The sequence below is a fragment of the Aotus nancymaae genome, unplaced genomic scaffold (assembly GCF_030222135.1).
Source record: "Aotus nancymaae isolate 86718 unplaced genomic scaffold, 86718_ANA_hifiasm-v0.15.2.pri h1tg000029l, whole genome shotgun sequence".
Lineage (NCBI taxonomy): Eukaryota > Metazoa > Chordata > Mammalia > Primates > Aotidae > Aotus > Aotus nancymaae.
The window spans coordinates 28,974,047-29,092,350 of NW_026988442.1; the positions used below are offsets into that span (position 1 = coordinate 28,974,047).

The 118,304-nt window shown below is 45.2% G+C and overlaps 1 protein-coding gene and 1 pseudogene across 5 annotated transcripts; both read left to right on the plus strand.

Annotated features, from left to right (window-relative positions):
- The first annotated feature begins 24,611 nt into the window (after positions 1 to 24,611).
- SLC9A8 (solute carrier family 9 member A8) lies at positions 24,612 to 105,831 on the plus strand. Of its 5 annotated transcripts, none has more exons than XM_064382512.1 (16): positions 24,612 to 24,705; positions 26,772 to 26,953; positions 35,405 to 35,485; positions 52,857 to 52,915; positions 59,667 to 59,750; positions 64,873 to 64,978; positions 66,076 to 66,154; positions 71,202 to 71,345; positions 79,077 to 79,214; positions 80,865 to 80,971; positions 89,307 to 89,423; positions 92,127 to 92,209; positions 96,591 to 96,702; positions 99,480 to 99,700; positions 102,268 to 102,414; positions 103,342 to 105,831. In XM_064382512.1, exons 1-16 carry the CDS (start codon positions 24,680 to 24,682, stop codon positions 103,447 to 103,449), a joined length of 1,794 nt encoding a protein of 597 aa, XP_064238582.1. In that variant the 5' UTR covers positions 24,612 to 24,679; the 3' UTR covers positions 103,450 to 105,831. The 5 variants fall into 5 exon arrangements, with proteins under 5 accessions (XP_064238582.1, XP_064238578.1, XP_064238579.1 ...); XM_064382508.1 differs by having other exon boundaries at positions 64,873 to 64,974; positions 66,120 to 66,154; XM_064382509.1 differs by having other exon boundaries at positions 26,775 to 26,953; positions 64,873 to 64,974; positions 66,120 to 66,154.
- On the plus strand, positions 41,002 to 43,009 carry LOC105727508 (cytokine-like nuclear factor N-PAC; annotated as a pseudogene).
- Positions 105,832 to 118,304: the final 12,473 nt, after the last annotated feature.

A 118,304-nucleotide genomic window follows, 5' to 3' on the forward strand; every position in this document is an offset into this window, starting at 1 on the left:
GCTGAGATTGCAGGTGTGAGTCACAGCACCTGGCCAAAGTTCTTAACTTCCTTGTGTTTCAATGTGTTTGTCTGTAAAATGGACTAACTGTACCTTCCTTGTAGTAGGGTTGTTCTAAGGCTAAAATGAGACTCTGAGTAAAGGGCTTAGAATGATGCCTAACAGGCCGGGTGTGGTGGCTCACGCCTGTAATTTGGGAGGCCGAGGTGGGCGGATTGCCTGAGCTCAGGAATTTGAGACCAGCCTGGGCAACATGGTGAAACCCCATCTCTAGAAAAATACAAAAAAAATTAGCCGGGCATGGCAGTGTGCCCCTGTAGTCCCAGCTACTTGGGAGGCTGAGGCAGGAGAATCACTTGAACCCAGGAGGCAGAGGTTGTGGTGAGCCAAGATCAGGCCACTGCACTCCAGCCTGGGGGACAGAGCAAGACTCTGTCTCAAAAACCAAAAAAAAAAAAAGAAGAAGAGGAAAGGCAAAAAGATAGAATGACAGGCTTGGGGCTACCAATGGTGCCTCTGCTTCACCCATCAGGGCACACGTCACTGTGTGGTAATCACGTAACCCCATCAGACTTCAGGCTCATCTTGACTCTTGGAACCTGATAGAAGGCTGGCCCAGCAGGGTCACATCCAGGGATATAGGTCTTGAAGTTCATGAAATTTTAGAAAAAGAATACAAAACTATAAATATGAAATAATTAAGGAAGTATTTATTGACAAAGGAAATAATTATTTATTCCATTTACTGGACACTTGAAGAGTCAGGATCCTTTCATCTGAGATCTCTTTAGGCAATTTACCAGAGATATCAACACAAAGCCTGCTCTTCCCTCACCCCAGAACACTCTAGAACTCCCAACACCACCCAGTACTGGTAAATTATAGTAAATTTACCTTTAGGCTTAATATAGATTCTAAATAAATGACTGTTGAATGACTAACTGATTCTCTAGCTACACCCCAGATGATCCGTTTTTTCTGAGATGGAGTTTTGCTCTTGTTGCCCAGGCTGGAGTGCAATGGTGTAATCTCAGCTCACTGCAACCTCTGACTCCTGAGTTCAAAGGATTCTCCTGCCTCAGCCTCCCGAGTAGCTGGAATTATAGGCATGCATGACCATGCCCAGCTAATTTTGTATTATTTCTAGAGATGGGGTTTCACCATGTTGGTCAGGCTGGTCTCGAACTCCTGACCGTCGGTAATCCGCCCACCTTGGCCTCCAAAAGTGTTGAGATTATGGGCGTGAACTGCTGTGGCTGGCCTGTCAATATTGTTTTAAAGATAGTTGCTCCTTCTCAGTCTTTCCTCACATATTCAGATACTCTTTTTTTAGACACATTCTGGTTCTGTCACATCAGCCTCCTGAGTAGCTGAGATTACAGATGTGTGCCACAATAATTTATTTATGGGAGTCTTGCTACATGTCCCAGGCTCGTCTCATACTTCTGGCCTCAAGCAATCCTCCCACCTCAGCCTCCCAAGGGGCTAGGATTACAGGCGTGAGCCACGCACCCAGCCTTCCCTCGCACATTCAAATGACCAACTCCCTTGGCTTCTTCAAGTCTGCTGAAATGCCACCTTCTCAGGAAGTCATTTTCTGAGCACGCTATTCAAAATTGCAACCTGCACTCAAACACATCTTGCACTCACTATCCCTGTCTCTGCTTAAATGTTATCCATAGTGGCCGGAAGCGGTGGCTCACACCTGTAATCCCAGCACTTTGGGAGGCCAAGGCAGATGGATCATGAGGTCAGGAGATCGAGACCATCCTGGTCATCATGGTGAAACCCCGTCTCTACTAAAAATACAAAAATAAGCCGAGTGTGGTGGCATGCACCTATAGTCCCAGCTACTCAGGAGGTTGAGGCAAGAGAATCACTTGAACCCAGGAGGCAGAGGTTGCAGTGAGCCAAGATCGTGCCACTGCACTCCAGCCTGGGTAACAGAGCAAGACTCCATTTCAAAAAAAAAATTTTTTTTTTCTCCATAGCACTCATACCATCTAACATATTGTGTATTTATTTGTTTATTTTTATTTTTTTGAGACAGGGTCTCACTCTGTCACCCAGGCTGGAGTGCAGTGGTGTGATCATGGCTTACTGCAACCTCCATCTCCTTGGCTCAAGCAATCCTCCCACCTTAGCCTCCCAAGTAGCTGGTACCACAAGCATGCATCACCACACCTGGCTAATTTTTGTATTTTTTGTAGAGAAGGGGTTTCGTCATGTTGGCCAGGCTGGTCTCAAACTCCTGGGTTCCAGCAATCCACCTGGCTTAGCTTCCCAAAGGGCTGGGATTATAGGTGAACCCATGCTGGGCAACTTATTTATTTTTTTTTCCTTTTTCTTTTTCTTTTTTTTTTTTTTTGAGGCAGAGTTTCGCTGTTGTTACCCAGACTGGAGCGCAATGGTGCGATCTCGGCTCACCGCAACCTCCGCCTCCTGGGTTCAAGCAATTCTCCTGCCTCAGCCTCCCGAGTAGCTGGGATTACAGGGGCGCACCACCATGCCCAGCTAATTTTTGTATTTTTAGTAGAGACGGGGTTTCACCTTGTTGACCAGGATGGTCTTGATCTCTTGACCTCATGATCCACCCACCTTGGTCTCCCAAAGTGCTGGGATTATAGGCGTGAGCCACCGCGCCCGGCCTATTTATTTATTTTCTATTTCCCTCCACCAATAAATCAGCTCCAGGAGAGCAGGGACCTTGTCTGTTTTCTATACAGATGCATTCCCAGCACCTAGCACAGTGCCTAGTAGGTAAGGTACCTGAATGAATGAATGAATGAATGAATCCATGCATGCACGAATGAAGTATCTTTGTACCAACCATGAGCCGTGTACATGTTAGGTGCCTACAACTTGTCATTTGAATTAATGAATAAAAGAACAGACAGCACCAATCCTCCTTGTGTGTTCGATCTGAGGTTGATCTGAAGCTGCTGCCCAAGGCTACTAATTGAAATTTCCTTCTAAACAAGTCTGTCCCACAGTCCCGGTGTCTGATAATATGGACAGTCAGGCTGGCTGGCACCAGACTGGACCCAGATGCAGAAATGGAGTCAGGCCACATTACAGGGACAAAGAGAGCTTTGTGGCCAGAGGCTCTAGGAGTGGGCACCAAGTCATGAATCTAAAGGGGAAGTTGATTGCTGTACCTCGAGCTGAAACGGAAACTGTGGTGGCTGGCAAGGAAGGGTCGCCACCTGTGCCCCTCGGCCCCTCAGCCATTGCTGGCTTCCAACAGACCACAGACTTTTGGAGGGAAAGTTTTTTACTGAAGCATAACAGACATACAGAAAAATGCACAAATAAGGAAAGGGCACACAGGAGTGATGGCTCGATACATTTTCACAAAGGCAACACAGCAGGGTAACCGGGCCCCAGCTCAAGGGACAGAACATTCCCAGGCCTGGAGAAGCTCCTTTCAAGTTGTTTCCATCCTCAGCGATAACCGTTATCCTGATTCCAACAGCAGTGATGATTTTTGCCGGTTTTTGAACTTGACAGAATGGCAGCATATGACACGGATTCTTTTGTGTATGACTTGCTACAAACTTCATATGTTTGTAGCAACCGCCTTTTGACCCTGTCTGTTCCTCCATGCCCTCAAAGAGAAAAAGGAACCTAATAAATAACGCGAAATAAAGCCAAATACGACTTGCTTGACTGCTTTAAATGTGCCATCCGGCTGGGCTTGGTAGCTCACACCTGTAATCCCAACACTTTGGGAGGCCGAGGTGGGTGGATCACTTGAGGTCAGGAGTCCGAGACTAGACTGGCCAACATGATGAAACCCCATCTCCACTAAAAATACAAAAATTAGCCGGGTGTGGTGGCACGTGCTTGTACTCCCAGTTACTTGGGAGACTGAGGCAGGTGAACTGCTTGAACCCATGAGGCAGAGGTTGCAGTGAGCCGACATCGCACCACTGCACTCTAGCCTGGGCGAAAGAGAGAGACTCCGTCTCAAAAAATTTAAAAAATAAAAATAAAAATAAATAAATAAATGTGCTATCCATTCCTTCAGGCTTCAACCACCCAGTGGGCTGGAACTGTTACTGCCTCCATTTCAAAGACGGAGAGACTGAGGCACAGAGAGCTTAAATCATTTGCTCAGCCAGGAAGTGAAAGTCTGTATTTAAACCCTATTCTTTCTGATCTCTAAGCTCATGTTCTTACCCAGCACACACTCCTTATCAATAAAATGACCATGTATTGAATATCCTCTTTGGACTGGATACTATACTTCAGCTTTATGTCCATTGTCTTACTTGATTTTCTTAGTCCTTGATGAGTAATATACCATTATCCTTGCTTAGCAAATGATGAAAGCAGGGTTCAGAGAGGTTAAGGAACTTTCCCCAACATCACACAGCCCAGGAAGGCAAGAAATAAAAATGTAAACTCTATTTTATTGATTCCAAAGTCCAGTGCAGAATGATATCAGTACCCAGCATTTATGTGCATCTTTCAAATATACCTTCTGAGGCCCAGCATGATGGCTCATGCCTGTAATCCCAGCACTTTGGGAGGCTGAGGTAGGTGGATCACTTGAGGTCAGGAGTTTGAGACCAGCCTGGCCAACACAGTGAAACCCCATCTCTACTAAAAGTACAAAAAATTGGCCAGGCATGATGGCACACACCTGTAATCCTAGTTACTCACGAGGCTGAGGCAGGAGAATTGCTTGAACCAGGGAGGCAGAGGTTGCAGTGAGCCGAGATTGCACCATTGCACTCCAGCCTGGGTGACAGAGCAAGACTCTGTCTCAACAAAAACAAACAAACAAACAAAAATATACCTTCTGAGTTTTTTTTTGTTTTTTTTTTTTTTTAAAAAGAGACAACTACATTAGCAATTACCTCTTATGGAGCATCTCAGAGTCAGATGCTTTGGTCAAAGATTGCAAATGATCCCCTAATGTCTGTTCTTTTCTTCTCTCTCCTAATAAGAGTTTATCTATTTTTAGCTTGGCACATGGCTTCCCATGGCTTTACTATCTATCCCAGCCTTCCTTGTGGCTAGGGGTAGCCACACGACTAACAGCCAGTGGAGAACTCTTCCCTGACATGCCCACATGGCTCATGTAAACTCCGGCATTACATCATTTATTTAACCTCTTGGAAATAGGGATTTAAATATTTGTTTAAGCCAGGCGTGGCTGAGGTGGAAAGATCATTTGAGGCCAGGAGTTAGAGACCAGCCTGGATCACATAGTGAGACCTCTGCCTTTACAAAACAAATTTTTAAAAAATTAGCTGGGCACGGTGGCATGTGCCTATAGTCCAGCTATCTGAGGTGGGAGGATTACTTAAGCCTGAGAGGTTGAGGCTGCAGTGAGCCTTGATTGTGCCATTGTGCTGCAGCCTGGATGACAGAGCAAGACCCTGTCTCAACATGTGTATATACCTCCATCTATCTCTCCATTCATCTATTTATAGCTATATCTCTCATCTCTCTCTCTCTCTATATATATATATGTTTAATTGAACAAATATATAAATATACATATATATTTTTTATTTAACAAAAGCAGGAAGTAAACAGACACAGTGGGTGATTCATGCCTGTAATCCCAGCACTTTGGGAGGCCAAGGCAGGAGGATCGATTGAGACCAGGTGTTTGAGATCAGCCTGGGCAACATAGTGAGACCCTTATCTCTACAAAAAGTTAAAAAAAATTAGCTGGGTATGGTGGTACATGCCTGTAGTCCCAGCTTCTTGGGAGGGTGAGATGAGAGGATCACTTGAGCCCAGGAGTTTGAGGCTGCAGTGAGCTATGATCACATCACTGCACTCCAGCCTGGGCAACCCTGTCTCTTAAAAACAGAAAACAGGAAGATAGGTATTAGAGTCACCTTGGGTGTGTACCAGGAGAAGAACCTAGGACAGGAAGGACACTAATGGGTTTGTGTTGGGTAAACAAACCCTGTTTATTGGGAGACCACCTGCTCCAGGAGAAAAGACACTAGGAGAAGACAGGAAGCTGGGTGCTGCTAACTGAATGACTTGGGGCAAGGCCCTTCCCATACCTGGGGATAGACAATAAAAAATATTATATTGTATACACACACACACGCACACACACACATATATATATATATAGGTATATATATATATATATATACACACATATATATATATATGTGTGTGTGTATATATATATATTTCTTCCCCCGTGAAGGAGTTTCACTCTTCTTGCCCAGGCTGGGGTGCAATGGTGCAATCCCAGCTCACTGCAACCTCCACCTCCCAGGTTCAAGTGATTCTCCTGCCTTGGCCTCCTAGGTAGCTGGGATTACAGGCATGTGCCACCACGCCCAGGTAATTTTTGTATTTTTAGTAAAGATGGGGTTTTGCCATGTTGGCCAAGCTGGTCTTGAACTCCTGACCTCAGGTGATCCGCCTGTCTCAGCCTCCCAAAGTGTTAGGATTACAGGCATGAGCCACCGTGCCTGACCTTTATGGTATATTTTTAAGACACTGGTTCCTTGTCTGCAGAGTGAAGATTTAGATTACATCTACCTTTTGGTTTTGTCTACTCACTATGAATACCCCTATCCTCTCATAATGTCATCCCAATTTCTCTGGGAGCCCCCTTCTTTACGCCCTGTCCATGTGAAAGACAGGCAGCACTAACCTTATCCTTGGCTTCAGGGAAGGCTAAATGCTCCATGCTGGCCAATCAGCAGCACCCCTCATCCCTCTGTCCATAGGGATTGGCTCAGAAATGGGCATGTGCCCCAGGAAGAACAGTGAGTCATTCTTTGGGTTTTTGCTGGGATTGTTTTGCTTCTACTGTGCTAGGCCAGTGTGAAGAGGGTTTGAAGCTCAAAGGTGGCCACCACTGTGAGAGTGAGAGAAAGACTGAGCCCTGGTAACTTACGAGCCCCTGAAACCAGCTGTACCTGAAGCCAGCCATGCATTTTTGAACATGTTATTTGTCATGAGTCAATATGGTTATTCTTTGTTGTTTTTTTGGTTTTGAAATGGAGTCTCACTGTCACTCAGGTTGGAGTGCAATGGCACCATCTCGGTTCATGGCAGCCTCCATCTCCCAGGTTCAAGCAATTCTCATGTTTCAGCCTTCTGAGTAGCTGGGACTGCAGGCACGCATCACCACTCCCAGCTATTTGTTTTTGTATTTTTAGTAGCAACAGGATTTTGTCATGTTGGCCAAGCTGGTCTCGCACTCCTGACCTCAAGTGATTCACCTACCTCGGCCTCCCAAAGTGCTGGGATTACAGGCATGAGCCACCGCACCCATCCTCAATATGGTTCCTCTTTGGACTTCAGTCACTGTAGCAGATGATGTGGCTTCTGCGTCCATATCCTCTTGGCACTCATCCTTTTGACGCACAGTGACTGGATGGCTTCCAATTTCCACACCTATGCTTGCAGCCTGAGGGCTTTGCTCTCATACACGCTCTGTACACACAGTCTGAGAATGCTGGGGGCTTCACCCTCCCCTACAAGCAGCCCTTAACCAATGAGTGACAGGGTCAGTGTATAAATGCCCCCACTCCCTTGCCCTTCACCTGGATAATTCTGAGGTGTGTTGCACTCTGTCCCAGAGTTCCCCAGCAGGGTTGAGTGCCAGTTGCCCAGAGTGATAACCTGCTCAGGAACTGACCTTTGATTGGCTTCTTTCCCTTCCCTGTGTCACTTCCCTCCCCCACCAGAGCTTCCTGGTATCATTTCTCAAGTAAACAACTTAATATCTGCACACAAATCCTTGTCTCAGATCTGCTTCTGCAGGAAACCAACCTAAGCAATTCCTAAGATTGGTTTTCCATCACGCACAGCTAAAGCTGCTCTGGCAGACACATGGTTCAAGAATTCTTTTAAAATATTTGCCTCATAACTGTATTTTTCCAGCCTGCTTTTCAGTTCAAAGGAATTGTATGCACTGTGAGTTGACTTACCAGGGTGCATGGCAGAAAAGGACCCAGTAAGAGAAAGCCCCCAGTGTTGTCCTGGGACAGCTGAGTGATCCCCACCTTCGCTGCCTCCTCTCTACCTCATGCTCACACACTAACCTTTCCCAAGCCTCTTCATTCCAAGGCTCTAGCCAGCTCCTCCACCCACCCCAGGAGATAACCCCAGTTCCTTCCTCGGACTCTTTCATCTGCAAGGCCTCGATGTTTTGTCTGGCCAATGATAAGGATATTCCACGTCATTTTCCTGTCCCTGACCTTTGAAAGAACCCTATTCATTCAGGGCCTGTGATGTAGACTCAGACTGAGATGTTCCTTCTTGGGGATATAATCAGTGGGAAAGAGAGAGATTCCCAAGAGGTCATCATTCATTCATTCATTTGTTCAACAGTATTTACTGAGTGCTCGGGCAAGGCATTCTAAATTGTAGTGTCAACTAGAGCCAGCTTAAGCAGAAGGGATTTTTTTTTTTTTTGAGAGGGAGTCTTGCTCTGTTGCCCAGGCTGGAGTATAGTGGCATGATCTCTGCTCACTGCAACCTCTGCCTCCAGGGCTCAAGCGATTCTCCTGCCTCAGCCTCCCGAGTAGCTGGGATTAGAGGTATGCACCACCACGCCTGGCTAATTTTTTGTATTATTATTATTTTTTTTTTGAGACGGAGTTTCGCTCTTGTTACCCAGGCTGGAGTGCAATAGGGCGATCTCAGCTCACCGCAACCTCCGCCTCCTGGGTTCAGGCAATTCTCCTGCCTCAGCCTCCTGAGTAGCTGGGATTACAGGCACGCACCACCATGCCCAGCTAATTTTTTGTATTTTTAGTAGAGACGGGGTTTCACCATGTTGACCAGGATAGTCTCGATCTCTTGACCTTGTGATCCACCCGCCTCGGCCTCCCAAAGTGCTGGGATTACAGGCGTGAGCCACCGTGCCCGGCCTAATTTTTTGTATTTTTAGGAGGGATGGGGTTTCCCCATGTAATCCAGGCTGGTCTCGAATTCCTGGTCTCAACTGATCTGCCTGCCTTGGCCTCCCAAAGTTCTGGAATTGCAAGCATGAGCCACCATGCCTGGCCCAGGAAGGGATTTATGAAAGGTAGGAAGTACCCTAGATGTTAAATAGCCACAAACAGTGCAGCCAGGAGCATCAATGCCAGGAGCAACACTCACCTTCACTGTTGAACTGTTCCAATCAAAATATCACTGCTGAGGCTGGGTGTGGTGGCTAACCCCTGTAATCCCAGCAGTTTGGGAGGCCAAGGTGGGTGGATCACGAGGTCAGGAGTTCAAGACCAGCCTGGCCATCATGGTGAAACCCTGTCTCTACTAAAAATACAAAAATTAGCTGAGTGTGGTGGTGTGTGCCTGTAGTTCTAGCAGGAGAATTGCATGTACCTGGGATGTAGATGTTGCAATGTGCTGAGATTGTGCCATTGCACTCCAGCCTGGGTGACAGAGGGAGACTCCATCTCAAAAGAAAAGGTGGTGGTGGGGATAATAAAAGACCCACATCACAGAGATTCAGCATGACAGGGCTTAAAAACATTTGGTGGAAGGGAGACTATTGCTGTGTGGGAACTGTACTGTGTGGTGAGTTTGGAGTCAGATAAACTCTGGATCAAAGGCCAGCTCACTGTGATCTCAGGCAACTCAACCTCTGAGCCTCACTCTCCCTGAAAAATAAGGATAATAAAAATACCTACTGAGTTCTTTAGAATGCCCTTTGCTAGAAAGAAGAGGGTAATAAAACTTATGCATGCTTTATTGGAACAGGCTACCGTGGAGCCCAGGACATTTCTAGGACTGAGTAGTAGCAGTAGATGCAGCAGCCTGGTGATCTCATCCTGGAGCCAGGTTTTTTCCATGTCTCTGTCCACAGTGTTGGTTTCATCCTCAGGCTGGTCCTCCTCGTGATCGCAGGATGACCTCCAGGAGCTATCAGGGCCACAGGCATCCTCTTTCATGTTCGGTAGGAAAACAGATTCATTTCCAGGCCATCTTCCTAGAAGAGTGAGGAACAACTTTCCCAGAAGCATCTGGCAAACTTTTCTCCATTTCTCATTAGCCAGAGGTAGGTCAGAGGCCCATTACAGAACCAAACTCTGGCAAGGAGATGCAAGTCCCATGACTGGCTTAGACTCATTGGTTCCAGTGCCTGTGGCTGGGCTGGAATGATGTCAAGGAGTCAGTCGACAACATTGTCCTCTCTAACTGCCTCAAACGGCTACTGGGAGAATGAAATGAGATCATGCTTGCAAAGCTTAGCACACAGTAGGCACTCAACAAATAGTACCTCTTCTTACTATTACAGGTTGGGTATCCCTCATCCAAAATGCCTGGGACCAGAAGTGTGTCAGAATTCAAATTGTTTTGGATTTGGGAACATTTGTATTCTGTTTACCTATTGAGCATTCCTAATCTGAAAATCTGAACTCCAAAATGCTCCCATGAGCATTTCTGTTGAGCATCACATCAGTGCTCAAAAAGTTTGGGATTACGGCACATTTCAGATTTCAGATTTTCAGATTAGGGATACTTGTGCTTAGCACACATCCAAGCCAAAGTAAAAACAAACAAACAAACAAAACAACAAAAAAGGAATACTTAACCATATTCTTTCCTTTTTTGAGACAAGGTCTTGCTCTGTTTCCCAGGCCGAGTACAGCAGTGCAATCTTGGCTCACTGCAGCCTCAACTTTCCAGGCTGAAGTGATTCTCCTGCCTCAGCCTCCAAAGTAGCTAGCTAGGACCACAGGCACCACCACACCAGGCTAAATCTGTTTAGTTTTTGTAGAGAGGAAGTCTCACTATGTTTGCCAGGCTGGTCCCAAACTCCTGGACTAAAGCAATTCTCCTGCCTGGGCCTCCCAAAGTGCTGGGATTACAGACATGAGCCACTGCCCTCAGCCTTCAACAGTATTCTGATTATTATCAACATCACCATCATCCTTTGGGGGCTTTGATGCCAGGCAGGCTCTGATCAAATCCCAGTGTCTCCACTTCTTAACTGTGTGGCCTCGTGCAAGTTACTGAGCTTCAGTTCCACTCTGTAAAATGGGAATGATAAGTGCTCCTATCTCTTATCATTATTGTGTAGATAGTTAATGCTCCATATGTGCTGATAATGCATTTCCTTGGCCTTCCCATTAGGAATTTGGGTGGCCTTTTCCCACCCTCAGGAGATGTGGTTCAGGTGGGGGAGACTCTCCCTTCTGTTCCAGAAGTGGACACATTCTCCTCACGTGAATTCCTGAATCCCTCAAGTCAATATGATTGGTTCAGGGAGCCAAGGAAAGAGGTTCTCTCTATTCTCTAGAATTGCTGGCTGGAAAAGTAGAAGCTAGGAGCTGCTGGAAACCATCTTGGGGAGAGCTTGCTTGAAGTGGAGCCAACAAGCCGGAAAGCAGAGATGAGAGGTGGAGAGAGGCATAGGGCTGTTGATGCTGTTGAGCTCCTGGATCCAGCTGTGCTGGAATCAGATTTACCACTGCACTTTTTGTTATGTGAGCCAATAAATTCTCTCTGTACCTCTCTCTTTTTATTTCTTTTTTTGGAATAAGCCAGTTTGAGGTGGGGGTTCTGTCACTTGTAGTGATGTGTGTGGAGTCCAGTCCAGACCAGCCAGGATGGGGAATTAGAAAAGGAGATAGTCCTCTGAGGTCGGGATTATGCCTACCTAAATCAGCTTGGTATTCAAGAGTTTTGCCCAGGCCAACGCATAGAATGGAACTCCAGAAGTATCAGGAGTTAAAAGCATAAATAGGCTGGCCTATTTGTGCCCTATAATCCCAGCACTTTGGGAGGCCTAGATGGGAGGTTTGCTTGAGCCCAGGAGTTCAAGAGCAACAACAACAGCCTGAAAAACATAATGAGACCCCATCTCTCCAAAACAAAAATAAAAAATTAACTGGGCATGGTGGTATGTGCCTGTAGTCCCAGCTACTGGGGAGGCTGAGGCAGGAGGATTGCTTGAGCCTAGGAGTTCAAGGCTGCAGTGAGCCACTGCACTCTAGCCTGGGTGACTGGGCAAAACCTTGTCTGTAAAAACTAAAAAAAATAAAAATAAAACACAAATAGTCTAGTGAGTATCCCTCCAGACTTCTTCTCTGTGCTTATAATAAATAGTCATATACAAACAGAGAAGAATATTTTTACAGAAATGGAAGCATACTCTACATTTTTAGTTCAAACGCTACCTCCCAGTGACCACCCGTCTGAAGTAGCCCCACCGCCATCATGCTTTCTTGTATGCTAGCATTTTTCACTGCCTAAATTAACTTCTTCAGAGCAGATTTTTCTCTGTTTGCCATTGCTGTGTTGCCAGTGCCTTTCACAGACTGGCCAAGTATCCAATACACATTTGTTGAGTAAGTATCACCCTGTAGTTGATGTGTTTGTCTTAACCTGTAGGGAAATAGACAGGGATCTGCTTTGACCTTTGAGACGAATGCATGGAGATCTATGGATTGGATGGGTCATGTTTGTTGCCCACATTTTGTTGAAAAATTGGGGGTGAAATATACTGGGAGTGAAAAAGCAGCCAAATAAAAAAAAAGGAACTTCTGAATATTAGCTCACTTCACCCAAAAGTAATACTTTGAAATACATACCGGGGAAACTGAGGCACAAGGAGATTAGCTTGCCTAACATGACAGAGGCAGTAAGTGGCCATGCTGAGATCTGAACCCTAGATACTTGGCTCCGGTGTCTGGGTTCTTAACTCCTAATCAGCCTCTCTGTCTACTCGTTGGCCCAAGAGAGCTGGCCAGCCCTGGGCTACTCAAAGCAAACCCACTTTCAGCTGGGCACTGAAGGCAGCAAGGTGAATACATATATTTTTCCTTTTGAGTGATCCTCATGTATTAACTCGCAGTTCTGTAGGTCCTAAGCTCATGCAGGCTTTGCTGTGTTCCATGCTCAGGGCATCACACGGCTGAAGCAGATTCGCTTCTTTTCAGCATTTACTTCTTTTCAGAATTCACTTCTTTTCGGATTGTTGGCAGAATTCAGTTCCTTGCAGTTGTAGAACTGAAGCCCCCATTTCCTTACTTGTGATTCTCTCTGCAACTAGAAGCTTCCTGCATTCCTTGTCCTGTGGCCCATTCTATCTTTTATTATTTTTTGAGATGGAGTTTTGCTCTTGTTACCCAGGCTGGAGTGCCAAGATGCCATCTCAGCTCACCACAATCTCCACCTCTCAGGTTCAAGTGATTCTCCTGCCTTAGCCTCCTGAGTAGCTGGGATTACAGGCACGTGCCGCTATGCCCGGCTAATTTTGTATTTTCAGTAGAGACGAGGTTTCCCCACGTTGGTCAGGCTGGTCTTAAACTCCCAACCTCAGGTGATCCGCCCGCCTCGGCCTCTCAAAGTGCTGGGATTACAGGTGTGAACCACTGCGCCCGGCTGTATGTTTTTATTTATGGCAAATATTTTAACTGTCCCACGATTTGTCTTGAATAAAAAGCAAATACATGGGAAAACCCCTTAGAAACAGATGTTCAGTGGGACTTTTCTTTCGTTTCCATTCTGGTTGAGGGCTCCGTGCTGGGGTAGTTCACGCCTGTAATCCCAGCTCTTAGGGAGGCAGAGACGGGAGGATAGCTTGAGCCCAGGAGTTCGAGACATGCCTGGGCAATATAGTGAGACCCTGTTCTCCACAAAAAGGAAAAAAAAAACAAAAAACAAAAAGAGACAGCCGGAACATCTGCTGAGTTAGAAAAAGGGAGACTTCTCTGACCAGCCCATGAACCCTTAGCCCATCACCTGCCTTGATGGTGTGCCAGGAAGACTTGAGGATTACTGAGGGGAAAATGGAGCAAGTTTCCCCTTCATTGAAAATGCCTGGGCTGGGTGTGGTGGCTCACACCTGTAATCCCAGCACTTTGGGAGGCCAAAGTGGGTGGATCATCTGAGATTAGGAGTTTGAGACCATCCCGGCCAACATGGTAAAACCCTATCTCTACCAAAAATACAACAAATTAGCTGGGCATGGTGGCAGGTGCCTGTAATCCCAGCTATTTGGGAGGCTGAGGCAAGGAGAATTTCTTGAACCTAGGAGGCAGAGGTTGCAGTGAGCTGAGATCACACCATTGTACTACAGCCTGGGCAACAAGAGCAAAACTCCATCTCAAAAAAATTAAAAAAAAAAAGGTCTGCAAAGATGGAAAAAAAAAATTTAAGAGATTCTACTTGTGAAAAAATAATAATAAAATAAAATAGACCGGGCGTGGTGGCTCATGCCTGTAATCCAAGCACTTTGGAGGCCAAGGTGGGCGGATCACCTGAGGTCGGGAGTTCAAGACCAGCCTGACCAACACAGGGTGAAACCCCATCTTTAAAAAAATAAATAAATAAAATAAAATAAAATAAAGGGCTGGGCACAGCAGCTCACTCCTGTAATTCCAGCACTTTGGGAGGTTGAGGCTGGAAGATCCCTTGCGACAAAGAGTTCAAGACCAGCCTGGACAACATGGCAAAACCCCTTCTCTACAAAAAATACAATTAGCCAGGCATGGTGTTGTGTGCCTGTAGTCTCAGCTACTTGGGAGGCTGAGGTGGAAGGATCGCCTGAGCCCAGGAGGTTGAGGCCAAAGTGAGCAGTGATTTCACCACTGTACTCTAGCCTGGGTGACAGAGTGAGACCCTGTCTCAAAAATAAAATAAAATAAATAAAAATTAGAAGAAAAATAATTTAAAATTCTGAAAAACATAAAAATTACAAAAAAGATGGCTGGGCTCCGTGGCTCACGCCTGTAATCCCAGCACTTTAGGAGGCCGAATTGTGTGGATGACAAGGTCAAGAGATCAAGATCATCCTGGCCAACATGGTGAAACCTCGTCTCTATTAAAAGTACAAAAATTAGCTAGGTGTGGTGTCGGGTGCCTGTAATCCCAGCTACTTGGGAGGCTGAGGCAGGAGAATGGGTTGAATCTGGAAGGTGGCGGTTGCAGTGAGCTGAGACTGTGCCATTGCACTCCAGCCTGGCAACAGAGCCAGACTCAGTCTCAAAAAAAAAAGAAAAAAAAAGATAGTTTTCTTGGAGTTTTCTGTGCCACTGTGGACATAGCACATAGTAGGTGCTTAATGATTTATGTCAGGTGCTAGTCTAGGTACTAGAGCTCCTGTGAGCCTAATGGGGATGACAGATCATAAGGAGGTAAATTTGAAAAAGAAACAATATTGTGCTAAGTGAAAGAAGGCAGTCATAAAATGCCACATATTTTATTCCACTTACATGAAATGTTCAGAATCAGTAAATCCATAGAGACAGAAAATAAAGTAATGATTGTCAGGGGATGGGGCAGCAGGTGCTGATAGGTGCAAAGGTTCTTGTTGGGGTGACGGAAATGTTTGGGAATCAGATAGTTGTGATGGTTGCATAACATAGCGAAGACACTAAAAGCCACTGAATTACATGTTAAAATGAAGCTTTTGTTATATGAATTATATTTCAATAATTATTTTATTTAATTTAATTAATTTTGTGAGACAGAGTCTCATTCTGTCACCCAGGCTGGAATACAGTGGTAAGATCTCGGCTCACTGCAACCTCTACCTCTCGGGTTAAAGTGATTCTCATGCCTCAGCCTCCCAAGCAGCTGGGATTAGAGGTATGCGCCAATATGCCTGGCTAAGTTTTGTATTTGGAGTAGAGACAGGGTTTTGCCATGTTGGCCAGGCTTGTCTTGAACTCCTGACCTGAAGTGATCCACCAACCCTGGCCTCCCAAAGTGTTAGGCTCCCAGGTATGAGCTACTGTGCCAGGGCCATATTTCAATCATAGTTTCAAATATGTTTTTTTAAAAAGGACAAAACAGGGCAACTTTACCTAATATGTACCATGAGGACAAGAGAGTGAAATGCTGGAAGACACAGCAGCTGGCTGGGGCAGGTGGGAGACTGCCTCAATCAGGCTGGTTCCATTGTATGGATCTGAATTATGACTAGGCGGCAGCTCTATGAATATCTAGAAGGTGCTAGACAAAGGAACAGCAAGTGCAAAGGTCCTGAGGTGGGAACGAGTGTGGCGTGTTCAAGGAGCAGATAAGTGAGTTGGGATGCAGGGGAAAAGGGACAAGAGACCCCTGCAGGGAAAGGGAGCTGATCAAACAGGGCCTTGCAGACCGCTAAGAGGAGTTCAGGCTTTGTCTGCAGTAAAATGGAAGCCGTGGGATGATTTTGACCAGAAGTGTAACATGATCTAATACATACTTCAAAAAGACCTCTTGGGCCAGGCACCGTGGCTCATGTCTATAATCCCAGCACTTTGGGAGGCTGAGGCAGGAGGATCACTTGGGCCCCGGAGTTCAAGATCAGCCTAGGCAACATAGCAAGACCTCGTTTCTACAAAAAATAAAACAAAACAAAAACAGCCAGGAACGGTGGCACCAACCTGTAATCCCAGTTACTCGAGACACTGAGGTAGGAGGATGGCTTGATTCCGAGAGATTGAGGCTGCAGGGAGCTGTGATCCCATCACTGCACTGTAGCCTGGGCAACAGAATGAGACCCTGTCTCTCAAAAAAACAAAACAAAACAAAGACTGCTTGCACTGCCATTGTAAAGTAAACACAGCTATGCATATAGACATTTTGGTCAAAGACAGATCACAAATATGATGGTGGTCCCATGAGATTATAATATGGTATTTTTACTGTGCCTTTTTTGTGTTTGGATATGTTTAGACACACAAAAACTTGCCATTGTGTTACCACTGCCTACAGTACCCAGTACAGTGATGTGCTGTCTTTGTGTAGACTAAAAGCAATAGGCCATACCATAAAAGCCTAGATGTGTCATAGGCTACACCACCCGGGTTTGAAGAAGTCCCCTCCAGGATGTTCGCACGTCAAGATCGCCTAATGACACATTTCTCATAACAGATTCCTGTTATGAGACGATGCATGACTGTGGTAGGCAGGTAGGAGTAGAAGCAGAAAATGTAAGTCAATCCCTTTGACACTGTGCTTGTGACCCGCAGCACTCAGTAACTGCCAGTCATCTTTCATAAACTAGAAGCATGCCAGCTTGTCATATTTATTTGAACACAGAAAGTCAAGGCCATGGGTATTTTGATCTTTCTGTCTTGATGCCGCCTCACCTCCCTGTTCTGAGTCACCAGCCCTGTGGATTCTTCCTCTTCCATCCTCACCCACTTTGTGTCCTTCACACTGTCCCCACCCTAAGGCCTGGTGACCAATAGAAACACTTGCTTCCTCTGGTTACCTTTTTTCTTTCCCTCTTTAAAAAATACCATAGTTTTGGCTGGGCACAGTGGCTCACGCCTCTCTTTCCAGCACTTTGGGAGGCTGAGGCAGGAGGCTCACTTGCACCCAGGAGTCTAAGGTCAGCCTGGGCAACATAGTGAGACCCTGTCTCTATTTTTATTTTTTTAATCATATTTTTGCTTATTTCAAATGATATGTCATTTGCAGGAAAAAAAAATTATTAAAAATACGAATAAGCAAAAGGAAAAACAATACCAATGATCCACAATTGAGAAATAACCATTATCAAAACAACATTTCAACATGTTATTCCTGTCCTTTTTTATTTTTTGGTTTAAATTTTATTTGTAATAAGCAAATTGAAGAATCAAATTTTCTAAAAATAAGAATTCCCACTTCACTCTCTCCTCTCATTTCTTCCTCCCCAAAGACAACCACTTTGAGCTGATTTTTTGGGTATGTAACTCCATGTCTTGGAATAACATGCTTCTATGGCCACTTCTTAATTTTTCCACTTTCAGTAAAATCTGCTTTCCCACTCTGGGCAATAAGGGTTCTGCTCTCTTTCCCTCCCACACCTGCCCAGCACACGCACACACCCTTCCCATCCCTTATTGTCTCAATAGAATTATAAGGTTATTCTTGTGAGATTTATATTTACTGTCCACATTATTGTGACTATGCAAGTTCACCATTCACAGCTGAGCTTCATGGTAAAGTATGATGACCTTAACTTTTTTACACAACTTTTCATTTGAGACAGAGTCTCGCTCTGTCACCCAGGCTGTAGTGCAGTGGCACGATCTAGGCTCACTGCAACCTCCACCTCCCAGGTTCAAGTAATTCTTCTGCTTTAGCCTTCCAAGTAGTCACAGGTGTGCACACTACGCCTGACCAAAACCATGATTTTTATTTTAAAGGGGGAAAGAAAAAAAGTAAGCCAAGGAAGCAAGTGTTTCTATCGGTCACCAGGCCTTAGGGTGGGGACAGTGGAGAGGACACAAAGCGGGTGAGGGTGAAGGAGGTTTGGAACTCCTGACCTCAGGTGATTCACCCACCTTAGCCTCCCAAAGTGCTGGGGTTACAGGCATGCGCCACCATGCCCTGCCTGGAATCTGCATTTTATCACAAACTTTCTCAGAGAATTACACCTGAATCCCCTGAATTCTACAAGCCCAGATTTTCTGTTTATGCTTAGTAATTCTAGTGTCTGTTGTGTGCTAAGTGGTCAGGGCCAGATTAAAATGTTAGTGTCCAAAGGTATTAAAGAAATTATGCCCCACTCTCTCCTATGTATGTATCGATACGAAATGATACTAAATAGCAAAAATACATGAAGAGGGCTGGGTGTGGTGGCTCATGCCTGTAATCCCAGCATTTGGTGAGGCTGAGGCGGGTGGATCACCTAAGGTCACAAGTTCGAGACCAGCCTGACCAACAGGCTATTTTTAGTAGAGAAGAAACCTAATCTCTACTAAAAATACGAAACTAGCCAGGTGTGGTGGCACTTGCCTGTAATCCCAGCTACTGGGGAAGCTGAGGCAAGAGAATTGCTTGAACCTGGGAGGAGAGGTTGTGGTGAGCCGAGATTGCGCCATTGCACTCCAGCCTGGGCAAGAAGAGCGAAACTCCGTCTAAATCAATCAATCAATCAATAGAAGTCCAACAGATCTTATTTTTTCTTTTTTTTTTTTGGAGACGGAGTTTCGCTCTTGTTACCCAGGCTGGAGTGCAGTGGCGCGATCTCGGCTCACCACAACCTCCGCCTCCTGGGTTCAGGCAATTCTCCTGCCTCAGCCTCCTGAGTAGCTGGGATTACAGGCATGCGCCACCATGCCCAGCTAATTTTTTGTATTTTTAGTAGAGACGGGGTTTCACCATGTTGACCAGGATGGTCTCGATCTCTTGACCTCGTGATCCACCCGCCTCGGCCTCCCAAAGTGCTGGGATTACAGGCGTGAGCCACCGCGCCCGGCCCAGATCTTATTTTTTCTATGGTGTGGTGGGTAGGATAATGGCCCTCCAAAGATGGCCACGTGCTAATTGCTGGCCCCTGTGAATATGTTACTGGGCAAGGAAGAATAAAGTTTACACATGGAAATAGGGTGCTAATCAGCTGCCTTTGAGATGGGGAGATTATTCTGATTACCTAGATGGGTCCCATGTAGTTAGAAGGGTCCTAATAAGGGAAAGAGTGGCAGGCCAGGCTCAGTGGCTCATGGCTGTAATCCCAGCACTTTGGGAAGCCATTAAGGGTAGATCACCTGAGGTCAGGAGTTTGAGACCAGCCTGGCCAACATGGAGAAAATCTCTACTAAAAATACAAAAATTAGCTGGGCGTGGTGGCACATACCTATAATCCCAGCTACTTGGGAGGCTGAGGCAGGAATCACTTGAATTCCAGAGGCGGAGGTTGTAGTGAGCCGAGATCATGCCATTGCACTCCAGCCTGGGCGACAGAGACTCAGTCTCACAAATAAATAAATAAATAAATAAATAAGGGAAAGAGGAAGACAAGAGAGTCAGAAGCAGAAGCAGAGCATGGGGTGATGCAGTCCTTGGCTTTAAAGATTGGGAGTGGGCCATGAGCCGTGGGATGCAAACAGCCTCTAGGAGCTGGAAAAGGCAAGACAGTTTATTCTTTCCTAGGGCTTCCAGAATGAATCTGGCCCTGCGAACATGTTGATTTTAGTCCAGTAAAAATCTTTATCGTCTAACCTGCAGAACCGTAAGACAATACATTTGTGTCGTTTTAAGTCAATTCCTTGCCATAAAGCTCTTAATATATATCCCCTTTTGGTTCTGCTTATCTGATTAAACCTGGACTGATACACGTTCACCAATTTGATTCCCTGTTTAATAAAAGTATTAGGCCAGGTGCGGTGGCTCACGCCTATAATCCTAGCACTTTGGGAGGCCCAGGCGGATGGATCACAAGGTCAAGAGATTGAGATCATCCTGGTCAACATGGTGAAACCCCGTCTCTACTAAAAACACAAAAATTAGCTGGGCATGGTGGTGTGCGCCTGTAGTCCCAGCTACTCGGGAGGCTGAGGCAGGAGAATTGCTTGAACCCAGGAGGCGGAGGTTGCGGTGAGCCGAGATTGCGCCACTGCACTCCAGCCTGGGTAACAAGAGCGAAACTCCGTCTCAAAAATAAATAAAAAAATAAAAAATAATAAAAGTATTAAAGATCAAATTGGTGGCTGGTCACGGTGGCTCATGCCTGTAATCCCAGCACTTTGGGAGACTGAGGTGGGCAGATCACTTGAGGTCAGGAGTTTGAAACTGGCCTGGCCAACATGTCGAAACCCCATCTCTACTAAAAATACAAAAATTGGGCTGGGCGTGGTGGCTCATACCTGTAATCCCAGCACTTTGGGAGGCTGAGGCGGGTGGATCACGAGGTCAAGAGATCGAGACCATCCTGGTCAACATGGTGAAACCCCGTCTCTACTAAAAATACAAAAAATTAGCTGGGCATGGTGGCACGTGCCTGTAATCCCAGCTACTCAGGAGGCTGCGGCAGGAGAATTGTGTGAACCCAGGAGGCGGAGGTTGCAGTGAGCCGAGATCGCGCCATTGCACTTCAGCCTGGGTAACAAGAGCGAAACTCCGTCTCCAAAACAAAACAAAACAAAACAATACAATACAAAAATTAGCCGGGCGTGGTGGTGCACACCTGTAATTCCAGCTACGTGGGAGGCTGAGGCAGAAATCACTTGAACCCAGCAGGCAGAGGTTGCAGTGAGCTGAGATCATGACACTGCACTCCAGCCTGGATGACAGAGACTTCGCCTTAAAAAAACAACAAAAGGCCAGGCGTGGTGGCTCACGCCTGTAATCTCAGCACTTGGGAGGCCAAGGTGGGTGGATCATGAGGTCAAGAGATTGATACTCGAGACTGACGCAGGAGAACTGCTTGCCCTGGGGAGGTGGAGGTTTCAGTGAGCCCAGATTATGCCACTGCCCTCCAGCCTGGCCACAGAGTGGGACTCTGTCTCAAAAAAAAAAAAAAAAAAAAAACGAAGAAAAACAAACACCCAACGAACAATAGTATTTTGTGACATGTGGAAGTAACGCAAATCTCAAATTTCAGTATCCATAAAGTTGTGTTGGAACACAGCTGCGCCTATTTATGTTGTTTACGCTGCATGCAAACTGCAGAGTTGATTTGTTGCTACAGAGATTGTAAGGCCCACAAAGCCTTCAATATTTACTGTCTGACTCTTTACAGAGACTGGTCAGGGAGGGCTTCCCTGAGGAGGTGATATTTAAGCTGAGACCTGAATAACAAGAAGACTGGAGGTAGCGGGCAGAGCTGTCTAGGCAGAGAGAACAGAGAGCAAAGGCAGTTTTCTCTCTAATCTTTTAAGTCTTCTAAAGAGAGATGTTATTAAGAAAATGAAAATATGAGGGGCCCTGAGGAGAGGCTGCTGTAGCCTCTCAGGGTCACAGAAACTGTAGGTCCTGAGGAGGGGCTGGGAGCCAGCACTGTCTGGCACCAAAATTTGTGGTGCCTTACGCTGGCATCTTCTCAGGCTGACATGGCATAGGGGCCCAGAAAATGCATGTTGAATGGCTTTATTTACCTTTCCTGGGCAAGGACCGGGGATTTTAGATTCATTCCCAGGGATCGGTGAGAAGAGCCAACTCACCCATGGGCCTGAGAGCAGGTTCTCTGCAGTCTCATGGTTGGTAGCAGGCCAAGAGAAGGCTAAGGCCAGGAGCTCCATGACCATCGCAAAGCCCTGATCTGGCCCTGACAGCAGAATCTGTCGCAAGGGCAGTAGGCAGGACATTGGATAGGGAGGAACAGCCCTGGGTGAATTCCAGCCTGGTGGGGTTTTCTGGTGCTTGCAGAAGAATGGCAGCCTCAAGCCCTCCACTGACAAGTATGGCCAGGGAGAACTCCACTCTTTTTTTTTTTCCCCGAGATGGAGTCTTGCTCTGTTGCCTGGGCTGGAGTGAGGTGGCACGATCTCGGTTCACTGCAACCTCTGCCTCCCAGGTTCAAGCAATTCTCTTGCCTCACCCTCCCGAATAGCTGGGACTACAGGCGCACGCCCAGCTAAATTTTTTTTTTTTTTTTTAAAGATGGGGTTTCACCATGATGGCCAGGCTGGTCTTGAACTCCTGACCTCAGGTGATCCACCCACCTCGGCCTCCCAAAGTGCTAGGATTACAGGCGTGAGCCACCGCACCCGGCCTAATTTTTTGTATTTTATTAGAGATGGGGTTTCACCATGTTGCCCAGGCTGGTAGCGAGCCCCTGAGCTCAGTCAATCTGCTCTCCTTGGCTTCCCAAAGTGATGGGATTACAGGTGTGAGCCACTGCGCCTGGCCGAGAACACCACTCTCAATCCTTTGCAGACCAGGTCATTCCCGCCAGGCTCTGTGCTAAGGGAGGAGAGTAGGTTATTAGCCCCATTTAAGAGCCAGAGAAATTAAGGCAGTGGAGAGCAACAGAGCTACTGGTTAAAAACACAGGCTCTGTGCCTGGATCCCAGCCTTGTCATTTGATATCTGTGGGACTGCAGGCAAGTGCGTTGATTTCTCTGTGCTTTAGTCTGTGGATGATTGTATCTACCTCAAAGCTATGTAAAGAATTAAGGAAACAATAGCCCAACACCACACCCGCGGGAAGGAAGCAATTTTATTATTACTCAATAAATATTGGTGGATCCCGAAGACATTCTCTCACAGCTTTGGCAGCAGTCTTAAGAGACCTTAGAGGACGAAGAACTCAAGGTCAGAGCCAGATTTCTTCTCTATCCAGTTCCTCTGGGCCAAAACCCTGACATCACACCTGACTCTTCTTTTACATGCCATAGTCGATCAGCAAACCCTGTCTTCAGTATGCATCTAGGAGTCCAACTGTTCCCACCACCTCCACGGTATTACTTTTAACCAAATTGCTCTCAGCGGTCACCTAGATTATTGCAAAAGCCTCCTTACTGGCCTTGGGGCTTCCATCCTCTCTCTTCCCCAACCCCCAATCAACTCCCAACAGGCAGCAAAGCTCATGTTACTCCTCAGTTCAAAACCCTTCTGTGACTTCCTAACACACCTAATTAACTGATTTATTTACTCAGTGATTATTATTGAGTGTCTACTATGTGCCAGGTATTGTTGTAGGCATTGCAGACAAAATGGAGAACAAAATAGACAAAATTTTCTGCATTCATGTAGCTTCCGTTCTCATGGAGGGAAATGGTTAATAAACAAAAGTATGAGTAAAAGATGTGGTAGGTTGTCATGTGAAAAATAGTTTAGGGAAGGTGGGGGGCCTTGGATTTTAAGTAGGGTGATCAAGGAGGCCTAACACACAAGATAAGGGTTAAATAAAAGGTGGAACGTACAAGAGGTGGGAGTCAAAGAGCTACCCAGAAGAAGAGTACTCTAGATAAAGGCTCAGCAAGTGTAATGGCAGAAGTATTCCTGGTGAGTTTTGGACACAGCCAGTAAACCACTATGACAGCAGTGGAAAGTGAAAGTGTGTGGGAGGAGAGATATAGAGCCCCATGTCCCCCTCCCACACACTTCAGAGAGGAAAAGGTAGCAGGGTTGAATCCTGTACATTCCCCAACGTTTTTTTCTCTGATGGAGACTGGAAGCCATTGGAGGGTCTAAGCAGGAGTGATGAGTTAACGGATCACTCCAGCTGCTGCGTGGAAGTCTCATAAGCAACAGGGGCAAGTCAGAGACTCTGAATGGAGCTGTTGCAATTATCCAAATGAGATAGAGTGGCTTGGATCAGGAAGGGAGGTAGCAACAGAAGCGGTTAATAAAGTCCAAAGTCCTTATGAGAGGGTGCCAGTCCTCCCGATGGGGGTCCCACCTACCCCTCCCACCTCACCTTGTTCCTCCCTGCATCCCCACCCCATTGGCCACTGCTAGGCACATAGGAGGCATCTATTGAGCATTTGTTCAATCAAGGAACTACTTAAGGAATAGTCCACCCCTAGATCATCAGCATCCATTTTAACGCTAGGCATATAGTCTGAACTCAATACATGTTTACAGATGGAACGTTGCACAGGGCTGCCAAGTCCAGGCGGTTATTCCTCTCCACAGTTGAGGGAAACTGAGGCTCAGGTTGGGGAAGTGTTCCCTAGGGTCTCTCGGCACAGCTTAGGCTAGAGGCTGGGCACCCTTCTTCACAATTCTTTTAGCACAGCGAAGTCCAGGGCACTGGGTGGAGGGTGCTTGCCCTAAGGGTGAGTCAGTGACCTCACAGAGTTTCCCCAAAACGACCCCACCCTGTGGTGGGGAAAATCCGGAATTTCTCGTGCCCAGCTGGTCACGTGGCTCAGGCCGTACAGGCGTCCGGAAAGCCCCGGGAGGGACTAAGGGGCTGTCCTCCCACGCGCTTCCTCCCACCCTCGGGCCGCCCTCGCGCGGCTGAGGCCCCGCCTCCCGCTCGTCGGCCCGCGCCTCCAGCGGAAGCCGGAAGCAAAAGCGAGTCCTGCTAGCCCCGCGGCTCCGAACTCGGTGGTCTTGGAAGCTCTGCAGGATGGGGGAGAAGATGGCGGAAGAGGAGTGAGTGGGATTTTTCCCAGGCTGCGGAGGCGGCGGGGCTGGGCCGCGGCGGGGCTGGGCCCCGGCGGGTGACAGCGAGCGCCTCAGGCCGCCCTCGGGCCCCGGAAGGCGGAGCTTCTTTTGCTGGTTGGCCAGGACTGACCATGCCGGTGCCTACGAGGAGGGCGGGATGGGCGGGTCTGGGCCCAGGTGGGCTTTGCGGTCTCCTGGAGGTCTGTCCCTTGAGCTGGGAATCTGCTGCCCAGCGCAGGCCCCCAGAGCCGTCTTGCGGAAAATGCAACCCATAGTTGTTTTCCCAGTTTTCGGTCATCTCATGGTTACTGAGCCCGCTTCCGCCTCCTCCAGGAAGTCGTCCGTATTCTCCACACCCACCTCCTACGTAGCCAGTCGCGTCTTCCTCTGTAACGATCAGTTTTCATGTCTTTCTCCTTCACTAAGTTTCATTCAGCCATTAACTGTTAGCCATCTACTCAATTCCAGGCCGTAGGCACGTGGTAGGAGAGGAGGCCGACCAGGAGCCGCTCTCTGGGAGCTTCCATTCCAGTGGGAAAAGAAAACCGTAATTAGTCAAGATGGTTTCAGATCTTGATTAATTAACCCCATTTATGCGCTAAGCATGTGGGAGTTATTTATATTCTGCTGTTCAGGGTCATCCCCTAGGTCTGATTTTTCACACATGTCTGCAATTCAAAAAGTTGCAACCTCTGGCATAAATGGGTTAAGTGTTCCGAAGGAAGCAGAATAGAATTAGGGTTGAGGAGTCCACTCAGGAAAAAATGACATTCAGCAGAAACTTGAATGACCAGAAGGAGGGATAGGAGAAGTAACATCAAGTTCAAAAGGCCTGGCTCAAGAAAGGTTTTAGTGCATTGAGTGACAGGCAGCATGGCTAGTGTGTAGAGAGGAGGGGGTTAGCTGTACAAGGGGAGATGGGAAAGGACCATCTGTGTCCTCCAGGTACTTTTGGGCAAGTCCAGAAGTCATCTCCATACCTGCAGGGCAGAGTTTGTTGCAGATTGTAGATGCCTTATCACTGTTTGTGGAATGAATATGTGAAGATGAATAAGGAACCCTTTCATTGATACTGGACTCTTTTACCTGACAACTTTTCAAATAATATTTCTTGGCCAGATTGGGGTCATTTCATGTAATTAGCTTATTTATTGAGCAGCTGCTCAGTCTCAGACACAGGGCCTCAGCAGTACGAAATAAAAGAGGCAGTGTAGCCTAGCGATTTCAAGTTTGGGTTTTCAGCTTGATTCTGCCACTGAGATGTTGGTGGAGTTTTGCAACCTCCCTGAGGCTTAGTTTTGAATGGGTAAAAAAGGGAAAGTAATCGTACCCAATCAATCAGGCATGTTATACCTATTAAATGAGAGGTAGTGTGTTACCTAGTTCCTGGAATGAAGCAGTTCCTAGTTCCTGGAATGAAGCAGTGCTCAGAAAATACTAACAATTACAGTTAGTATAACAATATTGCAATAGTTGACAATCCCAGAGAAGAGAGCTGTGGGAACAACAGCAGTGGAGTGGGTAAATTGGGGTGAGGTAAGATGGGGTAGTAGAGAGGAGGTGACATTTGAGCCTTTTGAAATTTGAGAAGGATTTGTAAGTAGGGCAGGGCATGCCCAGATCAACAACTGGGCAAATATGTGTGGCTTCTTCAACTTGTGGAAGTAATGCAAGGAAAAGAATGCAAATTGGAGAAATAAAGATATAAATAAACACTGTTTGACCTTGGAAAGGATGAGACTCCAGTTTGCCTTCCTTTAAATTCCCCAGTAAGTGCCAAAGAGCAGGCAGCATTTCGATTCTATACTAGCCCTGATTCCCTATCGTTCCTGTCCTCTAAGTGGCTGTACAAAAGCACCAGAGGCCACTAGTACCCTTGTGCTGTGCAGGGAGGGATTTTTCTTAATAAGTTTCTCTCCAAGGCCTGCCTGTTAGTTACAAGGCTTGTGAATCCCGTAAAGCTCTTGGCCAGCTTTGCTTTCTGGTGTGAGGTGTGTGAATTGATGTTCTGGGGCCCTTTTCTATGATCTAATTCTGCTTTTTATGTCTTCCAGTAGGTTCCCCAATACAACTCATGAGGGTTTCAATGTCACCCTCCACACCACCCTGGTTGTCACGACTAAACTGGTGCTCCCGACCCCTGGCAAGCCCATCCTCCCTGTGCAGACAGGGGAGCAGGCCCAGCAAGAGGAGCAGTCCAGCGGCATGACCATTTTCTTCAGCCTCCTTGTCCTAGGTAAATACGGACACTGTCATCCCCATCATCTGCCATCTCCAGGGTCTGTGTGTTTAACCCTGTCACTCCTCTTGTCTGTGTCAGGTCTCCCTCCCATTTGGTTTTCATATCAAATACTGAAAGAACATGATCAGTTCTTAACAAGGAACTCTTTTTTTATAAAATAACGGCACTTAGCAGTTCTGAAGAGCTCTTAAGGTAATATCTTAGCCTTTGAAAGAAAGAATTAAAGAATTTTTGGCCTAGAAAGAATCTTGAGGCTGGGCGTGGTGGCTCACCCCTGACATCCCAGCAATTTGGGAGGTAGAGGTGGGCAGATCATTTGAGGCTAGGAGTTCGAGACCAGCCTGGCCAACATGGTGAAACCCCATCTCTACTGAAAATACAAAAATTAGCCAGGCATGGTGGTATGTGCCTGTAATCCCAGCTATTTGGGAGGCTGAGGCAGGAGAATTGCTTGAACCTAGAAGGTGAAGGTTGCAGTGAGCCAAGATCATGCCACTGTACTCTAGCCTGGGCGATGGAGTGAAACACTTGTCTCAAAAGAAAAAAACAACAACAAAAACCATAATTTCATTCAACCTTCTCTTTTAGTGGGTAAGGAAATTTCAGCATGGAGAAGTCAAGTGATTGTCATACCAGGCTGATAAAGGACAAGAGACTGATAACCAGGTTGCCAGATACCAGTCAAGAGGTTTAGATAAAAGACAAAAACTTAAATGCCTCCCAGAGGCAGTAGACAGTAGACAGTTGTTTTAGACAAAAGAAATCCAGTTGACACTATACAACTACTTTTGATTAGCTAAGGAATAAATAGCTTTGAGTTTGACTCAAGTCCAGATTCTTATTTGGCCAGACACAGTGGCTGATGCCTGTAATACCAGCACTTTGGGAGGCCAAGGTGCATGGATCACCTGAGTCAGGAGTTTGAGACCAGCCTGGCCAACATGATGAAACCCCATCTCTACTAAAAATACAAAAATCTTTAACTGAGTGTGGTGGCATACACCTATAATCCCAGCTATTCAGCAGGTTGAGGCACTGGAATCATTTGAACCTGGGAGGTAGAGGTTGCAGTAAGCTGAGATTGCACCACTGCACTCCAGCCTGGGTGACAGAGCAAGACTCTGTCTCAGAAAAAAAAAAAGAAAGAAAATTAAAAAAAAAGAAGGTTGAGCATGGTGGCTCACATCTGTAATCCCAGCACTTTGGGAGGCCGAGGTGGGCGAATCACAAGGTCGGCAGATCGAGACCAGCCTCGCCAATATTGTGAAACCTTGTCTCTACGAAGAATACAAAAAAATTATCCAGGTGTGGTGATGGGCACCTGTAATCCTAGCTACTCAGGAGGATTATAATCTGTCCTCTCCAAACAGATTATAAACCTAGATTCTAGAGTCACACCAGTGTTAGGTGGGTTTCATTTTCACCTAATCAAGGCAGGAGAATCCCTTGAACCTGAGACGTGGAGGTTGCATGAGCCAAGATCACGCCACAGCACTCCAGCCCAGTCGACAGAGTGAGACTCCATCTCAAAAAAAAAAAAAAAAAAAATTGTTGTTTGAGAGTGAAGCAGACTTTTCGTTTGTTGCTTTTCTTTAATGATACCAAAGTCATAGTCCTAATGAGATTAGATCTTTTCAGAAAGTTGAAAGGTGACTTTTTTTTAAATTATTTCTCTAATATGTATTAGGACTTTTTAAAGGAAAAGTATAACTTCTGTAATGTTTGCATTCAGTCTCTGATAAGTGGTCAAAGAATTTTAACAATATGTTTGAGGCCAGAGGTTTGAGACCAGCCTGGGCAACATAGTGAGACTCTTGTCTCTACAAAAAATAAAATATTTTAATAATATAATCTTTCTCTTTGAAGTCCTAGAACTCGGCCGGGCATGGTGGCTCTACTAAAAATACAAAAATTACAGGCATGGTAAAAAATTACGGGCTCTACTAAAAATTACGGGCATGGTAGGCCTGTAGTCCTAACACTTTGGGAGGCCGAGGTGGGTGGATCACCTGAGGTCAGGAGTTTAAGACCAGCCTGGCCATCATGGTGAAACCCCATCTTTAAAAAAAAAAAAAAAAAAAAAAAAAAGTCCTAGAACTCATCCTTATCTGTCATAGTTTTAGAAAGTTTTAAACCGATACTGAAAAAGTACACAGACCAGAAGTATACCATGTCTCCTATAGGTTTAATATACCCTGGTAATTTTTTTTTTTTTTTTTTTAAGACAGAGTCTTACTTTGTCACCCAAGCTGGAGTGCAGTGTCGTGATCTTGGCTCACTGCAGCCTCCGCCTCCCAGATTCAAGCAGTTCTCCTGCCTCAGCCTCCTGAGTAGCTGAAATTACAGGCATCTGCCACCATGCCTGGCTAATTTTGTGTATTTTTAGTAGAGACAAGGTTTCACCATGTTGGCCAAACTGGTCTCAAACTCCTGACCTCAGGTGATGTGCCCACCTCAGCCTCCTGTAAGTGCTGGGATTACAGGCGTGAGCCACCACACCTGGTCCACCCTGTAAACATAGTTGAATTATTTTTCTAGGGGATTACTTCAACAATGAAGGACTTTTTTTTGTTTTGTTTTCCTTTTTTTTTTGGTGATAGTAATTGAGGACAAAGAGGAAAAGCATTTCTTTTCTTGATTAAGAAATCTTTAGTAGCTGAAGTCTTCCTTCAGGATTAAGGAGTGTTATTAGTCTATTTACATTGCTGTCAATTTGATACGTTAGACAATGTAAAAGGCGGGCCTGGAAAAAAAAAAAAACTTTTGTAATTACTTTTTTTAAGGTAAGTTGAAAAGTATAATATGACTTTTAAAGTAACTTCCAGGGTGTGGAACATTTAAGATTAGCTGTACAAAACACCACAAAACAGGTTTCTATAATGTACTTTTTAAACCAGGCAAAATCCTGCTCAGTGTTAATACATTTGTGGGGCCAGAAAGGCTGAACTGTATTTAATAGTGCTGTATATTTCTCTTGGACCGTCCTCTCCAAACAGATTATAAACCTAGATTCTAGAGTCACACCAGTGTTAGGTGGGTTTCATTTTCACCTAATCAGATTTTTTTTTTTAAGGTTCATTTTTAATAAAGTTTTATTCCACCGTGACAGCCTACTCTAGCTTTTCTACCACCCTGTATTCTCTGTGTCTGAGTCCAGGGTCCTTTCTGCTCCGGCACTGGGTGCTCTGGAGAGATAGGGCTGCCACATGGATGGCCTCTCCCTGGAGCTGAGCCCACTCTGGGGAACCCTGGACCTGGACCATGCCCCTAATCAGATTCTTGATAGTTTATCAGTCTGCTTGTGTGGAAGTCCGCATGTATTAGCAAAATAGAATTATACTTTCTTTTTAAGTAAATTTGAAGTCATTATTTCTGTTCTTGCATATTATTATCATTTATTTCTGATTAGATATCCAAACAATGAAAATCTTTTTTTTTTTCTTTTTTTTTTTGAGACGGAGTTTCGCTCTTGTTACCCAGGCTGGAGTGCAATGGCGCGATCTTGGCTCACCGCAACCTCCGCCTCCTGGGTTCAGGCAATTCTCCCGCCTCAGCCTCCTGAGTAGCTGGGATTACAGGCACGCGCCACCATGCCCAGCTAATTTTTTGTATTTTTAGTAGAGATGGGGTTTCACTGTGTTGACCAGGATGGTCTCGATCTCTTGACCTCGTGATCCACCCGCCTCGGCCTCCCAAAGTGCTGGGATTACAGGCGTGAGCCACTGCGCCCGGCTTTTTTTTTTTCTTTGAGATGAAATTTTCTGTTGCCCAGTGTGGAGTGCAGTGGAATGATCTCAGCTCACTGCAACTTCTGCTTCCCGGATTCAAGTGATTCTTCTGCCTCAGCCTCCCAAATAGCTGGGGTTACAGGTGCCTGCCATCACGCCTGGCTAAATTTTGTATTTTTAGTAGAGATGGGATTTTGCCATGTTGGCAGGCTGGTCTTGAACTCCTGACGTCAGGTGATCCTCCCACCTCAGCCTCCCAAAATTTTTGCTGGGATTACAGACGTGAGCCTCTGCACCTGGTTCAAACGATGTAAATCTGATAATGTTTTAAAAATTACTGTTATTAGGTAGCTTGCTAATTCATAAATAAATGAACTCAAGTGAATTGAGGGAAATTAATTCGTAGATTATTCTAGACCTCAGGACTCCTGACTGGGAATTTATTTGCCACTTTTGGTTACTCTTCGTTAATTCAAATGAAGTAACTGTCCTGTAAGCACATAGGATTACAGTGTGTTCCTCTTTGTTGAGAAGGGATGATATAACTCTGTAGTTACTTTTGACTTTTAGAAGCTTGAAATCAGTGACTTGCACTTAACCTTTGTTGATCTTTGACTGCACAAGAAACAGTGGCGAATCACTGTTATTTACTTACACTAAATTAACAGTTAACATTATTTGACACATACATTTTATGGGCCTTGAAACTTAATGGAGTTATTGGAATTGATACATGTTTTATATATTTTCCATAGTCACTACTCCAGGCATGAAAAATTGGAAGCACACCCTCTATACCACAGAGAAGTTTTTGCCCTTTCTTGCTCTGTTTTTTTCCAAGTGTACTTGAAAACATGTGCTTGTTTTTGCATATACATATGTCTATTCGTAACCACATACACATGTAATGCCGTAATGCATGTTTGGAGTTGCAAATTTGTTTTGACATAAATGGGGTCGTCCTATAACTTGACTTTTCCTCACACAGAATGTCTTGGAGATCACTGTGTTGGTGTTTTTTCTGTCTACCTCATTCTTTTTTTTTTTTTTGGTAGTAAAATGCGCATAGCATACATTTACAGTTTTAACCACTTTAAAATATATAATTCAGCAGCATCTAGTACATTCTGTGCAACCATCACTACTATTTAGTTTCAGAACGTTTTCATCACCCCAAAAGAAAACCAATAAAGGCAGTAATCCCCCATCCCTCCCTTTTCTAATCCTTGGCAACCACTATTCTGTTTTCTGTCTCCAGGAATTTGCCTATTTACAATATTTCATATAAATGAAATCATATAATATGTGGCCTTTTGTGTCTGGTTTCTGTTACTTAGCATAATGTTCTCAAGGTTCATATTATAGCATATGTTAGAATTGTGTTCCTTTTTATGGCTGAGTGATATTCCACTGTATGGATATACCACATTTTGTTTATTCATTCAGTGAACATTTGGATTATTTCTACTTTTTGGCTATTGTGAGTACTGCTGCTATGAACATTTGTTTACAGATTTTTGTGTAGATAAATGTTTTTATTTCTTTTGGACATACACCTCCAAGTGGAATTACTGGGTCAAATGGTTACTCTATGTTTAATTTTCTCAGAAACTGACAAATGTTTTCCACAGGGGCTTCACCATTTCAAAAGGGTTCCAGTTTTTTCATGTTCTTGCCAACACTTGTTTTCTGCTTTGAAAAAAATGATAACCTGGGCATGGTGGCTCATACCTGTAATCCTAGCACTTTGGGAGGCTGAGGTGGGCATATCACTTGAGGCCAGGAGTTCGAGACCAGCCTGGCAATATGATGAAACCCTGTCTGTACTAAAAATACAAAAAAATTAACTGGTGTACACCTATAATCCCAGCTATTCAGAAGGTTGAGGCACTAGAATCATTTGAACCTGGGAGGTGGAGGTTGCAGTAAGCTGAGATCGCACCACTGCACTCCAGCCTGGGTGACAGAGCAAGACTCTATCTCAGGAAAAAAAAAAAATTTTATATATATATATATGGCTATCCTAGTGGGTATGAAGTCGTATCTCATTGCATTTTTTTTTTTTTGACACAGAATCTTGCTCTGTCACCCAAGCTGGAGTGCAGTGGTGCGATCTTGGCTCACTGCAATCTCTGCCTCCCAGGTTCAAGTGATTCTCCTGTCTCAGCGTCCCGTGTAGCTGGGATTACAGGCACATACCACCATACCCTGTTAATTTTTGTATTTTTTAGTAGAGACGGCATTTCACCATGTTGGCCAGGCTGGTCTTGAACTCCTGACCTCAGGTAATCTCCCACCTTGGCCTCCCAAAGTGCTGGGATTACAGGCATGAGCCACCGCACCTGGCCCTCATTGTATTTTTTTTTTTTTTAATCTTGCATGTTCTTCCAGTGAAACATTGTATTTTGATTTTTGTTTCTATGGTGATTATTGATGTTGAGCATCTTTTCATGTGCTTATTGACCATTTGCACATCATCTTTGGAGAAATGTCTGTTAACGTCCGATGCCCGTTTAAAAGCTGTATTGTTTGTCTCTTGACTGTTGAGATTAAGAGTTTTTTATATATTGTGGATACTGCATTCTTATCAGATACATGATTTGCAAATATTTTCTCCCCTTCTATGGATTGTCTTGTCTGACTTTATTCTTTTTAATGGTTGAAGGCTTAATTACTTTAATTACTTGGCATTGATGAACCTTATATTTAGCTCTTTCTGTTAGTAGACAAGTTTCCCCTTTTGCTCTCAAAGCCACAAAGAGTTGTTTGATCTATGTATGAGAGTAACTTAAAATTTTAAACATCTAGCTTGGTACAAAGGAAGAGCAGAAACTGGTTCAACTTTCTTAGTCTATTTTCTGTCCACTTATGCGCTCATTTGCCTTTTTTGGTTTTGTCTAGACAGTGGTCATGTTCATTAGTCAACATGTTATGCTTATGCACTGAAACTTTTTTTTTGCCCTTAGTATTTAATGTAGGATTTCTATCTAGGTTAAATATTTATATAAAAATAACACCACAGATTGATAGTTTAAAGCACAGAATTAAAAGAGGACAGAATATCTGCATTTACAATGCTCTGACCACCTGGTGCTTTTTGGTGGGATTAAAGAAAACTAATTTGCCAGCGTAGCCTCTGAGAGTGACCAGTTAACAGCCATATGGATTGTTTAAACATTTCCTTGAAGAAAATAACAAAATTAATTTTAGTCCTGTTAATACTGTGATTGATGACGTGGTATACCACCTAGGTGCCAATGAAGACCATTTCTCAGAATCAGAAAAATTTGAATAATTTTACATGATTGTATAAGGTTTAACAGCTTATAGTAAAAAATAGATTTCTGGCTGGGCACTGTGGCTCAAAGAAAAAGAAAGACATGCACAGTAACATTAGGATTAGGAAATTACATTCAGGAATAATTTTTGTGAAGTACCCTATTTTTTTCAGGGGGTAGTCTAGAAATATCCCTTTCAAATAGTTTTATTTTGCATCTGCTTATTTCCTTTCATGACAACAACTCTGTGAGGAAAGTTAGACATTATTCTATTTTGGAGGTTGAGGAATGAAGGCATCCAGCCAGGAGGGAAGTGTTAGGGTCCACTGTGGTTAAGAGCACAGATTTGGATCTGACTCAGTACTGCAGCTCCTACCAGTGGTGTGACAGGTGCTGTGATGTCTTGAAGCCTCAGTTTTCTGATCTGTAATCAGAGAAGATAGTGGTAATCACAGCTAGTTCAGAGGGGAGTTGGAGGATTAAATGAAAGAGTATTTGGGGTGTTCAGCCTAGTTCATGGCTCATGGGAAGCCCTCAGACAGTGGGAATGGCAGGACACAGCAGTACCCAGCTGGGGAGCAGGAGTGGTCCATGTTCAGATCTTGGCATTGATGAGCCTTGTATTTAGCTCATGATTTAGAACAAGATGTTCTTGTCACCAAACCAAAGTATTTACTTTTTCCTGTTGTAAAACCCTCATTTCCCTCTATGTTAAGAGCCAGTCACATAGTGGCAAAATAATTTGTGTCATTGCAATCTGTTTTGGTTACATTTGTGCAAAAGTGATTGATTTCATTGACTTCCTCGTCACCATGTTCCCATTGATAATCACTTCCAAAAAGTTGAAGACCATTTCTCAGATTGTATAAGGTTTAACAGCTTATATTAAAAAACAGATTTGTGGCTGGGCACTGTGACTCAACGCCTGTAATCCCAGCACTTTGGGAGGCCAAGGTGGGTGGATTGCTTGAGCCCAAGAGTTGGAGACCAGCCTGTGCAACATGGTGAAACAAAATATTTAGCTGGCTATGGTGGCATGTGCCTGTAGTCCCAGCTACTTGGGAGGCTGAAGTGGGAGAATCACCTAAGCCTGTAAAATTGAGACTGCAGTGAGCCTAGATCACACCACTGCACTCCAGCCTCGGTGACACAGTGAGACTCTGTCTCAAAAAAATCAGGTTTCTGTGGTTCTTCCAATAACTACTGGAAAACAAACTAGTTCAGGCAGACAATAAGTATAGAGAAAATATAATAAACATTGTAAATGTACCTCCAGTTTAAAAAATGAGACATGAAAAACACAGCTGAAGTTCACTGTGTTATTGAAATTTCTGTGAGGGCCGTCCCAGAAAGAACCACTGACTTGAACTTGGTGTTTATTATTTAAAGTTGGGTGTTTTTTTTTTTAAAAAAGAATGTCTTATTTTTTTTCCCCACAGCTATCTGCATCATATTGGTGCATTTACTGATCCGATACAGATTACATTTCTTGCCAGAGAGTGTTGCTGTTGTTTCTTTAGGTAAGTGCGTGTTGGTGATTCCGTAATAAAAGCAGTAACAGTAACTACCGTTTTTTGAGTGTGTCTTTAGTGCCAGCAACCACAAGAGATGCATCACATCCCTGATCTCATTTAATCCTCACTGCAATCTGCCCTAAGGGTATTATCGTCCCATTTTACAGATGAGGACACTGGGGCTCAAGAAGGGTAGTGACCTCTAAAGGTCATGTAGAAGCCCAAAGGCCATACAGCTCTGTACAGCTCAAAGGCCTTTTCTTAGCCTTTTACTTCTGATAGAACTACCCTTGGGGAACATTGACCTCTACTGCTAGGCTTGGCTGACATCCAACTCAACTAAGGTAAGTAATGACACTTCATAGAATCATTCAGTTTTGGCTGGGCATGGTAGCTCACACGTGTAATCCCAGCACTTTGGGAGGCCAAGGTGGGCAAATCACCTGAGGTCAGGAGTTTGAGACCAGCCTGGCCAACATGGTGAAACCCTGTCTCTACTAAAAATACTAGCCAGGCGTCATGGCACACGTCTGTAATCCCAGCTACTTGGGAGGCTGAGGCAGGAGAATCGCTTGAACCTGGGAGGCAGAGGTTGCAGTGAGCTGAGATCACGCCATTACATTCCAGCCTGGGTGACAGAGTGGTACTCTGTCTCAAAAAAAAAAAAATCACTCAATTTTATAGACAGAAGGGACTCTGACTTTACAGTTTAGGAGGGAGAAATGGCTCACTTAATGCCAGAGTCAGATCTAAAGTCTTCAGAGAGCATTCCACTCTACCCCACTTACATTTCTCTTTTTGTTTCCTGTGCCAATTAACTGTTGAGATCTAGTTGCAGTGAATGAACTCATGTAATGACAAGTGTGAATGCACACGCAAGTTTAGTGAAGGAAGTGGGGAATTTCAGTAAATAGAAGTTCAAGACTAAAAGGTGGGTGGAGTCACATAAGACACAGTAAATAAAGTCTTGCTAAGGTCAGCCAAAGCTTTTTACCAGTTTATTATTTTGTAGTTACTTTTACGAGTTTCCACTTGCCTACTAATGGCATTTAATTTTTCCTGATCACCGCTATGTTCAGAAGTTAACTTTCATTGCCTAGTAGATCTTTAGTGGAGTAGTAGTTGTTTCACAAGATAGTTATTATTTAGGTTGGCTTTGGAAATGATCATTCAGATTCTGTTCATTAGCTTCCCTCTCCTCCCATCACCACCAACAGTCCTGCTACCCTGGTTCAGACTCTCCTGAATTTTCCCTCTACTTCAGTACTACAAAGTGCCAGATTCTGGCTTGTGAGCCTTCACAGTGTCATCTCATTTATGTCTTATGACCTCCAGATGATGCCATATTTTAAGGAATGGGCACCACTGGATAGTATTGATCTTCAGTACAAGTTTGGAAACCAGTTTTACTCAAAGAGTTCTTGTTTTCTTTTAACATGTTTTGTAGCAGTGTATCTTGGTAGATTCTAACAACCTTAGCTAATAAAATAGTTCTAGAGCTCTAAGAATAGAAGCCTTGTTCATTAACATTCTTTTCTGCTATTAGGCATATTGAAAAGAACCTATGTGGCTGATACTCATAATTCTGGCACATTCAGTAAAGGCTTAAAGGACTACTCCAAAGAATTTACAGTTTTGTGGTCAGCTTTATAGCTTCTTAAAGAAATTTGCTATCAAAATTATAGTTGGTGTGTATTTAAGTATTATACATATGAAAATTAAAATGATAATTCTTATAATTTGGTTTGGAATTTCTTTTTTTTTTTAGGCAAAATCTCACTCTCACCCAGGCTGGAGTGCCATGGCACAGTCTCAGTTCACTGCAATCTCTGCCGCCCGGATTCAAGCGATTCTCCTGCCTCAGCTTCCTGAGTAGCTGAGATTACAGGTTCCTGCCACCACGCCTGGCTAATTTTTTTTTTAATTTTTAGTAGAGATGGGGTTTCACCATCTTGTCCAGGCTGGTCTTGAACTACTGACCTCGTAATCCACCTGCCTTGGCCTCCCAAAGTGCTGAGATTACAGGCGTGAGCCACTGTGCCTGACCTCTGGTTTGGAATTTCAAGCTCTTCATATTTCTTGAATGTTTGTGTAACTGCAGCTTGCTGAACACCAGTGCTTCTATTAGGACTTAGAGCAGATGTTGTTGGTTGCTTACCAAAGAGTTTCCCCCCTTCTTCCTTGAAAATAGAACCCCAGTTTTGATCAGGTATCTTGCCACAGTGTGCTCAAGGAAGATGGGCCTCTCTAACTCAAGATTGATCTTTGCCATCATGTTAATTTCACTCTTTGCCAATGATTGGTTGAGAGGGGTGGAGGCAGCGAGGCAGTGTGAAACCCAGTTCTGGCCAGTAACACCAAGGGGTCACTGTCAAGTATGAGGAGGTGGTGGGTCCTGGAAAATGTTTTCTTCTTCGATAGTAATGAGAAATTTCTCCTTCATTTCTTTGATGCTGCTAAATAAGATTGTGATGCCTAATGTATGGGTAGCCATCTTGCAACTACTGTGGCTCAAAGACAAAAGCCAGAATGCTAAGGATTGCCAGGGGGACAGATGGGAATCCCAGATTCTTGATTGCATTGTTGCTTTGTTGAATTGATAGCCCTGAAGCTTCCTATCTTAGTGCTACCCATTATATGAGATAATAAACATCTATTAGCTATTGTTAACTTGGAATAAAGAGAAAAAAAACAACATTTATTATTTAAGCCATTTTTAGGTTCTTTTACTTGGAACTAAAAGCATCTTAACTAACATAGAACTCTTTCCATTCAAGGAACAAAACCCAATTTAAAAGAAAACAAATTGGCCAGGCGAGGTGGCTTATCCCTGTAATCCCAGTACTTTGGGAGGCTGAGGCGGGCAGATCGTCTGAGTCCAGGAGTTCAATACCAGCCTGGCCAACATGGTGAAACCCCGTCTCTACTAAAAATAGAAAAATTAGCTGAGCGGGATGGCAGGCGCTTGTAGTCCCAACTACTCTAGAGGCAGGAGAACTACTTGAGATTACAGGCATGTGCCACTGTGCCCGGCAACCTGAAGTTCTAAAGAGTTCCTTGGACGCTGTTCAAAGCTTTCAGGATACTTTCTATACTTCATGGAATTCTGTAGTTTTGACCTTTTAAAAACTAATTTCTTTTGTACAGCTAAACAACTACATAAAGAAAAAAAATCCTGTTTATTGACAATTTTTTAAAATTTATTTTTAATTTTTTGAGATAGAGTGTCGCTCTGTTGCCCGGGCTGGAGTGCAGTGGCTCGATCTTAGCTCACTGCAACCTCCACTTCCTGGATTCAAGTGATTCTCCTGCCTCAGCCTCCCAGGTAGCTGGGACTAGAGGCGTGCACCACCATGCCCAGCTAATTTTTGTATTTTTAGTAGAGATGGGGTTTCACCATGTTGGCCAGGATGGTCTTGATCTCTTGACCTGGTGATCTGTCTGCCTCAGCCTCCCAAAGTGCTGGGATTATAGGCATGAGCCACTGTGCCTGGTGTTTATTGACAATTATTTTTATCTTGTTTCATTTTCTTCCAGTCTGTGTGTAGGCATATCCATATGTATTAGATCACTTTATATAGTTTAATTTGAGTTTATATCATTTTTTTGTGTTCTTTCCATGTATTAGTTGAGTTCACATATTTATTTATTTATTTTCTTTTTTCTTTTTTTCGAGACAGAATCTCGTTCAGTCGCCCAGCCTGGAGTGCAATGGTGCGATCTTGGCTCACTGCTGCCTCCGCCCCCTGGGTTTAAGTGATTCTCCTGCTTCAGCCTCCCAAGTAGCTGGGATTATAGGCATGTGCCACCATGCCTGGCTAATTTTTGTATTTTTAGTAGAGACAGGGTTTCACCATGTTGGCCAGGCTGGTCTCAAACTCCTGACCTGAAGTGATCCGTCTGCCTCCGCCTCCCAAAGTGCTAGGGTTACAGGCATGAGCCACCGTGCCCATATTTATAAATAAATAAATATGGGCCATATTTATTTTTTTACTGGCTGTATAATGGTGATTCATTTGTATATTTGGGGCTAAGATTTGTAAGCAATTAAAATGAGGCTGGGCATGGTGGCTCATGTCTAATCCCTCCTTTGGGAGGCCAAGGTGGAGAGATCACCTGAGGTCAGGAGTTTGAGACCAGCCTGGTCAACATGGCAAAACCCCACCTCTACTAAAAATACAAAAATTAGCCAGGCATGGTGGTGCATGCCTATAGTCCCAGCTACTCAGGAGGCTGAGGCAGGAGAACCACCTGAACCTGGGAGGTAGAGGTTGCAGTGAGCTGAGATCATGCCAGTGCATTCCAGCCTGGGAGGCAGATCGAGACACCGTCTGAAAAAAAAGAAAGAAAATGAAATACTTGTAAGCATATTGCCCAGCATCCTCTGTTGAATAATAGTGAAAACAGGAGTTTGCCTCCAACTCCCAACAGTCATGCCTTATTTTAGTGAGAAAAGGCCTGATTGGGATTATAAATAGAGGGCTGGAAGTTTGACTTTCAGATGCCAAAGTTTAGCCTTAATACTGCTGATCATTAGAAAAACTATGATCTAATTTATGAACAAGATTTGATTGAATCTTTGGGTAAATAGAATGTGCAAATGTGCTCCCCATCCTAACTTCTTAAATCATGTTTGTGCTATTTAATTCTATTCCTTCTTGTTTTTTACTAAAATATTTTATTTTTTTTTTGTTTTTTAAGGATAGTGCTTTTGGCCAGTTATGGCTCTTTTAGAAGTTGTCTAGCAGGCTTTCTGTACCCCCACCAAAAAAAATTGTTTTTAATAATAAAAAAAAAAGGGGGCCAGGCACAGTGGCTCACGTCTGTAATCCCAACACTTTGGGAGGCAGAGGTGGGCAGATCACTTGAGGTCAGGGGTTCGAGACCAGCCTGGCCAACATGGCAAAGCCCCATCTCTACTAAAAATGCAAAAATTAGGCATGGTGGCATGCACCTGTAATCTCAGCTACATGGGTGGCTGAGGCAGGAGAATTGCTTGAACCTGGGAGGTGGAGGTTGTCGTGAGCCAAGATTGTGCCACTGAACTCCAGCCTGGATGACAGAGTGAGACTGTGTCCCAAGCAAATAATAATAATGTATTAATATGTTTTACACGTTAGGGTAGTGCTTGGCACACGGTATGAGTGTCTGTATGCATTTATTTCTTTTTAACACAGTGCAAATCCATAGGTGTGTATGTGTGTATATATATATATATATTCTTTCTTTGAGAGAGAGAGAGAACTTGTGCTGTGATTGTACATTTTGTAATCTGATCATTAATACATTTGAGGATTTTTTAGTGGCCCATGCTTCGGGGATGGTTGGGTGGTAGGCGGCTGTGAGTCCGCTGTTTAGCGACTTGGTATTGGGGAAACTCAGCCAGTATCCTCCTTGGCCAGGAAAGATTGTTAACCCATCAAAGGACTTGAAGAAACCTCGTGGAAAGAAATGCTTCTTTGTGAAACTTTTTGGAACAGAAGATCATGCCTGGATCAGTGAAACAACTGAAGCCATATCATGCTTATAAAGAGGAAATGATAAAGATTAGCAAGGGTAAGCTATTCCAGCAAGTGGTGGATGCTATCAGAGAGTTTCTCAGGAGAGCCCAAAGGGAAAGACCAGACATCATCCCACAATTCTGCTAATGAGAAGAATCGGCATAATTCCAATGAGGAGAGAAGTAGGCCAAACTCAGGTTATGCGAAGCGCAAACTTAGCCTGTCTGAAGGGAAAGTGAGGAAGAAAATGGGAGAAGGAAAGAAGAGGATGTCTTCAGCGTCTTCAGAGAGAGGCGCCAAATCCCCTCTGGAAAGAGCCCCAAGAGCAAAGTCCCTGGTTGTGGGGTCGGCTCCCAAAGGATGAGAAGAATCTCACCATCCCTGAGTCTAGTACTGTGAAGTGGATAATGGCTGGACCGATGGCCACGTTTAAATGGCAACCAACCACAGATGAGCCTGGTAAAGATGCGGATCCTCATTTGCATCATTTCCTACTAAGCCAAACAGAGAAACCAGCTGTGTGTTACTAGGCAATCACAGAGAAGTTGAAAATGTGTGAAGAGGAAACTGGTTCCACCTCCATCCGGGCAGCTGACAGCACGGCTGTGAATGGCAGCATCACAGACAAAAAGATAGGATTTGGGGGCTTTGGTCTCATGGGAAGTGGAATTGTCTCCAACTTGCTAAAAATTGGTCACATAGTGACTAGCGGGCTTTGGTCTCATGGGAAGTGGAATTGTCTCCAACTTGCTAAAAATTGGTCACATAGTGACTATCTGGAACTGCACTGCAAAGAAATGTGATTTGTTCATCTAGGAGGGGGCTTGCCTGGGAAGAACCCCTGCTGAAGCCTTCTCAACCTGTGACATCTCTTTCACCTGCATGTTGGATCCCAAGGCAGCCAAGGACCTGGTGCTGGGCCCCAGTGGTGTGCTGCAAGGAATCCGTTCTGCGAAGTGCTACGTGGACATGTCAACAGTGGACACTGACATAGTCACTGAGCTGGCTCAGGTGATTGTGTCCAGTTTAGGGAGGCGCTTTCCAGAAGCCCCCATCTCAGGGAATCAGCAGCTGTCTAATCACAGGATGTTAGTGATCTTAGCAGCTGGAGACAGGCTAATATGAGGACTGTGGCAGCTGTTTCCCGGCGATGGGGAAGACCTCCTTCCTAGGTGAAGTTGGCAACACAGCCAAGATGATGCTGATCATGAACGTGGTCCAAGGGAGCTTCATGGCCACCATCGCTGAGGAGCTGACTCTGGCCCAGATAACAGGCCAGTCCCAGCAGACACTCTTGGACATCCTCAATCAGGGACAATTGACCAGCATCTTCCTAGACCAGAAGTGCCAAAATATCCTGCAAGGAAACTTTAAGCCTGATTTCTTCCTGAAATACATTCAGAAGGATCTCCACTTAGCCATTACGCTGGGCAGTGCAGTCAACCATCTGACTCCCATGGCAGCTGCAGCCAGTGGGGTGTACAGAAGAGCCAAGGCACTGGACCAGTCGACAATATGTCTGCCGTGTACTGAGCCTACATACACTAAGCCGTCGACACCCCGCCCCCACCTCTGTAATCTCCCTCTGACCCCCTCTTCCTCACATGGGTTCAGGGGCCTGAGACTTTGCTCTGGACCAGCCCACCTGTCTCCATTTCCTTTTATCTAGACTTTGAGACTTGCCATCAGCACAGCACACAGGAGCACCCTTCCTTTGAGGCTGGTGTGGAGGGGATGAGGGTCAGCATGATTGGCTCATGGGGAAGTTCTTGAGCTGGGCACTGGCCCCTAGATGAGGTGGCTGTGTGTTCACACACACACAAACACACCCACACACATACACTGGCTCTTGCCCCAGGATAGAAGCTGCCCAGAAACTGCTGCCTGGCTTTTTTCTTCTTCTAAGCTTGTCTTATCTTAAACCCCTTCCAGTCAAGGAACTAGAATCAGCAATGAGAGTTGGAGGCCTTCCCACAGCTTCCCCCAGAGTGAATAGGCTGTAGTCATGTCCGTGTCCCCCACTTAATCCCCTGCAGGGAGAGGCCTTGGGCACAGATAAGCCAGCACAGACTCCAGACGGAGGGTCCTGTGGAGCCCCCAACCTCAGGTGAGCTGAGAATGAGAAAGATGTTCACATCGAAGCATCCAGTGTGCACCCAGCGCTCCATAGATGCCTTTGTAAACTGAAAAGAGACTGGCAGAGTCCTGTGAAGATGGGCCCCTGGCTTTACAGGGAGTATGGTGAGCAGCCAGCCTGCAGGTGAGCATGCAGTGAAGCGACATCCCAGTCGCCACTGCCACAGCGGGCAATTCCTTTTCCCTGGGCTGTTCTAGTATTGGATTTGCATTCCAGCCCTTGTTAGGGAGTCCTCAGGGTCACTAGTGAGGAGCCAAGAGGAGTGGGGGTTAGGGGACACACCTTACTGTTTCTGTTAGGCCACAGGCTCTTCACTTGGCTCTGAAGAGCCGCTCTGACCTTGGTCCCCTCCCAGCGGTCCCACCTTCTTCAGCCTGCCCTGCCAAGACCCCTGCATGCCCACTGTTCTCCGTCCTCCCTCCTTCCCCTTTCCTCCTGTGGAGACCGTATTTCTTTCTGTCTGTCCCTTCCTTGGTTCAGACCCAGCCTGACCAATGATGAGCATTTCTTTCTTTTTTTTTTTTTTTAAAAAGATGGGGTTTCACCATGATGGCCAGGATGGTCTTGAACTCCTGACCTCAGGTGATCCACCCACCTCAGCCTCCCAAAGTGCTAGGATTACAGGCATGAGCCACCGTGCCCGGCAATGATGAACATTTCTTAGGCTCAGCTCTTGATATGGAAACGAGTGTCTTCACTCCAGCCAGCATCATGGTCTTTGGTGCTTCCTGGGCCCAGGGTCTGTTGGGAGGGAAAAGAACTGGGTCTGACCTACCTGAATTGACTGACCCTCCCTGGTGGGTCTGGGACATCCTCGAGGCCCTAGCATTTCTCCTTGGATAGGGGACCAGAGGGGCCTTGGGTTGTTAAATAAAAACAGGGAGATATCACCCAAGGGATGTCAATTTCTTATCCCTCTGCATGGGTTTTCCAAAAGAATAATTTGTAGAAGGCCAGCACTTAGGGCACAATATATAATTGTATATAAGGCAGCCACACTGGGGTGGGGTCCCTCCCCCTCACAGCTTTGGCCCCTTTGACAGATTAGAACCTGGGTCAGAGGATTGCTGAAGACGAGTGGGAAGGGCAGGAAAGATGCCTCAGGTTTTTAGCACAGTTCACTTCACAGTTCATTTTGAAGCATTTTTGTTTGAACACAAAGCCTGTTCTAGTCCTGGCAGGACACACTCGGGGGGTGGAGGTGGGGGTGGGGGAAGATGCGGTAATGTAACCAGTTGGTCAGTGTTGTGTTAATATTGTTGGCAGTTCTATAAAGTTCCTTTTCATAAACATTTCTCTTTAAGCTATTTCACCTTTGTTTTGAAATCCTTCCTTTTTTCTTTTTGAGACAAAGTCTCGCTCTGTCACCAGGCTGGAGTGCAGTGGCGTGATGTCGACTCACTGCAACCTCTGCCTCCTGGGTTCAAGCGATTCTCCTTCCTCAGTCTCCCAAGTAGCTGGGACTACAGGCACCCGCCACCACACCTGGCTAATTTTTGTATTTTTAGTAGAGACAGGGTTTCACCACATTGACCAGGATGTTCTCGATCTCCTGACCTTGTGATCCGCCTGCCTCAGCCTCCCAAAGTGCTGGGATTACAGGCATAAGCCATAGTGCCTGGCCAAAATCCTTCCCTTTTAAGCAGAAAACGTGATACTTGTGAAAAAAGCTTGTAAGAAAGCCCCTCCCTTTTTTTCTTTAAACCTTTAAATGACAAATCTAGGTAATTAAGGTTGGGAATTTTTATTTTTGCTTTGTTTTTATTTTTTTAAAAGGGGGAAAGGGAGCTCCCACCATATGGGAGGGGATTCCAGAGAGCTGGAAATCCCTATTTTTGCTTTGTTTTTAATGAACATTTGTCTTTCAGAATAGGATTGTGCAATAATGTTTAAATGGCAAAAACAAAACATGATTTTGTGCAGTTAAAACTACTGCAAGAAAATTAAAACATTTTTTGGTAACAACAAAAAAATTAATACAGTTGAAACATTTTTCATGTAATGTTACTGACAAGGAATATTTATGTTTTACAGTCATAATGGTAGCCCTGCAGTGCACTCTGGGAGTGAGCAAGCATTGGCAGTTCATTGTAGTAGTGTAGGCAGCCTGCAGTAGTACAGTCTTCTGTCTCTTTAGCATGATTAGGTGGTAGGATGCACCCGAGCTAGTGGGCCAGCATCACTTGCTGGTCCTAAGCTCTCAGAAAAGCTACTTAAACTCTCTGAGCCTTCCTACAGTGTTCTTTGGAGGATTAAAAGTAATTGAAAGTGACAAATCCTGGAAAAAGAGGCTCAACAAATAATCATTAATTGCTCTTGATCTTCTGAATGAATTAAGTGGTGTCCTTAATGAGGTGTGTGCACAAAGATCAACTAGGAGCAAAGGAAAATTTTAGAACTTGAGTTTCTATTTATTTTTAACCTCACTCTTTTACAATTTCTGTTTTTTGTGAATATTTTAAAATACAGGCTGGGCACGGTGGCTCATGCCTGTAATCCCAGCATCTTTGGGAGGCTGAGGCAGGCAGATCACCTGAGGTTGGGAGTTCAAGATCAGCCTGGCCAACATGGTGAAACCCCGTCTCTACTAAAAATACAATCATTAGCCGAGTATGGTGGCATACAATTTTAATACCAGCTACTCTCTATATCTATATATCTATGTATATATAGTGGTACATGGTTGGGTGCAGTGGCTGGTGCCAGTAATCCCAGCACTTTGGGAGCCCAAGGCAGGCAGATCACTTGAGGTCAGGAGTTCAAGACTAGCCTGAGCAACATGGTGAAGCCCTGTCTCTACAAAAAAATTAGCCAGGCATGGTGGTGTGCACCTGTAGTCCCAGCTACTTGGGAGGCTGAGGCCAGGAGAGTTGCTTGAATCCAGGAGGTTGCAGTGAGCTCTCCAGCCTGGGCAACAGAATGAGACTTCATCTCAAAAAAAAAAGTGTGTGTGTGTGTGTGTGTGTGTGTGTGTGTAGTAATGCAATAACTCTTTTTTTTTTTTGAGATAGAGTTTCACTCTTGTTGCCCAGGCTGGAGTGTAAGGGCATGATCTCGGCTCACCACATCCTCCACTTCCTGGGTTCAAGCAATTCTCCTGCCTCAGCCTCCCAAGTAGCTGGGATTACAGGTATGCACCACCACGCCTGGCTAATTTTGTATTTTTAGTAGAGACAGAGTTTCTCCATGTTGGTCAGGCTGGTCTCAAACTCCTGACTTCAGGTGATCTACCCACCTCGGCCTCCTAAAGTGCTTGGATTACAGATGTGAGCCACCACGCCTGGCCATCACTTTCATATTAATTAATAACAAATTAAAGTTTGTAACTTGAGAGTACACATTCAAATTCTTTTTAATAATAGGAATATATAAAATTGTATCTCAGGCATTATTTCTGTCTGGTGGCCAGTTGTGTGATACGAATTCATTTTCTCTGTTGAGTAGATTGATTTGACCTAACTTGGAACCTCAATCTCAAGAGGTAAAGTAGTAGTTTGCCAATTTATTGGTGCACAAAGGATTATTTAAGTAATAATAATGATATCACATTGTATTTTACAAAGCTTCCTAACACTTCGTAAATAATAAAACACAGGCTTGGGCAATAGAATAATTACTGATTTTCAAGTGTAACTGTTTCATGTGTGATTATAAAAGGTAATCATGGCATTAAGGTTTGGTATACTTTTAGAAGAGAAAAAGAAACATGAGGTTTTAGTAAAGCAGAAAAACACTAGCTTTGAAAATGAAGTCTGAAACCATGGAAAGAGTTTTAACTTCCCTGGGAATCAGGATAATTGCTGAATGCAAATACAAATTGAAACATTAAAGTACGATTTCTTGCCCACCATGTTGGCAGAAATGTTAACATCTGATGATTATCCAGCGCTACTGAGGATGTGGGACACTTTCTTTCCGAAGTGTAAGTCGGTACAACCACTTTGGAGGATAATCTGGCAACATTTTCAATGATAAAGCTTCAATTACAAAGCTCATGCTTTGTAATCCTGCCATTTGTAGTCTCTGGATCCTCCCTAGGGAGAGAGTCTTGTTTTTTTTGTTGTGAATGTCTTCCACAGGGAGATGCTCTTAACACAAAGTGGCATGTACAAGCATGTTCATTGCAGCACCACTGTTAATAGCAAACAGTTGGAGGAAACCATCAGTGGGGGAATGGTTAAAAAGGTTGTGACTTAAAATACAACATAATTCACATATAATAATTTCACCATCTTAAAGTGCATAATTCAGAGCTTTTTAGTATATTCAGAGTGTATAACCATCACCTCTACCTAATTCCAGAACATTTCATTACCCCAGAAAGAAACTTATATCCATTAGCAGTCAGTCCCCATTTCTCCCTTCTCCCTTCTCCCATCCCCTGGAAACCACTAATCTACATTCTGTCTCTATGAATTTGCCTATTCTGGACATTGCATATAAATTGATAGAATCATACAACCTGTGGTACTTTTTATTTGGCAGCAGCTTTATTGAGATGTACTTCACATACCACACAATTCTCCCACTGTACAGTTCAACAGTGTTTAGTATGTCCAGAGTTATGCAGCCATCACCACAGTCAATTTTAGGATATTTTCATCACCTCAAAAAGAAACCCCATGCCCTTTAGCTATCAGCTCCACACCTCTTCTCTCTATCCCTGGGCAACCATTACTGTCCCTGTAGATTTGCCTATTGTGGACATTTCATATAAATAGAATATGTGAAATGTCTTTTGTGTCTGGCTTCTTTCACTTGGTGTATTTTCAGGATTCTTCCATGTTGCAGCAGGTATCAGTACTTCATTCCTTTTCATTGCTGAATAATATTACGTTGTATGGATATACCACATTTTGTTTATTCACTTATTAGCTAAGGACATTTGGGTTCTTTCCACATTGTTGTTTTGAGATGGAGTCTTACTTCGTCACCCAGGCTGGAGTGCAGTGGTGTAATCTTGGCTCACTGCAACCTCCACCTTGCGGGTTCCAGTGATACTTGGGACTACAGGCACATGCCACCATGCCTGGCTAATTTTTGTATTTTTAGTAGAGATGGGGTCTCACCATGTTGGTCAGGCTGGTCTTGAACTCCTGACCTCAAACAGTCCACCTGCCTCGGCCTCCCAAAGTGCTGGGATTACAGGCATGAGCACCTGGCCTCTTTCCACCTTTTGGCTGTTTCAGATAATGCTGTTGGGAACATCTGTGTACAGATTTTTACATGAACATGTTTTCAGTTTCTTTGAGTAGAATTTCTGGGTCATATGGTAACTTTGAGGAATTGCCAAACTTTTCCATGGTGGTTACACCGTTTTACATTCCCATCAGCAATGTATGAGTGTTCCTATTTCTCTATATCCTTGCCAACACTTGTTTTCCATTTTAAAATTACACTGAAAGAAAGAAACCTCAAGACCCTAAAATCTCTAAGCTAAAAGGAAAAGTCAAGCTGGAAACTGCTTAGGACAAACCTGCCTCCCATTCTGTTCCTACAAAGATAGCTACTGAGACAAAAGAGCTACATACCTCCCTCTCAATTTTTACACAGGAAAATTCCTTGTGGACAAGGAGCAGAACTCAAAGTCATCCCTCTGCTCACTGAGATGAATGCATTTCTGGTTGCTTCCTTTGGAAAGGCTAATCAGAAACTCAGAAGAATGCAGCTGTTTGTCTCTTATTTACTTATGACCTGGAAGCCCCCTCGTCGTTTCTAACAGTCCTCCCTTTCCAGACAGAACCAATGTACATCTTACATTGCTGATAGATGTCTCATGTCTCTCTAAAATGTATAAAACCAAGCTGTGCCCCGACCACCTTGGGCACGTTATCAGGACCTCCTGAGGCTGTGTCACAGGCCTGTGTCACGTCTTTAACCTCGGCAAAATAAACTTCCTAACTTGACTGAGACTTGTCTTGGATACTGTGGTTTACATAACCATCCTAGTGGGTGTGGACGGGTATCTCATTGTAGTTTTTATTTGCATTTCCCTAATGATTGATGATGTTGCACATCTTTTCATGTTTCTCTGCCATTTGTATATCTTCTTCTCTGAAATATCTATTCTATTTATTTATTTGTATTGTATTGTATTTTATGTTTTGAGATGGAGTCTCACTCTGTCCCCCAGGCTAGAGTACAGTGGCATGATTTTGGCTCAATGCAACCTCTGCTTCTTGGATTCAAGCGATTGTTCTGCCTCAGCTTCCTGAGTAGCTGGAATTAGACGTGTCCGTCATCATGCCCAGTTAATTTTTGTATTTTTTAAGTAGAGACAGGGTTTCACCGTGTTGGGCAGGCTGGTCTCAAACTCCTGACCTCAGGTGATCCACCCACCTCGGCCTCCCAAAGTGTTGGGATTACAGGCATGAGCCACTGCACTCAGCTTCAATTTATTTTTAATTAAAAAAAATTTTTTTTAAATATATAGAGTCAAGGGTCTTGCTCTGTCACCCAGGCTGGATTGCATTGGTATGATTATAGCTCACTGCAGCCTCCACCTCCTGGGCTCAAGCAGTCTTCCCGTCTCAGCTACCTGAGTAGGACTGCAGGCATATACCACCACATCTGGCTAATTTTTTTTTTAATATATATATATATTTTTAAACAAAGTGTCACTCTGTTACCCAAGCTGGAATGTAGTGGCACAGTCACAGCTTCCTGTAGGCTCCGCCTCCCAGGCTTAAGCGATGCAGCCACTTCAGCCTCCCACAGCTGGACTACAGGTGCAGACAACCATACGTAGCTATTTTTTAAAATTTGTTATTATTTTTTAAGGCTAGTCATGTGAAGCAGTGGGAGTGGAGAAAGAACAAAGAAATCTGTAACTGGTTGTGATCAGTTAGTTGTAAACACCACTGCACTCGGACCAACCAGCTATTTTTTTTTTTTTTTGACACAGAGTCTCACTCTGTCACCCTGGCTGGAATGCAATGGTTCAATCTCAGCTCACTGCAACCTCTACCTCCCAGGTTCAAGTGACTCTCTTGCCTCAGCTTGCAGAGTAGCTGGGATTACAGGCACCACCACCATGCCCAGCTAATTTTTGTATTTTTAGTACTAAGAGACCAGGGTTTTACCATGTTGGCCAGGCTGGTCTTAAACTCCTAACCTCAGGCGATTTGCCTGCCTTAGTCTCCTAAAGTGCTGGGATTACAGGCTTGAGCCACCACGCCTGGCCCTTAGCTAATTTTTAATTTTTTTTGTAGAGACGGGGTTTTCCTATGATGCTTAGGCTGGTTTCGAACTCTTGGGTCCAAGTAACCCTCCTCCCTCCTCAGCTTCCCAAAGTGCTGGAATTACATGTGTAAGCTACTCTGCCTGGTCAGAAATATCTATTCAGTTTGTGGCTTTTTTTCTCCCCCTCCCCCTCCCCCTCCCCCTCCCCCTCCCCCTCCTCCTCCTCCTCTCCCTGCTCCCCTTTCCCCTACTCCCCCTGCTTTGCCCTCCTCATTAGATGTGTGAGCTACTGTGCCTGGTGAGAAATACCTGTTCAGTTTGTAGCTTTTTTTCTCCCCCATCCCCTCCCTTATTTCTTCTTCTTTTTTTTAACCAGGGATGGGGTCTTGCTGTGATGCACAGGCTGAAGTGCAATGGCTGTTTATAGGCACTGTCATGGTATACTACAGTCTCTTAACTCCTGGGCTCAAGCGATCCCCCTGCCTCAGTTTCCTGAGTAGTTAGGATATAAGCAGGTCCCACTGTGCTTGATTCTGTGGCATTTTTTGTTGTTTTGTTTTTTGTTTGTTTGTTTGAGACAGAGTTTCACTCTTGTTGCCCAGGCTGGAGTACAATGGCACGATCTCGGCTCACCGCAACCTCCACCTCCTGGGTTCAAGTGATTCTCCTCCCTCAGCCTCCCTAGTAGCTGGGATTACAGGCTCCCGCCATCACACCCAACTAATTTTTTGTATTTTTAGTAGAATGGTGTTTCACTATGTCGGCCAGGCTGGTGTTGAACTCCTGACCTCAGTTGATCCACCTGCTTTGGCCTCCCAAAGTGCTGGGATTACAGGAGTGAGCCACCATGCCCAGCCAGTTCTGTGGAATTTTTATACTATGCTGCCAAGCTGTTAACAGGAGTGAAGCAAATTTATTCATAATAATCCCTGACTAGATCTCTAAGACTTAACGCTGAGCAAAATAGCAAATAGTAGGATGATACATTACCATAAATTTTATATAAATAAATACACGCAGGTGAGCCATGCATACACTTACACATACATACCAGTACTGTTCAGTTAAATATATATATATGTAAGAGGAGAGAGAAGGGCTTGATATATTTCCCAAACTTTCCAAGATAGTTTGTTACCTTGGGCCAGGAAGAGAGAGAATGAAGATGGCGGTGGAAGTAGGGTATGAGCTAAAGGGGCTTTTGTCTTATTTATGACATTTTACATAGTATTTATGTACTATTTGGCTAATAAAATTGGCTAATATTCAGTTTCTCTAGCATAATAAACTGGAATAATGTTTCTCATATCTTAAATTCATGTTAAAGTTTACATTTTCTCTTGTAGGTATTGTAATTAAAATGTAATTACAATCTGAAAAAAATAAGAACATGGGAACTGTAGCAGGAGATGGGTTGATGGTTTAGAATCCATGCTTTGTGCCCCCTGGCAAGTAAACGTGTATTCATTGACTCCTTTTATAGCTCAGCTTTATTTTGTCTTGGGTCCTTTTTTTTTCAAAATAATTTTATTATTTTTAATACTATATAACACTTCTAATAGCATGAAGGTTTATAAAGTTAAAATGAACTTATCTCCCCTGTTCACCTCAGACTACTCACTCTGAGGTCATGTTAGTACAGGTCCTTTTCCTGCTCAACTTCTTGTTCTGATACTTTCTCCTACCCCACCCAGTAAGCTGGGCTTCAGTCTTCTCTGGTTGATGGTGGAGCTCCTTCCTCCATGGGAAAGGGATGTCTTCATTTTGAAGCATCCACGGCAGTGGCCTGCAGGCTTGCTTTGTGTCACCTTCTACCCGAGATTGTGATTTAGTAGGTCTGGAGTTCTACTTGGACATCTTTATTTTATAAGTTCCCATGGTGATTCTGGTGAACCAGCAGGGTAAAGAGTCATTTATCTAGGGAGTAGCAGAGAAATCATAAATTGTGCCCATGCTGCTGCTTTGAGAATTATTTTTGGTAGCTGCTTTATGAGAGTGATGAGCCTGTCAGCTTTATGGAAACAAGCCTGAACTTAGGTCTCTTTTCTTCCAGGAATTTCACAGAACTTTTACTTTAGGTTATTTTCAGCATTTGCATTTTTCTAACTAAATATTTGACATGGAGCTGCTATTTGAGTCTGAGAAAGTGATCGTGAATTCTTTTTTGAAAATGATGGAAATAAACAGTACACGGCAAACTTAGCTTGTAAACTCTTGCCATTTCCCATTGAAAATGGGTGGATATAGTAAAAATGACAGGCGATAAATCTTCAGCCAGAGTATCCTTGGGTCTTGCTTTAAAAATGCTTTACCTCCCCAACCGTCTGACTTTTGTACTTTATTTTAGTGTGTTTGCCTGAGATATGAGCAAGAAATTCATGTGACTCAAAACTTAACACTAACTTACTATTCTTATGTTTGCAGACATAAAACTTGCAGAACTCCATAAAAGCCATTTAGATACATTATTGGTCATATTCAGTTTCTCTAGAATAATAAACTGAGTAATCTTTCTCATATCTTAAATTTGTGTTAAAGTTTACATTTTCTCTTGTAGGTATTCTCATGGGAGCAGTTATAAAAATCATAGAGTTTAAAAAACTGGCGAACTGGAAGGTAGGTTTGCCCAACTGTTCGTTTTTAATATAATCACAGTTTTTGGTTGTTCTTAATTTTAGTAATAGTGATGGTTATGCTGACTTTTTTGTAATTACTTGGCTATCAGTGGAGTTATTTATGTAATTATATATCCCATTAATTTTTAAGATTGTTTTAGATACAGTTGATGCCTTTTTATCTGAGTTTTTGCAAAAGCATAAATCTCATACTGTTTCAAGTCAGCATGGGAGCACCAATGTCATTTTTTTTGTTATTTTACTTGCATTTTTATAATCCTAGACTAACCTACTTTATTAGGCAGGAAAATTCTCTAATTAGAATTAAACATTAAATACCGTTTATTGCTCCCAATTCCATTCTGACAGCTGAGGATAATAAAACATACTTGTCCAGTACTTTGAGACACAGTACGTCATGTATTGTAGCTCGTATTATCCTCATGACAGTCATGTGAGGTGGATTGATTGAGTATTGTAATTTCATCACCCTGTTTTTACAGATGAAATAAGTGACATTCAGGGAGATTGGGATGTATTCAGTGTCACAGAGCTGGAAAGAAAGTGGCTGAGTGGAGTCTTGTGTCCAAATCCCCTGGCCTGAACATGCAGTGTTCTCTCCACCATACCACACTGTCCTCGGTTTCCTGATACACGTACCTTTGTGTTTATGCAGAGGTTATTAGAGTATAAGCGTCATCCTGGGGATGATGGACTCATTGAAACTGGAATTTCAACTTCAACTTGAGCATCCATGTTGAGTAGGGCAAGATTAGCAAGTATGCTACAAAATTGATTTTGTGGCGGGAAATAAGATTCATTTCAAAATAATAAGTAATTAGAAGGCTAAAATTGATCACATTTGAGCCCTTCCTACTTTGATGCAGCTCCTAGGTGCTAGGATTAATTTACCTATGAAGCTGTAGAGTATAAAATTAGCAAGACAAACCTTATAGCGTAATGTAAAACACAATTTGAAGCTGTTATAAATGGTAGTAATGAAATATTTTATATATTAAATAAATTTTCAAAATGTATTTTGAGCTCCGAATAGTGATAGGACACACCTTAGCTGGGGAGGCCCCACTGGAGCACATTACATGTGGGATCTCTGCCTTCCTGTGACTTGGTTACATTTAACCACTCTAAGAATAGGTCAGTACTGACTGGAGAGCCTTTCTCTACTCCTAGACTGGATATAACCTGATGTGTAGATTTTGCCCACTAACCCATTTTGTTTGATCTGATTTAAAAATCAGTTGATCAAGATTGGGCGTGGTGGCTCATGCCTGCAATCCCAGCAATCCTAGCACTTCAGGAGACCGAGATGAGTGGATCACCTGAGCTCAGGAGCTCGAGACCAGCCTGGGCAACATGGGGAAACCCCATCTCTACAAAAATAGAAAAAATAAAACATAAAAATTCAGTTGATCAAAATTTAAATTGACTTCAAAACACTTAAAAATTGTTAGATTTTTGGCTGGGTGCGGTGGCTGATGCCTGTAATCCCAGCATTTTGAGAGGCCAGGTTGGGCGGATCACCTGAGTTCAGGAGTTCGAGACTGGCCTGGCCAACATGGTGAAACGCCATCTCCACTAAAAATACAAAAAGTTAGCTGGGCGTGGTGGCATGCACCTCTAGTCCCAGATACTTGGGAGGCTGAGGCATGAGAATTACTTGAATCTGGGAGGCAGAGGTTGCAGTGAGCCAAGATTGAGCCACTGCACTCCAGCCTGGGTGACAGAGTGAGACTGTCTCAAAAAAAAGTTAGATTTTAAAATATTACCAGTCTGTATAAAATTCTGGAAATTTTACATAAAATCTGGAACTTCTAGCTTCTCTTGGAAAAGCAGAAGCTCTCTTAATACTAGGTCCAGCAGTGATCAGAGCCAGTGAGCAGGGGCTTATCTCCCAGGTCATACAGTGTAGCCCCAAGAAACCTTTGCTTGTGACCCCTGCTCTAAGCAGTGGGAATGGGGAATGGGAGGTGATCTTTCACTTCTAGTTTTATATGCATCAGTGTTACCGAATTTATTTTCCAATAGATGTACTTTTCAAGATAAAATAATAGAATGTATTTAATAGTACAGACTATGAAACCAAAGTTAGGTGATGGATGTGATAAAGTGCCTAAAGTGTCATCCAGACAACCAGTGCTTGACTTCAGAAAAAGGCAGTATTGGGGATGTTGACACTTGCCTGTGGTCCCAACTACTTGGGAGGCTGAGGCAGGAGGATTGCTTGAGCCTAGGAGTTTGAGGCTGTAGTCAGTTATAATTGTACCACTGCAGTCCAGCCTGGGCAACAGAGAGCTGTCTCTTAAAAAAAAAAAAAAAGAAGAAGTTGGGGCAGGCTTCCTGGAGGAGCCTGCATTTGTGGAGAGTCAGAGTGGGAACCAGGACACCTGTCTGGAAACCAGATGTGCAGGAAGCAGTGGGAAGTCAGAAAAACAAGAGGAGCTGGTGGTTTCTTTCCATGAAGTTCTGCTTCCAAACTGACCTGCTGGGTCTGCCTTCTACTTGTATTATCATGTGCTTAATATTTTTCTATCAACTTGCTTTTTAATTGTAAATACATATGTACATTTATATTCTCTCTATACATATTTTATTTATTTATTTAATTTATTTGAGACAGAGTCTTGCTTGTTGCCCAGGCTGGAGTGCAGTGGTGCAATCTCAGCTCAATGCACCCTCTGCCTCCCAGGTTCAAATGATTCTCCTGTCTCAGCCTCCTGAGTGGGTGGGCAGAAGAACGGACGTGCACCACCATACCTGGCTAATTTTTGTATTTTTAGTAGAGACAGCGTTTCACCATGTTAGCCAGGCTGGTCTCAAACTCCTGACCTCAAGTGATCCTGCCTTGGCCTCCCAAAGTGCTGGGATTATAGGCATGAGCCACTGTGCCTGGCTGTGGCTAATTTAAAAAAAAAATTTTGTGACTGGGCATGGTAGCTCATGCCTGTAATCCCAGCACTTTGGGAGGCCAAGGCGGGTGGATCACAAGGTCAGGAGTTCAAGACCAGCCTGGCTAGCATGGTAAAACCCTGTCTCTACTAAAAAAATACAAAAAGTTAGCCGGATGGGGTGGGGCGTGCCTGCAATCCCAGCTACTCGGGAGGCTGAGGCAGGAGAATCACTTGAACCCAGGTGGCAGAGGTTGCAGTGAGCCTGGATTGTGCCACTGCACTCCAGCCTGGGCGATAGAATGAGTCTCTGTCTCAAGAAAAAAAAAAAATTTGGCTGGGTGCGGTGGCTCACGCCTGTAATCCTAGCACTTTGAGAGGCCGAGGGGTGGATCACCTGAGGTCAGGAGTTCAAGACCAGCCTGGCTATCGTGGTGAAACCCCATCTTAAAAAAAAAAAAAAAAAAAAAAAAATTTTTTATAGAGGTGGGATGTCACTGTGCTGCCCAGGCTGATCTTGAACTCCTAAGCTCAAGTGCTCTTCCCGCCTTGGCCTCCCGAAGTGTTAGGATTATAGGCGTGAGCCACCCTGCCTGTCCTATATACTTTTTTTTTTTTTTGCCAGGGGGCAGGAGGGCTGGGGACAGTCTCACTATGTTGCCCAGGCTGGAGTGCAATGGCTTAGTCTCAGCTCACTGCAACCTCCACCTCCTGGGTTCAAGCAATTCTCCTGCCTCAGTCTCCTGAGTAGCTAGGATTACAGGAGCGTGCCACCACTCCCGGCTAATTATTGTATTTTTAGTAGAGACAGGGTTTCACCAGGTTGGCCAGGCTGGTCTCCAAGTCCTGACCTTGTGATCCACCTACCTTGGCCTCCCAAAGTGTTGGGATTACAGGCATGAGCGACCGTGCCTGGCCAAATTTATTTTCAAGGCAACATTAGTACTATTTTAATTCAGAAACGAATATTGTTTTGTAAACATGATAAAAATGAAGTAGTACAGATGCCTGTTGAAGCATCAGGGCAGCTGAAGCTGCTCTCTGTCAAGGGAGATCAGCACGTTGGGGAGAGCCCTTAGAGGCGGTATTGCCATCCTAAGATGTCTTCGATTTATTTGGGACTGAAGAAATAATCAAAAGGAGCTGACTTTCAATCCATGAGGTCAGTGGTATTTGACACACATTGCTCAAATGCCACCTAAAACCACCTCAGACCATTTTGGGGGAGTCATTGACAAGAGGAGCTACAACACTATTTCCCTGAAAGGCGGTGTATTCATAAGGGCTGCAGTAATAAATTACCACAAACTGAGTGGCTTAAAACAACAAAGATTTGTTTTCTCACAGTTCTGGAGGCCGGAAATGAGAAGTCAAGGTATCAGTAGGACCAGGTTCCCTCCAAAGACTCTAGAAAAGAATTCTTCATTGTGTCTTCCAGCTTCTGGTGGCCCAGGTTTTCCTTGGCTTGTGGCTCCATCACTCCTGTCTCTGTGCTCACATGGGCTTCTTATCTGTGTGCCTTGTTCTGTCGCTTACAAGTCAATGTTTGCTGCATTTGGCCTTCCCTTATCTAGTGTAATGTCATCTAGATCCTTACCTTCATTAGATCTACAGAGATTCTATTTCCAAATAAAGTCACATTCTGAGGTTCCTGGTAGACATGAATTGGGGTGGGAGTTGGGGTACACTGTGTAACCCCATTATAGGTAGATTCTCCTTTTTCCCAGGAGGGATTAGTTTTATACCTCCAAAAGGCTGTAATATAGTGGTCCTGGTGCACAGATCCTGGGAATAGGTTGCCCCATAAAACCCAGAGCTTGGCCCATTTTTTTTCACACAGTCCCAGTCTGAATCATGAGCTTGTTGTACATGCTGCTATTTTAAAACTTAATAAGGCATTTCAGAAGTCATCATTTGCTTCTATTTTGAGACTTTTTTGAATATTTTTTAGTCTTTATGGTAACAGCTGTACATTTGTAGGAATACATTTAGGTATTCTTTGGAATAGGGGTTTTGACAAGAAATTAGGCTGTTAAAATTGTGACATGGGAAAATATTCATATGAAAAAGGGCCTGATTTTGTTTTGTTTTGAGACGGAGTTTTGCTCTTGTTGCCCAGGCTGAAGTGCAATGGCGCGATCTTGGCTCACTGCAACCTCTGCCTCCCGGCTTCAAGCAATTCTCCTGCCTCAGCCTCCCAAGTAGCTGAGATTACAGGCATGCGCCACCACGCCCAGCTAATTTTGTATTTTTAGGAGAGATGGGGTTTCTCCATGTTGGTCAGACTGGTGTTGAACTCCCGACCTCAGGTGATCTGCCCACCTCAGCCTCTCCAAGTGCTGAATGAATTACAGGCGTGAGCCACTGCACCGGGCCTGATTTTGCATTTTTAAATAGACTGTGTATTACACATAACCATTTTGGGCTTGAGGACCAATATATATTTCCCCCAAATTCTACCAACAACTAGAGAGATATATTAATAATATAGAAAATGAAATTGTTACTGTTTCATCCCTCCAAAGATGGCTGGTTATATTCTAGAAACATCTTTCCTAATGGCATTTAATATTCAAGTCTGGAAGCATGGTGCTGTGGTTTGGGTGTTTGTCTCCCCAAACCTCATGTTGAAATTTGATCCTAGGGTTGGAGGTGTTTGGGTCATGGGGGCGGACCCTCATGGATAGACTGATGCCCTTGCTGGGTGGTGGGTGGTGTTCTTACTCTGTTAGTTCCCTATACAGCTGATTGTTAAAAAGAGCCTGGTCCTGCCTCCCTGCCCCCCGCTTCCTCTCTTGCCATGAATCTCTGCACACTCTGGCTCCCCTTCTCTTCCTCCATGAGTGGAAGCAGCCTAAGGTTCTTACCAGATACCCAGTCTTGAACTTTTCCAGACAGCAGAATCATGAGCCAAAAGTTATTCCTTTGTAAATTACCCAGCCTCAGGCATTCTTTTATAGCAAGACACATACATGGTAAGGGGCTGTCTTTCCAGCCAAGTCCCAAGTCCAAAGAGCATCCACTGGGGACTGTTTCATCATATCAGACTTTGGAAAATGGCAGAGTTGTCTGTGACAAACAGAAAGAAGACAGAGCTATTTTAACCATATGTAGGATTTACTGTTCCTCTGAGTGGATTGTTTTAGGACTTATCATTACCTTTTTCCTGGAGGATTCCAATTTGTGGACTTGTTTTCAAAGTATGCAACCAGAATTGAAATTTTCTATATTCAGATTAATTTTCTTTCTGTACTAAGGAATAAAAAACATACTACTGTGTGTTTGGAAGCAGTTTGTTGTGCTATTTCTTTTTGCCAGTCACCTTTAAAATCCTAGTCCATGCCTGTAATCTCCGTGCTTTGGGAAGCTTAGGTTGGGAGGATTGTTTGAGGCTAGGAGTTTGAGACTAGCCTGGGCAACACAATGGGACCCTGTATCTACAAAAAAAAAAGAAAGAAAAAAAATTAGCTTAGTGTGGTTGTGCGCACGTGTAGTCCCAGCTCCTCAGTAGGCTAAAGTGAGAGGATCACTTGAGCCCAGGAGGTTGAAGCTGCAGGGAGCTGTGATTGCACCACTGCACTGTAGCCTGGGCAACAGAGCAAGACTGTCTTAAAATAATAATATAATAATAATAATAATAATAATAATAATAAAATGCAGTTTTTTTTTTTTGGTGGGGGGAACCTCTCATTCTGCTTGATTTTATTGTCAAGTAGTTATTTAAACAGTATACATTTCTACTATACCAGGCCCTGAGAGGAGAATTATTTTGGCTTTTTATTGATGAATTTATTTATTAATTACACAAATTTCATGCCTCTTAAGATACCCATTTTCTATTTACAGGAAGAAGAAATGTTTCGTCCAAACATGTTTTTCCTCCTCCTGCTTCCCCCTATTATCTTTGAGTCTGGATATTCATTACATAAGGTGAGACTCTGGCACACGTTGGTGCTTTGGTCTGGGGGGTTTCTCATGTTGTAAGGCAAGTGCCTTAAAAGCTTGGGTGTTAATTTAGCAGCAGCAGCAGCTCTGCTCCTTCTTGGGTGTGCTCAGTGGAAACTGGACTACAGTGCCTGACTTCTGGAGAGGAGCAGACATGATCAGTTGGCTGCTTGAATGGTTTCAGGCAGGATGGCTCACTGAGCCTGTGTTTTCTGTAAACGTGTGCTTTGCCCAGGAAGATGGCTGAAGTGATGTTAAGTGGTGCACAAACGATGCATTGACTCATCTTATTGGACACAGACTGATACATGTAAAGAGGATAGACTGTGTCCTGGGACGACGGGGACATGTGCCCCAGAGCTTTTGCTTCTTTTCAGCTGCCCCACTGGGGCCTTTCTAACCTCCTCAGACACATCCATCCTTCCTTGTCTCCCTCTCAGTGCCCTCCCCTGGTGTCAGATCCCAGCTTGATATTATCCTTCCTCCCCCAATGTCTCTTCTTGCCCGCTCCCTGGTCCAGCTTCTCAGGCTGGAGCCCCATCCTTCCTTGCCTGGTCCCAGAGCTGCCCCACCCATTCTTGCCTCCCTGCCCTGTCAAGCAGTGGCGGTGGCCCCTACCCACTTCTCTGCTTTGGCTTGGCCTTGATGGCCTTTGCCTTGCAACTCCCAGTATGAGTATTTATTTATTTTGAGATGGAGTCTTGCTCTGTTGTCCAGGCTGGAGTGCAGTGGCATAATCTTGGCTCACTGCAACCTCTGCCTCATAGATTCAAGAGATTCTCCTGCCTCAGCCTCCTGAGTAGCTGAGATTACAGGTGTGCACCACCACACCCAGCTAATTTTTATATTTTTTGTAGAGACGGGGTTTCACCATGTTGGCCAGGCTAGTCTCAAACTCCTGACCTCAAGTGATTCATCCACATCAGCCTCCCAGAGTGCTGGGATTACAGGTGTGAGCCACCACACCCAGCCCCCCAGCGTGAGTCTTTCTGCCTAGGCAGGAGCTTCTCAGTTTTAAGCCTGTTTGTGTGAGTTTTTTTCCTTGTCTGTGAGTTTTTTTTTAAACATAATGTATTTCAATTTTAAAATAAAGTGTTTCAACTTAAAATACTAGTATTGGCTGGGTGCTGTGGCTCATGTCTATTAACCCAGCACTTTGGGAGGCCAGGGCAGGCAGATCACATGAGATCAGGAGTTCAAGACCAGCCTGACCAACATGGAGAAACCCCATACCTACTAAAAATAAAAAATTAGCCAGGCCGGCTGGCACATGCCTGTAATTCCAGCTACTGGGGAGGCTGGGGCAGGAGAATCGCTTGAACCCAGGAGATGGAGGTTGCAGTGAGCTGAGATCGCACCATTGCACTCCAGCCTGGGCAACAAGAGAGAAGCTTCATCTCAAAAAAAAAAAAAATACTAATGTTAATAATACAACAGCTATTTTGTGAATGTTATTTTTTTTTTTTTTAATTGTGAAATTGGTAAGTTTAGGGCAGCCCTTGGAGAGAGGAAAGCCAGAGACACAACACAGGGCTAATCATGTGCTGCCCTCTGCAGGTTTCTTTTTGGTAAAGTAGAAACCAAAAACCCTAAAACCGTACCTCCCAGGATGCTTTGAGATTTACATTAGATGAAAGAATATAGGTAAATCACCACTCACCACACTAAATAAATGGAGTGCTGCTTCTTGTTGTTATTAATGATAAAAATGTTATCTGTTGTTAATAACAATATTACCACCAGTAGTAATAATAATAACTTATTTAACTTATTTAACTTAATATGGTCAGGGCAGTGGCGCATGCCTGTAATCCCAGCACTTTGGGAGGCCGAGGTGGGTAGATCACTTGAGGTCAGGAGTTCGAGAGTAGCCTGGCCAACATGGCGAAACCCCATCTCTACTAAAAATACAAAAATTAGCCAGGCATGGTTCAGCATGCCTGTAATTCCAGCTACTGTAGAGGCTGAGGCATGAGAATCGCTTGAACCTTGGAGGTAGAGCTTGCAGTAAGCTGAGATTGTGCCACTGCACTCCAGCTTGGGTGATAGAGGGAGCTTTGTCTTAAAAATAAATAAATAAAAATAAACTTAACTTGTCGTTGACATGGTATAAATAAATAAATAATTTTTAAAAATGAATTAGATTTGTCTAGAAATTTTTGGTGAAAACATAGAAATTAAGTATTTAATTTTTCTGTACTAAAATTAAGATGTTCAGTCCTGATGTTTTTTAAAGTCATAATTTTATCGTGCATCTATCCAAAGAAAAAGTGAAAATGAAGTTTATTTATTTTATTTTATTTTTATTCTTTTTTTTGAGACAGAGTTTTACTCTTGTAGCCCAGGCTGGAGTGCAAGAGTGTGATCTTGGCTCACCGCAACCTCCACCTCCTGGGTTCAAGCAATTCTCCTGCCTCAGCCTCCGGAGTATCTGGGACTACAGGCATGTGCCACCATGCCTGGCTAATTTTTATATTTTTAATAGAGACGGGGTTTCACCATATTGGCCAGGTTGGTCTCAAATTCTTGAGAACCTTGTGATCCGCCCTCCTCAGCCTCCCAGAGTGCGGGGATTACAGGCATGCACCACCACACCCAGCTGAAAAGGAAGTTTAATGTAAAAAATATTCTCAAGTCTTACAAACTGTTACTGACATCAGATAATTTTTTAAAAAGAAACAAGGAAACATAAGTTGAAGGTCACCATGTCTTTCCTTCTTTTGCTTTGTAAACAAATCTTAACTGTAAGCAGATTATGAAATATTTCAAAACATGCTGAGGAAATTGACTTGATTTTGACTTACAAACATGACATTTTGAATATTTGAGCATGTAAAGTTTTTATTTTCTATTTTTTTGCAGGGGAGGGAAGGGAGATAAACTTGTGCAAAATTTGAGGAAAGTAATAGTTTCTTAGAAAAACATTTTGTTGAAGATGACTTTCCAGCAGAAAATGTGACGATTTGTATGAAAGGGACTGATAGGATGATGAAATGCCAATTCTGAAACTTTTGTCCACTTTCTATCCTCCCCCAAAGATGATAGGAAGTAAACTTTGAATGTTTTATTTTAATATTGTGATATTTGCTAATGTAAACTTGGACCTGAAATACAAATTTCAGTAAGATTATCATCAGTTGATATGCATTAGCTAGGCAGCTACTGGTTCTTTAAATTGCAAATATTACACAAATAATAGAATGTTAATTATGTCAAAGAGAAACAGATAAATTTGCTTTATGTAGCAGAGGGAAGTTCTTGCAGTGTGATAACTTGAATTTGGGTAAATGTTCAGGAACCAGATTAATATTAACTATATAAATTATATCAACATTAGATCTCTGCACACAGGTCAAAACTGATTAATCTGTTTTTAAGTGACAAAAGAAAACAGTGATTTGCAAAGAGAGACTCATAGATTGAAAGCCCTTTGTTTTGAAAAACCAAATTATTGTGTTTGCCTTGAGTTATTTTAAAATTCTTTGTGCAGTAAAGATTGATATGCTAAACAAAGAAATTGAATGTCAGATTATAGGCAGCCAAGTCAAAATTGCAAAGAAACTTCCAGGAGGTAGGTTTAGTGAGGGCAGTCAGTGTTCAACTGAGGACACTCTTTCACAAGAGGGCTTTAAAATGCCAGGTCCTGATGTCCCTGGTTTGTCAATTTCTGAGCTAAAAACAAGATTCTTGTTCACACCCACAATCAGGGGTGATCAAAGCCTCTTGGTAGCTCCTAAATGGAGTCCACAGGATTATAATAAATCGCTTAATTTCCGTAATTTTATGGAAATTTGAAAGATGTTACCATGCTGCTTGGACTTGAATATTTTCTCTTAAATGCTGTGAAGTACAGTTGGAAACATTTTATCTGTCATAGTTAATGATGGTACTAATAGAGTGAAGTAAAATTGTTTAAAAGATCTGGCCAGGAAAAAGGACTCTGATAGTGTATCTTGATATCCTAATTCTGTGGACTTTGGGCCTTAGTTGTGAAACAGTTAATTTCTTCAGTGCCTGTCTGTTGGGCCTCCTCCATCTGATGGGCTTTATGTCAGGGACTGTGTTGTGTGAGAGCAGATGTGGTCATTGCCCAGAGCCTGCAGCCTCATGGGAAAGTCAGACATCAGTTACATAAATAAGAGCAAAATTGCAGCCTTGTCAACGGCAACAAGAGAGGGTGACTGTGCCCTGAGAGCATTGACTAGGATCTGAGCTGGGAGCTGGCTGAGTGATTGGGAAGAGTTGAAATGTCCTGAGATCTCAGGATGATGAAAACTTAACAAGCAAAGAGGGAGCACAACCTGCTAGAAGCCACCAGTGGGACTGGAGCCCAGAGAACAAAGGCGAACGTGGTTCCAGATGAGCCCAGAGGCCTCCTCAAGGGTTGAGTCATCCAGGGTGGGGACTAGCTGCATTTTATTTTGTTTTTTTTTGAGACAGAATCTGTTTTTTTTTTTTTTTTTTGAGACGGAGTTTCGCTCTTATTACCCAGGCTAGAGTGCAATGGCGCGATCTTGGCTCACTGCAACCTCCGCCTCCCAGGTTCAAGCAATTCTCCTGCCTCAGCCTCCTAAGTAGCTGGGACTACAGGTGCACACCACCACGCCCAGCTAATTTTTTTATATTTTTAGTAGAGATGGGGTTTCACCATGTTGGCCAGGATGGTCTCAATCTCTTGACCTCGTGATCCACCCATCTTGGCCTCCCAAAGTGCTGGGATTACAGGCGTGAGCCACCGCGCCTGGCCTAGCTGCAATTTAAGTGGAAGTAGGGGTCCAGGTGAAGGCAGCACCATCAGATTTGTCTTTTGTGAAGATCATTCTGGAAGTACTGGATAGTGAAGGGAAAGGGACCCGGAGGCATTGAGGTGACTTGTGCGAAGCTGTGCAGTGTTCCAGGTGAAAGATGGTATGAGTGAGGGGACACTGCAGTAGGTGGGGGAGTGTGGTGCAGGAAGACTCCCAGACTCCCAGCTTGCCACGTGGGGCAGGCAGTGGTGCCTTTTACTGAGAATCAAGTCTGCAAGGAGGGTGAGGTGTGCAGGCCATGCCTTCACTGACAGGACTGGGTTTCTAATCATTTCCATGATTTCTGCTCTTTCAAACAGGGTAACTTTTTTCAAAATATTGGTTCCATCACCCTGTTTGCTGTGTTTGGGACGGCAATCTCCGCTTTTGTAGTAGGTGGAGGAATTTATTTTCTGGGTCAGGTAAGCAAATCATCTTTGAAATACTTTGAAAGTCTTACATTCTTAGAGCTAGTGCCGGGAGGTGGGAAGGTGAAATGGGGCCACTTTGTGGGGCCTGGGTTTCATCCTTAGGGTAAATTCCTTCTGGAAGGAAATCCTAGCTTCATATGAGGTACAGTAGAGGCAGGCTAAACTGTTTCAGTGTGTCCCCCAAGACCTTTGGTATCTGGAATTTAGTAAAGCTTTTCTATACTCCCCTCCCCCGATAGTATTTGATTTTATTTGCAAACCAATGCTGCCTTAAATTGGAATACCTAAAAATAAAGCCAAATAGATGCCATCAAGAACTTCAAACAGTTGTGTTGTCAGGTAGGCCGAATTGGGGTGAATGCTGTTTTTTGATAAAAATTTGCATTTTAAAATCAAACGTGCTTTTCTGCTGGCATTGGAGAAATACTAAAATCAAAGATGATTCTGAATCTGTTCACTCAATTCTAAGCTGTCTACCTGTAGAATTATATACTCTGGATTTTCCACAATTACTAAACCACGTCCCAGTGGTATCAGTTGGGTGTTCTCTACTTTAGACTTCAAATTAATTCAAATTAATGTAGACCAAACATCCCTAGGAAGGTAGTATCTGTAGTTTTGCATTATGCATGTCCACGCATGTCACATCTTTTCCTTTATTGTCAGTTGCAGAAAGTTTGCCTGTCCCAGTTCTGAAAACCGAGTTGAGGGTCAGGTGTCTGGGTGACAGGCAGATTTATTTAACACACGTCAGCTGCTTTCTTCTCTCGATAGCCAAAGCCCATTCCATTGGATTTTCACCTATATTGCTGCTTTGATGGCACCAGAATAAATCTGTCTGTCATGCAGCTTTCTTTATTGCTCAGCTTCTAGTATTAAGTAAGAATAAACTTAAGGAAACTGCAGTTAATTGGGCTTGACAAATGTAGCATTCTTTTCCATACTTTTGTTGCATGATGATGGAATGCATGCTTCAACAAAAACTTAGGAACCTTCTTTATTTTTCAAGTGGTTTGGGAACTGAAGATTAATGTCCTTATTAGTTTTAATAAAGCACTAATGGACATTTAAATCTTCTTGGCTGTTCTCCAGGGTTTTTTTTGTGTGTCTGTGTGTTTGTGTGTTTTATTTTACAGGCTGATGTAATCTCTAAACTCAACATGACAGACAGGTAAATCCTTCATATTGTAACACCCATGCGACTGCTTTTCACACAGGGGCACATTTTCTCCACATTGCTTCCTGGGTGTGGTACTGTTCTATTCTCTCTCTGTGTATTTAGTTTTGGTAAGGATTTCTGCTGTAGAATCTTACTCTGAGTTAATTTGTATCTCTGAAATGAATCAAAACTATACTAAAGACTTTTGTAGCTCCCTAGTCGGGCATTGCTGATGGGAATGATTTAGTTTAAGCTTTGGAGGGGGTAACTCTGCTCAGCTAACTGCCCTGCCCACATGCATACAAACACCTTACCATTGTGTTCTTATTATTTCCAAGACTTTTCAGTCACCATAACAAAAAGTTGTCTCCTTGATAGATATGGATGGAGCGGGGAGTGAGGGAGAAACTTTCCTCTGAGATTCCCACCAAGCCTGGGGTGGGAGAAGCAGGGCCAAGACCTCTATTTGGATATTAGAAAGCCCCTCCATCTGAAGTCACTCCCATGAGCACTTCCCATGAGCCCCATCCAAGAATTCCCGGAATTGCATAGTGAGAAGCAGCCTCAGTAGGTTGAGGCAGTTGTCTCTCAGAAGGTACCAGATCTAGTGCTGAAAAAGTGCCCACGCAGAGTGTAGTCTGGGTTCCCCCCTCTGAGAGTACGTAGCCTTGCTCAGTGTGTCTGCATTTACTACCGGCACCTGGTTTGGTCTTGTGGCATGGCTAGGGAGCTGGGCAGCAGGGTCACAAGTTCATCCCCAGCTCCTTGCCATAGGGTCAGTCAGAGCTTTCAAGTTTTAGCAGCAGTTCAACTTGGGACTAGAATTTGGGAACGCTTTTCATGGGAACTGTGTCTCTGATAACAAGTCCAATCCTATTTCCACCTCCGTTCACCACCCACCCCAGCCCAGGACATCAATTTTGGAGCTTTTGTTGTAAGACAGTTTTGATACATAAACAAGTAGCGAAAGCCACATTCCTATTCCATGGCAGCTGGAAACAAAGCAGAACTGATGTCCTGTGTTTTGTAGGTACTTTGCAAATGAAAAGAAATGCCCAGTAAAGGAAGGTATCACAGTATTCAAACCTTCAACCCATTTTGGGAGCAACTGCTTAGAGATACAGACAATGCTGGATAACTTTCTGTGAAGTTGAATTGAATCAGTGTTTGGAATGTTTAGGTGGAGGACAGGAAAAGAATTGCTCTGTAGACACGCTGACTTAGAGCTGGGTTGTGTTTTCTCCTCTGTGTGCAAAAGCTTCCTTTGCTATTAGAAAGTGACGGTCCCGTGGATGGGGAATGACCTGGGGCCGCAAGCCCACACAGGCACAGGGCCTGGCAGAGCAATTAACAGAGGGAAGCTGGCCAGCTGTGTGAATCCAGAGGTGGGGCAAGGCCAGTGGGAGAACACACTCTGCATGAAGGGACAGCCACTTCTCAGCTCCAACTCATAATTACCATGCGGAAATCTGGGCCCAGAATTAGTGGATATTTTAAATAATTTTTGGTTTTCAAAAAGAGGCTAGGTCTCTAGATTGTAATTTTCCAGTTTTTCAATGTTGACAACTTGCTCAGTTTTTCACAAACACCATGCAGACCAAACATGAGAGCCACTGACCACCTTTTGCAACCTGTAGAAAACATGAAAATAACTTTGTTGCACATGTTCTGTTTTGTTCTAGTGATATCTTGCTGGAGAGAGATTTCACTCTTAGAGATCCTGAATTATTTCACTACCCTAGTCCATTTCTTTTTCATTTTGTTGATGTTGCTATCTTTTGGGGTTATGGAATTAAAGAAAATACATTTTTAAATTGAACTTCTAGCTTCTGGCCTTTAAAAGATGAGGTCCTGAAAATGTGAAGTGGAACAGCTGACAGTCAGGTTAAATGACCCTCTTTCAATACAGACCTCTCAATGATTCAGCAGTTTGTATTTCAAACTTTTCATCTTCACTGTCAGAAATACTCTGCCTTAGCCGAGCGTGGTGGCTCAAGCCTATAATCCCAGCACTTTGGGAGGGCAAGGTGGGCAGATTACAAGGTCAAGAGATCAAGACCAGAAATACTGTGCCTTGGCTGGATATGGTGGCTCAGGCCTGTAATCCCAGCACTTTGGGAGGGCGAGACAGGTGGATTGCCTGAGGTCAGGAGTTCGAGACCAGCCTAGCCAACATGGCAAAACCCCATCTCTACTAAAAAGACAAAAATTAACTGGTGTGGTAGTGGGCGCCTGTAATCCCAGCTACTCGGGAGGCTGAGGCAGGAGAATTGCTTGAATCCTGGAGGTGGAGGTTGCAGTGAGCCGAGATCGCGCCATTGCACTCCAGCCTGGGAGACAGAGCAAGACTCCATCTCAAAAAAGAAAGAATACTCTGCCTCAATTTAGATTCCCAAGCATACTAAATGTGTTACATAGTTTATACAGAGCATTTTCCCCAACCTTTTGTTTGTTTTGTTTTTTTCAGTTAATTTAGAAAGTTTATTTTGCCAAGGTTGAGGACACGCACCCATGACACAGCCTCAGGAAGTCTCAACGACGTGTGCCCACAATGGTCAGAGCGGTTTTATACATTTTAGGGAGACATGAGACATCAGTTGGCTTACTTAAAATGAATGTTGCCCCAGCCTTTTCTTATGAAAAATTTTAAACATACAGAAAAAGTGAAGCATTGTGCAGTGAATACCCATAAACAGATTTTTAAAAATTAAAATAAAAAGCGTATCCTGCAGGGGTAGGAGAGGCACAGCACAGGGAACCTGGGAGTCTGTGGTGGGCCTGCGCTTCACCGAGGCTGGTGTGTAGTGGCATGATCACGGCTTGCTGTAGCCTCAAACTCCTGAGCTCAAGCCATCCTCCTGCCTCAGCCTCCTGAGTGCCTCAGACTACAGGTGTGTACCACCACTTCCAGATAATTTTTGTGTGTGGGGAGATGGGCTTCTCTCTATATTGCCCGGGCTGGTCCTAAACTCCTGAGCTCAAGCCATCCTTCCACCTCAGCCTCCCAAAGTGTTGAGATTACAGGTGTGAGCCACTGTGCCTGTCCTAGGATACACTTTTTAGACATCATCCTCCTTCCTTCACTGCCTCTGGTGATGTGGCTGCGGTTGATGAGAGTGAGAATAAAAAAGCAACCAGAAGCTCTGTGTCTGGGTTGTGGTGCAAGGGCCTGGGGACCAGCTATGAACAAAAGAGGGTCTCTCAGATGGACACTTGTTTGGTGGAGTTACCTTCCCTTTCCTCCTTCCCTTCCTTCTTCCTGCCTTCCTGCCTGCCTTCTGCAAGTGTCTCTGGGTCATGCCCAGTACAGACCCTGGGAATTCACCCACGATGAAAATTCAGCATCCACTCCCTTGGAGCTCACAAACCTGTGATGACCTCTGTGATGGCAGGCAAAGTCTGGGAACTGAATCCTCATCCTGGGATCCGGAGGCACTCTGCATTAATGCACATGAATCACATTCACAGGCAGCTACCATGGAAACCAGAGGCCAAATGATTGACTTATGAAGAGACCTGTACCTGGCAAGGCAGCCAGGCATTTCCTCAGTCAGCTCTCCTCTTCCTGACCCTGCAGCCAAAAGATCACCCATTGAAGGCTGCCCAGACCAAGCGTCCTCTTCCCCCCAGACCCAGGCGTGGTGATGGTGGGAAGCTCAGGGCAGGCATGTCTGGCTAATGACTGACACAAGCTGGCCATTGGGGCTCCATATTTTGGCTGGTGTTGTGGAACGGGGCAGACCCACCCATTCTGCTGCCCTAGAAAGAAATCACACCAGGCATGGCACAGAGACTTATGGGAAAATCACCAGCGGGCAAGGACAGTGAATCGTCTAGGCTCATGTGGCCCAAAAGGCCCCTCGGGGGAGCTGGTCCTGCCTTCCCCATCAGCCTCCTGTGACTCCTGCCACTCGCCTCACCCCCACCACCACATACACCTTCCTTCTGTTCCTCAGGCGGCAGGCTTGCTCCCACCTCAGGGGTCGCTTGCTGTCACTCTGCCTACAGCTTCTGGCCTGGCCAGCTGCTTCTTATCATGTAGGTTCTTGCTTACATGGGTCATCTCTTCAGAGAGGCCTCTCCAGATCCCCCAATCTAAGTGGCTTCCACACCTACACCCCCCACCCCACCTTCTCACGTCACCTCAATTGATTTCCTATGTCACACTTGCTGTTGTCTGAATTTGCCTTCATCTCTTAGTATTGCCCTATCTACCGTTTAGGGTAGCAACACCGACTCTGGGCAGATAGCCGGGCTCTGCCACTTGTTAGCTGAGTGACCTTGGACAAGTTACTTCATCATCCTGTTGTCCTGCAGTTTTCTCCTCTGTCATTGGGGCAGTAGTAGCACTCTCACATACGGTCACTGTGTGGATTGTTGAGTCACCATGTGTGAAGTGCTTAGAACAGTGCCAACCGTGGTAGGTTGCTGTTGTTAGCCTCCATGCCTGAAACATTTTAAATCATCAGCACATATCTGCTAGGGGTGAGAAGATCTTCACGGGGACTGTCAGGGAGGTCGCTGGCCCAGTTGGGAGATGGCCTCAGTGTTTTTATCTGCTGTCCACACCACTCACCCCTAAAGTACACTGGGGTTGCTACTGGATTTTGACACTTTCTTAGATGTTACAAATATGAGTACAGGCTGGGGTTGGTCACAGACAGCACTCCAAGGGCCTGGTGGCAAGGGGCAGAGCAGACGTCAGACACAGGAGCTCATGAGCCATTTGGCTCTAGCTGCTCTGATCTGTGGGACTGGGCGGTGTATAATAAATATATCTAAGCAAAAATCTCCATCACTGGTAATCACTGGTCAAAGTCAAGTCTGTGCCGACAGTAGGAAACCAGGCAATTCCTAACAACTTAATTTAGAGTGGGCCTTTCACACTCCATCCACAATGTCAACAGGATATAAATGGGAAAAAGTACACTACTTTCTATAGTTCAGCTCTAGTGTGTAGTATTACCTTCTGTTAAATATGGCCTTTGACTTTAATGCTTTAATATGTGGACCAAGTGACACACATTACAGAATCTCCCCTTCCCTCTGTCTCTTACAGTTTTGCGTTTGGCTCCCTAATATCAGCTGTCGATCCAGTGGCCACTATTGCTATTTTCAATGCACTTCATGTGGACCCGGTACTCAACATGCTGGTCTTTGGAGAAAGTATTCTCAACGATGCAGTCTCCATTGTCCTGACCAAGTAAGTACGAGGGCAGAGAACAGACGTTCTTCATGTGACAAAACTAGAGGTCCTTGTAACAAAGGGGCAGATATTTCCACGCAGCATGTGTACAGTTCCTTGTCCTCTCGGTGATCAGTTCACCCAATATCTTTCTCCGTCTTTCTGTCCTGACAAGCCTTGATGTGCTGCCAGAATGTGGTCAGGGTCCAGGGGTGGTTAGTAGAGGAGAGTCCACCTTTTTTTTTTTTGAGACAGGGTCTCACTCTGTCACCCAAGCTGGAGTGCAGTGGCTCCATCACAGCTTACCACAGCCTCGACCTCCTGGGTTCAAGTAATCAATCCTCCCACCTCAGCCTCCCAAGTAGCTGGGACTTACAGGCATGTGCCACCACTCCAGGCTAATTTTTTAGAAAGTTTTTTAGAGACAAGGTTTTGCCATGTTGTCCAAGCTGTTCTTGAACTCCTGGGCTCAAGCAGTTTGCCCACCTCAGCCTCTCAAAGTGCTGGGATTACAGGTATGAGCTATTGTGCCTGGTTACACCCACCTTTTTTGACCTACCTTTTAGTGGTGGTTTTCGAGCCCAGCTTCTCAGCATCACTGAGGGTGCTGATTAAGTGTGACATTCCCAGGCCCCACCCTCAGAGCTTCTGATTCGTTTGGTCTGGGGTGAGTCCCAAGACCATAGATTTTTAATAAATTCCCCAGATGATGATGAAGCGGCCTGTTGAGGGGTGAGTGAGTGGGCAACATTGGAGACAAAAGCAATAGACAGAGGCCTTACTAGCTGTTGCATGTCACCTTCCTTTTCACAGCTTTAAAATAAGGTAGTAATGCTGATAGGCGCCCGGCCTTAAGATGCTATTGTATAAATGCCACTTTGGAAACTGCAGTTAGTTTTCAAATATTTGTTGGCATTACTGCCCTAGTTGATGGGATCTGATAAATTAAAGATGAATAATAAAATGTCAAGAAGTCATTGGGGGCTGGGTGTGGTGGCTTACCCCTGTAATCCAGCACTTTGGGAGGCTGAGGTAGGTGGATCACCTGAGGTTAGGAGTTCAAGACCAGCCTGGCCAACATGGTGAAACTCTGCCTCTACTAAAAATAATCCCAACTACTCAGGAGCCTGGGGCAGGAGAATCGCTTAAACTTGGGAGGCAAAGGTTATAGTGAGCTGAGATCACACCACTGCGCTCCAGCCTGGGCAACAGAGTGAGATTCCATCTTTAAAAAACAAAAGAAGAAGAAAAAGAAGTTATTGGAGGACTGGGCACAGTGGCTCACACTTACAATGCCATCATTTTGGGAGGCTGAGGTGGGAAGATTGCTTGAGGCCAGGAGTTTGAGACCAGCCTGGGTAACATAGTGAGACTCAATCTGTACAAAAAATAAAAAAATTAGCTGGGTGCCGCCGGGCATGGTGGCTCATGCCTGTAATCCCAGTACTTTGGGAGGCCGAGGCAGGCAGATCACAAGGTCAAGAGATCTAGACCATCCTGGCCAACATGGTGAAACCCTGTCTCTACTAAAAATACAAAAATTAGCTGGGTGCTTTGTGGCAAGCACCTGTAGTCCCAGCTACTTAGGAGGCTGAGGTAGAGAATCGCTTGAACCCAGGAGGTAGAGGTTTGCAGTAAGCCAAGATCGCTCCACTGCACTCCAGCCTGGCAATAGAGTGAGACTCCATCTCAAAAAAAAAAAAAATTAGCTAGATGTCATAGCATGTGCCTGTATTCCTAGCTACTTGGGATGCAGTGAGCTATGATGGAGCCACTGCACTCCAACCTGGTCAACAGAGCGAGACCCTGTCTTAAAAACAAAACAAAAATTGGAAAGGAAATGCATTTAAGATAATTTCAAATACATTTTTCTGATGCAGGGATATTTCCTTGAACTCTGCATTTTATGGTGGTCATTAACATGTGAGCAAGAAACACAAAGAATTTTGCCAAAACTGAGAAGGCACAGACAAAGTAGTTGAAGGAAGCCAGGCATGGTGGCTTATGCTGTAATTCCAGCTACTAGAAGGCTGAGGTGGGAGGATCACTTGAGCCCAGATGTTTGAGACCAGCCTGGACAACATAGCAAGACCCCATTTTCCCACCTCCCCTAAAAACTCCAAAACAATTGGAGAAAGAGTCCTAGATAGTGTATCAAAGATGAGCTAAGAGAATGTTAGAGGTCAGTCTGTGTTCTGTTAGATAATAGAATTTCGATCTACCTGAATACTGACTTACTTCCTTTGCTAGAGCATAACCATTCTGTGGTAGTTGGCATTTTCTTAGAAGATTTTTTATAGACTACATTCAGAATTCTTATGTTGGAATAAAATGCCTCAGCCTAGGACTAGATTTGAGGACTGAATAGTTAAGATACTACAGGGCTGGGCATGGTGGCTCACGCCTGTAATCCCAACACTTTGGGAGGCTGAGGCGGGTGGATCACTTGGGGCCAGGTGTTCAAGACCAGCCTGGCCTACATGGTGAAACCTTGCATCTACTAAAAATACAAAAATTAGCCAGCCGTGGTGGTGCACGCCTATAATCCCAGCTACTCTTAAGAGGCAGAGGCAGGAGAATTGCTTGAACCCGGGAGGTGGAAGTTGTAATGAGCCAAGCTCACGCCACCTGCGCTCCAGCCTGGGCAACAGAGCAAGACTGTGTCAAAAAAACAAAAAAGATACTAGGGAAAAGCATCCAGCATCAGGTAATGTGATATCCTTTCCTCTTCTTTCCCTGCCCCATTTGTTGTTTTCACCATGTTTGCCCTGTTTTTGCCCTTTGCAGGAAGAGCTTACCAAATACTGCCTAATTGCAAGAGGTGTTCAACAGGCCTTAAAAAAAACAACCAAACTTAAAAGTATTTTTGTTATTCTAAAAGTAGTACATATATTCTTATAAAATTTAGTAAATACGCAAGCAAAAAAGAGAAATACCACACACATTGCTACTACCTAGAGATAATTATGTTAACAGTTTGGTATAAATATACATACATTTTATTTAAATAGGCTTATACCCCACATATTGTATTCTATTTTCCATTGAACACAGTTGATAAAACAATCTTCTGTAACATCGTTTTACTTGTTATGGAGTATTCCTTTTTCTGGGTTTCTTATGATCTAGTTAACCAATTTCCTACTATTGGCTTTTTCATGTTTCTCTTGGCAGACATTTCTATAGCTTTATTAGGATATTATCAAACAAGACCTTTAAAAAATCTGATGGCAATATTTTTTCTTACTTAAAGATCTACTCTGAAAGCCTGCTTAGCTTTCTGGTTTTTACTTTTATCTCGTATCCTGGCTACACATATTGAACATTTGTGATAAGGAATTTTGCCCAACTTGGAGGTGACATCATGAGTTATTTTTATGCATTGGGAGCTAAGCTCAATTGCTTTGTCTCTGATTTTTTTAAAGAAAAATAATTTTTCAGAGGTAGGATATTTTCTGAGCTTTTCCAGTTCTATTATAAAAGCCAAAGATTAGGAGATTTTTTCTATTTAAGATGAGAAGTGATGGCATCATTGTCAGTAAGCAGAGGTTCTTACTGGAAAAGTGCTTTGGAAACCCAAGATCGGGTTGAGCATGGTGGCTTATGCCTGTAATCCCAGCACTTTGGGAGGCCGAGGTGATTGGATCACCCGAGGTCAGGAGTTCGAGACCAGCCTGGCCAACATAGTGAAACCCCATCTCTACTAAAAATACAAAAATTAGCTGGGTGTGTTGGCAGGTCCCTGTAATATCCCAGCTACTTGGAGGCTGACGCAGGAGAATCGCTTGAACCTAGGAGGCAGAAGTTGCAGTGAGTCGAGATCATACCACTACACCCCAGCCTGGGCAACAGAGTGAGACTGTCTTAAAAAAAAAAAAAAGAAAAACCCAAGATCACCTATGATAACAGTTCCCATGGTTGGATCTGTGGACCACGCATGTGTAGTTTCCAGCCGCCTCCTCCACCAGCAGCACTGCCACTGCTGAGACCCAAGCTGACTTGAGAATCAGCCTCACGAACTCTCCAGCCACGGCTGGTCATCTGCCATCAGCATTTGGTGAGGGACCTCTATGTGCCAGACACTGCTGACAGCCAGGGGGATTTGACGAACTCGGTCTGTGATAGGCAAAAGATGCCCATAGAGAAGTGAACATGGTGTCTTAAGCACTAGGGGGCTCCATGACCAAACTACAAAGGATATGAGGAAGGCTTCTCAGAAGGAATGTCTTGTGAGCCAGCCCTGGGAGGCTCATTTTCAGACAGAAGAGAGAGAAAAGGGGCATGTCAGACTACTCCCCCGCCTTTTTTTCTTTTTGGTAGTACAAAAGAAAAATGAGCTCCCGGGAACTGCTGTCACCTTTCCTTGGTTATCAGATAGAATCACATCTGGTTTTGAAGAGGTATACTTCATAAACGATCATCTGCAAAGCAGGCTGACACATTTATCTTTGCGACTGAATATGCAAATAAATTACCCCCTTTTTAATGTTACTACCTTCATGAGTGCCAGACAGCAAATGTCCTGTTTCTTCAGTAACTTGAATTAAGTCATTTTCGGCTTTGAATTGTTGCTATGACAGTGCATTCTTACAGTCCCTGCTGTAGAGGAAACCTTTTGTTTTCTCCAGCTACAGCTTGGGCTCATGAATGGACCCTGAAGCAATACTCACTTTTATTCTTTAAGGTATGAGAAACATGACCTTAAGAAACAAAATTAGAAAAGTACCAGGCCAGAAAGAGTCCAGATTCTACTTACATTACCTGGAGTTCACAAACCAGTGGCCCAGCCGGGGATCTGCTGTTAACCCTTTGTGTGACCTTACCCAGTGACTCACTCTCTCTGGGCCTCAGGCTTCTCTGTATAAAAAGAAAGCAGTGGAACCAGCCTGGGTGCCCGCTATGGTCGTGATGTGGGCTGAGGCTGGGCACTCAGGCTTCTCTGTATAAAAAGAAAGCAGTGGAACCAGCCTGGGTGCCCGCTATGGTAGTGATGTGGGCTGAGGCTGGGCACTGTGTGTGTATGGCCTGCAGGCCCATTTTTGGGAACTGTGGGTGATCATGGCCTTCAAAAGCACTTTTCCGAGATGAGCCCTGGTTGGCTGCCACATTCCTCAAGGTGAGATGTTTACCTGTGATCTGCTAGAAAGAAGGGGGATTGGGGAGATTGTGTGTTTGGATGAGTCTGGAAAGCTTTCATGTGAAGAAAGTTAGATTTCTTTTTTGCAAGACTCCTCAGAACCTTTATTAGGTTATTTTGTGCTGTGAATCTCCTCGAAAGGCTTTCTGAGGTTGTTTGACCAAGCTACCTTTTCATCTTATTCTGCTTTAAAATTATACCAATCCTGGGGCCTGGCATGATGGTTCACATCTGTAATCCCAGCACTTTGGGAGGCCAAGGCAGGTGGATCATTTGAGGTTAGGGGTTCCATACCAGCTTGGTCAACATGATGAAATCCTGTTTTTACTAAAAATATAAAAAAAATTAGCCTGGTATGGTGGTATGCATCTGTAATCCTGCTACTTGGGAGGCTGATGCAGAATCACTTGAACCCCGGAGGCAGGGGTTGCAGTGAGCCGAGATCATGCCACTGCACTCCAGCCTGGGCAACACAGCGAGACTCCATCTCAAAAATAAATAAATAAAATGATACCAATTCATGACATGGTGATTAATGAAGCTGAATATTACTGTTGACTATTATTTGTTTCATTTACTGAGTCAACAAAAAGGTATCGACTGTCTTTTGTGTGCGAGGCTCTGCTTTAAGCCCGGGACATAAGGCAGCAAACAAGATGGACACAGGCTTCATCGTCATGGAATGAGGCACTACAGTTTCGCAGGCTGTAAAGGAGAAGTCAGGCACCATGACAACCTTTAAATGGGCAGGCCTGTGTGAAGGGGTCAGGGCAGATGTCCCTGAGGGAGTGGCACTGACCCTGAGTTCTGAGGGATGAATAGGGAGTTAGTTGGGGCAGGGAAAGGTGAATGGTGACTACCTGGGAGGTGCCAGTGACAGTGTGGCCCAGGTGTTTAGATTTGGGGAGGAGGAGGTAAGGTCAGAGGGGTATGGCAGGTGGGAGCCAGATCAAACAAAAACTGGGCTTCCTGGTGACATGGGGAAACTGAGTTCTGAACAGGCTAGTAACCTGATCAGGTGTGCCTTTGAAAAGGATCAGTTAGGGCCTGTAATTGTAGCACTTTGGGAGGTTGTGGCGGGTGGATCACTTGAGCCCAGGAATTTAAGACCAGCCTTGAACCCCATCTCTACAGAAAATACAAAAACTAGCTGGCTGTGGTGATGTGTGCCTGTGGTCTCAGCTACTCTGGGGCTGAGGTGGGAGGATCACTTGAGGCAAAGGTTGCAGTGAGCTGAGATCACACCCACTGCACTTCAGCCTGGATGACAGTGAGACCCTGTCTCATAAAAAGGGGAAGTGGGGATCATTTAGGCCACTGAGTGGAGAACAGGGTTGGTCTGCAGGAAGACAAGGATGTCTAGAGAGAGAGTGAGGCTTATCCCTGGGAGTAAAGGGTAGTAGGGGATGGATTTGAGAGACGAGGAAGATATTTAATGAGAATAATTCTGTGTTAATGGTGTAATGGTTTTTCCTTTGAGGACAAGACCAACAATTTTGGATTTAATAACATCTGACATTTTCCTTTGTTCTGTTACAGTGAAGGAAAGTTCCTTCATTTCTTCCTCCCTTATGCCTCCTAAATTCTCCCTCTCAGCCTGAAACCTCAGACATTTCTTCTCTGGGTAGCTCCATTCTAATCTAACTTCTTGCCGTAGCCTCAATTTTAGGTTTTATCACAGGATTTCTGTACTGAAATCCTTCCTATTGACTCCCCAGGCCTTCAGGCTGAAATACCAACGCCTTCCCCAGGCCCTGTTCCTCTGCCGCTGCTTTCACCTTGCCTCCTGCCACGCCTCCGCCCCGTTTTAGCTGCACTAATCTCGTACTTGAAAGTTCCCACAATGGGCTGCATATGCATGGGCTCCCTTCCTTTGCACATGCCGTTTCCTCAGTGGGTGCCTTCTCCCATTTCTTCACCTGAGCAAGTCGTCTTTATCCCAAATCTAAACCCAGCCCCCCCTTTTTTGGGGGACAGTGTCGCTCTGTTGCCCAGGTTGGAGTATAGTGGTGCGATCTCTGCTTACTGCAACCTCCGTCTCACAGGTTCAAGTGATTCTCCTGCCTCAGCTTCCTGAGTAGCTGGGATTACAGGCATGCGACACAACACCTGGTTAATTTTTGTATTTTTAGTAGAGACGGGGTTTCACCGTGTTGGCCAGGCTGATCTAAATAAACTCTTGGCCTCAAGTGATCCGCCCACCTCAGCCTCCCAAAGTGCTGAGATTACAGGTGTGAGCCACCGCGCCTGGCATCAGCCCACATTTTCTCAAGCACCTTCCTTGAGCCTGGCCAGTCTGAGTTAGGTACCTACCCATCCTTCGTTTCTACAGCCCTCTGCTCTTCCTGCAGATTGTTATTAGTGCTCATAGTGTTTTTCTCCCTCATTAGCTTGGGGGGAGGAGCTCCTTAAGGGCAGCAACTTTGCTCTCATCGCTGAGCTCCAGAAAATAACAGCACCTGGGACAAAGTAGGTGAACAATGAATGGCTAACTGAATAAATGATGGTATGATTGAATGAATAAGGGAATAAGCAAGAAATAAGTTTTAAGTTAATTTCTAAGAACTTTTTGTATATAACGTTTTAACTTTCTGTTTTCTTTCATTTCCTAGCACAGCTGAAGGTTTAACAAGAAAAAATATGTCAGATGTCAGTGGGTGGCAAACATTTTTACAAGCCCTTGACTACTTCCTCAAAATGTTCTTTGGCTCTGCAGCGCTCGGCACTCTCACTGGCTTAATTTCTGCATTAATATCCTTTTAATGTGATGAACATGCAGGGCTGAGATTATTCTTGATTATTCTATCTCTAGTCAGTTTCTCCTGTTTTTTTAAGGGGGTCAATGTTAGATGAAGGTTTTGCTTCAAGGAGGATTTTTTCTTCGTTTTTGTTTGAGAAACACTCTAACTCAAGGATTTTAAAATTTAACCTGTGAAATTTAGGATATCACTTTTCACAGTTTAAAAAACATGTACACTGTTGGATATCAGATGTGATTTTGGGGGACCTCTCGGTTCCCAGAGTATGATAGCCACACTCAGATGATTTTCATTTTCTGCCGTCTCACTTCTCACATTTGGAAAATTGGAAATTAATTTTCTTTGAAAATGTCAAATAGACCAGGTGCAGTGGCTCACACCTGTAATCCAGCACTTTGAGAGGCTAAGGCCAGGGGATTGCTTTCGCCCAGGGGTTCAAGACCAGCCTGAGCAATATAGTGAGACCTCATCTCTAAAAAATAAATAAAAATAAAATGTCAAATAGGGAAAATTTTTATCCCACTGAAAGTGTTTATCCATAAGGACTGGAAAAGGGGCTCTTGAAGTGTGTTCCATGGAGTTATTTGCACTGATTTTGTTGTTTAACAACCAATACGCTTTTCTAGCTGGAGCCGGAAACAGGCTTGTTAAGGCCAATGACGCCTTTATTGCTATAGAAATTTCATTATGTTTAAAATAGAAACAGGCAGTAGACCACTTGGGGGCGCGCCTAAGCCTACGTCTCAGGGAGATGGCCACCTGCCCCTCCTCCACGAGCAGTTTGTTTCACAGATGGCCGGAAGAGACTCTTTTGCCTGTTACAGGCATGTTTTTCTGCCATCCTGTTGAATTTTCCCATCAGCTCCTTTGTCCAGAAGTCTAAAGGCTCTATTGAGTTGGCTAACAGCTTCTCATATTGTACCAATAAACAGAATGGAACAGAAAACTTTCCAGTTCAGTGTTTTCCTCCATATTTATCTTTTTCTTTAAAAAAAAAAAAAAGTATCAAAATGAAGTGTCACAGATGGGTACTGTAAGCACCAGTATAGGCATTATGAACAATATTTGAATATATAGAAGGCTCTCTCCTTTCACAGGAGCATGAGTTTGGAAATCTCCAGGAACAGGAAAGACTGTGTTTCAACAGGGCCTTGAACCCTAGTTTGAACAGCGATTCACACTAGTTGTCTTTGACTCAAAACTGATGGGGAAAGTGAGATGGGTAGCGTTAGTGATCTCATCTGATGATGTTGGAACAGTGGGGGTGATTCGGCCCTGGGAGGAACCTGGCCGAGTGAGCTATCCTTGGCGCATCTGCAGCGCCAGCTTCAACCCATGGCCTGGCACATCCTCAGCCCTCTAAGTCAGCGTTTTTAAATTAGTTGACTTAGGTTGATTTTCATTTTCTGCCACCATTTATCTCCAGAATTAGTGTTTTGTCAGATTCCCTTTCTTATAGTAACAGTCTCCCTACAAAGGAAAAAATCCATAATGACAAATTTTCAGTTGTAACCTTGGGATGTTCCAAAATCTTCTGTATCTGTTGTTTACTTCATGTATTTGGAAAGCAGCAGTTTTGTGACTTCTCCACATCTCCCATCAACTCTCCCTCAATTCTTCTTCCTTGACAGTTTTCATTTAAGTGCTGAAGCATATTGACTTGAGGAAAACGCCTTCCTTGGAATTTGGCATGATGATCATTTTTGCTTATTTGCCTTATGGGCTTGCAGAAGGAATCTCACTCTCAGGTAAGTGACAGACTCTGAAAGTGCTGTGATGATGGCACCTTGTCTTGTCCTGCCTGGTGAAAGAGGCTTTGTCAGTTGGGTCACTTTCAGTTACAAGAGACAGTCACAACTCAGAAGAGCTTAAGTAATAAAGGGAATCTTTTGGCTCCCTAGAAACACATCTGGGCCGGATGCAGTGGCTCACGCCTGTAATTCCAGCACTTTGGGAGGTCAGGGTGGGTGGATCACGAGGTCAGGAGGTCAAGACCATCCTGGCCAACATGGTGAAACCCTGTCTCTACTAAAGGTACAAAAATTAGCTGGGCATGCTGGCAGGTGCCTGTAATCCCAGCTACTCAGGAGGCTGAGGCAGGAGAATTGCTTGAACCTGGGAGGCAGAGGTTGTAGTGAGCCAAGATCACACCACTGCACTCCAGCCTGGGCAGCAGAGCAAGACTCCATTAAAAAAAAAACTAAAAACTAAAAACAAAAAAAAAACAAAACCACATTTGGATTTAGGCCTGCCTGGATCCAGGGGCTCAGACAGTCACATTGGTGTCACAGTCACATTTTCTCTTAACCTGCCTTCTCTCATTTAGCCCATCAGTCCTATGAGACTCCCTCAGAGGAGGGTAGCCTTTGGGAGGGAGGTACTGTGAAGGTCCTTATTTTACTGATGAGAAAACTGAGGTCGAATGAGATTAAATAAATTACCCAAGGTCACAGCTGGGATTGGTGGAATAATAATTTAAACTAGTTGTCTTTGAGTCAAGAACTAGTGCTTAGAACCCTCCTCTAATACAATTTTCTCCAAAACAAATCATCATAAACCATGTACTCAGTGCTACATAGAGGAAAAAGCAAAGTGTGGTGGTGGCATAATGTTGGAGTAGCCATTTATTGGACACAGCAGTTTTGTGACTTTTTTTATGCTGCTACCTACCACCCCTGTGGAGTAGGTACTAGGAGATTGTCATTAACCCAGAGCTGCACTGCACAGGCAGTAGCAGCAGTGAGATCGAAACCCAGACAATGGAGCCCCATAGACTTTTCCCTGCACCCCACTGGAGGAGAGCATGCAGCTCCCAGCAGCAGAGATGGCTCTGATGTGGCCCTAGAAGATGATGCTCACCAGCTGGGGGATGGATAACCGCTCACAGAGTAAGGGTCTCTGAGCAGTCACCTTGTAGTCAATCAACAGCCCCTGTTTGCAAGACTTGGCTTAGTTGGGCCTTCTGCCCACAAGTGGCAGTCAAGCTTGTGTCCGCAGTTCGTTACATTGTAAGGATGTTGACCTGAAAATGGAGCATGACTCACCCCTGTTCCTGTGTGAGGGGGCAGCCAGGTGGGAAGGGCTCTGCCTTGAAAGTCTGACCCCGTCCTTTGAGTGAAGGCCCTTCAGAGCCCTTGTTCTGGAAAGAAGGCGCTATTGCAGGGATGTTTTGATCTGTGCCACAGGATGGCAGAGATTTTCTTTTCTATTAACTTTGTTGAGGTATAATTTATACATAATACATGGACCTGTTCTAAGTATACAGTTCCATGAGTTTTGGCAAATTGTAGGCGTAACTACCCCCACAGTCGAGGTATGGCATATTCTGATCGCCCAGCATGGCTCCCCTGTGCCCTTCTGCAGTCAGTCCCCCACCTGTCCTGACTCCTGGCACCCACTGATCTTCGCTGTCACTATAGTTTTGCCTGTTCCAGAGTGTCATTTAAGTGAAATCATGTGGTCTCGTGTCTCCTCTCTTTGAGTTACCATAATGTTTTTGAGAGACACCCATGTTTTTGCATGTGTCAGTAGTTGATCATTCTTACTGCCCCACAGTTTATTATCTGTTCACTATTTGAAGGACATATGGGGTTTTCCAGATTTGGGCTAAGAACACTGTGCATATGTTTTCATTTGTCTTGGGTAAATACCTAAGATTAAAGCTGCTAGGTCATATGGTAAGTACATTTTTCCTTTTTTAGAAACTGCCTAGTGTTTTTTGAAGTGACTGTATCATTTTACATTCCCGTCAGAATGTGTGAGAGAGTGCCAGTTGCTTCATATTGTCACCATACTTATTTTAATTTTAAAAAGTTCAGCTGTCTTGATAGGTGTGTAGCAATGGGATTTAGATGTGCCTTGGTGTGGTTCTTTTTATATTCTACTTGGGTTCATTGAGCTTCTTGGGTTTATAGTTTATATGAGTTTATAGCTTTCATTAAATTTGGTAAACTTTTGCCCATTTCTTTATTAACATTTTTTTGTTCCCCCTTCCCCTTCCCCTTGAGACTTCAATTTACTCCAATTATGAGAGGTAGCATGTTATTGGCCCACAATATGCTTTGCCCTTTTTTTCTCTTTTTTTCCCTATGTGCTTTATTTTTGTTATTTTCTGTTGCTGTGTTTTCAAGGTCACTGATCTTTCCTTCTGCCATGTGGAATCTCTTCTAATCCTACCCAGTGTATTTCTCATTTGCATATTCTATAATTCATTGATGGAAGATCCCCTTTGGGTTATTTCCACTTCTTCCATTTCTCTCTTCATCATGTTCGTGTTTTCCTCTATATTCTGGAACTTATGAAACATATTTATAATAGCTGTTTTAATGTCCTTGTTTGCTAATTCCATCATCTCTGTCAATTCTAGGTCTGTTTTGTTGTTGATTTTTCTTGTGCTTATAGGTCACATTTTCTTGCTCTTTGCTTGCTATTAAGTTTTGATTGGATGTCAGTCATTGTGAACTTTATGTTGTTGAGTACAAGATTTTATTGTGTTCCTTTATGGAGTTCCAGACTTTTCTTTAAAAAAAAAAAATATATAGGCCGGGCATGGTGGCTCACGCCTGTAATCCCAGCACTTGGGAGGCCGAGGAGGGCAGATCAGCTTAGGTCAGGAGTTTGAGACCAGACTGACCAACATGGAGAAACCCCGTCTCTACTAAAAATACAAAATTAGCTGGGCTTGGTGGTGCATGCCTGTAATCTCAGCTACTTGGGAGGCTGAGGCAGGAGAATCGCTTGAACCTGGGAGGCAGAGGTGGTGATGAGCTGAGCTTGCACCATTGCACTCCAGCATGAGCGAAACTGCATCTCAAAATAATAATAAATTATATATATATATAATATATATATAAATAAATTATATATATATAAATAATAAATTATATATATATATATTATATATATATATATATATTTGTTTCCTCTGTGTTATTTCTGGGCTTTTCTTGTGGCATATATCTAAGTCTCTTGACATCAGTGTAATCATTTTTGAGGCTTACATTTAAACTTTGTTAGGGCAGGTGCAGAGTAGCAGGGCCCTAACTAAGGTGTCTTAGGTATTGTGAGCTCACTCCACTCTGGCTGGTGGGGACACAAACTATTCCAGGCCCATGTCAGCTTCTGGGATTCTTCAGCCTACTTCTTTTTCATGGTTCTTTCCCCAGCCTCTTGTTTCATCCCACATCCTTACTGATCAGTATCAGTCAAAGACTCAAGGGGACTTTACAGTAGATGGCCAAGAGCTCTCTTTCTGTGCAGCTTCCCCCACCCAACATGACAGCCCCCCAGAGCCTCAGCCTCAGGCAGTCAGCTCAGCCAGGGGCTCTGGAGAAAGAGTGGCCACCTTGTTTGTTTCCCTTATGGCCAGAATCATAGCCGTACCCTGTCTTTTGTCTCATGTCAGAAAATAGTTTTGTTTCGCATCTTATATCAGATTTTGTAGATATGTAGAGGAGGACAGTGTTCTGTGTAGCAGTAATTTCTTCAGACACAAAGCGGAAGGCCCAGTGATCTTTAGTGACTCCATTGACAGAATTCTCCTGCCCACAGTCACTTTCTGGAGTCACACGTGGGTGCTGCGTGAGCAGCACAAAGAGGAAGCAGAGTGTACTCGCCATTTTCAGGATTTTGTTTTTTATCACAAACCAGTTCACCAGGATAATTCCATCCTGGTATCTGCCATGAGGTTCCCTTTCTTTACTGAATGTTGGCACTTACAAAAACATTACCTGTGAGTCATTTGGCTCTAGCCTAGCTATTTTTACATCTCTTTTTCTAAATTGTTCCTCTACCCACTTGAGATGATCATTGAGTACCTGCTGGCAAAGATGTGTTTCATGGATCTGTTTGGAATCTGTGATTAAAACAAAGGAGTGTTTTTCTTACCTTCTTTTCAGAGTGGCAGTGTTTCCTGTTGATAGGGGTGTCATTTCCTTAGGGACCTTGCTCCACACAGAGCAGTGCAAGCCAGGAACACCAGATCTGCCTCTGGGTAAGGGACCCTGCTCTGTCTGCGCTTTGCCTTTTGGGCGTTTGCCACGCCGAGAGGGGCAGGATGGCCCTGTGTGGTGTGTGAACCCTCACACGGTATTGTGAAAGCACAGGTGGAAAGGATAGTGTTTTTGCTGTCTTCTGCTTCCTTTTTGTGCTCCCCTTTTCTTATCACAAAGGACTGATCTCAGGTGGTTCCCAAGACCACAAAGCAGGACATTCTCCTCCTAGGAAGTGGGAATTATTTACCTAAATCCACATGTAGGGAAGACAGTTGTTAAGGACTGGGGCTGGAAAACAGACAGACTTGGATTTGAACCCCAGCTCCACCTCTCATTGGCTATGTAACCTCAGACAACAGACTTAACCACCCTGTGCTCTACTTCCTCATCATAAAATAGACAGATAAAAGGGCCAACCTAATACCTTTGCTGAGAATGAATGAAAGTGATGCAAGTGACAGTCCTGACAGGGCATCTGTGCTACTGCTGGGGTGGCCATAAGTCCTGGTTTGCTCTGAGACCCCCAGTTTTGCTGTTGTCTCAACATGATGAATGAATAATACCCCTTTTATTCTAAAAAATGTCCTGGTATCCACAGCAAATCAAATAGTCTCCCTAATTATTACTCAGCAATTGTTAGCTATTCTCAGAATATTCGTTCTAATTGTATCCATGTTAACTATTTTTATTGTTCAGTCAAGCCAGTTTTGAGGGCCACTTTGGCCTCTGATACTAAAGATCAGAGATGAATAGACCCCACTTAGGCAGAGCAGTTAGCAAACACTGGGCTTACAGGGGATGGGACAGTGACACTCTGTCAAGGCGAGTCAGAGGAGGGGACTTTGGGCTTGAAGGATGAGTTTGCAAGATTAATCATGACATAACGCTTTCTTAAGATATTGGCATGAAGTTGGCCAAAGATGGAATGTACACTGCAGTGCTCTTATGCATTGATATCTAAGGAATTCCATTGCAGCACTCCTTGGGAGAGAAAAATTGTAAGGAACTAAATGTTCATTAGTAACGGAAAAGATTAAATTCCAGTCCATTTGCACTTTGGAGTCCTGTGCAGTCACTTCAGAAATGAACTTGACCTGTTTGTACTACCCATGGAAAGAATTTGACATAGTGTTAAATTTTTTTAAAGTAAGTTGAAAAATCAATTTCTTTCTTTCTTTCTTTCTTTTTTTGAGACAGAGTCTTGTTCTGTTGCCAGGCGCCAGACTGGAGTGCAGTGGCACAATCTCAGCTCACTGCAATCTCCACCCCCCAGGTTCAAGCAATTCTCCTGCCTCAGCCTCCTGAGTAGCTGGGACTACAGGCGCGTGCCACCATACCCAGTTAATTTTTGTATTTTTTAATAGAGATGGGGTTTCACCATATTGGCCAGGATGGTTTCGATCTCTTGACCTCATGATCTGCCTGCCTCGGCCTCCCAAAGTGCTGGGATTACAGGCATGAGCCACTTCACCCGGCTGAAAAATCAATGTCTTACCCATTCAGGAAATATTTATTAAATGCCCACCCTATGCTGAGAACTATCCTTGCTAATGGGGCTACAGTAATAAACAATACAAGATCAGGTTCCTTTTCCTGCAGAAGAAAGCCAGAATGTAAGCAAACCCATACAATTCCAGGTGGCAAGAAATGACAAGAAGAGAAATCAAATCCATGTGGCAGAGAGTGGCATGCGGTAGAGGATGTACTGGGGCTCAGGCAGCCAGGGAGGTCTCTCCTGGAGGTGGCCCTGGAGCCTAGACCTGTGTGGTGACAGGAGCCAGCCCAGAGATGCTCTAGGGAAGGAGGTTCTGGCAGCAGGAACTGCAGGAGCCAAGGGTCTGAAGATAGCTGTGTGGGAGTGTGGCATGCTCCGGGAAGAGAAGGAAGACCAGTGTGGCCAGAACAGAGCAGGCAAGGACACGCAGGCTCGGTAGGCCTGGGCAGGAGCTGGGGTTCTGTTAGATGGACCGTGACAAGAGAGTTGGAAGCCCTTGAAAAAAATCACTCTGCTGGTAATAGGCATCATATATGTGATAGGATCCTGTTTATTACTTTATTTTAATTATATTTTAATTTTATTTTTTGAGACAGGATCATGCTCTGTTGCCCAGGCTGGAGTGCAGTGGCATAATCACAACTCACTGCAGCCTTGACCTCCCCAGGCTTAGGTGATCCTTCCATCTCAGCCTCCTGAGTAGCTGGCACTACAGGCACGTGCCACCACACCGACTAGTTTTGTTTTGTTTTTTTCATAGAGATACATATAATTTATTCTGTCTTATTTAAATTAAAATTCATTTAAGAAAATAGTATTCTATATATGAAAGGCCAGGTACCATTATTGAGATGGCATGAAATAGAAACTAAAGTAAGGATTGGGATTTATCTATATATATATGTATATGTATATATATTTATATATATGTATATATATGTATTTATATATATATACACACATACATATATATACACACACACACACACACACACACACACATATATATATATACACACACACACTCGGAATTAGTATATCTTGGGAGCTTGATGACTTTTTAAAACAATCTCAGCCTCCTTACATGAAATAGAGACCCCTTTTCTGCTGCCTACACAGGGAGATACTGAGAAGAAACCTGAGTGCCCCAGGAGTGACTGAGGGCAGCGGACAAATGTTGAGGCTCCAATCCTGCGTAAATACCGAATGCTAGAGATGCTCTTATGCAGGGCTTTGAAGAAAAGGTGCATTACTTTTTAAATAACAGTAGTACATGATTATGGGGAAATTCATTGTTAAGGAAATGTATTTTAAAAGTCCATCGAAATCCAAACATTTGGCTGGGTGCAGTGACTCACACCTGTAATACCAGCACTTTGAGAGACTGAGGCGGGTGGATTGCCTGAGCTCAGGAGTTTGAGACTAGCCTGGGCAGCATAGTAAACCGCATCTCTACAAAAATACAAAAAATTAGCCAGGTGTGTTGGTGTGTGCCTGTGATCCCAGCTATTTGGGAGGCTGAGGTGGGAGGATTGCTTGAGCCCAGGAGGCGGAGGTTGCAATGAGCTGAGATCACACCATTATATTCCAGCCTGGGTGATAGAGTGAAACCCTGTCTCAAAAAAAAAAAAAAAAAATCCACACATTCTCCATATACAGATTCTTAGACTCCTTTTCTGCCCCCCAGAGTGGTTCACTTGCCCATCTTATACAGTCCTCCCTCAGCATCCATGGAGGATCAGCTCTAGGACGCCCCACGGATAAAAAACTCATAGGTGCTCAAGTCCCATATATAAAACGATGCAGTTGGCTAGCACGGTGGCTCACGCCTATGATACCAGCACTTTGGGAGGGCAAGGCAGGCGGATCACCTAAGGTCAGGAGTTTGAGACCAGCAGGGCCAACATGGTGAAACCTCGTCTCTACTAAAAATACAAAAAATTAGCCAGGCACGGTAGTGTGTGCCTGTAGTAGTCCCAACTCCTCAGGAGGCTGAGGCAGGACAATCGCGTGAACCTGGGAGGCAGAGGTTGCAGTGAGTCAAGATCGCACTATTGCACTCCAGCCTGGGCAACGAGAGCAAAACTCCATTTCAAAAAAAAAAAAAAATGATGCAGTGCAGTGGGTCCTCTATACCCACAGGTTTCACATCTGCCAATCCTATCCCTGGATGTCAGTGTTAATCCACACCTCTTTAGCTCTGGTACTGTGAAGGGGACTTTACATGGCTTCTTTTCGCTCACCCGCCTAACAGTTCTGTGAGTGGGTACTATTAGTCCCACTGTACAGAAGAAAAAACTGAGGCTCTGATGGGGGACATGATGTGGCTCAAGATCACCCAGCTAGTAATGAGACTGCCAGAGAAAAGGGGCCCATGGTGTTTTTTCTGAAGCCTCTGGGAGGCCTCAGGTATTCATTTATATTCCTTTTTCTTTTTTTCTTTTCTTTTCCTTTTTTTTTAATTGTAATTTAGGTTTATATTCCTTTTTCTTAAAATGCCTAACGCTCTAGGCCCCAGGGATTTGCAGGAATTGTGAGATCTGAGTTGGGGATCACACAGCAGGTGCTTTTCTGTTCTGTTCTCTCCCTGTCTAGGCATCATGGCCATCCTGTTCTCAGGCATCGTGATGTCCCACTACACGCACCATAACCTCTCCCCAGTCACCCAGATCCTCATGCAGCAGACCCTCCGCACTGTGGCCTTCTTGTGTGGTGAGTTCTGCCTCTGTGTGGCCATGCGCAGGCCTACCCAGAGCTGATCTTTCTTCCTTATCCTGTTTTAGAAGTCAGCTGAGACTTTCCCTGGCAGTAGGGCATCAGTTCCTCAGGGCCAGATCTTTTGTTTGTTCCTCTAGCTCTGAAATTTCATAAAGTAAACCAAACATCTAATACATGGACATCTGGTGTCTACAATTTAAAGACCAAAAATAGAACTAATTATGAACATTTGAGACATGCATTTTTAATGTATTAATGTGACATTTCCAAAAATGTATTCTTTAGAAATATTAATGATGGTTAGATGAAAATGGCTCCATAGTCAAGCAAGGCATGGGGCTCATACCTGTAATCCCAGCTGCTTAGGAGACTGAGGTGAGAGGATCACTTGAGCCCAGGAGTTCAAGGCTGCATTGGACTATGATCTTAAAAAAAATAAAAAGAAGAAAGAAAGAGAAAAAACAATAAAGCTTTTGTAGTCAAACAAGAGTTTAGGAAATTCTGGGTTAAATAAAATTTAACATTTATGAATTGCCAGCCTTTTCAGCAAATGGGCTTTGTAAAATTCTTAACGGGAGATATAGTTATAGCATTTGCCAAACTTGTCCACAGAATCCTTTGTTCACAAGAGCAGCATGAGGTACATCACTCAGGGACAGTCTGCAATAGAGGTGTCATTTGTTGGGCTGGGATAAGCCACGATGGCTTTTTCTTGATCTTAGCCAACAGGCCGAGAAGCTCACTATGGCTTTTTCTTTAAGTAGTTTGAGCTGTTGTTCCCCCCACGCTCAGACATACCCATGTATCTCCCCCACAGCTTTACACTTGGAAGTGGTTGGAGTGGGGGAACAACCCTCACCATGTCCCTTTAAACTGGCCCCAAGTAGCTGTGCCCTAGCTGTCATCATCAAAATCACCCCTGACATTTTTTTGGTGGTGGGGTGGGCGGGGGGCTTGTCTCATTTTTAATTGCCACTTCCACACTGTTAGCATGCTAGGAGGCAGGAGCAGGCCAGGCAGAGACTTCGGCGGATAAGGAGGCTCAGGTGAGAAGTAGTCAGATGACCTGCCCATGGTCTCAAGGCCAAGAAGCGGGTATGCAAGCCAGGTCTCTTTATTCCTGGCCAGTGGGTATTATTTGTACAGCACCTGTCTTAGAAAGCCAGGACTACAGATTCTGACCCTGACACTCCCAATTAAAGAAACATAAAGCAAAATATCCATCCAAAAAGATTCTATTTTGTACCATCAGATTGGCAAATGTTAAGTTTGATAATACTCACTTTTGGCTTTGGTGTGTGGGACACAGGCCTAGTGGATGGGACACTGATGCCATCTTTTCTGGAGAGTCATTTGCCACGTCTGTCTGAATTTGAAAGGCACGTGCTCTTTGGCCCGGCAGTTCAACCATGTGGTATTTAGCCTCTGTACTGGGGTGTTTGTTGACCCTCTCAGAAATAGAAACAGTCTACATATCCATTCATAGAGGACTGGTCATTAGAAAAAATGTCAAATTTTGGCAGTTTGTCAAATTTGACAGAAAAACTGTCAAATACTTCTGCAAATAAACACTGTCCCACCCAGGGAAGATGAAAAACACGAGTCTGTCTGTTTGCTGAATGCTGTCATTAGCAAGGGTCCCAACTGTGGCAAAGTGGCAAAAATTCAGGGCAAACGACTGCAGATGCCACAGGACAAATGTGAAGGGTCTTTGGTTAATCATGATGTATCCAGGTCCTGGAGTTGATGCTGCCAGGGAAGAGCATTCACTAGATCTGAATGTCTTCTAAATGTGCTCATTTGGAAAGATCACATGAATATGAGATAAGAAAAAAGTTTCAAAGAGAAGGGTGATTAAACTGTCTAGCTTGTGGACTTGTTTTAAACTTGGGTACCATTCAAAGGAAAAACATTGCTGGAATGTAAAACAGACTTGCTGTTTATGATCAACTATTTTAAAATACAGTTTTAATCTCTCTAGTCATTATGCTATTCTGAGGAACATCACAGTTTAAGCAGAGAGCCTAGTGTTAGAAATTTATAAGGTACTTTTTCTTAAAATATACAAGTTTGTGTGACAGAGAGTAAATATTGGACTCTCTTTGGCTTGCAGAATGGAGCCAAGAGTTAGCATTGCGTCTCACTCTGCAAATCCTGCTGGGTGTGAGCTGTGTACTAAACCTTGTGACAGCATTAAATATATTAAGCTAATCATGTGGAAGTTAACCAAAGGCCCCTTCACATTTGTCCTGTGGCGCCTGCAGTCATTTGCTCTGAATTTTTGCCACTTTGTCACAGTCGGGACCCTGGCTAATGACAGTGTTCAGCAGATCAACAGATTCATGCGTTTATCATCTTCCCTGGGTAGGATCATGTTTATTTGCAGAAGTATTTGATAGTTGACTGGATTACATTAGGAGATTTCTGAATACCAGGGATGTGTTGCTTGTGTAATAGAAAAGAATGAGAGAACTAAAAGAATAAAAACCATAACACACACACACACACACACACACACACAGAGAAAAGAATGAGAGACTTTAAACACAAGTTTGACGAAGATATTGGCTCAGGATTTGCAAGAAAATACAGAAAGTGTTGTATTGGATTCTGACTGTGAATGCTTGCTTAACAATTTAGTACCATACTGGAATGAAATCATGGGGGTTGAGTAATCCATTCTTTGGTTTGTTTCAGAAACATGTGTGTTTGCATTTCTTGGCCTGTCCATTTTTAGTTTTCCTCACAAGTTTGAAATTTCCTTTGTCATCTGGTGCATAGTAAGTATTTTCCTTGTTTTTTTCTTTTTATTTAATAGCTTATTTGTAGATCAGTAACCACATATTCTGGATTCATTTATGTAACTGTTAACTGTTCAAAGTCAACAGCTACATAGACACTCTTTTGTTTAAAGTTTCTTTTGTTAAAAGAAAATCACAAACATACAGTAAGGGGACAGGGGTAGAATTAAGTGAATAAATATCCCCATAAAGGACTTTTGCTTGTCTTTTAAGATTATTAATGGCTTTGAATATTATGGTCTGGTTTATATGTTTTTGTGTGAGAAGGTAAAAGCAGATTTCAAAATTAAATATGTAATTGATCATAACCATATAAACATAATTATTATACACAGAAAAAATAAAATATGTAAAGAAAATATAGCCACATGTTCACAGTGGTTATAGAGCTCAGGGTTTTTCTCTCTTTTCTACTTTTTCTGGATAATTTATTATATACTTGTTAATGCATTTTTCTATTTATAAGTGTGCCCTTGGACATTTGTTTAAAGATTACCAATCACTTACCTCACCTGGAGAGTCATCCAGAGGAGTTATCCCAGATGATGCTAACAACCAAGAGGATTTGGGGGCTGGGCATGTTGGCTCTTGCCTGCAATGCCAACACTTTGGGAGGCTGAGACAGGAGGATCGTGGAGCCCAGGAGTTTTGAGAACAGCTTGGGCACCGTGGCGAGAGCCCATTTTAAAAAAATTAAAAACAATTTTTAAAAAAGAAGATTTGGGAAACAAGCCAGGCACAGTGGTGCATCTATAGTCCCAGCTGCATAGGAGGCTGAGGCAGGAGGATCGCTTGAGCCCAGAAGTTTGAGGCTGTAGTAGGGGCTGATTGTGCCACTGCACTCCAGCCTTGGTGACATAGTGAGTGAGACCCCATCTCTAAAAAATAAAAATTTAAGAACTTAAAAAAAAAAAAAGGTTTGGGAAACAGTGTTATAATTGGACTGGGTGTGGCAGTAGGCAACAAATATACCTTTAAAAAAGGAAAAGATAAGCTTCATCATTTTCAGCAGAACCAAATTACTTTTGGGAATGGAGTGAGGAAAAATAAGTGTTTGGTGTTTTAAAGAAAGGTCTAGGTCCCTCAGTCATGATCAAAGTGACATTAATGACTTCTAACACTTGGACATTTAGCAGTCTGTTCTTTCTTATGTCTCTGTTCCTTCAGCAGGAATTCATCTTCCATAAGCACTACTGCGGATTCATCCTGTAATTCCTGATTTGATTTTGTTGACTACTTTTTAGATCCTCTGATAATTTAAGGCACTTAAGAAGCAACACCTTACAGCCTGGCCAACATGGCAAAACCCTGTCTCTACTAAAAATACAAAAATTAGCCGGGCACAGCAGCGCGTGCCTGTAATCCCAGCTACTTGGAAGGCTGAGGCAGGAGAATCGCTTGAACCCAGGAGATGGAAGTTGCAATAAGCTGAGACCGTGCCACTGCACTCCAGCCTGGGCGACAAAGTGAGATGCTGTTTTAAAAAAAAAAAAAGAAGCCAGGCATGGTGGCTCATGCCTGTAATCCCAGAATTTTGGGAGGCTGAGGTAGGCAGATCACAAAGTCAGGAGATCAAGACCATCCTGGCCAACATGATAAAACCCCATCTCTACTGAAAATACAAAAATTACCCCAGCGTAGTGGCACACACCTGTAGTCCGAGCTACTTGGGAGGCTGAGGCAAGAGAATTGCTTGAACCCGGAAGGCAGAGGTTGCAGTGAGCCGAGATCACGCCACTGCACTCCAGCCTGGTGACAGAGCAAGACTCCTTCTCAAAAAAAAAAAAAAAAAAAAAAGCACACCTTATTGTTGTTGAATTATCATAATTTATCTTCAAATAACTTTTATTGTCAACTCCACTTAATAAAATATAGCTATTAGGAACCTTTTTTTTTTTTAGCATTGTCATCTTCAGTGTACAAACTTGTACTTGAGCATATGGAGAAACTGAGACTAAGAAAAGATGAGGAAGCCTAAGAAAAAAAGATATTCTCTTGCAACCTGGGTACTTCTACCTCTCAGTCAGCAAGGGTTCATTGTTCTTGGTCACTGTTATTCGTCCTCCCAGCTCATCAGGTTTCAGGCCAAGAGAAAAGTAGCAAAAGTCCTTTACAGAAAGTATAATAGCCTAGGCCAGGCACGGCGGTCCACGCCTGTAATACCAGCACTTTGGGAGGCTGAGGTGAGCAGATCACCTGAGGTCAGGAGTTTGAGACCAGCCTGGCCAACATGGTGAAACCCTATCTCTACTAAAAATACAAAACTAGCTGGGTGTGGTGGTGGGTGCCTGTAATTCCAGCTACTCGGGAGGCTGAGGCAGGAGAATCACTTGAACCCGGGAGGTGGAGATTGCAGTGAGCTGAGATCGTGCCATTGCACTCCAGCCTGAGCAAAAAGCAAAACTCTGTCTTTATATATATATATATATATATGGCCTTTAATGTAGCCACTGGGTAAAAGGGACACATTTGATCAAACCTGAAACAGAAGTGTAGGCGTGGAAGATTGAATTTCAGTGGGTAAAACAGGGAGGTGACTGTGTGAGCCACAGGTTGGGAAGAAAATGAGAGGATGCCTTGGATGATAACTCAGTTTTCTCCAAGCAGTTAGGCGCAGCCTGGCCCTGTGGCTAGTGGAGACGGCCTGTGGTACTCAGATGGGTTACAGTTCCTGCCCTTTAAACTCGGCTTAATGGGCAAGAGCATGGGCTTTGGGGTCTGATCCAGATTTGAGGCTTAGATCCATTACTTTATTCCTCCCTTATCAACTTGGACCAATGACTTCATCTCTCTATACCTCAGTTTCCTTGTCTATAAACTGGAGACAATAATACCTACTTTATAAGATCTTTGCAGGGATTGAAATTTAGCAGGATAATGCATGTAAAATGATTAGCACGTTGTCTCGCATAGAAATGTTTGATGATTGGAAACATTCTTGGCTAGGCACGGAGGCTCATGCCTATAATCCCAGCACTTTGGGAGGCTGAGGCGGGCAGATCACTTGAGGTCAAAAGTTTGAGACCAGCCTGGCCAACATGGCGAAACCCCATCTCTACCAAAAACACAAAAATTAGCTGGGTGTCGTAGCACACTGCTGTAATCCCAACTACTAGGGAGGCTAAAGCAGGAGAACTGCTTGAACCCGGGGGGGTGGAGGTTGCAGTGAGCCAAGATAACACCACTGCATTCCATCTCGAAAAAAAAAAAAATTACTCTCAAATTCATGCTTGGTAAAGGAACAAACTTAAAGCCTAAAGAATGTACTATATATGTCTATATCATCATTTTCAAGTAGTTATGGTGAGAACCAAGATGAATAAAATGAAAGTAAAGTAATAGTCCTAAGAATCCACTTAGATAACATTTAAACTTTAGGCTGGGTGCAATGGCTCACACCTGTAATCCTAGCACTTTGGGAGGCCAAGGCAGGAGGATTGCTTGAGACCAGGAGTTTGAGACTAGCCTTGGCAACATAGCAAGACTTCATCTTTAATTAAAATTTTTTAAAACTTAGGCATGGGGGAGAGAGGGTGGGATCCGGGAAAAAAAAAAAATTAGGCATGGTGGTGCATGTCTGTAGTTGTAGCTACTTAGGAAGTTAAGGTGGGAGGATTATTTGAGCCCAGGTGGTTGAAGCTGCAGTAAGCCACAATCTCACCACTGCACTCTAGACTGGGAGATACAGCAAGACCTTGTTTAAAAAAAAAAAAAAAGAGATGTAAACTTTACATAAAGCTATACTTTGCCAAGACTAACATGCCTTTGGGGATGGAAGGGAACCAAAAGCCACAGCAAGCAGCAGCTGTCTGGCTAAGCCAGGGCATGTGGCCTCCTTGTAGACCCTACCTCTGCGTTCCTCTTGCTCAGAGAGCAGCATTTCTATGCGTGGGTAGGTCCTTCATTGCTCCCCTCCTTTCCCTGAGGGAGAGGCAAAAACACCCCATCTGTCCCCCTAGGGCTGGAATGATCAAATGCAGTCCTGTCCCAAGGGGGCGCCTTTGGAGTCAGGTTGCCCTTAAATTAATCCATGAATACATCTGTACAGCCTCTTGGCATTCAGTTTTGTTCTGCTGTCATTACTGAAGCCCTTCCCGATACCTCATCAGTCCTCTCTTTTCTGACTACTGAGAAAGGTTATGTACAAAGCTTTATCCTTTCCTAGATGCATAGAACCCAAAGCTCCAGCAGCACGCCCATGCTGGGTCTCTGACAAGCATGGTGTTGCTCGTGTCTTTTATGGCTGAGGGGAATGCTGCATTTGTACTTGATGTATTACACAGTCTGCATCAGCTTCGAGAAGCTTCTGCTTCAAGAACCAGACGTTTTCACCTAAGACTTAATTTGTTGCTGTCGACAGGTTCTTGTACTGTTTGGCAGAGCGGTAAACATTTTCCCTCTTTCCTACCTCCTGAATTTCTTCCGGGATCATAAAATCACACCGAAGATGATGTTCATCATGTGGTTTAGTGGTAAGTCAAATCTTGAATAAACAGGGTGGGAAATACCTGTTAAAAGCACGCCCCATGTGGGGAGAGCCGTAGTTCTCTGCTAGCGCCCTTGGCAAAGGCATTTGCTCATAAGCCACGAGTAATCAACACTCCTGTTTAATGGCACCCACTGCAGCTCAGATGGCGCCCCTCACCATGGTGCTGTGAAGTGGGCGAGGCTTAGTTGGAAGAGGGCAAAGAACATGCCCAGGGTCACGTGACCACTGGAGGCAGAGCTGGGATTTCTGCCACTCTCTCCTGGACAGGACAGTGCAGTTCAGGGCACAGCTGGGCATGGTTCAGCACCTCCCTGTGGGTTTTCTAGGCTGTGTCCTAGGCTGAAGTAATGATGGACTCAAGGTAGAAACGGTGAAAGTAGAAACTGTTTTATACCTTATGTTAGTTTTGGATATTTTTCCTTTTAGTCACAAAGTTCTGGTAGTTTAATTTGAATGTTTCAGTTGCTATTTAATCACTTTTTAAAGGATGGAAGTGATTTCATAAATCTTTGCTTCTAAAGAACTGGATCCATAGTCATCTTTAAATTTATTTTTGAGCAATACATACTGTTCTTTATGCTTTCTTGCTTAAATATTATAATTAAAGTGTTTTCTGTGTGGGTTGGGTTATAGCTACACACTTTATGATGTTCTCTATCCAAAGGCATATCTGTAAGTTTGTCTCAGATTTCTCTTCTTTCAAAAGGCCATGTTTAAAAATGTGTTTCATATATATGTACATATGTGAATGTATATGTATGCATTTATATATGGTGAGAAAAATAATTTTTTTCCTAATCTCTTTTTGCCAGTGAGGCAAACTACTTTGTAAAGTGGTTGCAGAAGTGTGTCAGAGGTTTTTCAAAGTGATGTGAGCTATTTGGGAGGGGGCATGAGGATAAGAGAGCTTTGCGGGGAAGGCTGGAGTGTATTTGAAATGGCGAGGGCTGTAGGCTCCTGTTCTGTCCCGGGCTCTCTCTCCTCGGCTTTCCATCCGGACTTTCCTGGATTCTCAGCAAGGAGCACTGAACAAGCCTCTGCTACCGGCCCTTCCCATCATCATTTAAGCAATCAGAGTTTCTCTTCCTTCCCACAAAACACCAGCGTCTTTAACCAGAGTTCCTCCTCACGTCCCCTGCAGCTGCGTCCCAGCCTCTTTTGCCATGGCCAGACCCCTGTGAATGAGCTGTCCTCGCTCATTTTCTCCGTTTCTTCACTGCCTGTCCACAGGGCTGGAATTGGCCTTGTCAGGTCACCAGTGACCTCCCACAGCCAGACCTGGAGGGGAGGGAGAGGGGTCCGCCCCCTTCCTAGCCCACCTCCTTCCCACCGCCCCTGCCTTCTGACGAGGACCGCTTCACCCTCTTCTGTGGCCTCCGAGCCTTGCTCCTGGTTTTTCTTCTTTGGCGTCTCCTCGGGCTCATCCCCCTTCACCGACCCCTCACATAGCACCTTCCTCGGGACTCTGTCCCAGCCCTGATTCTGTTCGTGTGTTCTGCACTTCACTGAGTGTGCTCACCTGTCCACTGGCCTTCACTTCCATCTAGTCCCAAAGCTGTTCCCGAGAACCCAGACCTCCCTCTGGGATCCGCACTCCTGTTTCCAGCTGCTTGCTTGGATGCCATGGAGATGCCACCATCCCTATGCCTTTGCATCCCCCTTGCCCAAGAAATCCTACTTTGAATTGCCTCGTGGCCTGGTTAGCTGGTACTAAACACTTGCTGGGTACACACCCTGTTAAAGCATGTTACGTGTGCTGTGTCACTGAATCCTCTGGCCCCTGTGACAGGTTTAGAGAGGCAGAGAGTCCCTCGTCCTCACCATGTCTCTGCATTCTGTGCTCTGTGCTCCTGTTTTGCCTTTCCCCATCTGGGTCTTACCTGCAGCTGTCTGGCTGTCCTGCCCCATCGTGATGCGAGCTTCCTGCCTTCCTGTCTGCGCTCCCCCACCCTGCCCATCTCTTCCGGGTACCATTTCACAGCCTTCATTTGCTGTATCTCCTCCCAGCTGCTCTGGGAGCTCCCCAAGGGCAGGGCTAGGACTGCCTGTCTCCTCCGTACGATGCCAAGGAAGCCAGGAAGCTTCTTACAGAGGAAAGTGCTGTTTCTCAGCTCAGTCCGTGCCCCTCCGTCATGCCCTAGTAGCCTCACAGGGGACCAGCCAGCCTCTCATTACCACCTAAGCAGCCCAGAGTCCTGTCAGTGCCACCAGGGGCCTCCACAGGAGCAGCATCTCAAGATACAAGGGGTGCTGGACACATTGCATCCTGTGCTGTTGTGGGGATTAGCTGAGTGGCCCTAGGCGGGACATGCTGCTCTTGGCCTCGGTCCCTCATCTGTGTGTTATGGACGAGAGTAGTGCTGCTCGGTGAGGATTCCTGTGCAGATCCAGTGAGGCTCTGCATGCCAAGCACCTGCCTGGGCCTGGCGCACACACCCAAGGGCTTGGCCCACAGCAGCTTGATAAGATACGGTCATCAGCCTTGATAAGTCCTCCTGCACCTGCATGTGGGGCTCTGTAGCTGGGGCAGGGCACCGCGTTGATCTGCCCAAGTGGGCATGGGGGTGAGTCTGTGGTTCCCATATCTCTGCGGCCTGCGCTTTTCACCTCAAAGCCTCACAGGGTGAGCACACGCTCTTCAGTGGGGCTGTTAGAATAGTTGCTGGTTGCAGTGCTGGGCCGGCCAGATTTCCAGGGAAGCCAGCCCATGAAGCTGCTGCCTCCTCTCTGTGTCTTCTCACTCTGTTCGCCGTCCCCCAGGCCTGCGGGGGGCCATCCCCTATGCCCTGAGCCTGCACCTGGACCTGGAGCCCATGGAGAAGCGGCAGCTCATCGGCACCACCACCATCATCATCGTGCTCTTCACCATCCTGCTGCTGGGCGGCAGCACCATGCCCCTCATCCGTCTCATGGACATTGAGGACGCCAAGGCTCGCCGCAGGAACAAGAAGGATGTCAACCTCAGCAAGACGGAGAAGATGGTCAGTACCATGCGCCTGCGGGGTGGGGCGGGGGGCTGGCCTGCACAGCTGGTGGCCCCAACTGTCAGGAAGTGGGGAGATGAGCCTTGCTTTGAGGACACCCAGCACCTCCACATACACACTTTACACACATATTGCACACACATACACACCAGTTGTTCCCCCTGAGAAGGATGTGACAGAACTTGAGTTCTAAAGCATGGCTCTTGGGATGGGGGTGTCTGGTGGCCGTGACCTGCTGCAGCTGGGGAGGCTGTGGGAGACCCCATCTGCTCCCTCTCTGAAGCTCCGTGGGGCACCGCAGGAGTCTGGGCCTATGCCATACTCTCCCAGCAGTGCCTCTGCACTGCCAGCAGCTGAGACACCTGTCAGGACCTAGGTCTGAAGGTTTCAAAATCCCGTCATTTTCCAGCATTTACTAAAAACCACCTGTTGGGGGCCTGAGGTGGGGAGGATGGCTTGCAGTGCTTGTGAGGGCCCTGTGAGGGGTACCCTCCCTCAGGGACAGACATGGTGTGGGGCTGGAGGTCCCCAGGCCCCAGCCGTAGGGAGAACTGAAGCTCTGCGGCCTGCCCACCTCTTCTACCTGGAAGCCACCGCCCCTGCCACCAGGCTGCTTCCGCCCTGTCTTCATCCTCAGGACCCCTGCGCGAAGCCAGGCCCTCTGACTGAGGCAGAGGCCGCTCTGGGCTCCAGCCCACCCTCCTGCATCCTCTACCAACCACCATGCCTCTCTTTCTAGTTCCCATATTCTAGGCCTCAGTCACTTTAATCAGTCATCAGAGGCCCAGGAGTCCTCAAGTGGCTGTCCACTGCCAGCACTGGAGTTAGGGCTGGCAAGACTATGGCCTTCCGTCTCCATGCCGGGCCCCTCAGCCAGTGCAGTGTGGCTGGGAAGAGTTTCCAGATGGCTGTCAGGCCTGGCTCCTCCGAACTTTCGTCACACTAAGAGGCCCTTTGCCCCCATCTCATATCTACCAACTTTCTTGTTTTTCACAAAAGCTCTGGCTCAGGCCTTTCTGGGTATCAAAATCAGCGGGGGACTTGGTACACACAGGCTGCTGAGTCCCACACCAGCGTCTCATAGGTCTGGCATGGGGTCCGAAAGAATTTGTGTTTCTTCCTATTTATTCTTACTTATTTATTTTTAAGACAGGGTCTCACTCTGTTGCGCAGGCTGAAGTGCAGTGACGCGATCATGGCTCACTGCAGTCCTGACCTCTTGGGCTCAAGCGATTCTCCCACTTCAGCCTCTGAAGTAGCCGGGACTCCAGGCAGGCGCAACCCCACCCAGCTAATTTTTTTCTTATTTTTAGTAGAGATGGTCTCACCATGTGGCCCAGGCTAAGAATTTGCATTTCTAAAAAGTCACCAGGTGGTGCTGCTGCATCTGATCCTGTGAATATGCTTGGCGAAGCACAGTCCTAGCAGAAACAGGACAGCTCCTCTGAGGATGAACTGCTGAGTTTCTGGAATGTTTTCTGTGGCAGTCAGTGCTTGTGTTTTCCTTGGACTATCTCCGATTGTCCCAATAGCCTGCCAGAAACTGGTGCTTTCGTTATACCCATTTTGCAGATGAGAATGCTGAGGCATCAAGAGAATCAGATCACAAAGCTGCAGGCACAAACTCTCAAGCCTGCGCTCTTCACCACCACACTGATCAGCAGTCCTCAAAATGGGGTCCCCAGACCAGCAGCATCACTGGGAACTTGTTAGATATGCAGATTCCCAAGCCCGCTCAGACCTACTGACTTAGCTGCTCTGCAGGTGACTCCGCTGGGCCCACTATTTTGTGGTTTCCCAAGTCCCTCCCCACCCCAGGTAGATTCTGATGCAGATCAGTGTTTGACAAGCACTGTTCACAGCATCTAAATACCCTCCCCTCCCCCGCCGTCCTCTCCCCTTCCTGCACCTGCCGCCTCCCCCACCACCTGCAGTGAAGCTGCAGAGCACACTTCACTATGGCCACACGGAGGCTCCTGCAGCAGCGCGGGGCACTGCACTCAGAGCCTGTCTGCTTTTCCTCCCTGTGGGGAGTGCCGGACGTCCACAGTGACCCGAGCCCCACCTCTTCACCTCTGGCCCTCCCCTCCACATGGGGTCCTTTTCTTCATCCCTTCCCAATTCCTACAGGATGTGTCCTTCTCCCCTCTCCTCTTGGCAAAAGCCTACCCACAGTGGAGTCCCAGCTATTGGAGCCACAGGCAAAGAGACAAAAAGTCTCCCTGTGCAATTTGCTGGTAATGAAAAGCCCAGAACGGCAGTTCCAGTCCTGGTTGCATAAGAGAGTCACCCTAAAAGCTTAAAAACCAAGCCCCAGCCTGGCCTGGTCCTTCTGATTAAGCTGTCCTAGCTGGGGTCCTAGGCATCCATTGTGCCCTGATGAACCTTCCTGCCTCCCTGCAGGCTTCCAGGAGGCCGTCTGCTGCCCACCGTCACCCCACACTGATGGTCAAGTGGAGTTAGGGTTGGGGACACTGGCAGCTTGGGTGGTGGTGGGGCTTCCAGGAGATGCCCCCTGATGGTGTCAGCTGATGGCCATCAGACCGCCTTTCCTCCCCACTCAGGGCAACACTGTGGAGTCGGAGCACCTGTCGGAGCTCACAGAGGAGGAGTACGAGGCTCACTACATCAGGCGGCAGGACCTCAAAGGCTTCATGTGGCTGGACGCCAAGTACCTGAACCCCTTCTTCACTCGGAGGCTGACACAGGAGGTGGGACACCATCCAGACTACATTCTCTGGGGTCCCTTGCCTGCCTCCCTCAGGACCTGCAGTGGCCCAGGGTCGGGTGGAGGAAGAGAGGGTAGGCAGGAAGGCTCACGTGGGCCTGCCAGGCCGCCGCCTCCCGGTCTGGAGGCTGGGTGTGCTTGTGGAACTTGGCATCTGCTGTTTTTCCTTCACTGCCACATTTAGTGCGAGGTTAATAATAGACTTGTTAACACAGTTTGGTTTTCCTGGATGATAGACTCAGAGTATCGACCAACTAGTGAATTGGAGCTGAGGAATTTCCAACATACCAGGGCCTCAGGCTGTGGCCCAGGGTGGCCCAGGCTCAAGGCTCTGGTTCTGTCTCTCAGGGCACTTCTGGCCTCTCGGTAGTTGGAGGCCTTGGGTCAGGGCGGGGCTCTTCCCATGGCTGCCCCCTCTGTTTCTGAGCAGGCCTGTTTTCCACTCTTGGGCAGACCTGATAGCTGGCGGCGTGTGCGCTCTTCCAGGAGCCAGGCAGCTCCGGTGACCATGACCGCTACTGCTTCCTTCTCCAGCATCCCATGAAGTGGATGCGGCTGTCTCCTTGACAGCTGAGGAGATGGAGGCTTAATGGGGTGCAGTAACCCCGCAAGGTCACAGCCAATACAGGCAAAACCGGAAACAGAGCCAAGTGTGTCTGACTCCAGAGGCCACGTTTTTATCCTCACGCCATGCTACCTCCTCCTTTCTGAATGATGCCTCCCGTGATCTTCACTCCACAAAGAACAACCCCAGCTCAGTTCATTCAGTAGAAACTGAAGTTGCTGTGGCCATCACCCTGCCCTCCCACCTCCTCCCCAGACACCCCACACAAGACACCCAGCAGCCTCCCCTCCCTTCCTCGGCCCTGCCCCTGACGCATTGACAGCTTGGTTGTGTCTCTCGACCCAGGACCTGCACCACGGGCGCATCCAGATGAAAACTCTAACCAACAAGTGGTACGAGGAGGTGCGCCAGGGCCCCTCTGGCTCTGAGGACGACGAGCAGGAGCTACTCTGATGCCAGGTGCCAAGGCTTCAGGCAGGCAGGCCCAGGATGGGCCTTTGCTGCCCACAGACACTCAGCAGGGGCCTCGCAGAGGTGTGTGCATCCAGCAGCCCCTTCGGGACATAAGAGGGTGGGGTGAGGCACCGGCTGCAGAGTCACCTTAACCTTGAACTTGCCAGGCATCTAGAGCCAGGTGACTTCTTGAGAAACTGTCATCTCCCCACTCTTCCCTGAGCCAGCCTCCGCTCTCACTGTAGCTCCTCAGCCCACAGAGGGGAGGGAGCACTGGGCCAGGCCCCAGTCATCTCTGAAGCTGGGGTGCCCGCCCGCCCATGCACCCAGAGGACCCCTGTGGTCCCCTGCCGGGAGGAGTATCATCTACAGTTGCGCCAGTCCCCAGCCACTGCCTTCATCCTGCCCCCGCTGGACTGGCAGAGTCAGGGGCCAGCCGCCTGCCATTGAGTCATCAAGATGTCTCCGCAGCAGCAATTCTGACCTAAGTGGCAGGGCCCAGAAATCTTGAAAACCTCCCACTCCCCTTTGTGATACTTCCTGGGCTCCCTCAGAAACGGAGTGACCTTTTTTCCTTTACCTGATTGGCACCTCGCAGCCTGTCTCCCTGGGTGGCAGGCGGCTGCTGCCCTTCTCTGGGCACGTTCTGAATGTTTACACTGGTACCTTCTGGTATCTTCTTTAGAGCCCCTGCAAGCTGCAACCCTGGGTTTTTATCTTTTGGGGTCACAGCGCCCTCTAGAGGGAAAAGCTAGAGGCACAGGGTTTCTGCTGACCTGCAACTGCTGTCTTGATTAGGTTTAAATTCATGCATTTTTACAGCAAAGTGCTGAGAACCTCATAGTCGCCTCCTGCCATCTGATCTCCCTCCCTGCCATTCTCGTACTCGGTTGTTCTTTCATCTAATCAGAGACCGCTGTGCCAAGGCCCTGTGGTGTCTGCTCACTGCTGCCACCTTTGCTGCTAATCACGGTTCCATCTTCTTTCCCCTCTCCCAGTTCCCTACCACGTTGGATCCCATTTGTCTCCCATGCTAGGGTCCCCAAAGCACTGGGGCAGGGGCCAGAGCAGCAGCACCCAGTGCTCCCCCCTCCCACCCTGACCTGGAGCCCTAGCAGCCTGGAGTTGGATGAGGATGCTCTATGCACACACACATCCCCCCTGCCTTGTCCCTGGGTCCTGGCCCCCGCGGCCGTCTCAGGGTAAGGAGCTGCCAATCATGTCCAGATGGAACGGAGTCACTGACTCGCATCCTCTCCTCACCTCCCCTTTGACAAGCCTCACTGCTCAGCTCATCGAAAGGCCGTTGCCAACTTCTGTATGTGGTTCTGGGTCGCAGGGAGCCTTGGAACCTGGCACCCTGGGGTGGTTGAATTCATCACGTGCATGCCTGCTTCTCTGGGGACACAGTGGGCCCGCATGGACCCCACCTGGAGCAAGCGCGTCTCCATCTCTTGACCTCACGACCTTCCGGGACTTGTGCCAGGCATGAGAGGCCAGGCCCGATCCTGCCACTTCGCCTCACTCCCGAAGTCAGAGCAGGCCAGCCAGGCAGGAAGCACGCTGTTTACTTTTTGCATGAAAAGTAAATTTGTACTTGATAGACCTAAAATATGATCTTTTTTAGTCCCTCACTTTAACCCCATAATTTGAGCCATTGCCTTGCTTAATTTAGGTCTCTACCATTTCCTTTTAGTGGAGAAGAGAGGAGGTCAGAGGGTGGGGACCTTTGCCTGTCCCTGGGTGAGTGGGATTAGGGATCTGAGACCAGATTGTTCTTTCACCCCTGCCAGAATTCACTCTCCCCTGAAGTTCAGGGTCCGATCTCCCAGATGTAAGTTGCTTTGCAAACTCAGTTGTTTGCCAGGATGTCTTTATTTCCGAATCTAAAATTCACAGGTAAAGCAACGAAAAGGTCAGATCCCATTTCCATCTGCCTCCTCATCACCAATCTGATGCCCCAGCCATGTCACACCTGGCCTCACACTTTTAGCTGAGACCTGAAAATGATGCTGTGGCGGAAGAGCATGTGGGGGCTTGGTGGAGGGCCCCCAGGATTTGCAGTGGGGAGGGGCTGGCAGGACTTTTCCCAGGAGATACCAGCACCTGCCTCTATCTCCTGTGAGCCTCCTCTGCCCCCTGCTGGCCAAGTGAGGTCAGCAGCCTGGGAGAGTGCCCCCAAGAGATGAGGGCACCCCGTGTTCCTCAGCAGTCTTGGCTCACCTTTGTAACAAAAGGCCATGGAAGTCTTTTTCTCGTCGATTTTTTTAAATGTCTTTGCCTGAGAATAACAAATTGCTGCTGTCTACCTTTAGCACACCCAATAATTCTATTTGGGGTGGTGAATGCGTAGAAGATATAAAAATACGCAGCTTAACTATATCTTCCTGCGTGTATATTTATTTTCTTCTGAGTCTAGGCCATGGGACAGGAGAACTGTGGCGTGTAGGAGGAATACTTCAGGAGGAGTGAAGGCTGGAGCCAGGGAGCACTGGGGGAAGCCAGGCCTTTAGCCAGCAGCCCCTCCACCACAGGCGCCGCTGTGTGGAACTAGTTCTTGGAATAAATCCCATGCTTTCTGCAGCCTATAGTTGTTATGACCCCTCAGAACAGCTACCCCCTGTGACTTGGTGTGTGAGGTCTCATAGGGAAAGGGGCTGGCTTCTCCTAGGTCCTTGAGATCAAGTTTGTCAGGGGCTGGGCCAGGGCCAGGCTGAGGGTGGCTGAGTTCCATCATCTGGAGCTCAGACACTCCGCCCAGGGGCAGAACTGAAGCCCTCCCGGCCCCCACCCCAAGCCAGCCAGAGTCGCCCAGGTTAGCCCACAGGATTCCTTTGTGTGCCATGGAATGCTGAAAGATGGGTGACCGGGGATACTTCTTAAAACCCTTGGCAAAGGTGCCATCAGCAAGGCTCGACCTCATGAAGTCTTGGGTCTGTGTTCCCACAGGGCCCACATACTCAGAGCGTCCTCAGCAGGGTGGCCGAGACCCAGGCGCTTCTGCTGAGGAGCAGGTAGGCTTGGGTACGGGTGTGGCCTGGCATGGCTCAGGGCCGGAACTGCTGCCTGATTCCTGTGTGGGGTAGAAGCTCAGTGGCCATTCTCTGCCACTGACAAGGATTTCACATGCAGAAGAGAAAAGGTGCCCCTCCGGCCCCCGCATTCCCTGCCGAATGCATGCCAGTGTGTGCCACCCTTGCTGGGGGCGGGTAGGAAACCACACCTGAGTGTCCTGATAAGGAGTCATGAAGCAGTGTCCTCGGGAAAGTGTCTCTAGCGCCCCAGGCCCTCCATCTAATGGGTAAAGCCCTCAAGAGAGTACAGAGCCAGCCCCCTTCCCTTTAGGCTCCTGCCATTTCCCAAACGGTTCTCCAACAGTTAGACATTGAGGGGCTTCGCTGTTACCAGGCACGTAACAGAAGGAGGAAGACTGGCTAACATCCCTTGCCCCATCCCATCCTCCTTCCCCTAGCCATTTTCTTGCCATGGCCTCTGGTGCCCTTGAGTGGGTCTCCCTGGCTGCTCTGCAGGGCTTCACTGGCTTTAGGGTGAGCCCGAAGTGCTGTGAGCAGTGGGCCTGTGGTTGGATGGGAAGATGTGCATCAGTGGTCAGAAGTCCCCTGCCAGCCCTGCGGAGCCTGAGCCTCAGGCCGGGACGAGGACAGCTCCCTACTCCCACCTGGACAGTGGGCATGGTCTGGATGGTGGGCAAAGGCTTATGCCAAAGCCTTTGACGGTTTTTCCAAATAGGGATCTGCAAAGCTCGAATTGTCGTCAAGATAGGTGTGAATCTTATATTCCTTTTCATTATTTCGTTTGTAAAAAGAGTGCTGGGTTTTTGTTTTAAGAAGCATTATGAAGGCCAGGCTTACTCATTTTTCTCCCCCAAGGGAGCTGTGAGAGGCCCCTGTTAGGCCCGTTTCCTGAGCAATGATGTGCTGCTCTTCTTGCTGGGGCTTTGGGTTGGGAGGAGAAGGCAGGTGAGAGATGGGGGAACCTGTGGCTGCCACGCGGGAGCCCCTGCGTCATCTCATGGACTCTTTAAGGGAGTTGGGAATAGATGGAAGACAGCCATGTCACTGGATGCTTATTTAGAATTAGAGTGTAGCTGCTGAATTGGAGCCAGTCTCTGTATTCACGTTCAGGTGGCTTTGCAGATGCACAGGTCACACCTCCTAGACTGGGCTCTGTGGCACACAGCTACCTAGCCTCTGGGCTGCTGGCAGCCATGTCACCAGGAAGTACAGTGCTTAGGAACAGGGCTTGGGTCAGGCTAGCCTGTGTCTGTTCCTACCTTTGGCCTTCAGTGAGGAACATGTGCGGCTCAGCCCCCAGCCAGGCTTAGCTTCTCCTCACAATGCTAGGAGCCCTTCCTCCCCAGGGCCCGCTGGCTGTTGGCCCAGGCTGCAGGGCTGCCTGCTCTCCTGCTCTCCAGTCCCCCACAGACCTTTGCCTGATGGTGAAAGGGGGAACTTCTGTCACTGAACCCGCCCTGCCGCAGGAGTGGGGCTGTCCATAGCCTCTGATTGGAGGTGTGGCGTGTTGGGGAAGAAGGGGCATGAGTTCATCTATACCCCTACGTACTCTGAAAGGCATCCAAGCTGCTGATGGTACCAGGTGTAAACCAAAAATGCATGTGATGTAAAATGAAACCAGGCAGGAGAAGCTGTCCTGGCCCCCGCCAGGAGGCAAGAGCTAAGTTTCCTGGTTCCTTCCCAGCCTGCGCTTCATCTCACCCCGGGGGAGACTCCCGAGGCCACAGTGGGCTCCCTTTGTCCTGCTTTTGTTGGAAACCCAGATTCAGAGAAATGTTTCTCCACCGTAAGAAAAACTGCAAGTGTGATGACAAGTGGCAGCTGACACTTGGCTGGATTGTCCTCAAGATGGATGTGGTCTTATATTTCTTTGGAGTGTAAGAATCTTACATTCCTTCGGAGTAAAAGCATATTTGGGAGTATAAGAATCTTGTATTCCTTGGGAGTATAAGTATATTCCTTGGTGTCAGGGAGGCACAATGAGAGTGATGAGGACTCTGGCAAACAGAAAGCAGAATTTTCCAGACCAGACCTGCCTGCGAGGGCGGCTGCGAGGTGGAACTGTGCTGTGCTGAGCAGAATGTCAGCTGGAACAGAACGGAGTGCTGGCAGCAAAGTTTGGGGGTGGTCCTGAGCGGGCACCTCATTCCCACAGAGGGAACAGGGTATGTTTCATTTGTATTTCAACCTTCTCAACTCCTAGAAAAAGCTCTCAGGGTAGAGGGTAGCAATCAAGGCAAGAAATATTTTCCTTAGAGGCTAGAAAGCTGGCAGGAGGCTGGAGGTTCACGCACAAAGTTGAGGGCCCTGTAATTATTCCACAGGGTGCTAGGGGAATGAAGCTGGCCTGGAGGGAGACCCCACTGACTCTTGGAGGCAACCCCTTCCCACCCCAAGCAAGGGACAACACAGCCCTCTACCTCTAGCCAGAGAAGATGTGAGACATGAAGGGCAGTGGGGATCAGGGGGCCAGTACAGTCATTTCAAGGCCCTGGGTGACAGTAAGTGCCCCATAAATGGAGGTCCTCTTTGTGAATATTTATGGACCTTCAGGAGAGGAGGTGTCAGCCACACTCCCCCTGCCTGGGGAGGCTGCCTGACAGACCTGGGGGTCTTAGCATCAGTTGGGACCAGCTTAGTGCTGGGGACAGAAGGGACCTCTGCACACACAGGCAGCTGCCAGCTAATACCATGATGTAAATGGGGAAGAAAATAAGTCTTTGCTTACAAAGAAAAAAGACCAAAAAGTGTAGTTGGTTCATCTTGTGGTGAAGATGAGCCATACGCTCCTATCTGCTGGTGGGAGGGCAGCTGGCTCACACTCTCCAGAGGCCACTGTGGTGACAGCTCTCCAAAGCCTGAAAATGGCTGAGCAGTTCCACTCACATGAAAATGAAAGTGCATAAAAACTGCACACCAAGAATGGTCATCCTGGCAATATCTGAATGAGGACAAATAGGGAACAACCTCTCTGTCCACGGACAGGGGATGGTGAGATAAATAATGGTAGAATACCAACAATTCAGGACTCTACGGACGTGGAAACACGTTGAGAATGTTATCAGGCTGGCATTTTACCACCTTTAGAGAGAGAGAAACATTTCACCCTCTCCTAAAATGCTGTTTGAGATTTCAAAATGATGAAAAATGAAAGTAGAACTTTTAGTACATCCTTTTATAAAAATACACGTACTGGTACTCCAGCACACACCCATCAATCCCTAATACGTCAGACCCGGTGGTTCCTTTCAACCACTACTTTTTCCCTCTGCCCTGATGTCTTTGCTGAGAGAACCCATGTGGTTCATGTAATGAGTGACTGCATGCTTCAGGGGGAAAACAAAGCTGGTTCTCAGCGCAGGCTGTTCCTGGTCATTCTCTCTACTTGTCTGAGATTGGCCGAGAAATGGGTCTATGACCTTATTTGGCAGGAGAATGAAGCAATGTGTTTTGTTTTTTGTTTGTTTTAAATGGAGTCTTGTTCTGTCACCCAGGCTGGAGTGCAGTGGTGCGATCTCGGCTCGCTGCCACTGCAATCTTCACCTCCTGGGTTCAAGTGATTCTCCTGCCTCAGCCTCCCGAGTAGCTGGGATTACAGGCATGTACTACCATGCCCGGCTTTAGTAGAGATGGGGTTTCACCCTGTTGGTCAGGCTGGTCTTGAACTCCCGACCTCCAGTGGTCTGCACCTTGGCTTCCCAAACTGCTGGGATTACAGTTGTGAGTCATCGCGGTCTGAAGCAATATTTTGAGGAATTTCTAAAACTGTTTCCTTACTCTCAAAAAGACACTCAAAGAAGGGACACATTCTCTTCCCATTGTCTGGCCTTTGCCTCCCATTACACGAGGATGTCATGCTGCACCCGCTGCAGCCATTTTGAGACCAGGAGGGAACACCTTGCCACCATGCTGAGGATGGCAGGGCAGAGACAGAGGCTTGTGTGTCGTTTTCAGAAGCATATCAATAGATGTGCCTCTGTGGGGTAAATTAGTGGTATGTGTGTATAGGAAAAAAATCTGAAAGGATAGACACAGAGTTTTAACTTTGATTCTCTCCAACTGGAAGGATTATAGGCAACTTTTCTTTTTTTGAGCTGGAGTTTTGCTTTTGTTGTGCAGGCTGGAGTGCAGTGGCACAATCTCGGCTCACTGCAACCTCCGCCTCAAGAGGTGCTCCTGCCTCCGCCTCCCGAGTAGCTGGGACCGCAGGCACCTACCACCACGCCTGGCTAATTTTGTATTTTTAGTAGAGACTGGGTTTCACTGTGTTGGTGAGGCTGGTCTTGAACTCCTGACCTCAAGTGGTCCACCCACCTTGGCCTCCCAAAGTGCTGGGATTACAGGCATGAGCGCCTGGCTGATTATAGGTAACTTTAAGAATCTTGTCATTTGCATACATTTTTTGTTTCTCTCATAAAGAATATTTATTAATTGAGTAGTAAGGAGCACACGTTCTTTGATCCCAGAACTAGAGGAGCAGTGCATTAGATGGAATGCTTTGAAGGAAACGGGTGAGAGTCCAGACTGATGCAGTCACTGTGGAAAGGCCTGTGGCCCTTCCACCAGTGACTCCTCTCCTAGCCCTGGGGCAGAGACTGGCAAATTACTGCCTGTGGCCCAAATCCAGCCTGCCTCCTGTGTCTGTACTACCTAAGAGCTAAAAATGGTTTTAACAGTTCTTTCTTTTTTTTTTTTTCAGTTGGGGTTAAAAAAAAAAAAACCCCAGAAGAATAAGGCCAGGTGTGGTGGCTCATGCCTGTAATCCCAACACTTTGGGAGGCCAAGGCAGGAAGACTGCTTGAGCCCAGGAGTTTGAGACCAGCCTGGGCAATATAGGGAGACCCTGTCTCTACACATAATTAAAAAAAAAAACAAAAACAACTAGCCAGTGAGTTGATGTACACCTGCGGTCTCAGTTACTCAGAAGGCTGAGAGGTAGGAGGATCACCTAAGCCCAGGAGGTTGAGGCTAAAGTGAGCTGTGATTGTGCCACTGCACTGTAGCCTGGGTGATAGAATGAGACCCTGTCTCAAGAAAAAAAAAATCATAGATTCATAAGAAGTTGCCAAAAAGATAGTACAGAAAGGTCCCATGTACCCTTTACCCCGTTCCCCCAGTGGTAACATTTTTTACTACTATAGAATAGTTTCACAACCAAGAAACGCATTGGTACAATCCGTGGGTCTGGTTCCAGTTTCATCAGTAGATCGGCACTCGTTTGGGTGTGTTTAGTTCTATGTGATTTTAGATGATGTAGATTCACATAACCACCATCACAGGGAAGTTTCTTTTTATAGAAGTATTCCAGCAGCCAAACAAAGAAGAAATCATTGAATTGGAATACCTCTATTTTGTAACTTCCAGTGAAATAATGGACCTAAGTGGGAAGTAACAGCTTTAACAGCTGCTAATTCCCCAGCAGGAGAGAACTCGATATCATATGCCTCCTGATGAGAGAATATGCGTCAAGTATTCTTACCACAGAGATCAAGCCCAAATCCAAGCAAACCTCAAGAGCCGGCTACCATGCAATTCACCACATGCGCACATTCAACACACTTTCGTGATAAACACAAGCCAGAATAGAGGGAAACTACCTCAACATGATACAGGCCATCTAGGGTCACAGCTGACATCATAGTCAATGGTGAATGACTGGAAGCTTATCCTCTGAGATCAGGAACAAGGCAGGATGCCTACATTCACCACTTCAACTCAGTGTAGTACTAGAAGTTCTAGCCAGAGCAATTAGCAAGAAGAAGAAAGGAAAGATACCCCAGTTGGAAAGGAAGAAGTTAAAATGATCTCACAGATGACATCTTATATGTAGACAACCTTAAAGATTCCACAAGAAAAAAACTTCAAATAAATTCAGCAAAGTTGCAGGAAACAAAGTCAACACACAAAAGTCAGCTGCATTTCTTTCCTTTTTTTTTGAGATGGAGTCTACCACTGTAGCACTGTTACCCGGGCTGGAGTGCAGTGGCACGATCTCTGCTCACTGCAACCTCCGCCTCCCAGGTTCAAGTGATTCTCTTGCCCCAGCCTCCTGAGTAGCTGGGATTACAGGTGCCCGCCACCACGCCGGGATAATTTTTTGTATATTTAGTAGAGTCAGGGTTTCACTATGTTGGCCAGGCTGGTCTTGAACGCCTGACCTCATGACCCACCTGCCTTGGCCTCCCAAAGTGCTGGGATTACAGGTGTGAGCCACCGCGCCCAGCCAGTCAGCTGCATTTCTATATATTAACAGTGAACAATCAGAAAAGGAAGTTAAGAAAAAATCTCATTTATAATAGCATCAAGAAGAATTAAATAGGAATAAATTTAACCAAGCAGCAAGAAAGACTTGTACACTGAACACTATACATTGCTGAAAGAAATTTTAAAGACACAAATAGGGCCAGGCACTGTGGCTCACACCTGTAATCCCAGCACTTTGGGAGGCCAAGGCAGGAGGATCACTTGAGGCCAGGAGTTCAAGACCAGCCTAGGCAACACAGTGAGACCCTGTTTTTACAAAAAAATCTTTAAAAATTAGCCATGTGTGGCACATGCCTATGGTGCCAATTACTTGGGAGGTTGAGGTGGGAATATCTCTTGAGCCCAGAGTTCAAGGCTGCAATAAGCCATGATTGCAACACTGCACTCCAGCCTGGGTGATAGAGCAAGACCCTGTCTTAAAAAAAAAAAAAAAAAAAAAATCCATACTACCCAAAGTGGATTTACAGATTCAATGCAATCCCTATAAAAGGTATTTTTTATGAAATAGAAAAGTAAAACCATCTTAAAATTCATGTAGGATTTCAAGGAACCCTGAATAGCAAAAATAATCTTGAAAAAAGTTGGAGGCCTCACATTTCATGATTTTAAAACATATTACAGAGCTACAGTAATCAAAATAGTGTGGTATTGGCATGAACACAGGTATACACTCATAGACCAATGAAATGGAATAGCCCCAAAATAAACCCTCACATATATAGTCAAATGATGAGTACCAAAACCACTCAATGGGGAAAGACCCTCAGGTGATCCATCCACCTAGGCCTCCCAAAGTGCTGGGATTACAGGCATGAGCCACCACACCTGACCCTGTCTCTATTTTTAAAATAAAAATTAAAAGTGAGCAAGGACTTGAATAGACATTTTTCCAAAGAAGATATATAAATGGCCAAAAAGCATATGAAAAGATGCTCAACATCACTAATCATTAGAGAAATACGAATCAAAACCACAAGATATCATCTTACCCCCATTAGGAAGGCTGCCATAAAAACAAACACCAGAAAATAACAAGTGTTAGCAAAGATGTGGAGAAATGGGGATTCTTGTACTGTTGGTGGGAATATAAAATGGTACGGCTGGCCAGGCACAATGGCTCATGCCTGTAATCCCAGCACTTTGGGAGGCCGAGGCAGGTGGATCACTTGAGTCCAGGAGTTTGAGATCAGCCTGTGCAACATGATGAAACTCCTCTCTACTAAAAATAAAAAAAAGTTAGCCGGGCCTAGTGGCCTGCCTCTGTTGTCCCAGCTAGTCGGGAGACTAAGGTGGGAAGATCACCTGAGCCTGGGAGTTTGAGGCTGCAGTGAGCTGAGATCACGCCACTGCATTTTAGCCAGGGTGATCGGAATCAGACTCTATCTCAAAAAAATAAAAAATACTAAGTTCAGGGGTACAATTAGAAAATTAAATAAAAAATAAAATGGGTACAACTGCTATGGAAACAGGATGGAGACCCCTCAAAGCATTAAAAATAGAACACCCGTTAGTCCAGCAGTTCTGCTTGAACCGCTTCCTCCTCCTCACATAGGACCTGAAATGTGTTGCCAGTGGAGACTGGCATGTCTGAAAACCTGGACCTACTCCCATCCCTAAGCTCACCCCGGCCTTCAGTGATTTCCTGTCATCCCTCGCTTATGAAGCTGCAGCCTTGAATCATACTCGTAAGAAGTGTTTATTTTTCTACTTTTGCACAGTATGTGCAAATAAACAGTAAGGAATTGGGGAGAAGCAGAGAGAACAACTACCCCCACTGCTAAAACAACAAGCAGGCTGAAATCAACATTTAGGCTCTGACAAACTCTAAAGGACGAATCAGCCAGTTTCCTCAACAAACATGTCTCAAGGAAAAAGTTAGATGCGATGCTAATACTGTCTCACCCTGTTCAGGCTGCGAAATACCATAGACTGGGTAGTTTTTATACAACAAAAAAATTTATTTCTCATAGTTCTGGAGGCTGAGAAGCCCACGATTCAAGCTCTGGCAGATTCAGTGTCTGGCAAGGGCCCAATTCCTCATTCACAGACGGTCATCTTCTCGCCAGGTCTTCCTGTGCTGGGAGAACTCCATTCTCTTCAGCCTCTTGTAAGGGTACCCATCCTATTCATGAAGGCCCCACCCACATGACCTAATCACCTCCCAAAGTGCCCTCCTAATACAGCACACTGGGGATTAGGTTTCAGCATAACGATTTGGGGGCAGGGGGTCGAGGACATATGCAGTCCATAGTTGGTATCATCTTTTAAAAGCCCTTGTCTTTTAGAAACACACACTGAAAAATTCACAAATGAAATAGATGTCTAGAATTCGCTTCAAAGGAGTTCGGGAGCAGGGAAGTGGACGGCCAGGGTAGAGACAAAACCAGATTGGCCACAAGTTGGTGACTGTCCAATTGCTGAAGCTGGGATTCATTATTCTAGTTTCAATTTTTTGTTTGCTTGCATTTTCTTTTGAGACAGGGTCTCACTCTGCTGCCGAGGCTGGAGTGTAGTGGCACTATCACAGCTCAGTGAAGCCTGGAACTTCTGGACTCAAGTGATCCTCCCACCTCAGACTCCCAAGTAACTGGGGACCAAAGGCAGGTGCCACCATGCCCAGCTAATTTTTTTTTTTTGAAATGGGGTCTCACCATGTTGTACAGGTTAAGTTTCATGTCTTTTGTAAACAAAAAGGTTTTAAAAATAGGTAAACTGGGGAAAAAGTGGTTTAAGTGAGATAACAGTTTATTTTTCATGTAACAGACCTAGAGGCAGGCACAGGCCACAGGGGAAGCTTCCAGAGCATCAGGACCAGCTGCTGTAGCCGCTGCCCACCCTTTCCTCACTTGGCCCCCTCAGCTTCATAGAACTGCTCCATCTCCAGCCATCACAGCCATTCCAGCCAGGAAGAAGGGCAGGCTCCCTTCCTTAAAGGCCATGCCCAGACACCACACAAAGCACTCTCCATCCAGGAACCAGACGGTCATCTGACCACACGTGGCTGCAGGAAAAGGCTAGGGAATGCAGTCTTTAGTGTAGGTAGCCACAGATTTGAAAACCAGGGCATCTACTACCATGGGGGAAGGGATGGAGACTGGGGTATAATTTGGTGTCTGCCACAGCTCTCATCCCTGAGATTGGTAATCTGGCATCCTTGGTGCCACAGATTGGTCAGCAGAGATAATGCTGTCCAGCTGGTGGGCCGGATGAGGTTTAAATATGCTTGTCATTTACATGCACAAATGAAGCAATCTGTTCCAAAGTCACCGCTCCCCTTTGGATTCGGAGCAAGCGTCTGGCTTCCTTAGCTCTCCCAGGCTAGGTGTGCATCTCCAGGAAGCTGCTACCCACGACAGCCAGGGTGGCAATGCTGTTTCCTATGCTGAAAGCAATCCAGCACCTGAGCCTGGCTTGGCCCGAGGTCTGGGTATTTCTTTGGCCAGCGAATGAAATGGAAAAACCTGTTCAGTGTCTGCCCTGACAGCTGAGCTGCCTGGTGGAAGCCCACACAGCAGCGTGGTCAGCGGGTGGGCACAGGCCTGCTGGTGCTGCCTGAACATTTCTGCCATGTATTTTCCTTTTAAATCAATCCTCGTTTAAGAAAAAAAAAAACACCTTAAATTGATTTTTTTTTCTGAGATGGAGTTTCACTCTTGCCACCCAGGCCGGAGTACTACTAAAAATACAAAAAAATTAGCTGGGCATGGTGGCGGGTGCCTGTAATTCCAGCTACTCAGGAGGCTGAGGCAGGAGAATCGCTTGAACCCCGGAGGTGGAGGTTTCAGTGAGCCGAGACCGCGCCACTGCACTCCAACCTGGGTGACAGTGCAATACTCTATCTCCAAAAAATAAAAAAATAAAAAAAATAACAACAACAAACAAGTCTATCACTGTTATAAATGGAAAAGTAGTAAGGCCTGCCCTAGATAGAAGGTAACTGAAAACCTGGCTAAGGGCCTGCCACAGGCTGTGTGTGACGCCAGGTTTCTCTGTTAAAGAGAAGGTACCATTGAACTGACTCCCTCCTTGAGACAGTTCAATGGATGGAAAAAAATTTAAATGGAATGAATTGTTAAATAACATCCTCCAATGTTAGTTAATGCCTCTCAGTCACTACTAACAAGCATTTCTCCTGGAGGATGCGGTCCCCTCCTCGGGAAACATCTGAACTCTGTGCACCTCAATTTCCCCATCTGTCAGACGGGGATCATAACAATGCCTATTTTATAGGAGGCCTGAGGCTAGAAAGCAAGATCATCCACAGACTCTCAGGATACAAGGTGCCCAGTGGGAGGATCACTTGAGCCTAGGAGTTCAAGATCAGCCTGAGCAATATAGTGAGACTCCACATCTACAAAAAATAAAAAATTAGCCAGGCATAGTGGTGCATGCCTGTAGCTACCCGGGAGGCTGAGGTGGAAGGATCACTCAAGTGCAAGAAGAGGTCCAGCTACAGGGAGCCATGATCACACCACTGCACTCCAGACTGGGAAGCAACAGAGCGAGACTCTGTCTTAAATTAAAAAAAACCAAAAATCAAAACTTTATTACAAAAAACTTAAAAAACAAAAATTGCCAGGCTTGCAGTATAGCACTCAAATGCTGTTCGTCAATTTTATGAAAGAGAAAATTTGAGTCCCGTCATTTAAAAACTAAATACAGCTTGAGGAAAAATAAACTCCCAAGTAACAAACTTCAAAGCAGTGGGGACAGGGGACATAAAACCCCAAACACTTCATTTAACAATGGAAGACACTTTATTATTATTATGTTTATCATCTCTCAACATTTCAACTCTTGGTAGAAATCAAATGCAAAACATCTGCATTTTTAAATTAGCATGTATTTAACTATCTCAATCACAGCAACCTCATACAGTAAGATCCACACCAGGGAGCAGGGTTTAGTATTTCCTATTCCAGTGTGTGACCACAGTACTCCGTGACGGTAGGTACACCGGACCTTCCCTCCTAGGATGCGTTAGTCATTCCTGCTTTTGTCCGTTGGGTAAGTTACGTGGCATCACGGTTGGTTAAAATAGTTAGTGACTGTAATGCTGGCGCAATCTGGAAACAGAAAGCTAGAAAACTAGAGCTCTCAGGAGTGGGCCAGGCATTGCCGATTCTGAAATGTGCAAAGGAAGAACATCAAAGATGAATGCCCCCGATAGCTGGTCTTGGTACTAAAGTTGGTTGAAATTCAGCTTAATATGCACACTGTATATCTACATATGATCTACCAGATATATATAGATATATATATATATATATATTAAAAAAGAGCCATGTAAGATTTGGAAAACCTTAAAATCACTCAACTGAGTTGGAAGAACATCAGCAAATTCACAGTGGCCTCAGGATCCAGCCAGACTTAAACTTGCTCAAGAGCTGAGTACCTTTCTCCCAGAAAGACCCACTGCCTAAGAATCCCTTAGCATTGTGTACATCACAAACAGTTATGGCTAAAATATATTATTAGTTCACAAGGAAGCGGCTTTGTTTTCAAAGTCTTGCCCACTCCTGCTCTTGTTCCCCCACAAGGAAAATCCAGGGGTCG

Coding starts and splice junctions, on each gene's coding strand:
- SLC9A8 (XM_064382512.1), top strand. CDS start 24,680: ATGGGGGAGAAGATGGCGGAAGAGGA. Junction 35,486..52,856: donor TGTTGCTGTTGTTTCTTTAG/GTAAGTGCGTGT, acceptor TTTCTCTTGTAG/GTATTCTCATGGGAGCAGTT. Junction 66,155..71,201: donor AAACTCAACATGACAGACAG/GTAAATCCTTCA, acceptor TGTCTCTTACAG/TTTTGCGTTTGGCTCCCTAA.